The sequence below is a fragment of the Capra hircus genome, chromosome 6 (assembly GCF_001704415.2).
Source record: "Capra hircus breed San Clemente chromosome 6, ASM170441v1, whole genome shotgun sequence".
Classification (NCBI taxonomy): domain Eukaryota; kingdom Metazoa; phylum Chordata; class Mammalia; order Artiodactyla; family Bovidae; genus Capra; species Capra hircus.
Genome location: NC_030813.1, coordinates 59,672,098 through 59,795,297, shown reverse-complemented (window position 1 = coordinate 59,795,297; position 123,200 = coordinate 59,672,098). Strand labels below are relative to the sequence as shown.

The window sequence follows — 123,200 nt, the reverse complement described above, 5'->3', positions numbered from 1 at the left end:
TTGTAATAACTATTGCAAAGGAATCAGAAAAGAAGGTGAACTAGAGAGCAAGACAAGATGCACATCCCAGGAGTGGTGGTCAAGGAGGGCCTCTTTGTGTATCTGACAATCAAAGTGAGACTTGAAGTTGTGAATCTCAACCCTGACTGAGAAGCTTTTGAAAAATACCAGTACCTAGGGAATTCCCTGGCACTTCAGTGGTTAGGCCTTGGCACTCTCACTGCAAGGGGGCATGGGTTCAATCCCTGGTCGGGGAACTAAGAACTCTAATGCGGTACCAACGGGCAAAAAAATACATATGTATATCAGTACCTAGGCCCCATCCCCAGAGATTCCAGTTTGATTTGTCTGATTTGGGGCTTGGGCATCAATATAAACTCCCCCCATTATTATAATGTAAAGCTACCTCTCTATTGCTGAAAAAGAGGAGCAGAAGGAAGGACATTTCAAGCAGAGGCAATAATATGTGTAAAGGCCCTGAGGTGGGAAAATGCTTGGCATGTTTAAGGAAGTAAAAGAGGACTGATGTATCTGGTGTGTAATGATGACAGGACTAAGTGGTGAAAAATGAGCATTCTCAGAGATGCTCAGACAACTACTGAGTCCATAGGAGACTCATTAACCCCTGAAACCAGGCATCAGTTTTTAAGGTACAATAAGAACTCAGTCTGGGAGGTGAGATCCTTGAGCCCTCTGATAAGCACCTACTTCATTTTAGAAAAATTTCCCAGAAAAGTCAGATCACCATCATAATGTTACTAGGTAAGCAGAACATATGGCTGGTGGACACTTTACCTCTAGTTTGGGGGAACTCCAGGAGTTAGTGATGGACAGGGAGGCCTGGCATGCTGCGATTCATGGGGTCGCAAAGAGTTGGACACGACTGAGCGACTGAACTGAACTGAACTGGGTTATCAAAAGACTTAGGGCAGCAATATAAAAATACATATACCTTAGCAAAATAAAGCAAATTAAAAACAAGAAAGATGAAGCCAAAATTAAGCTAAAGCCAGGGGTAAGGTTGAATGAGAAAATGAAAATACCATGTAGTTCTAAGCATTTAAGCAACTGGTGTGAAGCAGTAAACACTACCACACAAAAAACTGAGCACATTGCTCAGGATGAGGAGGGCTCCCTGGCTCTTTGGTGCTGAGACGGTGCTAGGAGAAACTTGGCACCTGCATTCTCGTGGAAGGACATGACAACCGAAGTGAAACACCACCCTTAGACTAAACCCAGCCAGCCACAAGCTCGAGAGATGGCTCCTCACATTTTTCCTCAGTGTAAAATAGGCTGATTTCATCTCATGAAAAACTTGACTAAAAGCAATCCCAGGGGCACATCAGAGAGGGTCCTGCTTCGATACGCAAATTTAATGCAGAGATGAAAACAGATTTCAGAAATACTTCTGCAAATGCAGGATAAAACTGTTTTCTCATCTGAGTGTCTAAAAAATTGCAGGCAGCAAAGAGCTGAAAATTGGTAGTACTTCCAGGAAGAGATCCAGTGGTTTTCTCAGTGCCCCAGAGCCCCTTGAAAAAGCAGAGGAGTGTCCTTGAGCAAGGACAGCTGCCTCCAAGGTTAGCCCTGCTTCACCTCCATGAGAAGGCAAGCCTTTACCCTTTGGGAAACAAAGCAAAAGGCACCACAGTGTGGTTTGTAATTTCAGGGCGTTGGGCCTTGGGCATTTTCTTCACAAAAGAACATACATATTCCAGGGCAGGGCAATCGGGGTGTGTCTGAAGGCCCCAAAGCTCCCATCCACTCTGGCTGGTGCTGGGAAAAGTACTGCCAGTTGGCTGTAAGATGTTCCTTTCCTTCTCGGCTCCCCGGCTTCCCCCCACCACCACCCCCCACTGCCTCTTCTGATGGCCTTGCTCTTTCTGTGTAGGCAATTGTAGTTTCAGATGTTCTCATAGAGTCAAGCTTTGTGCAGCCTCTTGCTCCTGACAGTGAGAAATGGTTTTTCCTCTTGCCTCTTATATATCTTTAGTCTTCACTAAACATATTTATATATATATAACAATATATAAAACTCTTCATATATTTTAATGTCAGAGGAGGTTTTCTCAAGGGGAGTGGGAGAAGGTTGGGAGACAGCTATCTAACCTTCTCCCTTTTCTGGAAATCTTTCTTTCTCTCTCTCTCACTCTAGCTCGCTCGCTCTCGTTCTTTTAACGGACAGGGGTAGTGGTGAGGGGAGGAAGCAAATAACCTAAAATACATGTACATGCTACATGCTTAGATACACACACACACCCACCCCTGTGGGTATGTAAGTTCTGAGGCTGTATAGGGCCTCAGAACAGAGATGAGGCCCAGCATTGGGACAGAGACGAGGGGAAACCCTGGGGAATTCAGAGTGGTAGGAAGGAAGGAAATCCTGGGTGTGGAGTTCCCAGTAGGATCTGGCTTCTCATAAGCCATATTCGGGAAGCTTCCATGACAAGCACTTACCACACTGTGAGTTGGACTAGTGTTCTCCCATAAGCTCCCACAGCACCTTCTGTTAACTGTCAAGCACTCACCAAACAGCCCTGTCACATCCAGCACAGAGCCCTTGAGGCCCAGAGCCTGGCCTTGCTTATTGGCGCATCTCAGGCACCTCATAGTCAGCCACTGACAAACCATTTGCTGATCCATGGGTTGATTCTCTCATCTAATCCTCACAACAGTCTTACATGGTAATCATTTTTTAATATATTTTTACAGCTAAGAAGACCTCAGCAGGCTAAGCAATTTGCATGAAAGTACATGACCACAAAAGCAGAACGAAGACCCCCGCCCAACCCATCCACCCGTTGTGGCTCTTCACCCTGCCTGCTCCCAAGGGGGAGAGTGGGGCTGTGGAGACAGGGAAGCAGCCTAAGCCCTAAGCCACAGGTCCATTTTCTGTTTTCTGAGCACCCTTCCTCTGAGATTCTCCGCCAAATACAGTTGGCTAAATGATAAAGACTTGCTTTCTCAAAAACATTTTCATCTGAACTGTCCTGGGCTTTCTTGGTGGCCCAGTGGTTAAGAGTCCGCCTGCCAATGCAGGGGATATGGGTTCAATTCCTTGTCCAGGAAGATTCCACATGCCATGAGGCAACAAAGCCACTGCGCCACAGCTATTGAGCCTGTGCTCTAGAGCCCGGGAACTGCAAACCATTGAAGCCTGAGCACTCTAGAGCCTGTATCAGCAACAAAAGAAACCACTGCAACGAGGAGCCCGTGCACCACAACTGGAGAGTAGCCCCTACTCTCTGCAGCTAGAGAAAGCCCACACACAGCAGTGAAGACCAAGTGCAGCCAAAAATTACTTATTTTTAAAAAGAGATGTCTTCTGATATGGCAGACCAATAGCTTGTTTTCTCTTTAATAGTCTCCTTGAATGAGCACGTTTTTTATTGAGGGTTTTAAAATAATATAACAACTGAGTACTCTGATCTCACACATAAGTAATATTTTTGTCCATTGCAAAGGTCTCTGCCTTTTATACCAGAGAGAACTCTTAGTGACAGTGTTAATTGTAATGAATAGTAAACCTTGGAAACTGTGATATCAATCATTTACCAAATTATTTTTCACCCTGAGTGAGTAAGATGCCTGCCCCTTCTTCTTACTGTTAATGAAATTATTTAGATTTAGTGAGTAGCTTTTAATGTTTACACAGACCTTCATTCACAATATGCCACCCAATAAAATAAAATATTTCAGTGGATTCTGAAGATGTACCAACTTTGACTGTTTGGAGTTTCAAACCTAGGGCATTAGACAGACTGTAATTATCTTTACCCAGCTCCCCACTATGTGATAAGCAACTGTATTAAACCAAAACATGCATTCCTTCTGATTGAGAAATTTTATGATGGGAATTGTAAAATGTCAGCTCTATAGAAGAGAAAAAGGTTAAGTAGTATGTGTCACTTTCAGTGTAAAAATACACTTATATAAAATACCCATTAAATTCTAAATATTAAAATATCCTAGGAATGCTTCAGGCTAGAAATCACATGAATGATTACCTCCTTATGCACTTTGAATCATTATAAACATCAGCCTCCCCAACCAGATAAGAGTATCATTTCAACTATCTTTTAGCTTCCCTCTTTTAGCCATAGCTATAAAAAAACCATTTCCCTTGCTGTGATTCTCATCATCTATTTTCTCTTTAACTGTTTTACTGTAACATAATGTATTGCTTTTTGTTTCAGTGAATGTCAGGTTCTCAGGATTCTCAACTGTCATTTTAATCCTGGTTTGTTTGCTGTGTATAACTGTGTTTATCGAGCAAACATTTACATCCTGGTTCTTTTTATTGCAGAGCCATAATTCATAACAATGCAGGGTCTTGTTGCAAAAGATGATAGCATTCAACGTAATCATTCAAGCTGTGGTGTAACTTCTTTTTTTTTTTTAAGTGTCAGAATAGACTTAATATCGTCTAATGCCCGTTACCCCTCAAAGCCATCCCTGGTTAGTTAATATACTTTTGCAACCCTGCTGACATCAGGCACGGCACTTTTAGGACCTTTTTAGAACTTTTAGAGACAGCTTAATAAACTATAAGAGAAAAACCAGTAGTGTTACATTCTGTTCACAATTTGCCTTTGACTCAAAGTATAATCTGGTTTGTTCACCTACCTTATTCACTGGATACAGGTCCAAAGCAAAATCAAATCCACCCAAAAAGGACAAAGACGGGCTGTCATTGACGAAATTTGAAAGAATGTGCCTCAGGCTTTGAGAGCAAATCCTGGAGAGGAGTTTGCAAAGTAATATGAGTAAAAGGAGTGTCTTTGGGTCAAATGCATGAACTCCCAGGGGAGTTCCTCTCTAATGTAGAATATCTGATTCATTTAAAAAAAGAAAAAGGCCATCACTGCTTTTTCTCACATTCATATTTTACTCGTTGTCTTGATAGGGATCTTCAGTTTGAGCACACACATCACAGGGTAACTGCATCTCCGCACACCTGCTTACAGTGGGGGTTGCAGACATTTCAGTTAAAACGCAGGGCCATGACTACTAACTTGCCATCTTTTCAAAATAACAGATCTCCTGCACAATTCTAGAGGGATCAGGTTAAAACTTGAATCCAGAACAATCTGAAATTCTGGAGAGCTATAAATTTGGATTCAGATAAAGTAAGATTCAAATCTCAGTCCCACTTATGAGCAAGGAGGAGGCCCTGATCTTCCCAACTGAGAAACAGCTATAATTACACTTCCCTGGGAAAGGTTTTGTAAAATGACCATAGAGTCTTTGGAATATAGTAGACACTCAGTACATGGTGTCTATTCATAACCTATCCTGTTTCGGACTTTCACCTTCTGGAGTTTTTTCCCTCAATTCCTACTCCCTCTTCAAATGATAACTTGACTTTCAGAATTTGAGAAGCTTTGCCAATGCCAGATTCTGGTTGAATAAAGCTGTACAAGCTTATACATCATGCACAGGATTCTAAGTCCTATGTTGATTGTCTCAACAGTTTTACATGGTCTAGAAAATTTTAAAACAAATTGTTACTGGTAATTTATTCCTTTTGCACAATTTGAACAATCACGGAATCTTCAGAAACGTCTTCTGAAGTCGTCTGCTCACCACCCTACAAACATCTTAAGATAAATGAGAATTTATTGTTTCCTTTCTCACTCAACAAATATTTATTGAACCCTTGCTGTAATATTTATTGAACTCTGTGTTAGGCACCAGGGAGACAGCCGTGAACAATAACCACCACAAAAATAAAACAGCCTGCTCTCGTATATCTACTGGAAAGAAAAGTGATGAACGAGATAATTCAGTTATATGAAATGTTACAGAGTGCTAACTACTAAAAAGGAAAATAAGGCAGGGAAGGACAGGAAGCTTGGGTGGGATGCATATTTAAACAGAATGGCTCAGGAAAACCCTGGGTGGGAAGATAAGGGAAGTAAAGTCTTTCAAGATTCAATAACCACTTTAATGAGTAGTGGTCCTTAACATCAGCATACATCCCTAGATTTGATGATCATTGACCTTCTCAGTGATGCAAGATCTGCTTCCTCTTCTACTCAAACTTGGGAGAGAGGAGCCAAGCACCCAGCTCAGTGGGGCAGCTCCCCTTGCTCCCTTGACTAAAAGGGAAACTTGTGCATGCTCACCTGTCAGCCCCAGGCCTTCATTTAACCGCTCACTTCTCCTCCTTTCCTGGTCCTTTCTGACTCTCTCTTCTCTGAATCTTTGTAAGTCATTTTCATGATGGACTGCTGATAACTCCAAAGATACATGTCCAGAACTAAATACCTAGTGGAAGATTCCAGAGTAGTAAGAGTTTTTTCAGAGACAGCTCAATGCTGCCTTGTCCTTCAACTTGCTATTATTTTCTCTTCCCTTGATCTTTTTAACCAAGTCATAATAACAAGTCACACTGGCTTGCCATTTATTGCACATTTAACATGTGCCAATCAAGTACTTTATATGCATTTTCCTAATCATCCCAATAATTATGAGGTAGGTAGCATTATTATCTTCATTTGCAGAGGAGGAAACTGAGGCAGAGAGAGGTCATGAATCTTGTTCAAGATCTCAGAGCAGTAAATGGCACACCTGGATTCCATACTCCATCTGCATTTCCTTATGATGGTAGCCTGTTGAATTTTGCCAATATCTTTGGTAACCTAACTACAGGATACAGTTATATCATTTAAATGTTATTTATTGGGTCTCTCACACTAGATGGGTACATCAACATCCCAAACCTGTTTGCCTGATCCTGAATTACCACATGGCTTGTTGATGAAGATTGATTTTAAATTTCAAAAGCTGTCATTATGCTCATTCAAAAAATACATTGTTTTTTCCTACTTTTAAAGAATAATTCTTTGACCCTTTTTTGTCTTTTTTTCCTAAGATGACTCAATGTATAGGCGTGAATGTTAGACATTTTTGTTTTTAGGTCCTATTTTTGTTAGTTAGTGCCACTATACCAATAAGTAAGAGGAATTTCACCCACTACTGAAAGTTGTGCTGACAACATGAAGGACATGTGTAAAAATGGCTCTCATATGTTCTCCTGAATAAAGTTCTGGAAGCCGTTACAGATATATGCTGATTTATAGAAGGGGCAATTCACTAGTCTTAAAAGCACATAAAACTAAAATTTATGTGGCTTGTCAGGGTATATTGAGTCAAAAAAAAGATGACCATTGATGCTTTAATTACATATAGCAGTCTAAAGTTTTTTTGCACAAATACCAGGAATGTGTGCAGATTTTTGGCCTTGGATGAATGTTGTTTTTTTGTTTTTTAAGATGCTGTTTACAGTATTACAAATGGTTAAGAAAACCAGTTCATGATCTCTTTAAGCTCACCAGAAAGTAGCAATACTTCTTAAGTCAATGTTTACTTTAACAGAAAATTTATATTTGTCTTGTTTGGTAAACCTGGAATAATGCGGCCTGAGCTTTGGGAAGCCAGATTCAAATGAGCTTAGCTCTTCTTCCTTAACAGTTAACTTCCTGCGTTGGAAATACCCACTTGCTTAAATGATAAATGTTGACTCAATGAAGGAAAATTATGAATTCCATTCACTTTATTACTGACACAGCCTTCATGGAGAGAACTAGCTTGAAACATATGTGCAAAAGTTTTCATTTAAAATATTTATCAGGCCAATAGATCAAACAAAGCATCATGTCATCCAGCTGAGACTTGACAACAGTTGGCATTGCTTATTAGAAACAATGGTTATGGGTGCAATGAAAGAGAGGCTGGTGTAGGCAGTAGAGGCAACTACTTGCTTCTGCAAGACACTGATTTCATCTCTTGACTGATGGTGACTCAGTCCTAAGAAGCAAGCAATTTCAGTTCACTATGAATCAAAAAGTGCTTAATAACATGGAAATGTGCACACAATATATTGTTAATTCAAAGAAAAACAGGACAAAACTTGAATTCAACAAATATACACACATATGCAAATATTAATAGAGTAACCCTCTAGGTGACAGGACACCACTAATTTTTATGTTTTCCTTTTCTGTATTTCTCAAATTTTCTATATTATGAAAACCAACTATATGAGCCATATAGAAAAGTACTGTTTTTTTAAATTGCATTGAGGAAGTCTACCTAACTTTTCTCCATAAACCCTTGTTACTGCTTCCGTGGCAATATGTTTTGCATAATAACCAGTGATTTTATAGCAGTTGATTCTCAGAGGAGAATCTCTGAACCAAAGCTGAACCTTGCAAAGTCATCTTCCTCATTGCTCAGCCTATACAGGGTCACATTTAAATGATTCCAACCAAATGCAAATTCTACTTCCACATAGACTCAAAAACAAGGGATTCTTTTAAAGGCTTTCGCATTAAACCTCTCAGAAATCCTATCTTAAATTTCCCTTAAAATAGGAATCAAAGCTGGGAAAGAGCCTAGGCTATTTAGTAACTTTATCTTCTCATGGGAAAGATAGAGGAGTACTCAGAAATAAAAGTGAGGTTTCCGGGAAATTTATTCAGTGTCTGAGCTCAAAAAGAAAGAGGTAGTGGGAAATGCTTGGTGCTTATGAAAGGTAAACATGTTTGTGACAAGGGCAGTCAACGATTGCAAGATTTGGTTTCAAACTAAACCTGCTGTTTTCTTATGACTATTATTACCTAAATTATTATAGCTGCATTTTTTTAACCATTTTGGAGAAAAGAGATTATTTTTGTAAATTCTCCTTAATGAGTGCTTTCTGTTTAAATGACACCTAGAATTATACATAAAATTTCAAGATTCAGTTCAGTTCAGTTGCTCAGCTGTGTCCGACTCTTGGCAACCCATGAATTGCAGCTCTAGTCCTAAACAAATGTTTATTTCCTTTACTTTTTTTTAAACCACATAAACCTTTAAAAAGGCAAAATTTCTATTAAAATATTTTTTCCAAAAAACAATTTTAAGTTCTCAAAGATTTATTGGAAATAGAATGGTTTTTATAATTCTCAACAAAGCTATTTCTAGGGTATGTTTATTATTCAAAACATAAAATAAGATTGTTTTGCTCTCTATAATTCCTATCCTTTAAAATAATCTTCAAAATGAAAATAATGAGTTTTTTAAATGCTTTGCTTTGGAAGAAAAATGCTAAGTTTTCTTATAACTTTGAATCTTTGTCTTTCAGATTCAACTTTCAACTTACAAACTATTTTTATGTACATTACTGAATTTGGTCCTCACAAGATCACTGTAAAATAGCAAAACCAGTATTAATATTATTCTCAGGAATCTCATTTTATAAATGAGAAGACTGAAACTAAAAAAGATTAAACAATTTGTATAAGACCACGCAGCCAGTCAGTAAGAGAACTCTGTAGATCAATTTATTTCTATATTATTTTCCCTGTCAAAAAGCAAATTACTTTTACCGATTCATTAAAACATAATGAAATTGTTGAAATTGTTGTTCAGTCATATCTAACTCTTTGTGACCCCATGGACTGCATCATGTCAGGCTTCCCTGTCCTTCACATTGAAGAGAGACATGCAAAAAAAATCCAGAAAATCTGTTATTTTTATATGGTCATAGATCTACTAGTATAAAGAAGAAGATACAAAAATAAAGTATCTGTGCAATGCAATCCTAATTTTATATGCAAAAATTATTCATATGTCTAAAAGACTGAAAATAATTATATCAAAAATTAATAGTGATTATCTCTGAATCATGAAATTGGAGAGAATTTTTTCACTTATTTTTCTCTAATTTTTTGTATTCTTCAAATTTTTAGCCATAAGTAAAGATTAACTCTATAATCTGTCAAACAAACATTACCAGCTTTTTTTAATAGTGATCTAAACATACTGTTTATTCTCATCAGTGATTCTCTATGTGGTTTCACTTCAGTTTTTTGATTTGCTAGGAATTTTTAATAAAAAAAAAAAGGCACATGTGGTTTCAGTTTTTTTTTTTTTTTAAGTAATGTGAAATCTCAGTGCCACATTCTGAAGAGTTGGTTCTCTCTTCTAGCCCATGTAGCAATATAGGGCAGGTTTTTGAGATCATAACCTGAAAAACAATTCTGTAGTTTTCTTCATGTCTGCAATAAGTCCCAAAGTTTACTGTTAACTTCGATGACTACCTTCCCAATAGCCATTTCTTCTTCCCTGGTAGAAGAATCTCCATTTGGTGAAGGCAAAGTGTCCCAAATCAAGGGATGAATCATGATGTCCAGTCTAAGGTAGTGTGAGAGATTCCTCTGGTTCCTGGCTTCCCAACCTCCCTTGCAGCTATGGGTAACCATGTGACCCAGTTCTACTCAATGAAATACTCAGGAAAGTTTTTTTGGCTGTTCCAGTAAAAAGTATTCTTCACTGGTTAGAACAGCAGGAAACATCCAAAAAATACCTGTGCTCCTTTCATGTTTTGACTGTTGTCATATGAGAATTTGATCTTCTGAGGGCTACAGCAGTCATCTCAGGACAAGAGGGAAAGCCCAAAACACTGAAGAGACACAGAGCCAGAACACTGTTGACCCACTTGCTACCTCTTAATTTTTATTATGTGAGATAATTAAATGCATGTATTATCTATGCCACAGTTTGTTGTTCTAATACTTGCAACTGAATGTCTTCTAATGATGTAGTAACATACAAAAATTTTCCAATGGAAGCTATCAGCATCTTACAAAGTGTAAAAAAATTAGCCAATACCCAAACTAAATGGCCAACAGTACAGAATGTCATAGAGAAATGATTAGATATTCATCATATGTCATATGTCTCAATAAATCTGGAAAAGAAAAACAGTGGTTAGGTATATTATTTTACTGGGCTATTACAAAGTTAGTTAAAAGTAACATGTGGGAAAATCATGTGGTTACATGATGTAAGATTATGTGGGGGGAAAAAGAAAAACAGGACTTGGAATTGTATATACGCTATGATTACAATAATGTTTTTAAAGATTGTGAATAAACAACCCCAAATAACTAACAGGAATTGTCTTGAGGGATAAAATTACCAATAGATTGTTTTTATCCATTCCTCTATTTTTTAAATACTGGGCCTCACAGGTTACAATCTTTACATTAAAAAATATAAAATAAACTCACATAGACAGGCATACCTTGGAGATATTACGAGTTTGGTTCCAGACCATCACAACAGAGCAAATATCACAATACAGTCACACACTATGGTTTTTTCCAGTTGTCATGTATGGATGTGAGGGTTGGACTATAAAGAAAGCTGAGCACTGAAGAAGTCATGCTTTTGAACTGTGGCGTCGGAGAAGACTCTTGAGTCCCTTAGACTGCAAGGAGATCCAACAAGTCCATCCTTAAGGAGATCAGTCCTGGGTGTTCATTGGAAGGACTGATGTTGAAGCTGAGACTCCAATACTTTAGTCACCTGATGCAAAGAGCTGACTCATTTGAAAAGACCCTGATGCTGGGAAGGATTGAGGGCAGGAGAAGAAGGGGACGACAGAGGATGAGATGGTTGGATGGTATCACCGACTCAATGGACATGAGTTTGGGTAAACTCTGGGAGTTGGTGATGGACAGGGAGGCCTGGCGTGCTGTGGTCCATGGGGTCACAAAGAGTCAGATATGACTGAGAGACTGAACTGAACTGAACGTGCATATAAATGTTATGTTTATAATACAGACTGTTAAGTGTGCAATAACATTGTCTCTAGAAAACAATGTACATAGCTTAATTTAAAAATACTTTCTGGGACTTCCCTGGCGTTTTAGTGGTTGAGACTCCATGCTTCTACTACAAGGGGCATGGGTTCTATCCTTGGTCAGAGAACTAAGATCCCACATGCCATGCAGAGCAGCCAAGAAACAAATTAATAAAATAAAATAAAAATACTTTTTTGCTAAAAAATGCTAACCATCATCTAAACCTTCAGCAAGTCATAGTGGTAACATCACAGATCACTGTAATCAATATAACAATGAAAAGTTTGAAATATTGTAAAAATTACCAAAATGTGACTCAGACACATGAAGTAAGCAAACGCTGTTGAAAAATGACACCAACAGACTAGCTTAATGCAGGGTTTTCACAAACCTTCAATTTATTTTTTTTAAAATGCAGTACCTTTGAAGGACAGTAAAATGAAGTGTAATAAAATGAGGTATGACAGTATATACCCCTGGAAAAATTTGTATCAATATAAGAATATGTTTGACTCCCTATTGTCAAACTTGAACTCGCCAGTTTGCCTTTCAAAGCCCTTCCAAACATGGCCCCTGCCTATTCCTCTAGCCCCATCCCCCACTACACGTCCAGTTCCAGCTACAGTTAACACTAATTCATGGCTGAAGTCTTGCCTTTTGTGCAAGGTAAACATTGCCAGATATGGCAGAGACTGCTGATTATTCCCTCAAATCCCTTTCTTCAATAGAGAATGATTTTCAACTGAGCACACCACAGCCGAAGATAAAGGCAACATGTCCTAGCCTTCCTTTCAGCTGGTCATAGTTACATGACTTTGTTCTGGCTACTGAGGTGAGCGCAAGCTCCAAGAATGTTCTTATTAGGAGAGGTGCTCTCTTCTTTGTCCTTTCCTTCTTAGATCCTTAAGTTTGGGCGGCCAACTTGGACCATGGAGAGAAAGCCCTGAGCTGAGCTTGGAGGAACCAGAAGGCTAGGTCCCCAATGAGCCTGGTACTGCCACTCCAGCACTGGAGTGCCTACCGCTCGGTTTCATTTCCACAGGAGAGACAAATGGAGAATCTGCATATCCCACTATTGTTTTTGAGTTTTCTGTCACATACAATCTATCCTAACTGATATATTAATTCATGATATAAGCTCCTGACAAAAATGGTTCTAGAAGAGGAATGACAACAATATCATTGAATTACTATCCAGAAGACATGAACTGAAAGTTGGAGGTTTGGGACAAGCATGCAAAGGAAAACAAAAGGCTGAAGAAGGGGGTGGCTGGTGGTAGGACTAGAAATATGGGGAAAAGCCAGGGCCACCAATGACTACTTGGGGGAGAAGATAAGGGTAAAGAGTTGACTAAAGTAATTTTAAGAATAAGATGACTAGTAGTAAACATTAAGCCACCTAGTGTTCTCTGCTACAATGTAATTCCTTAATGTCATCACCAAATTCTCAGTAAAAATCTAGTATACACAGTAGCCTGGTATGAACAGGGGTTTTTGGAAATCAAGGCAAAGGGTTCAAGGCAGAAAAAAACAACAGCAGAAATGAAAAAAACCAAAAGGCTGTGAGGAAGCGGTGGGGCAGGACCACGCCCGCGGCGGTGTGCGGGCTGTGCGGCGATGGCGGAGAAGTTCGACCACCTGGAGGAGCACCTGGAGAAGTTTGTGGAGAACATCCGGCAGCTCGGCATTATCGTTAGCGACTTCCAGCCCAGCAGCCAGGCCGGGCTCAACCAGAAGCTGAATTTTATTGTTACTGGCTTACAAGATATTGATAAATGCAGACAGCAGCTTCATGATATCACGGTCCCTTTAGAAGTATTTGAATACATAGATCAAGGGCGAAACCCCCAGCTCTACACCAAAGAGTGCCTGGAGAGGGCTCTGGCCAAGAATGAGCAAGTTAAAGGCAAGATCGACACAATGAAGTATTTCCAGAAGACATGGCTAAGTACCGAAGCATCCGAGGGGAGGACCACCCTCCCTCCTAACCGCACCCGCCCTCTGTCTGAAGACCCTCCTCGTCCTGCAGAGTTGTCATGGCCCTCAGGCTGCTGTGACTGAGCGCGTCGTCCGTCCCCTTGTCCCCGTCGCGGGCCCCTGGGGATGGGGCCTGCAGGCATGCGGGCAGTGCCCCCAGCCTGCCCTCCCCGGCGCTCTGTGTGGTCCTCACCCCTCAGACGGTTGGTGATCACACAGCTTTGAGCGCGAGGCATCTGCGTCTCCACGGCAAAGCAGCCTTGGAAATAATATCACAGGTAAACCAAACGTTTTTAAAACCCGCGCTGACAGTTTTCTTTTAATGTACTCTTTCTGTTCCTTTTTTTTTTTTATGTCAAAACTGAAAAAAAAATGGGAAAATTGGTTTAATGTGAGAAGTACTTTAAGTTGGTTTTAAGTGCTTTAAATTGTATATTTTTGAGTTCGGTGCATAAAGAACGCATTCGGTGGAACTGTGTTTCCAAGGACTTCAGTTTGTCTAACGCAATAAAGTCTTCAAACACTGAAAAAAAAAAAAAAAAAAAACCAAAAGGCTGTTCATTCAGTGGAAGCTGGAAATTAGAGCTTATAACAAAGCATAAGCTTTCCAAATCCCCAGAAAAACAGGTATAAGTGCTATATTTCCCATTCAATATGGAATGATTTTTAGGGTCAATATTTTGCATATACTAGCAAATTTTAATGACATGTTTACATATACCTTGCATATCATTTTTCATTGTACCAGAAACAGTCATGCTAGACATACTGTTTTGCAACATATTTTCTTTTGGTTTGGCTTTTAACCAATCAATATGCCACAGACATCTTTTCAAATAGATTCACCTCATCCTTTAATAAAAGCATAGTATTCCTTCATACGAAAGTACCATAATTAATTTAACTACTCCGTGTTTTTTGTTGCTGTTGCAAACAGTGCTGTATTTGTGCAAAACATGTAACACTTGAACGCAACTGTGCATGAGCAATTAAGTATTCCTGTGGAATAAATGACAGGAAGAGACTCTGCAGGCTTGCTGGACAGATATATTTTTATTATAGCTGCTGCTGCTGCTGCTGCTGCTAAGTCGCTTCAGTCATGTCTGACTCTGTGCGACCCCATAGACGGCAGCCCACCAGGCTCCCCCGTCCCTGGGATTCTCCAGGCAAGAACACTGGAGTGAAAAAAAAAAAAAAAAAAAGAACACTAGAGTAGGTTTCCATTTCCTTCTCCAATGCATGAAAGTGAAAAGTGAAAGTGAAGTCCCTCAGTCATGTCCGACTCTTAGTGACCCCATGGACTGCAGCCCACCAGGCCCTCTGTCCATGGGATTTTCCAGGCAAGAGTACTGGACTGGGGTGCCATTGCCTTCTCTGTTTATTATAGAAGATACTATCAAATTACATTCCAGAGAAGTCCACCAATGATGAATGAGAGCACCTATTTCCTTGTACTCTCACCACACTAGGTATTATAAATCTTTTTAGTTACCGTCAGCTGAAAAGTGGTATCATGCTAATTAATTAGTGAGATTCAACATCTTCTCACGTATTTACTGGTCATTTCTATTTCTTTTCTGAAATGCATGTCTATGTCCTCTGCTCATTTTCCTATATTGATTTATTGTTTCCATATTAATTTACAAAAATTATTTATATGCTAAAGATGTCAATAACTTGTCCCTGTATATTTTACAAAAGTATCTCTAGGTCTGTTATTCATTTTTTAGTTTTATTTATGGTGCCTTTGGCTGTGCCCAAGTTTTTCATTTCCAAGACTGATTAGACTATTTACCACTCCAAAATGTAAACAGTATTTTCCTATAGTTATGATTTATCATTCTTTCAAAATTATATGACCATAATGTAATAGTTAAGAGTACAATCCTTTGTACCAACCTTCCTGAGTTCAAGGCCCTGATTATGCTGTGTAAACTCAGGAAAGTTATTTAATTTCTATGTGCCTTGATTACCTCAACTGGTAAATGCAGATAATACTAGTATCTATGTCACAGGACTTGATGAACAATGATTTAGTACATACCAGATGCTTGGGACATTCCTTGCAACATATAAAGTTCCAATCAACATTAGCTACTATTATTTTGCTGTGTCTTGATAACAAGAGTTTTCCAAAATGTTTTAATATCTGATAATATAATATACACTATAAATATATAATATATATATAATATAAATGCTCCAGAATGCATCCAATCCTTATAAATGGTCTTAACCTTTCTGCCACCTGCCTAGATTAGTAAAATGAAACTCTGCAACTGAAGATAGAAAACTGAAGACTGCAAATGAGAAAATCAGTGTCACACACAAATCAAATAGAAGGAGCAGCTGCAAAAGCTCAACAAGTCAGAATCAAATAGAAGAGCCTACGGCAGGAATTACACATTTTAACTATGAGTCTTGCCCTGACAGGCAGGACTCTCAAACAGCAGCTGCACAAACCAGTTTTACCTCATCTGAGACAAATGTGCCCTTAACATGCAATGGAACCTTATTTCCTATACATTTAGCTAATATACTGAGCAAGTCTCAGGGATGATCCTGTCTGCAAACCTTTCAAAACCTTTCTTTAGCTTGAGCAACTTTATGTTATTTAGAGAGTTTAATCACTGTCCTTGTTACAATTTGTAGCTAAAGATCAAGCTTGTTCCTTGATTTTACAGTGATAAAGTGTGCCCGTTTGTTAATAATCACGAAAATCTACTAAAAAAGCACATGTTCCCAAGTACCAGGTCCCATTAGTTTTTCTTGTAATGCCTTTATCTCTCCCATATCTGTGAGTATCTTTTTTATGCCTAAAGTTGAATTATTTTTTCTTTTTCTTGGTGAGTCTTGCCAGAATTTTCTCTATAACATTTATGTATCATGAGGAACAGCTTTTGGTTTAACTTACCAACTCTTGCTATATTTTTATTTTCTATTTCATTCATTTCTGATTTTATCTATTTCATTGTATTGACACTGGCAGGCAACAGAAAAATAGACTGTTTTTTTCAGTTGTACTCATTTCTGAGTAAACAATTCACTCTTCTGTTACTTTATTTTTTCTTTGTTTTCTTAAGTTGCTTAAAGTTAAATGCTTAAACTCTTTTTCCGTTACTCTCACTTCACAATAAAAACATTTAGCTGTGGCAATTTTATTTGAATTTCAAAGGACAGGGTGACCCCAACAGACATCTAGGCTACATGTGATTTATAAAAGTAAAACCTGCTCTCACACACACAAAAAAGACCTGTGTGCGGACTGGAAAAAAAACTAATAGAACTATAAGTAACCTTGAGGTGAGCCAAGATCCCACACAATACAAATGAGAGCTCAGATGACAGACAGAGATAATTTGTCTGACATTAAAAAGTCAGATATCTCCACACTAAGTCTGTGCTCTAGTTGAGCAAGAAGTCTTAAGAAGCAAAGCAAGGAACAACTATGGGCTTTCCGTCCCTTCCTTCTCTCTGCATGACAGCAGATCACCTAAAAGTCCCCAATGGACCTAGGAAACCATTTCCTTTCATAAGCACCCTAAGTCCATACTGTGCAAATTCTGTTTTCAAAGTTGAGCTTCAGTTGGTCACTGCCCCAGGACTCCTCCTCCCCTCCTGGAGAAAAATCCTAGAAGACAGAACACTGCCTGTTGGTGACATCTACTCTGACTTCAAAGTTTAGATGCAAACACAAGGAGCTTGAATAATTAAAGTAAATTCGGTGGAAAAAGGCATGTCACAGTTAATGGGGCCATTATTATAGTGCCTCTTGTCATATTTTCTCTCCAGTCACCACAGAGTGATCTCATTGCCTTAATCCTGCAGTTAAGGAGCTCAGGGTAGGCTCTGCCTACCAGAACCCTCACCTTGAGAGGGTTTTATTGTTGAAATTATACACTCTCCACTCCTGGGAAGATAAACAAGATCTAATTGTCCAAAAAACAGGACAACATATTATGCTAAGTAATCCATATTACAGAATATGTTTATAACCATTCTCATGACTTTTAATGACGTTAAAAAAAGATGCATGGTTTCCCACTGTAAAATGCAGGATACAAAAATATATGCAAGGTGTGATTTCAACTATTTAAATATTTATTTTATATACACAGCAGAAAGTTGGAAGAAGAAAATCACCAAAATGCTAGCAGATCTTTGTTTTGAATAGGATTAATGGAGAGTTTTAAAATTATTTTTTTAATTATAATTTTTTGTTGTTGTAAAATATTTTTTCAACTTTATTGAAATATAATTTACATACAAGATGCGCCCATTTTATTTTATTTTATTGCTTAAAATTTTTTAAATTGTCTATCAGGTGAGTTTGACAGAAGTATTGTTAACTTTGTGAGAAAAACATGCTAGTAATATCTGGTGGCTCATAGCCAACTTTCAGTGATTATAGTCTCTTCATATAATTATTCATGGTAATCCCTTTTATATAAGCATCTTAAAAACCTGCTTCTGTCACTAACCAAGCCTGACCAGTTAGAAGAGTTTTAAAAGGACAACAAATCTTTTTAAATTACAGAAGTAATACACATCTGTGAAAAATTCAAACAAGATGAACCCATTTTAAATGTGTAATCTCAGTGAGTTCTGACAGGTATCTACGTCTGTGTAATCACCTCTGCAGTCAATATGAAGAATGTTTCTGTCACCCTCCCCAAATCTCCCTCTGCCCATTGCAATCATCTCTCTCCACCCAACCCCAGACATCCAGTGATCAGATTTCACTGCAGATCAGTTTTGCCTCCTGTAGAGCTTCATATAAATGGAATCATATGGTATGTATCCTGTGTATGGCTTCTTTAATTCAGTGTTATGTTTTTGATATCCATCCATGTTTCTGTGTATATCAATAGTTCATCCCTTCTGTTGTGGGGTAGTATTTCATTGTTGAATATACCACAGTTTATCCATTCACCTGTTGATGGACATTTGTTTCCACCTTCCAGTTTTAAACATTCCCATACAAGTCTTCGTGGATATGTATGCACTTTCCTTGGACAGATAACCTGGAATGAAATCTTATAGATTCAATGTAATCCCTATCAAGCTATCAGCAGTATTTTTCACAGAGCTAGAACAAATAATTTCACAATTTGTATGGAAATACAAAAAACCTCAAATAGCCAAAGCAATCTAATTATAATTTAAAGTGAGAAACTTTACAAGAACTCTACAAACATAAGTTCATTTGCTTGTTTTTGGCTGTGCTAGGGCTTTCTCTAGTTGTGGCGAACAGGGGCTACTCTTCGTTGTGGTGTGAGGGCTGCTCCGTGCAGTGGCTTCCCTTCTCGGGGAGCGCAGGCTCTAGGGCATGCGGGCTTTAGTAGCTGTGGTACTCGGGCTCTAGAGCACAGGCTTAGTAGTTGTAGTACCCAGGTTTTGTTGCTCCTCAGCATGTAGAATCTTCTCAGACCAGGAACTGAACTTGTCCCCTGCACTGGCAGGTGAATTCTTAACCACTGGACCACTAGGAAAGTCCTTTTAATTTTTTTAGTTTCTTTCTCACAAGTTTCATTGCTTTTATAATCATAAATAAATCAAGAACAGTTTATGTGTAAAATTTCAAATCTATACCTTCCATTTCTTGAAATTAGTTCTGGGAAAAAGAAAAGGAAGATGAGGCGAGGGGAGGAAGTTACAACACAGAGAAAAGGAAATATTGTTGGTTTGCTAATAGGAATGATATTCAGAGTATTTAACTGGAGTCCAGCCCAGGCACCATGCAGTGAGAACCCAATTTGACAGTAACTAACTGATCCACTCATACTGATGTATTCTCACTAAAGTAGCCTGATTTCAGGCTACTTTACAAGGCAAGGTGTTATTGGGAATATTCTGACCATCATGTTATTTGTATACATTTTCTCCTTGAACAGAGCACATTTAGCTCCAGCTCCATCTGCAAAACCCCGCTTAGGTGTTCCATCTTCCATGAACCCTTTTAAGGTTGTCCTGGAGTAAATTTATGCTTCTCTGTAGCCTTTCCCCATAGTATTTATCACAATAGTGGTGCCCCGTAGTATAGCAATTCTGTGTACTACTCTCTTTTCTTATTCCATATCTCCACAGTGCCTAACATGGTAGAGATCATCACATTGAGTCCTCATCCAGCTACTTTCTAAGCAAGGACCCTTTGTTGTCATAGGGTACCTTCCAAAGAGGTCCCAGAGTTACGGCAGCCAACTTCATCTTGCAATTTGGGGTTGTGGACTTGTTCACACCCAGGATCTGAGCAATCTACTGAGGTGGGATAACAGACAGGTTTGCTAAACTGCCCTCTCCTCTGAGAAGATGAGGGGCTCATGGGGAAGTTGGCCTGATTGCAAGGGATGCCCTCTACTGATGGTGAGAGCAGAACTAGATATATGTAGCAACTGGGGTGGGGAGTGGGGAAGAAAATAGACAACATCAGGGAAGTATCAACTGTACCTATTCCCAGAGATATGTACAGGGTGAACTTGGTGGTGCTTTTGCAAAAAGACAAAAAAATTCTTAGCTTTGAAATATCATAGATTCAACATAATCATTTTTTTCATTTTGTCATCAAACATCAATACCCACTATGGATGTTGGGAGATTATAATATATATTGTGGAGAAGGTTGTGTTGAAATGGTCACTCTCACAGACTTAAACAAACATAGCTGAACTGAATTGATCTAAACTCAATAGTTTGCTAGGGCTCCCATAACAAAGGACCATAGACTGAGTGGCTTAAACAACAGAAGTTTATCCTCTCAAGGTCTGGAGGCCAGAAGTCCAAAATCTAGGTGTCAGCAGGGTTGATTTCTTCTGAGGCTGCCCCTCTCCTCTTGATTACAGAGGGCCCTCTCCTCCCTGTGTTTCTTTACATTACATTCCCTCTGCATATCTCTGTGTCCAACTTCCTCTCCAAAGAATCCCATTTTAACTCAGTTACCTCTGTAAAAACACCACCTCCAAATACAATCACACTGTGCGATACTGGGGCTTAGAACTTAAATGTGTGAATCTTGGGAGAATACTATTCAACCCGTAATACCCAGCCACATCTTAGGCGACAATCCAGAGATAAACTCAAACGCCATCAGATAGCCTTGATGGTCTGTCAGGAGGTCGGACCCCTGCGTTTGCAGTGCCTTCATTATCTCTGCTCCTTGCTCTTAATATAAACTTACTTCCTTCTGAAATGCTCTGTGTCTGGAATTCTTTTCCAACCCAGGCTTGGACTGCCTCTCTGGCTGTGTTGCATGGGGACTAGCACCCAGACTAGAGGCAAAGATAGCAGGGACCCCAATCACAGCAGCAGTAGGTAAAGTACAAGATGCACTCTCATCTTGCCAGAGGGCTAGCAGCCTTCTCATGCAACTTAAATCCTATTTTCCTGGCTCTTTTCCCTGGCAGCAGAGAAAGGCCCACAGCAAACAAGGACAATGTAGCATGCTCTGACACTTCATTTTGGAGGGCTTTGCCAGGGTCAGAAGACAGACTGAGAAAAGTGGAAGCCCAGTCCTTTATGTATGCAGCTCAGCAAGACAGGCCAACATATCCAGATGCCTCTGCCAAACCCCAGCGTAAATGAGAAAATCATTAAATTGTACACCAAGTAAAATATGCCAGTCTGAGTCCACTGAAATAGGAAAGCTGAATCCTCAAACAAGTTCCAAAAAACAATTAAATCTCTCAATTGTCAACATGGAAAATACGTATTTTACATTATTTGTGTGGAGTCCTACCTCTAGGCCACAGGTGCTAGGGCCTTGAACCAAGGCCACAGACCAGAACCAAGGTCACCTCCAAAACTGACTAAGCCCCCTTTGTAACCTTGCCAAAAGTCCCCCTGATCCTTCCCGGCCAGCTTTCTGACCCCATATTAGGCAAAAATGCCCACCCAGCACTCACCTTACAGTGCCCTAACCAACCTTCCAGGAGTTTTCTGTCTTGAGGCTATAAAAATTGGCCAGGAAAAGCGTCTGCTCTGCCTGGTCTGTCAGGAGGTCAGACCCCTGCATTTGCAGTGCCTTCATTATCTCTGCTCCTTGCTCTTACTATAAACTTACTCCCTTCTGAAATGCTCTGTGTCTGGAATTCTTTTCCAACCCAGGCTCGGACTGCCATGACAACCTGTTTCTTAGTTTCAATCCCTTTCCAAACACCAAAGAGGAACCAAAGTAGGAAAGACATCATTGAACAAAAGGAGAATATCTGAAATACAGTTGTACTGTGTTAAATGACCCATGACACATTAACTCAATCATTTAAGTTAATGCATAACTCAATATAGCTATTGAACAGGAAATGATCTCATTGGTAGCATCTAGCCAAAAAGATACAGCTGAAAATATATAGAGCATCAGAACATAAAAAATGGATGAGGTCTGCTGAGCTCCTTATTAGAATTTCAGTTCAGTTCAGTTCAGTTGCTCAGGTGTGTCCAACTCTTTGCAACCCCATGGACTGCAGTACACCAGTCTTCCCTGTTCATCACCAACTCCTGGAGCCTACTCAAACTCATGTCCATCGATTCGGTGATGCCATCCAACCATCTTATCCTCTGTCATCTCCTTCTCCTCCTGCCTTCAATCTTTCCCAGCATCAGGGTCTTTTCCAATAAGTCAGTTCTTCGCATCAGGTAGCCAAAGTATTGGAGTTTCAGCTTCAGCAACAATCCCGCCAATGAATATTCAGGACTACATAGTTCATTTATATTGGGATGGTATATCTAAGTGTGTTCATTGAGTAAGATTAGAGTGAAGACTCCAAGTAATCTAGTTGCTAAAATGTGGTATAAAAAAGTTACAGGGGTTCCCTTTAAATCTCAAACCTATCTGATTAGTGTTCTGAGCCTCCCCAAAAGTAGAAAACAAAGGAAAAATACATAAAGCATTATTTACCAGCATGCTCTTGATGAAACCATGTAGGATTCATGGGCTAAATTCTGACCCCTAGTGGTAAAGTTTTAATAGGGTCCTCAAATATACCATACTCGATTTTGAATTACTGCTACCATTGTGGAGAGAAACCGTCTTTAAAGGATTAAGAGGAAGACTGTCACCCACAATCTCAGGCACTGGCCTCTTTGACTCTAGGTCATTCAGTATGTTAGCAAACTCCTTGGCTGACTTATATTTCAACACTGATTTCAGCCTCATGCAAACAAGCATTACCCAAGAACTCCAGACAAAGCAATAGTCCTTCAGTTTATTTTCAGAGTCTTTTCCTCTCCCCAACCACTTCAGAGTACTAGTGATTAGTAGAAAACCCAAAAACAAGCACGCAGAGGAAGGAAAGAAAGATGTAGATATTTAATAACCATGTAAGTGCTGACAAGTGCAGACATAACACTAAATAAGGTGTTTCTAAGAATAGAAAGCAATAATGATACTCCAAGGGGATGATAACATTTAAACATCAGAAAGTAATTCTTCCACTATCATTTATAACCAATTAAATATAAACTTTTTGAAACCATAAAGTGGATCTAACTATTAAAACATTGGTCCTATAGGTCAAAAATTATATTGACACAATATTCTTATTAAAATAATAGAGCAAATATAAAATTTGAGAAGAAACTTCTTTTTCAAGAAAACCCAAACTATATTCCCTTAAGACAACAGGGTGATCACTTTGACTCAAGCCTATTTCTGTTAGTATAGGCAATAAAATGGCAAATCCCTCAATCTTAATTATGAGTTCCATAGAACCAGTGCTGCTTGAGAAGCTCATGGCATCTAGTCTATATCACAGTTCCTTCCACTGTTCTAAATTTTTTCTTCATAACCTACATATTCATTCAACATCACCACACCCACTCTACAAACTTTTATCTCTACTACCTGAACTTTCTTATATTTGTACATATGTAGGTAGATATATATATATATATTTGGCCACATAGCACAGCATGTAGGACCTCAGTTTCCTGACCAGGGATATAACCTTTGCCTCCCTTCATTGGAAGCATGGACCACCGGACCACCAGGGAAATCTCATCAGTGTACTTTTTCTCTTTGTTTACCGTTCCCCTCCACCTCACCCAGCAACCAAAGTTAACTACCTACTGTTTATCTTTACATAGCCTTCTTCCTGTTCATATAATCATAAGTACACACACATATCCAAGTTGCCATTAACTGTTTTACAAAAATAGAATTATATACCCTTTTCTGATTTTACTGTTTGTTCGCTTAACAATACATCGTGGGATGCCCTAACTGGTAAGGATCTGTGGAATATTTTATTTTCCAAAAATAGTCACAATGGTATGTCCTGTTCCACATGCTCTTCCACGACCTTACCACTGTCCCATAAAAATGTGCAGTCTATTTCCCCTTCTCTTGAACCAGCTGTGCCTGTGAGCATCTTGACAAATGCAGCAGAAGCTGATACAGTGTGACTTTTAAGCCTAAGTTAGAAAAGATGACACATCTTCCACCTATTTTCTCTTCTTTTCCTTCCTTTCCCTGTCTCCCTGTCTCTCTCTCAACCAGTACCATTTTGTGAGGGAGCCCAGGCTACCCTGGGAGGCCATGTGTAGAAGTTCTCACAGACAGTTCTAGCTGAAGTCTCAGCCAACAGCCAGATATGTGAGTGAATGAGCCTTCAGAAAACTCCAGATCCCTTCCATCAAGTCATCCTCAGCTATTGCATCTTCTGAATGAGACCTCGGACACCACAGAAAACAAACCATCTCCATTGTGCTTATAGGCTCTGCTGTACCTTATCCAAATTCCACCGAATTCATGAGCATGATAAAATTGTTGTTTTACATCAGTAAGAGTTTCAGGGAATCATGTTACACAGCAATGGATAACCAGAAAATGATTAACTCATCCTTTCTATGGCTCGACTTCCCTGGTGGCTCAGAGGTTAAAGCGTCTGCCTGCAACGCGGGAGACCTGGGTTTGGTCCCTGGGTCGGGAAGATCCCCTGAAGAAGGAAATAGCAACCCACTCCAGTATTCCTGCCTGGAGAATCCCATGGACGGAGGAGCCTGGTGGGCTACAGTCCACAGGGTCGCAGAGTCGGACAAGACTGAGCTCACTCATGTTTCTGTAGGGTGGCTGTAACAGTTTGTCGAAGCAGTGCCTTCTCAAGGACACTTTGTTTCCAGTTTTGGTCACTATGTGTGTGTTAGTTGCTCAGTCTGGCAGACTCTGGGACCCCATGAACTTCAGCTCACCAGGCTCCTCTGTCCATAGAATTATCCAGACAATACTGGAGTGGGTTGCCAGTCCCTTCTCCAGGAGATCTTTCCAACCCAGAGATCAAACTCAGGTCTCCTGCATTTCAGGGGGATTCTTTACCATGTGAGCCACCAGGAAGCTCAACTTTGGTCACTATGAACATTACTACGTAAATATCTTTGAATATATAATATTTTTTGAGATTTTTAAGTTCTATGCCTGTAAGAACTGTAGAGTAGAATTGCTAGGTTAAATGTGTATTTTAGTTTTTACTAGGTTTTTTTTTTTTTAACCCTCTGGTTCATAAGGGGTTAATTTTGGGAGGGGTGCTTTTGATTTATCTTTTCTACTGTTTTCTACATTTCACCAAATTAAGTCTTTATTTTTATTAATTCCCTCTTTTACTGTCTTCTTGGTTCTTTTTCTAATTTTTAAAGATGAATACTGAGTTCTTATATTTCTAATCTTTGCACACAGATTTCATTGGGTCTTGTCGGTTTTGTTTTGTTGGGTTTCCTTTCTCACTCTAGAGTTCACAATTTCAATTTTAGTTTCTAGTTCTGTGCAAAGATTATTTAGAAGGGTGGGTGCAAGCATGCTAAGTCACTTCAGTATTGTTCGACTCTGTGACCCCAAGGACTGTAGCCCGCCAGGTTCTTCTGTCCATGAGATTTTCCAGGCAAGAATACTGGAGTGGGTTGCCATGCCCTCCTCCAGGGGATCTTCCTGAACCAGGGATCAAATCCACATCTGTCTCCTGCATTGGCAGGCAGGTTTTTTACCAGTAGCATCACCTGGGAAACCCATTTAGGAGGGTAGTCTTTCTTTTTTGGGGTGGACCATTTTCCATTTTAATATTTTTCATTGAGGTATAGTTGACATTCACTATTACATTAGTTTCAAGGATACATCACAATGATTTGACCTGTATCTTGTGAAGTGATTACAGGATGATAGTCTTACATTTCAAATAATTAAGTTATCTTTTAAAAGTTTATTTTAATTCCATTAATTTACTTCTAGGACTTTCCTGGTGATCCAGTGGTTAAGAATTCACTTGCCAATGCAGGAGACATGAGTTCAACCACAGTATGGAAAGATTCCACATACCTGGAAGCAGCTAAGCCCGCACGGCACAACTGCTGAGCCTGCTTGCCCTGGTACTGGTGCACAGCAACAAGAGAAAGCACCACAAGAGAAGCCAGGGCACTGCAGCGAGAGAGTAGGCGGCTTGCTGAAACTAGAGAAAGACTGCAGGCAGCAACGAAGACCCAGTGCAGCCAAAACTAAATAAACAAACAAATAACTTACTTCTAATTTCATCAGATAATGTGACCTGTAAAAATCTCTACTTTTAAATTTTCTTATTGGTTTTGTGTGTGTGTGTGTGTGTGTGTGGCAGTTTATGGTCAGGTTTTGTATATGGTCAATGGCCATTTGGAAATTACATGTGTTCTCTGAAGAATACAAGATTTATACATATTTAATAATGCATATATGTTGATTATATTAGTTTTTGTATGGTCTTATTTTTTTTGTCTACTAGATTTGTCTAGTTCTGAAAAATGTAAAATAAAAATCTACTCTAATTTTATTTTTATGAAGTTGTCCTATTCTCTATGTGGAGGGAAAGAAAGGAAAAGCAAAGAAAGAAGGAGGCTAACGGCCTAGCACTGGCAAAGATATCAAGGAGGGTTTTGGTGAAAGAGGGAGAATAAGAAATATAGGGCAGAGGCTTTGGGATATCTATGGGATATGAGAGAAGGGGAGACAGAAAGAAATTCTGTAATTCTGGTAATGTATAGGGAACCAGTGATCGAAACCACCCGCCCTGGCCAGACACAATGGTAAGCACTTACATATGTTATCTTACAACAGGAGGTCCTGGTAAAGAACACAGAACTAACAAGCTACCACCAACCAGAAGAATTTGGGAAAGGTCAAAAAGAGTGAGGAGACGCCAGTCCATCTATCCTACCAACCTCCCAGAATCCTTCTTGCTAGAATCCATCTTGGCAGAGCAATGGGTGAGTTTCCAGGAAGGACCCTGAGTGAGAAATGATTGGCCACAGACAACCTGGAAAGTAATCGCATCACCATAAAACCCGAGACCATGAGCCACGTGGCAGAGTAGTTCTCCTGGGTTCCTTTAGCCTCCTATTCTCTGTCCAGGCACCCTTTCCCAATAAAGCCTCTTGCTTTGTCAGCACATGTGTCTCCTCGGACAGTTCGTTCCAAGTGTTAGACAAGAGTCCACTCTTAGGCCCCGGAAGCGGTGCCCCTTCCGCACAGGAATGCAGACTTAAAGAAGTGCTCATACAAGTTACATAACACATTATATAAAATGCTAGTGATGGTCTTGTAAGTTCTTTGAAGAACACAAATACAAATTAGAATTACTTTTACTATCTTCTGTACGTGATACCCTCTTGAAAAGGAGTAGAACCCTATGGTCCTTGCTCCCCCATGTCTTCTGCCTGCCTTTGTCTGTGTTAAACTTTAGTCAAAGAAGAAGATCAGAGAAATGAGAAACAAAGAAAAACAGTCAAAGGAGACTAAATAGAAATAATGTAGCCATTAAGCAGTCAAGGACCTTTAGTTCTTTCTCAAGGGCTAAAGATAATATTCTGAGCCATATCCTGTGAACTGTCTTGTAGATACTAAAACACCAAGTGGAGAAGTTTACATGAGGATCAGACTATACCCAGGATATGAGCTGCCACAATTCCGAGAAATGGCCACAAGGAAATGGGAACAAATGGACCCTGGAACCGATGATTAACTGTATCTAAAACAATCAAGATGATGCTGGTCAGACCACTGATGACCAATTTGAAAATGACTGCCAGAGCTGACTGCTGTTTCTACACGTAGCCCCCCATGCCACCCCGACTCTGTCAGGAGAGGGGGAGTCGGCCTTTGGACAGATGTCTGCTACCCTCCCCCTTCTAATTGCTGGCATCTGAAACAAAGCAAACTTTCCTTTCCACAAACTTGACCTGTTTATTGGCTTTTGAGCGGCAAGTAGCCAGACCCTACATAACACATTCCTTTGGTTAACACTCTGAGGCTGAGTCATTAAAGTCCCAGGTTCTATTCTGTTCACTCTATGCGTGAGTTTGCATTCGTGTGTGTGTGTGTGTGCATGCTTGTGTATGTACATAGAAAAAGAGATATAGTATATAAGTGGATTTATCTTGTTTTTCAGTTGCTAAGTTGTGTCTAACTCTGCGACCCCATGGACTGCAGCACACAATATAAGTGAATCTATATATATTCTTTTCAAAAAACAAAATTCTGTAAAGCAATTCAGTTCAGTTCTGTTGCTCAGTCGTGTCCGACTCTTTGCGACCCCATCAATCGCAGCACGCCAGGCCTCCCTGTCCATTACCAACTCCCGGAGTTCACTCAGACTCACGTCCATCGAGTCCATGATGCCATCCAGCCATCTCATCCTCGGTCATCCCCTTCTCCTCCTGCCCCCAATCCCTCCCAGCATCAGAGTCTTTTCCAATGAGTCAACTCTTCGCATGAGGTGGCCAAAGTACTGGAGCTTCATCTTTCAATTAAAATTTTAAAAATTTTTAAAAAACACAAATGGGGTCATACTGTAAAGTACCCTTTTGCACCTTGCCTTTTTCCCCCTTAAATATACAGATGTATTTATGTATATCGTGTCTGTTTTCTGAAAAGATCTGAGTTAGTTCACAATGAAATCACAGGCACATGATGGAAAACTGTTAACATTACTCCAAGGATGAGAACAAGAAATACAAGGGCTAAGGGAGGCAGTATATTCAGAAAGTCTAGAATGAATTCATTTCTTGAGTGTAATAAAAAATTAATAAGGTGCTTTAAAAACAGATTCTTAAGTAACCAAATGCCAGACATTATTTTTAAAGGAGAGAAATTAATTTTACCAAAGACAGAACAATAAAAAGAAAAACTTAGCCCAGACCTTCAAAAGACAGTACTTTTTACCATACATCTTGACCTGCTCCAGAGTCTGAGCAGAGATTCAAGAGAGTGTCATTAATTCTCAATTGTTTATACAAACAGGGAAGCTGAGAGAATCCAAAAGTCGCAAGTGATTTTTAAAGTATATTTCATTGGTTTTCATATATTCAGTGGATAAATGAACAAGAAAGAGTGGCTTCAAACACAACCATGAAATCCTACTGCAAAGAATTATTTCAGAAAGACCTTCCCCACAAAAAAAAGAAAAAGAAAGACCCAAGAAACCATCCATTTCCCACAATCCTCTCAGCTCCTCCCGATGACCCCATCCATCTCATCTCTCTACTTGGTGCAAAACAGATCAAAGTTGAATAATCCTTACAAATCTTTCTGCAAAGCATGGCTGTGTTGAGTCAGATCCTATCAGTGTGAAGGATGGGGACCATGCAAATAAAGAAAATATTTTCTAATCCATCCATATTTTCAGCAGACCGGCTTTCAATCTTCCTTTACCCTCCGCTGCTTGTCATCTTCCTGGGAAACATGTACGTTAAATGGATGATCCAGGAATTTGATGTTAGTTCTATGACCTTCTCCACTCTGATAACCATCATCTCCATTCTCAGCCACAAATCAAACTCTGTTGGCAACAAATATTTGCATCCCTCATATCTTGTTCTCTGAAATTTCTCTCCCTACCTGCATGTCCTTCCACTTTCCCTCACATGCTCTGAGTCTGTTCTTTTATCTTCACTATTCACCTCCATTTCCCCAGTCTACCAGTCCCCTCTGGGTGCCACTCGACTCCTCACCCAGTCTGTATCACGGTCGGCCATTTCGACTTCATGTATACAGCATCCCAAATTCTTTCTCCTTTCCTTCCCACACTGATCCCCTACCATACCTGCTTACCAACCAGGCTCTACTTAACCCAAAGTATGTTTCTGTTTCTCCTCAACTCCTAAGAATTTCTAGAAAAAAATCACTTATCAGTACAATATACAAATACCAGGTTTGGGGGATATTCAGATCTCAATCTGAAACCTGGTTCTGCTATTTATTACCTGGGAAAGTTTGGGCAAGTGACATAACCTCTCTGAACATCTGTTTTCTAATCTGTAAAATGGACTGCATCCATTACAATGCTTTCAGCTTAAAAGAAAACCAACCAACCTATGTTGCTTCCCATAACAAGGTGTTAAGATCTGTTCTACTGTAAATCAACTACACTCCAATAAAAATTATTTTAAAAAATTCTACCATTATTTCCTCATCATTTAGATTCTAAAGTGTACCAAAATATATTAAAAGTTTTGTTTTGCTGGAAAAAAATAAAAAGACTGGGGACTTCCCTGGTGGTCCAGTGGGTAGGAATTCACCTGCCAATGCAGTGGACAAAGGTTTGATTCCTGGTCTGGAAAGATTCCATATGCCTCATGGCAACTAAGACGATGTGCCACAACTACTGAAACCCACATACCTAGAGCCTGTGCTCTACAACAAGAGAAGCCTCCACAACACAACTACAGAGTAACCCTCACTTGCTGCCACTAGAGAAAGTCTACAGGGAGCAACAAAGACCCAGCAATGCCAAAAATTAACTTAAAAAAAAAAAGATTTATTCTGGGGCTAATTCAGTGGTTCGGTGATATCATCAAAAACAAAGGTAAATGGCATTTGCAGCAACGGATGGCCAGAGAGTGTCATATTGAGTGAAGTAAGTCAGAGAAGTATCATATGACATCCCTTATATGTGGAATCTTAAAAAAAATAATACACGATACAAATGAACTTACTTACAAAACAGAGACTAACAGACTTAGAAAACAAACTTATGGTTGCCGGGGGAAGGGATAGTTAGGGAGTTTGGGAAGTCATGTACACACTGCTATATTCAAAACAGATAACCAACAAGGACCTAATATGGAACTCTACTCAATGTTATGTGCCAGTGTGTATGGGAGGGGGTTTAGAGGAGAATGGATACATGTATATTCCTTTGCTGTTCACCTGAAACTACCACAACATTGTTCATTGGCTATACCCCAATACAAAATAAAAAGTTTGAAGTTTGAAAAAAAAAAAGAACAAAGTCTTTCCTCTTTAAGCTCCACCATGCTTAACTCACGGAGTTTAGCCTTGGGTATATCCACCCTTTAACAAGTTACCGACAAAGGGAAATGGGAGTGTAGTGATTGCCTTTTCCTCCAATCATGATTCACCCTCACGGGCTACAGAGGGGTCAGTCTTTCCTGAGCACATTGCCAGCAGATACCTGAATAAAGACAGTCAGGATAATGAGAACAAAGAATAGCTGTTAGGCTAACAACTTCTGCCATGTAGGTAATGATACCTGTCTTGAGCATGGTTATAAAGATAATGTTGGCTACATCTGCAAAGTACCTAATGGTGCCTAGAACAAGGTAGACATGATATTCTTTAAAGACATCTACCAATTCTTTGATAAACTTTCCTTCAAAAAGTAGAGCTAATTCCCCTACCTTTGAATGGATTCTATTTTTAGTGACTTGCTTCTAACAAATAGAATTTGGCAAAGATAATGGAGTTGAGACTCACAGACATAGAGAACAGACTTGTACTTGTCAAGGGGCAGGGCTGGGGGAGAGATGGATTTGGGGGTTAGCAGATGCAAACTATTACATGTAGAATGGATAAACAAGGTCCTGTGGTATGGCACAGGGAACGATATTCACTATCCTGTAGTAGACCTAACAGAAAAGAAAAATATAATGGCATGAGACTTCCAACAGTATAGCTGTATTAGTCACTCAGCCGTGTCCAACCCTTTGTGACCCCATGAATGATAGACCACCAGGCTCCTCTGTCCATGGAATTCTCCAGGCAAGAATATTGAAGTGGGTTGCCATTCCTCCTCCAGGGGATCTTTCCCACCAGGGATTGAACCTCAATCTCCTGCATTTCCTGCCTTGCAGGCAGAGTCTTTACCATCAGAGCCACTAGGGAAACCCGGGACTTCCAATACTAAGTCATAGAAGTCATTGTAGCTTCTGTTTGTTCACATGGATTGTCCACTCTGGGCACAGTGGCCATGTTATAAGGGCATTTAAGCAGCCGGTGGAGAGGCTTGCATGGGGAGAAATTGAGGATTTTTGCCAAGAAACCAGCACCAACTCACCATATGAATAAGCCACCACCTTGGAAGTGGATTTGCAAGCCCCAAACAAGCCTTCAAATAATTGATGCCCCAATCAACATGCTGGCTTCAACCTCATGACAGACTCCAACCTAGAACCCCCAAGATAGACCATTCCCATAATCCTAGGAAACTCTAAGGATAATAAGTATTTTTGCTGTTTTGCCACTAAGTCTTAGAATAATTTCTTAGGCAGGGATAAACAACTAATACTAATTTTGGTACCAAAAAGGGGTTCTGCTATAACAAAAATCTAAAATGTAAGAGTAGTTTTGGAACTTAGCATCTGGAAGAAGTTGGAAGAACCTTGAGAAAATTAGTGAGAAGTTAAAGGGTCCTGAAGAGACTGTTAGTGAAGCCTGTTGAACTCTGAGGAGACTGCCAGAGAGGGCAGGAAGGTTCACAACTTCCTATGCCAGTCCAGGTAACGTGTATCTTGGTGTTCTCCTTGATAAATTTGAAGTCTGAGCTTCTTGGACCATTGCTAGTAGGTAATATGCAACACAGTTAAACACACAGGCTTTGAAACCAGACTGCCTTAGTGTGAATCCCAGTCCCATCACCTCTTGTCTGTGTAATCTTGGGCAAGTCACTTAACCTCTTTGTTCCTCAGTTTCCCTCACTGGATTGTTATAAGAATTAAGTAAGCTACTCTATATAAATTTAAAAGAGTATAGGGAAGAAGAGAAGGAAATGGCAACCCACTCCAGTACTCTTGCCTGGAAAATTCCATGGATGGAGGAGCCTGGTAGGCTACAGTCCATGGGGTTGCAGAGAGTCAGACACGACTGAGTGACTTCACTTTCTTTCTTTCTATAGTTCCTTTTGGAGAGGAAATGGCACCCCACTCCAGTGTTCTTGCCTGAAGAATCCTGTGGACAGAGGGGTTTGGTGGGCTACAGTCTATGGGGTTGCAGAGAGTCGGACACGACTAAGCAACTAACATACACACACACAGGGGAGAGGGGAGGAGAGGGTGAGATACATGGAGAGAGTAAAATGAAACTTACCTTACCATATGTAAACTAGATAGCCAATGGGAATTTGCTGTATGTCTCAGAAAACCCAAACAGGGGCTCTGTGTCAACCTAGAAGGGTGGGATGGGGAGAGAGATGGGAGGGAGGTTCAAGAGGGAGGAGACATATGTATACCTATGGCTGATTCATGTTGAGGTTTGACAGAAAACAACAAAATTCTGTAAAGCAATTATCCTTCAATTAAAAAAGAAGAAAAAAAAAAGAGTGCCTATTTCTTTCTGAGTCCCAAGGCAGAGTTAATTATGTTTGAGGACCTGCAAACAAGGATTGTAATAGAAGCCAAGAAACACTACCTTGAGTAAACTGTTCATGAGAGGCTATTCAACTAGGGTAGCATTTCTTAAGGTATGGCTTACCTGCATTATAATCATCTGTGTTATTTATTTAAAATTCAGAGCCTAGCTTCCTGATTCAGGGAGGAAGGAAGTCTGAAGGAAGGCAAAACTCTGTATTTTCACTGAGCATTTTGTGGATAATTACTGTGTATCTAAGGGGCTTCCCTAGCGTCTCAGACAGTAAATAATCCGCCTCCAATGCAGGAGACCCAGGTTTGATACCTGGGTCAAGATCCCATGGAGAAGGGCATGGCAACCCACTCCAGTATTCTTGCCTTCGGGAATCCCATGTACAGAGGAGCCTGGTGGGATACAGTCCATCAGGTCACAAAGTCTGACATGACTGAAGTGACTTGGCACGCATTGTGTATCTAAACTTCGATACTTTGGGGAAAGGGAGTCCAGGTAAATGGCCTAAAGATTAATCTCATTGAACCCTACTGTTATACTTTTTAAAATTAAGGCAAAGTTTTCCATTCTTCTCCATAATTTATCCACTTTTAATATACAAGGTACATTATATAATAATGTGCATTATTTGCCATCAAGTAAAATTAATGCTCCTTAAAGACATGCTAAATTTACCCTGGGTTTGTGGTAACCCCTGGCATATCTCTACATACCTTAGTTAACACACAAGGCTTTTGTGATAAACACATTGACCTACTTTATTTCTCATGCATGACTGGACAAATACCATCAGTGTTGTAAATATGTACACTTGAGCATTCAGCCTCCAACTCCACTTAGAGACTTTTAGTAGTAGAGGCTGGAAAGTCTAAAGCTACATTTCCTAAACCCCTCTTGCTCGTAAAATTCTGAATATAAAAGTTTCCACCAATTAGATATACTCTTATGAATCTGGAAGGCAGAAGTAAGTTGAAAGCCATCTATTTATTGCTATTGCTCATTCTGCTAAAAAGTCAAGTGATGGGTTCAGTTCAGCTCAGTCGCTCAGTTGTGTCTGACTCTGTGACCCCATGAATTGCAGCACACCAGGCCTCCCTGTCCATCACCAACTCCCAGAGTTCACTCAAACTCACATCCATCAAGTCGGTGATGCCATCCAGCTATCTCATCCTCTGTCGTCCCCTTTTCCTCCTGCCCCCAATCCCTCCCAGCATCAGAGTCTTTTCCAATGAGTCAACTCTTCGCATGAGGTGGCCAAAGTACTGGAGTTTCAGCTTCAGCATCAGTCCTTCCAATGAACACCCAGGACTGATCTCCTTTAGGATGGACTGGTTAGATCTCCTTGCATTCCAATAGACTCTCAAGAGCCTTCTCCAACACTACAGTTCAAAAGCATCAATTCTTCCGCAAAAGCCTTCCTCAGCGATCAATGCAAAGAAATAGAGGAAAACAACAGAATGGGAAAGACTAGAGATCTCTTCAAGAAAATTAGAGATACCAAGGGAACATTTCATGCAAAGATGGGCTCGATAAAGGACAGAAATGGTAGGGACCTAACAGAAGCAGAAGATATTAAGAAGAGGTGGCAAGAATACACAGAAGAACTATACAAAAAAGATCTTCACGACCAAGATAATCACGATGGTGTGATCACTCATCTAGAGCCAGACATCATGGAATGTGAAGTCAAGTGGGCCTTAGAAAGCATCACTACAAACAAAGCTAGTGGAGGTGATGGAATTCCAGTTGAGCTATTTCAAATCCTGAAAGATGATGCTGTGAAAGTGCTGCACTCAATATGCCAGCAAATTTGGAAAACTCAGCAGTGGCCACAGGACTGGAAAAGGTCAGTTTTCATTCCAATCCCAAAGAGAGGCAATGCCAAAGAATGCTCAAGTTATGGGTAGTGTCAAATTGAGCTGAACTGTAGAATATCTGCTGTGGTCACAGACAGTTGCCTGGTGTGGAGGAAAACACCACGCATTTGATGAGCAGAAGTAAAGTATTCTATATGAATGATAAAGGAGACACACAGAAAAGAAACACACAGCAAGACTGGGTTTTCCTAATGCAACCACAGTAACATCACCTCTAAAAATAGGTTCTTTAATATAATTAAGTAAGTATAATTAAGTACTTTTCCAATCAATCTTCACATTGCCAATTGTCTTGTTATTGTCATAAAAATTTTTATTCATTTTTTTTCTGAACCAGCACCCAAATAAGGACTACAAATTGTAACTGGCCAATGTGCATCTTAAATCTCAATGTATAGGTTCCCTTTCCGTTTGTGGGGAGGTTGTCCCTTCATAATTTTTGAAGAAACTGTTAGTTTCCCAGTCTGTATTTTGGTGGTTGTATCCACAATGTTGACACATCCCTCTATAATTTCTATAAACTGAGTGTTGGATCTACAGGCTTGAACCAGCATCTGGGTTTGTTTTTGGCAATATATGGTAATTTCCACTTATTTTTGAGCACCTGATTCTAAGTATTAGATATCTTTATGGGATAGTGAAGTGAAGTCGCTCAGTCATGTCCGACTCTTTGGGACCCTATGGACTGTAGCCTACCAGATACCTTAGTCCACGGAATTTTCTAGGCAAGAGTACGGGAGTGGGTTGCCATTTCCTTCTCCAGGGGTTCTTCCCAACCCAGGAATCGAACCCAAGTCTCCCGCACTGCAGGCAGACGCTTTACCGTCTGAGCCACCAGGGAAGCCACCAAAACAAACAAAACCAGAACATTCTGCATTCAATCAGATGGGACCACAACTATAGAGTTAATGGGGATAAACAAACTGACCCATCACTTGGATATCAAAGGCAGGAAATCTTTTCTTACAGTATTATCCAATTGATCTTTTAATTTACTATACTCTAAAGAGATAGTATTACCAAGACCCACCTAAAAAGAAGCCAATTCATTAGCTTATTATGATAGTTTCAAGTAAAATGTGTCTTTTCTCTTGATAAACTATAAGTCTGAGCTTCCTAGACTCCCTTGATTGTTGATTTTAGCTTATATAAAGCTGAGAGTAGGAAACTTTCCAAAGCCATTTGGATAATGGTTTCCATAACTGGTCAAAATTACATGTGTAACTATACCCAAAAGTCTACTTTCACTGCTGACTGCTACGGCCAAGCACAGGTCTCTCAAGAGAAAACGTTTTACTGTTTTCCTTGTTTCTGGGAAGCATGACATTTCCAATAAAATTTAAATAGCTTAAGATCCTGGATAACTTTTTTTCATTTTACTAACTGGGCTAAGGAATTTGAGCAACCTCACTGTATTATTAGTCAGGGTTCAGGTCACAGAAGAAAAGCAATTCCAGGTATTTTTTTCAGAAAGAAATCTCAATTACTGTTACCATTGGCGCCACCATACAACGTTAGCATTAGCAGAAGATGTCTAAGCATAAGTTTCTAGAAACAAGCAGACTTTGACCTCCTCCCACTCCCCACCCAACAGGTTATGTATTTAGTGGATTTCAAAGCAGAGGGTTCAGTTAGTCGTTCTCCCTAGTTCATGGCACACTATCATCTTTGATCTGTGTAAGGCCCCTACATATTATTGATTTAATTCTTTTCTGCTGCTTTCTTCATTTCCATATCCTTTCCTCACCGCCAGGCAAACTTTGTATTTTCATGTGTATCACTGTTAGCTGTTGTTGTAAAAGATGGATTGTTGCTTATATGTATTTTTAATTTACACTGTATTGTGTAATACTGTTTAAACAGTACTGTGATGCATAGCTTTTTTCACACTCTACTGTTCTTAACATATGTCCACATTGCTGTGTGTACATCATGCCCACTGCTTTTAAATCCTTCACAGTACTTAATAGTGTATTACCCATCACTTTCACATTCCCCCAGTGACAAAGACCCAAATTACCTCCAAATTTCAGCATTCTTGTGAACTTGTGGAGAAATCCCTTTGGGATACACCCAGAAGTATGATTGCTGTGCCACAGATACATAATCATTTTAACTCAACCAAGCACTACCAGAATGTTCTTCGGGTCTTTCATCAGTGGTGCATGAGAGTAACATGTAGCATTATCCAGGTTTCCATTTTGCCAAAAGAGTAAGTATGAGAGACTATCTCATTTTTAATGTATTAACTGTAGTTCTCTTAGTAGAAATAAATTTGAGCATCTGTTTATTGGCTTTTAGAGTCTTATTGGCTTATAGAGTCTCACACTTCTGTAAAATGACCATACCATATTCTCTGACCATTTTCTATTAGATTTTTTTCACCAGAGTTCCTCTTATATTTGGAAACTAGTTCCTTGTCACTCAGACATTGCAAATATTTTCTATTGTCACTCACTATGTTCTTCAGTTCAGTTCAGTCATTTAGTCATGTTCAACTCTTTGAGATTCCAGGCACTGCAGCATGCCAGGCTTCTCTGTCCATCACCAATTCAAACACATGTCCATTGCATTAGTGATGCCATCCAACCATCTCATCCTCTGTCATCCCCTTCTTCTCCTGCCTTCAATCTTTCCCAGCAGCAGGGTCTTTTCTAATGAGTCAGCTCTTCGCATCAGCTGGCCAAAGTAGTGCAGCTGTAGCATCAGTCCTTCCAATGAATATTCAGGACTGATTTCCTTTAGGATTGACTGGTTTGATCTCCTTGCAGTCCAAGGGACTCTCAAGAGTCTTCTTCAACACCACAGTTCAAAGCATCAATTCTTCGGCACTCAGCCTTCTTTATGGTCCAGCTTTCACATCCATACATGACTACTGGAAAAACAATAGCTTTGACTATATTTTCCTTTGTCGGCAAAGTAATGTCTCTGCTTTTTATATGCTATCTAGGTTGGTCATAGCTTTCCTTCCAAGGAGTATGCACCTCTTAATTTCATAGCTGCAGTCCCCATCTACAGCAATTTTGGAGTCCAAGAAAATAAAGTCTCTCACTGTTTCCATTGTTTCCCCATCTATTGCCATGAAGTGATGGGACCAGATGCCATCATCTTCATTGTTGGAATGTTGAAATTTTAAGCCAGCTTTTTCACTTTCTTTCACATTCATCAAGAGGCTCTTTAGTTCCTCTTCGCTTTCTGCCATAAGGGTGGTATCATCTGCGTATCTGAGGTTATTGATTTTTCTCCCAGCAATCTTGATTCCAGCTTGTGCTTCATCCAGCCTGGCACTTCACATGGTATACTCTGAATGTAAGTTAAATAATCAGGGTGACAATAGACAGCTTTGACATACTCCTTTCCAAATTTGGAAAGGAGTCCATTGTTCCATGTCTGGATCTAACTTTGTTTCTTGACCTGCATACAGATTTCTCAGGAGGCAGGTAAGGTAGTCTGGTATTCCCATCTCTTTAAGAATTTTACAGTTTGTTGTGATCCACACAAAGGCTTTAGCCTAGTCAATGAAGCAGAAGTAGATGTTTTTCTGGAATTCTCTTGTTTTTCTGTGATCCAACAGATGTTGCCAATTTGATCTCTGGCTCTTCTGCCTTTTCTAAATCCAGCTTGAACATCTGAAGTTCTTGGTTCTTGTACTGTTGAAGCCTCGCTTGGAGAATGATGTTCTTCATTAAGCAGAAAACTTTAATTTTTTTTATCAAATGCACTATATTTTGGCCTTGCAACTTTTGTTTCTGGGGCTTTAAATTCTTTCCCATCTCTACGTCACAAAGATGTTTTCTAAACTATGATATTTAATGAAACCTCATATGCACCATATGAAGATGCATACTGATTTTAGAGATGCTTAACTGTAGAAAACAATGGCCAATGGCAATTATAAATATTAAGTCTATGGTAAGGCTCATCCCATTTTCAGAAATAATAAATCAGGATTCTTAAAGTTGATATCATGCACAATTTTATAGCTTCAACTGTCACAACTGTCTTTAATCTTTCTGGAGCCCACATATGTATATTGTTAGACAGGAATTCAGTTTGATTTTAACTCATATAGATACAGTTTCCCAATCTCAGAAGGCAAGATTATAGTATTTTACATTTAAGTATATTTGTGCTTTTAACATAATACTCTTTATCAGACTAAGTGATTCTTCCCTATTCTTAATTATCTGAAATATTTTACCATGATAAGTATTGAATTTTATCACATCTCATTTCTATATCTAGGAAATTAATCATAAAATTTTTCCTTTTTTCTCTCCCTTCTGTTAATGTGGTAAATTACATCCTTGTATTCCTGAAAAATTCACTTAGTTGTGATATATTAACCTTTTTATATACCAACCACTGGGTTTATTTTTCTAACATTTTGTTAAAATTTCTGCATATATGGTCCTTAAGAACACAGGACCGTGTTTTATGGTCTTTTATTATTTTTACGATTATGTTTTAATCAATTTTTTACAACAAAGATAGTTTGTACACATCTGTTTCTGCTCTCTTGTCTCTACTAGTCATCACTCTTGCCATATATGACAAAGCAACAGCTAATGTCATGCTCGATGGTAAAATCTCACACTGCCAAAGGCTGGAGTTCAATCAGCAGTCACGGAACTAAGATCCTACAAGTCAAACATATGTGGCAAAAAATAAAGAAAAAAAATAAGACAACACTGCCTACTCTCACCACTCCTACTCAACACAGTAACTGAAGTCTTAGCCAGAGTAAGTATGCAAGAAAAAGAAATAAAAGGCAACCAAATCAGAAAGAAGTTCAATTGTCTGTTTGCAGATGATATCATCTTACATATTGAAAATTCTAAAGACTCCAACAAAAACTGTTAGAACTAATAAATTCAGCGAAGTTGTAGGATACAATATCAACATACAAAAAGCAGCTGTGTTTCTCTATACTAACAATGAACTATCTCACCAAAAAATAAAACACAACCCCTTTTACAGACCTCTCTGGTGGCACAGTAGACAGGAATCTGCCTGCCAATGCATGGGACATGGGTTCAATTCCTGGTCTGCGAAGATTCCACATGCTGCGAAGCAACTAAGCCCTGTGCCACACAGCTTCTGAGCTCATGAGCCGCAACTACTGAGCCTATGTGCTGCAACTACTAAAGCCCATGGGCCTAGAGCCTGTGCTCTGCAAGAAGAGAGGTCACCAAAATGAGAAGACCACACACCACAATGAAGAGTGGCCCCCACTTGTCGCACACAACTAGAGAAAGCCCGTACAGAGCAATGAAGACCAGGTGCAACCAAAGAGAACACAAAAACAAACAAAAATCCACTTACAATAGCATCAGAAATAATAAATACCTAGGAATAAATTTAATCAAGGAAGTGAAAGGTATGTACAATGAAAACTGTATGAGGCTGATGAAAGAAACTGAAGATACAAGTGGAGAGATTATCTCATGCTCATGGATCAGAAGAGTTAACATTAAAATGTCCATATTATCCAAAATTATCTAGAGATTCAACGTAAGGAAGTAAGCGTCAGTCACTCAGTCATGTCCGAATCTCTTCTATCCCATGGATTGTAGCCCACCAGGCTTCTCTGTCCATGGGATTCTCCAGGCAAGAATACTGGAGTGGGTTGCCATTCCCTTCTCCAGGGGATCTTCCCAATCCAGGGATCGAACCCAGGTCTCCCACATTGCGGGCAGATTCTTTACTGTCTGAGCTACAGGGATGAACCAATGTAGATTCAATGTAATCCCCATCAAAATTTCAGTGGAATTTTTCATAGAAACAGAACAATCCTAAAATTTGTATGGAACCACAAAAGATCTTGAAGAGCCAAAGTTATCTTAAGAAAGAACAAAGCTGGAGACATCACACTTCCTGATTTAAAACAATAACAAAGCAACAGTAATCATCAGAACAGACACAGACCAAGAGAACTGAACAGAGAGCCCAAAAATAAACCCAATGATACCTGACAAGAATAGGCAAGGGGAAAGGGACACTCTCTTCAATAAATGGTGCTGGAAAAACTGGATATTCACTTGCAAAACAATGAAATTGAACTCCTGTCTTAACACCAGTCACATAATTAAATTTAAATCAAGATTACCCAGAGAAGTGCTCCAGAACCTATGAATGGTGTAACTGTGTGGTTATACATGGAGAAGAGTCATGAATTTGCAGTGTTTAACCTTTTTCCTACACAATCATTTAAAAAAAAAAAATCAAGAGAATAAAGTTCAAGTTTACCACCTCCAAAAAGAATGATTTATCTCCTCTCTATGCTTTCACGATTTTTTATACACAGCTTCTAATTCTCAGGACATTTACATATTTATATCCTCTACCCTAGTTTGGGCTTCCCAGGTGGAACTAGTGGTAATGAACCCGTCTGTTAATGCAGGAGACCTCTAAGAGATGCGGGTTCAATCTCTGGGTTGGGAAGATCCCCTGGAGGAGGGCATGGCAACCTACTACAGTATTCTTGCCTGAAGAATGCCGTGGACAGAGTAGCCTGGCAAACTACAGTCCATAGGGTCGCAAAGAGTTGGACATGACTGAAGTGACTAAGCACGTACACACACACCCATTTACTTGGCTTTACATCACTTGTACCAAGTACTGAGCTTGTATACATGGATGAATTACAGAATGTTTAAGAAAACACAAATGTCACTATACAAATATATTAACTAAACAGTATCACCAGAAATAACTTACACACTTAATCTAGTTGCTACAATTGAGTTATTAGATCAAAAGTGATTGCATTAGCAGTTATCAACTGAAAACCCATTCCATCAGCAATGTTGGTTACTATTTGAGTATTTAAGTTAAAATACATACAACTGTGAGTTCCTTTGTTATTCCTAGCACATAGTAATCAACAAAGACTTTTGAAAAAATTTTATAAGAACTAATTTTCACATTATTTGCATTCAATAATCAAAAATAATGTGGCATAGATTACACTTCATTCCCTTAATATATTTTTCTTCCTCCAAGAGAATGCCCAAGTTTTAGCAGAACATACGGTAGCATGAAACAAAGACAACTTCCCAGCCTCTCCTGCAGCTAGATATGCCCACGCAACTCAGTTCTGGCCAGCGTTAAGACGTAAGTGAAAGTGTCCTATGGCAGCTTCCACAATTCTTATGCAAAACACCACTGGCATTTGCCCACTGCTCCCTTCTTGTCTTTCTTCCAAGAAAATATAGATGAGATGATTAGAGCTGTAGCCACCCACACTGCTTCAGGGAAATGAGAGCCCTCCTTGGATCGGCTACAGTGATGAGCTAAAAGGATCCTAGATCCTCAAAAACTTCATGGAAACGAGCATGCCCATCAGTCCTGGACTCTCTTTATATTTCTGAAATTTTAAATGAAGAGAAAAATCAACTTTATCTTTGCCATTGGAAAAACCCATAATAGCAGCTTTATCCTCCTAGATAAAGGAGGAAGGCAGATTTATAAATGACAGACTTTCACAAACATACACTGTGGAGCCACATGTGTCTCAGTTGGGGATAACAGGATATTATCTCTTTTTCAGCAATTATTCTTACTCTTAAGACAGACACAGTTGCTCTATACTAGGAGTCAGAGAATCCAGGTTGAAGTCTTACCTCTGCCACTAACTAGGCAAGTCTATCTAAGCTTTTGTAGGACACCTATGTAATAAAATTCCCTTGAGTCTTAAAATATAATGTATTTGAAAAGTGTCCCACCATATAAATTACCATACACAAAATAGTTGACAAAATACCTGTAGAGCTCTAGAAGCTCTTTCTTGCTCACTTTGTATCCCTATTAACAAATGTCCAATAAATACTTATTGAATCAACATTTTTAACTCCTTGCTAAATGCATAAATTATTTTGAGTTTAATAAAGTTCAAAAGACTTTAATATTAATTGAAGTATTACTTGAATCCTTTAGAGACACAATTCTTAATTGTGACATCAGTCAAAAGACATAATGGTATGAAAACATAAACCTAGCTAATCCATTTATCCGGTTCAAAAGCAGACCCCTGTTTGCTACAGTAGTAGTAGTTAGTTGCTCAGTGGTGTCCAACTCTTTGTGACCCCATGGACTGTAGCCCACCAGGCTCCTCTGTCCATGGGATTCTCCAGGCAAGAATACTGGAGTGGGTTGCCATTCCCTTCTCCAGAGAATCTTCCTGACCCAGGGATAGAACCTGGGTCTCCTGCACTGCAGGCAGATTCTTTACCATTTGAGCTACAGGGAAGTCCTTTTTTGCAACAGCAAAATAGTTTAAATTAGAAAAAAAGTTGTGGTATAAAAATAAAAAAATTTTGACACTTTTCCCTTTAAATTACAAGTTCAGTTCAGTTCAGTCGTGTGCAACTCTTTGTGACCCCATAGACTGCAGCATACCAGGCTTCCCTATCTATCACCAACTCCCAGAGCTTGCTCAAACTCATGTCAGTCAAGTCGGTGATGCCATCCAACCATCTCATCCTCTGCCGTCCCTTTCCCCTCCTGCCCTCAATCTTTCCCAGCATCAGGGTCTATTCCAATGAGTCAGTTCTTTGCATCATGTGGCCAAAGTATTGGGAGTTTCAGCTTCAGCATCAGTCCTTCCAATGAATATTCAGAACTGATTTCCTTTAGGATGGACTGGCTGGATCTCCTTGCAGTCCAAGGGACTCGCAAGAGACTTCTCCAACACCACAGTTCAAAAGCATCAATTCTTCGGTGCTCAGCTTTCTTTATAGTCCAACTCTCACATCCATACGTGACTACTGGAAAAACCATAGCTTTGACAAGACGGACCTTTGTTGGCAAAGTAAAGTCTCCGCTTTTAAAAACGCTGTCTAGCTTGGTCATAGCTTTTCTTCCAAGGAGCAAGCATCTTTTAATTTCATGGCTGCAGTCACCATCTGCAGTGATTTTGGAGCCCAAAAGAATAAAGTCAGCCACTGTTTCCCCATCTATTTGCCATGAAGTGATAGGATAGGATCCAATGATCTTAGTTTTTTGAATGTGGAGTTTTAAGCCAGCGTTTTCACTCTCCTCTTTCACCTTCATCAAGAGGCTCTTTAGTTCTTCTTCGCTTTCTACCATAAGGGTGGTGTGGTGTCATCCTGGAGGAAACTTCTTCATGTCGAGGATGGGGGTGGAGTGGAGTGACAGAAGTCCTCTGTCTGATCCTTTTGTCTGTCCCACTGGTCTTTACTGGTCCCTAAGCCTGTATGCTTTTGCAAATGAAAGTTAGGAACACTCCTTTGGTTTTCCTTTCTGCTGATCAAATCCTTCCCCTGAAGTAATGGAAGAAAGGCCTAACTGCTTGAATGGAGGGGAGAAGGAGGGAAGCGGAGATTGTGACCATGTGAAATATTAAATATTAAGTTACACATAAAAATGTACTTTAATATTTAAACCACTAACCCCACCACACCAAATGAAGGATATCCTCACACTGAGCAGTGGTTAAAGTGTTTTATTAAATTAAGTATGTAATTTGCAAATGGTTTCATAAGAAATTTTAAAAGCAAAGTTATAAAACAGTTTCAATAAAAAAGTACAGTTAACAGCAAAATTACATTTTCTTTATAGTACAAATAAAAGGATTTTGTTTCTAATAGACTGTTTGAAGATCTTATAATATATTCTCCAATTGACAGTTGCAATATTATATTTTAATGAGAAATCTCATGGTTAATTCTCAATCATATGTTAATAAATGGGTTCATCATTTGGACCATAAAAGTCATTTTCTCAACTTTAAGGAAAACAATAAAATTTGTCATCATATAATGTGAAGTTATAAAAAGCTCTTCAGAATGTAGATGTATTCTAGCCTTATTTCTCTAATAAATTTTGCAAAGAGACATTAAGTAACACTGTAAACTTGAATTACATTTAAAAATAAGCACCATTTACATACATTCTACCTAAACTTACTTTACGTTTTAAACGACAAGGTTTTTTGGCCACACAAAACATTTAAATCTGTTTTCTTTACCATGTAAATAAAAATAAGCAATATTTAACCACAACACAGAAAAATTATCAAACTTCACCTCAATTGCACAATGAAAAAGCAATTGGAAAAAACAGCACACATTATTTTTGTGTCTTTTTTATACATTTTGTCATTTTCTTAAATTGAGAGCAGTTAAAACATTGTCAGAGCAATTTCCTGAGTTTCAAAGTTTCCAATTTCCAGCTCAGAAACAACCAATCTTGCTATTATACACGTCTTTTTTTCTAAGCATACAAAACACGTGAATTTTAAAAGGACAAAATAAAGGATTGGAAACAATCCAACAGAATTATTTAGCTTTCTCTCCAAAATGTGTTATAATACACCAGACACTTTAAAGTGTTAAGTCGGGGTTTCTACTATACAGTATGTCCCACATTTGAAGGCCTTAGAATTGCAGGCAGTACTGAAACACTAATACACTGAAGAAACCTCAACTTGAAATAATATAGAGATACATGAACAGCCAATAAATGTAAGACAAAATACTTCCATTTCTCATGTTTAAGGAAGGAAATGAACAGACTGAAAATACTGTTAAAAGTTCCCTCTGTCCAACCCCACTTTCCCTGTGGTTTCCATATTAGTGCTCATCTTCCCCTGGGAGACACTGGTAAGAGACTATTGAAAGAATATAATTGTTATTAAAATCTTCCAAAATTACAGACCTGTTGTACTTTTAAAATATTAATAACTTTGCAAAAAGCCATTCTAGTAAGTCATATATTAGCACAAATATACCAAAACATACACAAAAAGTCTGATAAGTCCCACATTATCTTTAGTTTTGACACACAGGATTTAGAAATGAGTAAAAGAGAAAAATCTGATAATCCTCAAACTCTGTTTACCTTTGGCATACAGGATTTAGAAACAGACAAAACAAGAAAAGAGCCATTATAAAAATTTCTTTCAAAAGTACATGTTGCTTAAACTATGCTAGATAGTGGGATAGAAGCCAGTCTGGTACTAAACAACTTTACAAAAACATTTATAATGTTCAAAATGTCTCCATATATTTATGAATGATGATTAAGAAGAAATGCCCTAGATTTACCAAAATAAAGCATAAAATTAGAGTTGGTACAGTTCAAAACATAGGTTCTTTCATTTGATTTCTGCCCACAAAATACCTCACCTCTTGTTCTTTTTGACTGCTCCCATATTAATAATTATAATAACTAACATTGAAGTAAAGTCTAGTTGAAGCACTCAAAAGCGATGTCTTTTTTTAAACTGGGATGAGGAAATATAAAAACACAGAAAATGAGTATGCAGCTGCACACACTCGAATAATCCTAGGTTTTAGTACTGTTATACACATTTCTTAAATCATATCAATTTATACACAGAAAGGTTTTATTTCATTAACAGTTGTAGTTTTATAAGTAGAGTTGTTGAAAGGAATTGTTTTATTTTTAATGTATACAACTCTTCTAGACCTCACAAAAAACATATGCCAAACTGTTGGCTTTTTTTTTTTTTTAACAAATTACCACAAACAACGTGAATAATACTTCAACACCAGTTACTATTTCTAAGTAACAAACATATATTTTTATGGAAATAAATTCAATGATATGGCTCTTCTTTTACAAGCATGCTTTCATGATATATAAAAACATGTTTCTAAATTTTATTTTCATTAAAATGTCTGTTCTTCTGGGAATTCTTTCAGGAATAGCGCAATCCTAAATCCTATCACCTAGTCCAAATAATTTTTAAGCTTATCAAAAATCAATACAGTTGTTTGCTAAAACTATGTATGTTGAAAATACCTTTCATATCCAAAGTCAGATTTATTTAAGCCAGCATCTCATATTGGAAAATTATACTTTATCGCACTAAACTTGTGTAAAGGAAGTTATAACCGAAAAGTATACCAACAGGGCTTTTTAAGCTGACCAAGAAAAAGATACCAGTGAAAGTTTCCTTTCAGAAAGTTGGCTCTTTTTAAAAATAAAGGTAAAAAACTTTTAAATTGTAAGAATTTCTTTTATGATTGTATCAAAAATGTTTTCTATATCTGTTTTAAGTTAATAGGATTTTGACCTACTCTAGTTTAGAAATTACATGCCTCAAATACAAAATATAGCTCTTTAGTACTGTCTTCAATAAATATCATTTACACAGGCAGTGCTATAAGACTCGGAGCAGTTCTAGAAGACAGCAGCACTCCTTCTTTGAAAACTTGTCTGCCTATGGAAGGTATAAAACTGTAACATAATCTCAGACCCCAACCTCACTTCTAGGAAATGTACACACCCAGAAAGAAGGAACAAAAGGTCAGCGATCACAACCTGTAGAGTGTGGCAAAATGATTTTTCGTGTTGTTTTGAAATCAAGAAGCACTGAAAGGTTTCTGTTAGATCTCCTTTCTTTCTATACTACTACTACTAGATCTCAAAGCACTTTAAATACCTCTCATTGAAGCCTTTAAGACTTTACGAAACATCAAACAACAATTAATATAAAGGTAACATTTTCTGTCTGAGAAAGTATCAGAGCATTTCAATCTCTAAAATCACAGCTGATAATTTTCTTAGACATCTGGTAATCAATAAAAATTCTCTTTAATATCTTTAATAGATAACATATTTGGCATTTGATTCAGTAAAAATTAAACTTCTCTTGAATTTTGAAAAACATCATGTTTTTCTGTTTATAACTGGACATCACTACTAATAAAACATACATCTACGTAAAATTGACTAAATCTCTGCAAATAAAACTAATTTTAAGCTACAAACCTTCACACTTTTTAGTCAAGGATGTTTATTTTACTTTAGCATGACTTTCAAGCACCCTGGTTTAATTTCAGAGAATCTGCAAAAATGAAAAAAGAGTTAAAGATTAAAATTTCAAATTGATTAAGAACTATATCTTGTAACCAATTCTAAGTGCCTATGCTAAACATAATATTCACTATCAAAGCACTCTCCTTTAAGTTAAATCAAGGACTAATATCTTGTGTTCTTTTTAATCTACTGTCAAAATAATACCTGACTAAGGCTGGGGATTACTCCTAACAGCAGTTATCACAATTTAAGATTTTTAAAAATTCTCAAGCCTGATTTTGATGTTAATGAATAACAGTAAGCTGTATGAAGGATATGATGATGTCTGAATTACATTCTCTCTCTGCATTATAAACTACCAAGAAGAAATTTCCATAGCTAAGTCTGATTTATCAGAACATGAAACTCCCTCAGTGTGAAAATTTAATTTAAAGAAACACCATCAGTCTCTAAAATAGACGATTAATTCCAATATGATAATGTTCTAGCCTATTTCTTTCGTAAAAGTAACCCTAAAATGTCAGCTGTTTTCATGCTCAGAATTAATGCGACCACTTTCTATAACATAGCCAACATTTTATCACATGACATAAACAAAACAGGCTGTAATAACTGAAACTAGAAGTAAGGGAAGAGGGTACTGGGATTCCTCAGGGAAGCTATCCATCAACAAAATCTTTCTTCTTGAACTTTTCTTGCCATTGGTGTTACTGAAAATAATCACTTAATGAAAAAGGATATTTCATATTTGCCAGCTAAGACTAATAGTGGCACTTAATTTATGAAGATGTATAAATTCATAAGTGACTAGAGATTTCCACTAAAGTTTAAATACATACAAATTATAACCACATTTTAGCAGGAGCTCAAAATTCTTCCAAAATCCACAAACATGTACTTCTTTTCAAAAGAATTAAACAATAACCTTAGGGTGGGAGGAAAAGGCGATGACAGACGGTGAGATGGTTGGATGGCATCACAGACTCAATGGACATGAGTTTGAGTAAACTCCGGGAGTTGGTGATGGACAGGGAGGCCTGGTGTACTGCAGTCCATGGGGCGCAAAGACTCCGACACAACTAAGCGACTGAACTGAACTAAACTGATGATATGTATAATTTAACTATCTTGAATAACATGAAAAAAGAATATTCTTATTTTCTTTTAAATTTTAAATCTATGATAGACATAGTTTTTTTCAAATGATTACTTCAACAACAAACAATTTTTCTTTCATTTCTGGTTTACTGCTGCTGCTGCTGCTAAGTCACTTCAGTTGTGTCTGACTCTGTGCGACCCCATAGACGGCCTCCTACCAGGCTCCTCTGTCCCTGGGATTCTCCAGGCAAGAACCTGGAGTGGGTTGCCATTTCCTTCTCCAATGCATGAAAGTGAAAAGTGAAAGTGAAGTCTCTCAGTCGTGTCCAACTCTTAGTGACCTCATGGACTGCAGCCTACCAGGCTCCTCCGTCCATGGGATTTTCCAGGCAAGAGTACTGGAGTGGGGTGCCATTGCCTTCTCCATTCTAGTTTACTAGACATCATAAATCCAGGAGGGATGTTACATATCATAATTTAATCATGAATTTGTGGCTAAAATCAGATGGTTAAATTTAGTAAACTATCTTAACAAACTGTTCTGAGCATATTATTAGTGTACACTATCTGCATTATGGGCAACTGCCATTATCGATAACAGAAATCTATACTCACCTAAAGTTATGGCTTGTGAGGTATTTAATGACGGCTGGTTTGATGCGAGCAACTCCTCCCTGGCTGTGGTTTCCTCTCCCCGTTATCACAGAGAGATAGGGCTTACCACCATTCTGCTTAAATTCTGTTACAACAGAAATTGGAACAGTTAAAATTTATCTATCTTACATTTGCAACAGAAAACAAACCTTTACTCAAACACATATGAAATTGTTTTCATGAGGATTTAAAGATTTATTACTTCAAAAAGTCCTACACTGATGTTTTTAAATGTATGTTTCATCTATACTTTTAAGTATAGAAGCTTCATAGCAATTGATCCACCTAAAGACTTGAGTGGAACTTCTCCTGTGGGGAGAGAGACATGCATGTGCTACCAGAATTTCTCTCTGAAATAATGATGACAACAATAATATTAACGATACACACATGGATTCAGGCATCACTTTAAGTGACTTATATTTATTAACTAAGAATCTTTATAACAACTCTACTAAATACTCTGAAGCCCGACAGCTTTGATCTTTATTATAAGCAGCTCTGCCACTAACTGACTGTGTATTGGGACCATGGACAAGTTTCTTAGCCTATCTGTGCCTATTTTCTTGTCAGTAAGATGGGGTATGAGGCAACTGCTTTATAGGCTATAACTCTCAGGAAAAGCCATTAGCAAACCCACTAATTATAGCATGGACTGCAGTCTTACTGTTAAAGATAATCAATTATTAACTTAAGAAAGTCTTTCAAATAGATGATTTTAAAATATAGAATGAACCTGAGCCTCTTAAAAGACCATAGCTCCTGCTTTGGAAATGAGCCTGTGAAAATAAAGTATATAAATCTGAAAGTAACAGCTACAATAAAATAGCAACAACAAAAAACCTGTTTATAATATGAATTGATTTCACAATTCAGTAGATATTTGCTCCTCAGTTTTAAATAGCACAAGTTATGACCTTTAGCACAAAATACATATACCCATAAATATTCCATACTCTGTTCATTCAGTTGCCATAAAACTCTGCTGCTGCTGCTGCTGCTAAGTCACTTCAGTCGTGTCTGACTCTTGTGCAACCCCACAGACGGCAGCCCACCAGGCTCCCTCGTCCCTGGGATTCTCCAGGCAAGAACACTGGAGTGGACTGCCATTTCCTTCTCCAATGCATGAAAGTGAAAAGCGAAAGTGAAGTTGCTCAGTCGTGTCCGACTCTTAGTGACCCCATGGACTGCAGCCCACCAGGCTCCTCTGCCCATGGGATTTTCCAGGCAGGAGCACTGGAGTGGGGCACCATCGCCTTCTCCGGCCATAAGACCCTAGCAGATCCACAAACATTGTTTTCAAGTCTCATATCTCCAAGGCAATATTTAGTCTGGAATTAAAGTGGACATGTTGCTCTTATATTTATAATTCCTATTTAAACTCATCTAAAGCATTTCTCAGATTTCTTATCGTTTCAACTATAAATATTTCAGTACATATTTTAAAAGATAAAGACTCTCTAAAAAAACATAACCACGACGCTTTACTGTCTGAGCCACCAGGAAGAGTCAATCATATCTTATAAAGTTAAAAATAGTTCCTTAAAGTTTCTAGAAATGGCTAAAAATTTCCCCCAATAGTCTCAAAAACTGATTTGTTTGAATCAGGGTTGAAACATGTCCACATATTATATTTGGTTGGTATATTTCATAGGGCATCCCTGGTGGCTCAGACGGTAGAGAATCTGCCTGCAATGCAGGAGACCAGGATTTGATCCCTGGGTATTTGGTTGATATACCTCTTAACTTATAAAAGGTTCTTCTTCCCCCTGTGTGATGGGGTTTTTCAATTTGTTGGAAAAATGAGATTGTTTATCCTAAATATTTACAGTCTGGATTTTGTATCCCCATGGTGTCATCTAACATGTTCCTCTATTCCCTACAAATCTGAACAAAGCAGTTCAGTTCAGTTGCTCAGTCGTGTCCGACTCTTTGCGACCCCGTGAACTGCAACATGCCAGGCCTCCCTGTCCATCACCAAAGCAGTAGTCAGATCTAAAGTCAGATCTATCTGCTTCTAGTTATTTGGGGGCAGAAAGCTTCATGGGTAGTTGTGGTATATATATATTTCAATCAGAAGACACAAAAGGGTCAGATCTCTTTTTTTAATAATTCATCCCTAATTTTGACCATCATCTTTTACAACTACAAGCAATGCAGGCCAGAGCCACATATTGTTCCCCTGGACACTTTTCTGTTCAAAAAATACTACCATCTGGTGGTGACCAACCATAATTACAGGTCACCACAGGTAGCGTGCACAGATGGGCTTTGGCTTCCAGAAAGAGTTTGTATCTTGGGTCTGGCCAAGTATAACCTTAAACAAGTTATTTAACTCTTTTATTCTCATAATTTTTTCTACTGAAATAAAATTCACCTAACATAAAATTCACGATGTTAAAATGTACAATTCAGTGTGTTTTAGTACATTACAATGTTGTGCAACCATCAACATGATCTAATTCCAGAACATTCCATCATCTCAAAAAGAAATTCTGTGCCAGTTAGCAGTCAGTCTCCATCCCTGGATTTCCAGTCCAAGAAAACAAAAATGAACTTTCTGTTTCTATGGATTCTATTCTAGACAATTTATATAAATGGAAATCATATAATATGCGGCCCTTGGTGTCTGGCTTCTTTCACACTGCATAATCCTTACAAGGTTCATCTGTGTTGCAGCATGTGTCAGCATTTCATTCCTTTTTATGGCTTAATTATATTCCACTGTATCGATATTGGAGAAAGAAATGGCACCCCACTCCAGCAGTCTTGCCTGGAAGATCCCATGGATGGAGGAGCCTGGAAGGCTGCAGTCCATGGGGTCGCTGAGGGTCGGACATGACTGAGCGACTTCAATTTTACTTTTCACTTTCACTCTTCACTTTCATGCATTGGAGAAGGAAATGGCAACCCACACCAGTGTTATTGCCTGGAGAATCCCAGGGATGGGGGAGCCTGGTGGACTGCCATCTATGGGGTCGCACAGAGTCGGACACGACTGAAGTGACTTAGCAGTATCGATATACCACATTTTTTTCCATTCACCAGTGGATAGACATCTGGGTTGTTTCCACCTTTGGGCTATTATGAACATACATAAGTTTCTGTGTGGATGAATTGTGTTTTCAATTCTTTTGTGTACAAGCCTGGGACCAGAACTGCTGGGTCACATGGTAACTCTATGCTTAACCTTTCAAGGAATGTCAACCTTTTCCACAGGTTGCACCATTTAACATTCCCATCAGCAATATATGAGGGTTCCAATTCTCTGTAGCCTTAGTAACACTTACTATTTTCCACTTTATTAAACTTACTAAGTCATCAGTTTCCTTATCTATAACATGAGAGGAATATCTACTCTTTATTCAGTCACTTACTCAAAAGGTTTTTAAAGTGTTGAATGGAAAGCAGAATATACAATAATGATTCAATAATTATCTCTGATTCAATTATTGGCCAAAAAGATGGGCATTTAATAATCAATTATAGGGGCTTCCCTAGTGGTTCAGTGGTTAGGAATCCACCTGCCAGTGCAGGGGCCTAGGTTTGATTCCCAGTCAAGAAAGATGCCACATGCCGTGGAGCAACTACGCCCGTGCATCACAGCTACCGAAGTCTGCACACCTAGAGCCTGTGCCCCACAGAAGAGAAGCCACGCCAATGCAAAGACAATGAGAAGCCTGAACACAACAATGAAGAGCAGCCCTCACTCGTCGCAACTAGAGAAAGCTCGCATGCACCTATGAAGACTCAGCACAGCCCACATGCAAAAAGCCAACTATATAAGAAGCTTTTTATAAATGCTGTGATCCACAGGAGTACTAGCAGAAGTTTTTAACAGGCAGCCTAATTTAGTCTGTAAGTCAACAAGCGGTAACATAGATAAACATAAAGAAATGGAAGAGCAGCAAAACACAAGACAAGGATAAAGACACAGGGCAGAAAAAACTATGTAGGGATGTGGGGATTTATGCTAAATGAAACATGGCAACCTTATCACAGTGCTAATTATGTAACTAGTCATTCACTATCATCTATTCTACTAGATAGCAAACTCCATAAAGACGGTAATTGTGTGTCTTTTTCACTGCTTTATGTTTGATGTCAAGAATATAAAAGATCATCAAGTTTTTATTGAGTAAATGATGTATTCATCCTCTACAGACAAAATATTCCCTTATAATACTTCTATATAGGAATTTTTCTTTTCTCTAGATTAAATAATGTATTTATCTCTTTTAATCTTCATTGCTGTTTTCTAGATTTTCTCTAAGATTTTCAAAATTATATTTAAAAAACAAGTGGGGGAGGAAAATCCTCTACTCTATCAAAGAATGTCTGCTAATAAACCTTCCTTCCTTGTATGAAGGAATACAAATTATAAAAACACCATTATGGAACCACCAAGAATACACAGAAGAACTGTACAAAAAGGATCTTCAAGACACAGATAATTACAATGATGTGATCATTCACCTAGAGCCAGACATCCTAGAATGTGAAGTCAAGTGGGCCTTAGGAAGCATCACTACGAACAAAGCTAGTGGAGGTGATGGAATTCCAGCTGAGCTATTTCAAATCCTGAAAGATGATAATGTGAAAGTGCTACTACATTCAATATGCCAGCAAATTTGGAAAACTCAGCAGTGGCCATAAGACTGGAAAAGGTCAGTTTTCATTCCAATTCCAAAGAAAGGCAATGACAAAGAATGTTCAAACTACCACACAATTGCACTCATCTCACACGCTAGTAAAGTAATGCTCAAAATTCTCCAAGTCAGGCTTCAGCAATATGTGAACCATGAACTTCCAAATATTCAAGCTGGTTTTAGAAAAGGCAGAGGAACCAGAGATCAAATTGCCAACATCCGCTGGATCATCAAAAAAGCAAGAGAAATTCCAGAAAAACATCTACTTCTGCTTTATTGACTATGCCAAAGCCTTTGACTGTGTGGATCACAATAAACTGTGGAAAATTCTGAGAGAGATGGGAATACCAGACCACCTGACCTGCCTCTTGAGAAACCTATATGCAGGTCAGGAAGCAACAGCTAGAACTGGACATGGAACAACAGACTGGTTCCAAATAGGAAAAGGAGTATGTCAAGGCTGTATATTTTCACCCTGTTCATTTAACTTATATGCAGAGTACATCACGAGAAACGCTGGGCTGGAGGAAGCACAAGCTGGAATCAAGATTGCCAGGAGAAATATCAATAATCTCAGATATGTAGATGACACCACCCTTATGGCAGAAAGTGAAGAGGAGCTAAAAAGCCTCTTGATGAAAGTGAAAGAGGAGAGTGAAAATGTTGGCTTAAAGCTCAACATTCAGAAAACTAATATCATGGCAACTAGTCCCATCACTTCATAGAAAATAGATGGGTAAACAGTGGACACAGTGGCTGACTTTATTTTTCTGGGCTCTAAAATCACTGCGGATGGTGATTGCAGCCATGAAATTAAAAGACGCTTGCTCCTTAGAAGGAAAGTTATGAAAAAAAAAAAAAGAAGAAAAGTTATGACCAACCTTGATAGCATATTAAAAAGCAGAGACATTACTTTGCCAACAAAGGTCCGTCTAGTCAAGGCTATGGTTTTTCCAGTGGTCATGTATGGATATGAGAGTTGGACTATAAAGAAGGCTGAGCTTCTTTATAAAAAAGAATTGACTATAGAGAAGAACTGATGCGTTTGAACTGTGGTGTTGGAGAAGACTCTTGAGAGTCCCTTGGACTGCAAGGAGATCCAACCAGTCCATCCTAAAGGAGATCAGTCCTGGGTGTTCATTGGAAGGACTGATGCTAAAGCTGAAACTCCAATACTTTGGCCACCTGATGCGAATAGCCGACTCATCTGAAAAGACCCTCATGCTGGGAAAGATTGAGAGCAGGAGGAGAAGGGGACGACATAGGATGAGATGGTTGGATGGCATCACCGACTTGATGGACATGGCTTTGGGTGTACTCCAGGAGTTGGTGATGGACAGGGAGGCCTGGCGTGCTGCAGTTCATGGGGTCGCAAAGAGTTGGACATGACTGAGCGACTGAACTGAACTGATGGAACCACCAATAAAATAACTGATTCAGACAAGGATCATAAATGGATGCTAAAATCGTAAGGCAAAATGAGAACAGCTGTATGAAAACAGTTATTCACACAGTCACAAAGAATCAATCACCAAAATTTACTAACTGACTACAAAGGGAGAAAAGGTATATTTACAAAGCAAAATCTGATATGATAGAGTTCTATATCTCAGCTAAGAAATCAAACTTAACACCACCAATAAGAAAAAACTGACCATATATGTCTTCTAATGATGACCTAACATCACCTATGCAGCATTTTTACCAAGAAAATTTTAAACCGAATCTAGCCGTGAAGAAACAATCAGACAAATTTAAATTGTTCGACAATTTACCGAATGACTTGGAATCTAAAAATGTCAATGACCTGGAAAACAAAAATTAGACAAAGGAACTACTCTGTATCACAGGAGGCTACTGACTTGGGACCATCAACTAGAACATGGGATGCATGACTGAATCCTGGATTGGGGGTAGAAAATGGCACATAAGACCTTTCCATACAACTAGAAAACACTAAGTATGGCCTGTATATTAGACAACACTTTGTTAACAATGTTAAATGTCTTAAAAGTCATCATGTATTGTGATTGTGTCAGAAAATGAATTTGTCCTCAAGTGATAAACATGCTGAGGTATTCAAAAACAAAGCACCACAATCTTTAAAACTTATTCTCAAATGGTTCAGCAGAAAGCTATTTTAGAGAGAGAAAAATGCAGCCAAATGTTGACTGGTCAGCCTACAATTCATTCAACTTCTCTGTGTGTTTTAAATTTTTCAATATAAAAAGCTAAGAAAAGAGATAGTAATAAGAGTAGACATATATATTGATATGCAAAATAAAAATGCCCATCAACAGAGAGATGGGCACATTATGACATGGTCACATAATACTATACAGCAGTTATAATTAAAAAAAAAAAAACAATCCATTAAGATGAGTAGATCTTGAAAACTAGATTGGGTGAAAATAAGGAACTTGGCTGATGATACAGTGTGACTCCATATATGTTGATTTTTTAAAACTCACAAAAGGAACAAATAGACTGATGATGAATGCAAACTGAAGGGTGTTGATTTCCACCAGGAAGGTAAGAGAAAAAAAATAAAGAAGCATATACAGGAAAATGTTACCACTTGTTACTGTATACTCATGGGTACAGAGGTGTTCTTATTTTACTCTGTAACCTTTTCAACATGGTCTGCATGATAAAAACATGAATTCTCAACCTTTTATATCAATTATATTTCATCAAGTATTGAACTAATAACACGACTGTGTTGAACTGATAAACTTATATAACATATAGTATACAACTTTCTAAAATATATATAAACGAATTAACCGGAATACAGCTATCAATGACAGAGCAGTATGATGGAACCACAGGGAATAGCTGAGGCATGGATTTTATGTCTCCACAATAAAATGGAAGATAAAAAGAAAGTCAAGTTGAGAATTCAAAATATCCTAGCAGTGGTAAAAGGAGATGATTCCCTACTGTTAGTCTGGGTACTACAAAGATTGAATTTTCCTAAGTGCTACCATCTGGTGATGAAAAGGTAAACCAACAAGATACTTTAATGTATATGAAGTACATAATACGATTTTAAGAGGCAAGCAGCAGTTTTCCTATTGACCTGCAAAGACTAAATACAAGCAGAAAGGGAGAAGGGCACACCATTTTAATGCAAACACTCAGAAATCCTGAATTTATGATAATTCTATAAAAATCCTATTTACTTCTATATTTTATTAAATCCTTATTTACTTCTGTATTTTATTAAATATCTGTTGAGCAACTGACATCTAATAAGTATCTAGTAGCTCTAGTAAATGTCTATGAACAAAGATGTGTAATATTACTGAAAGGTCCAGAGAATTCTCAGATTATATCAAGCCCTCCCTTTGAGGCCCAAAAGTTGGTCTGACATATATACATGCCCAGTATAACAAAGGAATACAAACATGACTGAAGCAGGAAAATAAAAATGTTAATGGACAAGGCAGTTAGAATTCTTTCCCAAGGTTTTCTTGAAGAATAAGTCTAATACAAATATCTATCAGTGTGGCACACATATCCTTAGCCTGCACATTCAGACTCCCTTGAATTTGCAAGTTATATCAATATAAACAAAGATATACTTTCTATTGAAATTGTGTAATGACTACAGTCCTACCTTCAGTTTTCTGCTGTAAAACTGTCATCAAATGTTCTATAGCCTCATCCACATGCAGCCCATGGAGGTCTAGAACATTCTGCGGCAATAGGGAGGCATTGACTTTCTCAAATATCTCCACGGCAGCAAGGTGATTAGCTTCTTTCATCTTCTGCTCATGGAGACTACCCTTTAAATATAAACATATCACCAGTGATCACTTTTCATATCTGCTACTTAGTAGGCAATGAGAAAATAAATAGTGCCCCCAGTAAAAAGAAGAAAAAAAAAAAAGGAAAAATTAATCTAAAATTTTTAATGCAATAGGCTAATATGCAAAAATGCACCAAAAATTTAGGTGGATTTCAGTGAACTAATAACATAGTTCTTAAACTACTGGATCATCATTTCTAACACATTCTCTGATCCAAAAATCATAGAAGAGGGATACAAATAAACAACATCCATCTCAAGAAGGAATCCAGTGGTTTACCTTTTGATAATCCTGAGTCTCAACCCTCTTAACAACTTGAAGTTACCCCTGAAGCCATCCCTTAAGGTCTGCTATTGATGTTCACTAGGTAATACCAATTTGATACTTTTTCTGCTCAGTCATAAAAAAGTAAGCTACGTGGAACCACAAGAAAACAAAAAGTCAATCAATCAGGTTTCCTTTAATAACATGCCGAATGGGGTCACAATGAAACGGACACGACTCAAGTGACAGAGCACAGGCATGCCAAATGAGCCTAGGTAGAAATTCTACTTCCCTGAAAGATATTAATGTAACTTTCTTTTCCTGACTATGAAAAGTGATACCTAACTAAAAATTCAAGCATGACAGAAAGCACACGTTCTCTGTAATCCCACCTGGGAAGGTAAATACTAACATTCCACTGTGTTTCCTCCATAAAATTTGTAACTGTTTAGAAGTAGTAGTCAATGAGAGAACCCAACCTAAAAGAAATTAGGGACTGTTGGAATTCTCAGACCATACAGTTCTTATGGAATAGGCTACTTTACATCACTTATAGAATATAATCTACATTCCCCAGAATAACTTCATCTAGTCACAGTATGAGTATTATCTCCTTCAAGATTATTCAGACATCATAGATGACAAAGACAAAAAGAACTGACCTGCTGGGCATAAAATGTGGCAACGTTTTTCTTCCCCATCCGATAAGCTTCTTTTGCCTTGCTGTAGCATTCCATCCTCTTCTGCTGGTGCAGGAAAGCCTCTGCCCTGTAGTCATCGTACTCTGGGTACTCAAAGTCCTGGAAAGATGGTTCACTTGGTGTATCTTCAGTTTCTTTCAATTTCTTTGCCTGTAAGGTGTTACACAATAAGTACAACCCAAAGAAAAGAACACACAATCTTTACCTTCAAAATCTGTACATGAAAACTGGGCTCTACTAATTTTTATCTTTCTTCTTAAAAAAACAGACAATATTTCCCTACCATCTTCCTAGTAAGTCATGCACTTGTCAACCATCATTAACTTTTTCATACCATTATAACCACTCTTATCCAAGGAGATGTTAAAAAGTTCTCTAAAACTATTGAAATAAAAAAATCAAGCCAAAAGAGAGAAAATAAAATATTCAAAGAATAACATTCATTTATCTAATGCAATATTTTCCAAATTTCAGTTTGCAAACCCATTCATAGGGTCAGTCCAATCACTGAAGGAAGTAATGGCAAATTTCAATTTATATTTTAAAAAAACCAATCAATAAAATAATTCAATAATATTCTTTTGAAAACAGAAGAGCATATGGAGTGACCATGCCTGATAGTAGGTAAAAATCATAAGGAGGTTCATAGGGCAATTTCAATCAATTTAACCAACTAGCCACTATGGTAGTGTTGACTTTTTGAGCTTTCTGAAATATGATCAAGTAGCTGTTAGCCATATGGAAACTTAAAGAAACTAAACTAAATAACTCTAATTTAAAACATGAGATCATGAAAATAATTATGCAAATTAGCCTCAACACTAAACCAAATAAAAAAGAATAACATAAATGTATCACCACATTCCTAACTCATTACTAGAGTCAAAAATCTGTAAATATATTTTTATTTTTGCAATCAATACCCACGACTCTCCCTTACCTAAGAATATTCATAGGCCCTACATCCTTATGTCATGCTCACTAATAATCATACTATTGTTTAACTATTTCATATTAATGTTTAAATAGTAATGTTTATAATAATAATGTTTATAGATAGATAATGTTTATATCTATAAGTATATAGCTTGTATCCTGGATAAAACCAAAGATTTTGCAGAGAAGGGATTAAAAAAAAGAAAACACTTATGACCTTTGAAAAGCCATAGTGCCTAATACTACAAATATAAATATTTGCCTTAAAAGTCTCTATTGGTATTTATACTAAAAAATGCAAAACACATTTGGTTCTCTGGGAAGAGACCCTTCATTTCTTATTTTTAAAAAAGAAAAAAAACAGGGAATTCCCAGGCTGTCCAATAGTTAGAATTCTGTGCCTTCACTGCCTAGGCCCGGGTTTGATCCCTGTTCATGGAACTAACATCCCACAAGCCACATGGCAAGGCCCAAAAAAAGAAAGGAAAAAAAAAAGGTATAGAATGAGAGCTACTCTCATTTTAAAATGAAACCAAACTTTATTTTTATATCCCTTTCATAGTGATATGGTTTACTATAACTTTACTAACTAGGGCCAAGTGAAACATGCTTCCTAAGAATTCACAAGCCTGGTGGGCTGCAGTCCATGGGGTCTCGAAGAGTCGGACACGACTGAGCGACTTCACTTTCACTTTTCACTTTCATGCATTGGAGAAGGAAATGGCAACCCACTCCAGTGTTCTTGCCTGGAGAATCCCAGGGATGGGGGAGCCTGGTGGGCTGCCATCTATGGGGTCGCACAGAGTCGGGCATGACTGTAGCGACTTAGCAGCAGCAGCAGCAGCAGCATTCTCTTGAAAGCATGATGTACTGTAATATTAAAACCATTTCCAAAGGTAACAAACTTGCAAATTTCATTAACAACTAAAGGGAAAAGGTACTAGTATTAAGAAAACACAGTTTTAGATAAATGTTAGTTTCTTGAACAAAACTGGGAAACCAAAATGCTACCGGTGTCATGATACTCTCTTTTAGTATCTCTGGTCCTTTGAGGTCCTGGGATATCAAAGACAGACTGTTCTGCCCACAAATCTTAACAGTATTTTTATCAGTGTTGTGACATCTGCCTACATTTTTTTGAGAAAGACTAAGTATAACTTATCTCCAGTATAACTTATTCAAATTTATGTTTTGGCCAACGTGTACACAACTCACAAACTCTTTCTTGATTCCAACATCTTCTAACCATCTCCCACTTTCAGCACGCACACTTCCCAATCACTTCCTCTACTGCCATAATAACCAAGAGTGCCTTGCTCTATTATCAGGAGAAAAAGTAATCTTTATTCCCAGTCTGGCACTGAAGGTCTCACCATCATCTTGCACCCTTTGAATCTTGTAACATATTACACCTATCCGTGATGAACACAGGCATCAGTTGTGCCACATACTTCCTGCTCCGTGTACATACTACCAGATCACATGAACATCAAAATTACCCAAGTCCTATCAGCTAAATTCTGGTGAAATAGTCAAAGAAAAAAAGGAGCACACAAGTTTATCCATAAGTGGTCTTATCAACAAGTAAAGCAAGATGATTGGGTACTGTTTAAAAAAAAAGTCTAAAACTAATACAAGATTAATATATAAAATCAATTGTATTTCTATTTGCAGTGGATAAGCCAAAAATAAAATTAAGAAAACAATTTCATTTACAGTGGCATCAAAAAAATAAAATACCTCGAAATAAATTTAACGAAACTCATGTATAACTTATATTCAAAACTACAACACACTGTTGAATGAACTTAAGAGGAACTAAATAAATTGAAAGGTACTTCCATATTCACAAATTGGAAGACAGCATTGTTAAGATGGCAATACACCTCAAATTGACCTGCAGACTCAGTACAATCCCCATGAAAATTCCAACTGGCTTCTTTGCAGAAACTGACAAGCTGATCCTAAAAGTCACACAGAAATGCAAGGGGACCAGAATAGCCAAAATAATCTTAGGCGGAAAAAAGAACATAGTTGAAAACTCACATTTCTCAATTTCAAAACTTACTATAAAGTTACAGCAGTCAAGACTATGACTATGGTATAGACATAATGACAGACATACAAAACAATGGAATGAAACTGAGAGTCTAGTAAAAAATTTACAGTCAATTCATTTCCAACTAGGGTGCTAAGAAAATTCAATGTGGGAAAAATAATCTTTGCAACAAGTGGTATTGTGATAACTGAATATCCATATGCAAAAGAATAAACTTGAACCCCTATCTCACACCACATACAAAGATCTAAATGTAAGCACTAAAACTATAAAAGAATTTAAAACTATAAAACTATAAAACTAAAACTATAAGAAAACTTGGGTGTAAGTTTGATGACTTTGGATTAGGCAATAGTTTCTTAGGTGTGACATGAAAAGTACATCCAACAAAAGAAGTAAATTGAAAAAAAAAAAAAGTGAATTGCACGTGATCAATTTTTAAACTTTTGTGCTTCGAAGTACATCAGCAAAAAAGTGAAAAGACAACCCTTGAAATGGGAAGAAGTCTGCAAGTCATATGTCTGAAAAGGGACTTGCATGTAGACTATATAAAAACTCATACAACTAAAGAAATTTTTTTTAATTGTAATGGGCTACGGATATTAATAGACACTTCTTCAAAGAAGATATAATACAAATGGCCAATAAGCATATCAAAAGATGCTCAACATCACCAGCCATCAGGGAAATGCAAATCAAAATCACAATGAGATACCACTTCTATATTAACTATGTCTTTTATTTCTTATATTCTGATGCTTTGACATGAGGCCTTGCTAATCCCTAGAGACAAAGCCCCCACCTTGGGGTTAGTTAATTCCTAGAGATTGGAAACAATTCACTTGCTGGCACACTTTATACATGCAAACCATCCAATCTAGAACCCATACCCACAACCACTTCCATTATGGGCTCTCACTCTCTGGCCACCATTCACATACCCTAATCACTGAAGCCAGGTACCAGAAAACTAGGAACAGTTCCTATGCCCCAGAGTCCGCTGAAATTATTCAAACTAGCCAATCCTGAACCTACTTATCACCCTGTTTTGCCAAGTCTTTCCCACAGAAACCACAAAAAAAGGCTCTTGGGCACATTTCCCCCTTCTCTCCTTGTCTCCTTGACCCTGGTGCTTCCTTACGGGGCTCTGGGTGGTAGGCCATACCTCTTGCTTCTGTAACTATAATAAACTTCTTCCTTTATGTCATTTCCATACCTGGTGTCTTACCATACCTGATTAAAACAAATCCCAGGTATCCATCAAACAACTTCACTTCTACTCAGATGGCTTTAATCAAAAAGACAAGATGATTACAAAGTGTCATAGAGGATGCGGGAGAAATTCTAACCCTCATACACTGCTGATGGAAACGTAAAAGAATGTAACCATCTGGGGAAAATGCTTGGCAGTTCCTCAAATGGCTAAACGTTTCTGGGCTTCCCAAGTGGCTCTGACTGCAATCAGGGAGACCCAGGTCTGACACAGTTATACTCTAAGACCCATCATACTGCATTCCATAGTTATTCAATGAAACCTATACGTTTCATGTGTAGTCTACACAAGAAAAGTTACAGAAATTCAAACATTTGTCATATACAATGACACTGAAGAAAAAATATAATCTGCTATAAATTCATTATTTTGAGTGGATATTATTAGCCAAATATGCTATTATTGGTTAAATTTCCAGTCTACAAGAAATGGTGAGAAATAAACATTCATCTAACAAATCAATTATATTTCATACATAATTATTTTTACCATTATTGTAAAAAACTAAGAAGCTCTATACCTTTTTCTCCTTAGACTTCTGTGCAGTATGAGAAGTGATGTTCTCATTTTGGTGAACAAATTCTTGTGCTACCACTGTTTTTACAGGGTCTCCTTCAAGAACACAATTTAGAAATTGCACTGTGTGTTCTAATGAATAGCTGTAGAGAGTTAAAGTACAAATATGAGGTCAGTGAATTAAAATAAAAGTTATGTGGAAACATTAACAAAGGCAACCTTTAAAACATCTTAGAAGAATACGAAAAATTGGCTCACTTCTTAGTTTTAAACATCAAAATTAAATGCTCGTTGTGCAACTCAAGACTCAAGAATGAACAGAAAGTGTAAAGTTAAGAGGATCTCAAAAATTAATTTTTTAAATGAATACCCCAAAGTAACATATTAATAATTAATTCCTATTCTTATATTTTATTCCAGGTAGATTTTCCACAACTCTTTCTTTCCTCTTATCACACATACTTAGTCCTCTCTGAATTCACACATTTCAGCTTCCTTCATACATGAAAAACAGACAATAGATCTTTACGCTAAGATCGTATTCTGTCAAATTTCACATTTTACTTAAACCATGGGGTTCCAGTCAAAGAAATTCTAAGCAGAGATATGGAAAGGAAAAAGTAAAAACTATCCTACCTCCCAACACTACACCATTTAGGCATATTTTCATGGTGATACTACATTATGTAGAATATGAAATGCTACAAAAATTGACAAAAGCCTGAAACACTCATGTTCCCATAACCAAAGAAACTCTTTCCAAAGCAAATTATAAATGATTTTATACTTATTACTTTTCATGATTCTGATCTCTTCCAAAGGCTAGATAATGAAGAGCTGACCACAAAGGACTATTTTTGAAATGCAATACTTATGCAAAATACTGTGATATTTTGCTATTCTTCAATTTATTAAAGCAACCCCTGAAGGGGAATCGTTTGGGACTACCAATTCCACTTGAGCACTCTCATCTTACTGCCTAACATATACTCAACAAATAGGAGTTTCTTGGGGGCTAGAAATTGCCAGAAATTGTCAACATCCTAACCAGTCCTTAAAATCACCTAGTTTGCCCACTTTTAGGGCTAGAAGCCAGGCTTCCCTGGTGGCTCAGACAGTAAAGCGTCTGTCTACAATGCGGGAGACAGGGGTTCGATCCCTGGGTTGGGAAGATCCCCTGGAGAAGGAAATGGCAATCCATTCCAGTACTATTGCCTGGGAAATCTCATGGACAGAGGAGCCTGGTAGGCTACAGTCCAGGGGTCGCAAAGAGTTGGACACGACTGAGTGATTTCACTTTCACTTTCAGGGCTAGAAGCCAGTCTCCACCACAGGTGTTGTTAGAAGTATATGGTTCTGGAAGATTACACTGCAGGCATATAATGCAGTAAGTAACTGACTGAACCTTCTCCAAGCCAGGCTTCAGCGATACATGAACCGTGAACTTCCAGATGTTCAAGCTGGTTTTAGAAAAGGCAGAGGAACCAGAGATCAAATTGCCAACATCTGCTGCATGATCGAAAAAGCAAGAGAGTTCCAGAAAAAAACATCTATTTCTGCTTTACTGACTATGCCAAAGCCTTTGACTATGTGGATCACAATAAACTGTGGAAAATTCTGAAAGAGACCACCTGACCTGCCTCTTGAGAAACCTATATGCAGGTCAGGAAGCAACAGTTAGAACTGGACATGGAACAACAGACTGGTTCCAAATAGGAAAAGGAGTACGTCAAGGCTGTATACTGTCACCCTGTTTATTTACCTTATATGCAGAGTACATCATGAGAAACACTAGGCTGGAAGAAGCACAAGCTGGAATCAAGATTGCCGGGAAAAACATCAATAACGTCAGATATGCAGATAACACCAACCTTATGGCAGAAAGTGAAGAAGAACTAAAGAGCCTCTTGATGAAAGTGAAAGAGGAGAGTGAAAAAGTTGGCTTCAAGCTCAACATTCAGAAAACGAAGATCATGGCATCTGGTCCCATCACTTCATGGGAAATAGATGGGGAAACAGTGGAAACAGTACCAGACTTTATTTTCTTGGGCTCCAGAATCACTGCAGATGGTGACTGCAGCCATGAAATTAAAAGACACTTACTCCTTGGAAGAAAAGTTATGACCAACCTAGACAGCATATTCAAAAGCAGAGACATTACTTTGCCAACAAAGGTCCATCTAGACAAGACTATGGTTTTTCCAGTGGTCATGTATGGATGTGAGAGTTGGACTGTGAAGAAAGCTGAATGCCAAAGAATTGATGCTTTTGAACTGTGGTGTTGGAGAAGACTCTTGGGAGTCCCATGGCCTGCAAGGAAGTCCAACCAGTCCATCCTACAGGAGATCAGTCCTGGGTGTTCATTGGAAGGACTGATGCTAAAGCTGAAACTCCAATACTTTGGCCACCTCATGCGAAGAGTTGACTCATTGGAAAAGACCCTGATGCTGGGAGGGATTGGGGGCAGAAGGAGAAGGGGATGACAGAGGATGAGGTGGCTGGATGGCATCACCGACTCGATGGATATGAGTTTGAGTGAACTCCGGGAGTTGGTGTTGGACAGGGAGGCCTGGAGTGCTGTGATTCATGGGGTCGCAAAGAGTCGGACACGACTGAGTGACTGAACTGAACTGAACCCTTCTTATCAGGGTGAAGCTAACACTACTGCTGAGACAAGTATCCAGCTGTTGGCAGACAAATGGAGGATCACTGAATATCATAATACCTACCCTTGGGACCTTACTGATCAATCATTCTGAGTACTGAAAGGAAGTACTCAGTCCTCTAACCTCACCTGGGACCCACAACTCTGGGTAGTTTCACATCAGACCTTCTTGCCCTAGGTTCCCACAGAAGAGAGTTGCCATATGCCAGCACCAACCCTCCTAACCCCCAATGCCTGGGGTATTTTAACACATAATTCTAAGAAAACAGTTGCTCAGGTAACAAAAATAAATAGAAAATTTGTGGGCTGAAATAATATCACGAAAAACTTGATTCAAGTGACATATTTAGAACTCTGCATACTCAGCAGAGAATATTCTTTTTCAAAAGCACCTTCATGTAATATTTATAATAACTGATCATGTATTAAACCATAAAGAAAATTTCAAATTCCCAAAAGCAGGACTCTTTCAGGCTGCATTCTTATGCCTCAACACAACAAAACAAAATAAACAGTAACCACCACCACCACTACCATCACCACCAAACTATCAATCCATTTAGAAAATTTCAAACTCTTGGATGAATGAGAAAATCAAACTGAATTAGATTTTTACAGAAAAAAATGAAAGTACTATATATCAAAATCAAAATATCACATATATATATCAAAAACATAAAATAGAGAAAAATTCATACCCTTAAATATATTTGTTATCAAATACTGAAAGGAAACAAACTAACCAAAGAATTGAAGATATGTCAACAAATTTAAAGAGAAAGGAACCAACAAAAATAGAAAGCAATTATCAAAAAGAAAAGCAAAAATAAATGATTAGAGAATATAAAACACTTTGATCAATAAACCAAGAGCTTGCTCTTTAAAAGGGCCATTCTGACAAACAGCAAAAACAAAGAAAACAGAAAAAAAAAAAAAAATCTTAGGAAAGGAAAAAAGGATATGATCAAATACAAAACAATAGTTTTAATTATCACAGAATATTAATATAACTTAACAATAATAAACCTGAAAATCAAGGTAAAACAAATGGTTTTCTAGAAGACAAACCACCAGAAAAGACTCACAGGAAAAAAAAAAAAAAACAGGCAAATATTTGAATAAAGCAATACCCTTAAAAGGTAGTGAAAAATTCTAAAAGACTTCCCTAAAAAGGCACAACCCCAGAATCTTCAAGGTACCAATTTATCTCAATTTTCCAGAGCAAGTTGCTCAGTCGTGTCTGACTCTGTGACCCCATGAACTGTGTCCCTCTAGATTCCTCTGTCCTCTGGAATTTTCCAGGAAGGAATACTAAAGTGGGTTGCCATTTCCTTCTCCAGGGGATCCTCTTAACCCAGGGACTAAACCTGCATCTCCCGCATTGCAGCTTGATTCTTTACCATTGAGCCACCAGGAAAGCCCTTTTATTAAGCCAAATACCAAATAAAACCCTAAAACCAAATCTGACAAAGACAACAAAGAAACAGAAAATTACAGACTAATCTCACTTAATAACTGTTGCAAAAAGCCTGAAATCAATTCTGATATTGCATTAAAGGAAAAAAACAAAAATATGAGAGAATTTTTATTCTAAAAATTACTGGTGATTGACATGAAATATACTAGTAAACTAAAGAAAAAAATCTGTATTAGAGTCTCCAAAGAGCCTAAAAAGGCACCTATTTAAAACAACTCTTGCTAAAATAAAAATTTAAGGAATACATTAAGATCAAAACTATGTATTACTCCTACCAGAAGCATTCCCAACACAGCAAACATCAAAACACACTATTACACTACAATATTGAAAATAAAATTTAGGACCAAATGGCTCAATGGAATCAAAGAGTCAATAAAAGAAAATGTATATTTGAGAATGTGAGAAATATTAGTGGCTATATTTTATATCAGTGTGTAAAGATGACCTATCTACCCAGTTTATCATTCACCTATCTACCCAGTTTATCATTCGGAAAAAAATTAAGTTAAATCTCTACTTCATACTAAACATGCAAAAATGTTAGGTAAATTTTTTAAATTTCACTATTAAAAATACTGAATGATAGTCGAAGATCCTGTGCGCTCCAGCTAAGATCTGGTGCAGTCAAATATATAAATTAAGAAAAATAAATTAAGGGCTTCACTGGTGACTCAGTGGTAAAGAGTCCACCTGCCAACGCAAGGAGACATGGGTTCGATCCCTGGTCTGGGAGGATCCCACATGCCTCAGAGCAACTAAGCCCATGTGCCACAACTATTGAGCCTGTGCTCTAGAGCCCAAGAATCGCAACTACTGAAGATGTGCCCCACAACAAGAGAAGCCACCGCAGTGCAAAGCCTGCATGCCACAAGTAGAGAGCAGCCCCTGTTCGCCACAACTAGAGAAAAGCTTGAGCAGCAACAAAGACACAGGACAGCCAAAAATAAATAAATAAATAAAATTATTAAAAAGTTTCTTTAAAAAAAAAGCAAATTTAAAAATAAATATTGGAATAAATATGGAATAAATAAATTCCATAATGTTGGGGTAGGGCAGATTTCTCAAAAAGAGTTAAAACTCCAAACCAATACGAAAAACAATTTTCTGATAAAACATGAATTAAAAAATGTTTATGATCAATGAGATTTTATCAAGAAGATTTATTATAATCTATATTAACAAAGATAACTACACATAATATATAAAGAATTCTCATAAATGTAAAAAGAAATACAAAGAACCAAAAGAAGACAGGCAAAAAGAAGCAATTTAATAGAAAAAGAAATCAATGGGAAAAAAGCTCAACATCACTAATAATAAAAATTTAAGCAACAATGAAATATTTTTCCCACCAGACTGGCAAAAAATTAAAGATTCTTAATGTTCAGGGCAAGTTACACAATCAGTGCATATAAGTAATATGGAAAGCCCTTATAAAAGGAAATTTGGCATTAGCTATAAACATTTTTAGTGTATCTACTCTGAATCAGCAATTTCACTTTTAGAAACTAGCTTACGATAACATTCATCCATGCACACAAAAATGTATGTTCAATGTTGCTCAGTGCAACATGGTTTCCAACTTTTCTTATAGTCAAAAAGCCTATAAACAGAGCATGTTTAAACAAACGACAGTACTTTAAGAAATCACTTTCAGAGTACTATGGAATACTCTATAGACATTAAAAAGAAAAGAGTATTTATTCTGTCACAAAGTATGGACAGAAAAAATAAATAACAGCAAAACTACAAAATACTATATAAAACACAATCTATATATATATATACAGTCAACAAAATAAATAGGTACACATGTGTACGCATACTTAGTATATGAACACGAGAAAAAATTGAGGAGGAATATGAACCAATTGACAAAAATTCCTCACTTTCTACATTACTGCATTTAAATGGTTTATAATATACCTCTATTATTTTTGTTATCAGAAAAAATAAAAATAAGAGATTAAAATGTATGACATACACTTTCAATCACATCACAACAGAAACTACAGACAAACCTTCTAGTACTCACTTGTGGTCCTTGAAAATGTCCACCAGGAAATTTTGGTTAATGGCTGGAAATATCTTAAAGAGTTGCTTCTCCTTTAGCTTAGTGGCACAATCTTTCTCAAACATAAGTGTCTCCCTTTTCTAAAACAAACAAAAAAGACAAAACTCATTCTTACTATGGAATTTACAATACTAGTTATGCTGATCCAAAACCACGGTTATTTCATTGCAAAAACACTAATAATTTAAAAGTAACCACAGACTTTCTTCATTGATTAAAGGCTGAAAATAGAAATATAAGTATTCTTGCACTGTTTATTTATATCCCATTTTTTACTAAGTATTCGAAGCTGCTTATTAATACACAAACATAATCACACATATACATATATATGTGTGTGCATGTGTATATATATATATATACTATCACATATGACACATGCGCTGTGTCGCTCAGTCATGTCCAACTCTCTGCGACCCTACGGACTGTAGCCCGCCAGGATCCTCTGTTCACGGGGTTCTCCAGGAAAGAATACTGGAGTGGGTTGCCACGCCCTCCTCCAGAGGATCGTCCCAACACAGGGATTGAACACAGGTCTCCCACATTGCAGATGGATTCTTTACCGTCTGAGCCACCAGGGAAGCCCACATTTGATCATATATTACACATATAAAAAGGGTGAAGTATATACATATAAACAGGATATAAATAAATGAAGAAATCAGACAGTAGAGAAAATAAAAGTAAGAATACAGGATAAGGCTAACAAGAAAATTAGTATAAATAAATGCATGCTACAAAATCCTGTACAATTCCTAAAGGTGGGTCACAAATTCAGTTCTGAGCTTCTCAATAGCCAAAGCAAACGAGAAAACAAAGATTCTCAGTGTCCATGAAATAAAAAATCAGCTGCTCAGGAGAACAACAGCTTTTTCTGGTACTGAGACCTGAAAGAAATTTCTCGCATGGGTCCTCATAAAAGGGACACTGTGTGATGCTGTGAACAACGTCCTTAAAAACACATTCTCCTCAATGGGCAGAAACTACAACGTACAAATGAGGTGCAAATTCAGGTTGACAGAAAAATCCACATTAAAATTTTTTTTTCACAAACATATTTATTCCAAAGGAATTATATGAGAATTGCTAAGTGTTATTTTTTCAAAGTCGTATTTGGATTGTTTAAATTGCCAAACCAAACAGGCTTTTCTAATATGTGCTAATTTAATTCTAATTAAGGATTATAGTAATCATTTGTAAAGGGATTTCTAACTCTAAGACAATTTGTTAACATTATGATTTAACTATGTAATATTTTTGTTTATTCCAAAGTCCTAGTGTCTAAAAAATAACTTCCTATAAAAGTTCAAAGGGTATCTGAAAATGTAAAAATTACAATAATTTGGGACAGTCCTAGAATAGCTATTGGTTTTGAAACCTAGCCATATTTAGGCCATTTATAATATCAAACAACAACAGAAAAAGAATCACAATAAGCAACAACCTGACCAGTCAAAAAGACTGGTGAAGCTGAATGTATCACATACCACAAGAGTGATGAAAACAAGCCACCTCAAGCATTTTTAATATTTCACATCTTATTTTAAGATATACATTATAATCTGATCTTACTAAAAAATTCAGTGATTTTTTTTTTTTTAAAAACCTCAGTGATCAGATTTACTAGCATCTGTCAGGTCATAGGGTATCTCTAAACTACAAGTTCTAAGGTCTTATCAATTAACTGAAAACAGCAAGGAGATCAAATCAGTCAATCCTAAAGGAAGTCAACCCTGAATACTCTTTGGAAGGACTGATGCTGAAGCTGAAGCTCTAAGACTTTGGCCACCTGATGCAAAGAGTCAGCTCACTGGAAAAGACCCTGATGCTGGGAAAGATGGAGGGCAGAAGGAGAAGGGGGAGATAGAGGATGAGATCGTTGGATCGCATCAGCGACTCACTGGACAAGAGTTTGAGCAAATTCCAAGAGATAGTGAAGGACAAGGAAGCTCGGTGTGCTGCAGTTCATGAAGTCGCAGAGTCGGACATGACTTAGCAACTGAACAACAACAATCATCTTACAATTAATTATTCTCTTCATGCATTATGCCTAATTTTTATTTTATATTCTTTGCTTTAAAAGAATGTAAAGTGTATTTCTCCTTTGGAAAATTCTGAGAAATTACTGAGAAATTTTTCCAGAAATTCTCTTACTGAGGCACTACTTAAGCAGGAATATCTTTAGGATCAAAAGAGTATAGCTTCTATTATCAAATTCACAAAAAGACAAGAAAAATCACTGACAGAAAAAAAATTAAGTTGGAAACTCAAAGAAACTTATTTGTTCATCATTATGTGAAGTGAAGTGAAAGCTGCTCAGTTGTGTCTGACTCTTTGCGACGGCACGAACTATACACAGTCCATGGAATCCTCTAGGCCACAGTACTAGAGTGGGTAGACTGTTTCTCCAGGAGATCTTCCCAACCCAGGTATACTAAGAGATAAAAAGGCAGGCTAGAACCATAAAGAAAAGTTTCAGCAGCAGAAAACACCATTTCAACAAAAAGTGTCTCATCATTTGAGTGTAAGTTCTAGGCTTTCCTTATATGTAAATTGAAGAGGATATCTGAAACAACACTAAATTATAAGATCCTACTGAAGAGACTGTTCCTTGGATTATATAAACACGTAAAGTTGGTAATGGTAGCATATTTCCAAATTAATTAACAAGTGGGGAAAATAAATATGAAAGTGGAAGAATCCGATCGTTCTTTCTACGCCCCATTCTATCAATATATATTTCAACCAATATAAAGATGTTCCTTTGAGCAGTCAAATAAGTAGGAAAAAGAGGGGAAAAGGTGGTAAGATCACCAACTAAGAATTTCTTTTTTTCCTTGAGAACTGAACTAATAATCTCTAAGGTCTTTTCCCTTTTGATGAAGAAGCTGAACGGTTCTATGAAGATCTACAAGACCTTTTAGAACTAACACCCAAAAAAGATGTCCTTTTCATTATAGGGGACTGGAATGCAAAAGTAGGAAGTCAAGAAACACCTGGAGTAACACACAAATTTGGCCTTGGAATAAGGAATGAAGCAGGGCAAAGACTAATAAAGTTTTGCCAAGAAAATGCACTGGTCATAGCAAACACCCTCTTCCAACAACACAAGAAAAAACTCTACACATGGACATCACCAGATGGTCAACACCAAAATCAGATTGATTATATTCTTTGCAGCCAAAGATGGAGAAGCTCTATACAGTCAACAAAAACAAGACCAGGAGCTGACTGGCTCAGATCATGAACTCCTTATTGCCAAATTCAGACTTAAATTGAAAAAAATAGGGAAAACCACTAGACCATTTAGGTATGACCTAAATCAAATCCCTTATGATTATACAGTGGAAATGAGAAATAGATTTAAGGGACTATATCTGATAGACAGAGTGCCTGATGAACTATGGACAGAGGTTCGTGACATTGTACAGGAGACAGGGATCAAGACCATCCCCATGGAAAAGAAATGCAAAAAAGCAAAATGGCTGTCTGGGGAGGCCTTACAAATGGCTGTGAAAAGAAAAGAGGCAAAAAGCAAAGGAGAAAAGGAAAGATATAAGCATCTGAATGCAGAGTTCCAAAGAATAGCAAGAAGAGATAAGAAAGCCTTCTTCAGCGATCAATGCAAAGGAACAGAGGGAAACAACAGAATGGGAGACTAGAGATCTCTTCAAGAAAATTAGAGACACCAAGGAAACATTTCATGCAAAGATGGGCTCGATAAAGGACAGAAATGGTAGGGATCTAACAGAAGCAGAAGATTTTAAGAAGAGGCGGCAGGAATACACCACAGGAAGAACTGTACAAAAAAGATCTTCACGACCAAGATAATCACGATGGTGTGATCACTCACCTAGAGCCAGACATCCTGGAATGTGAAGTCAAGTGGGCCTTAGAAAGCATCACTACAAACAAAGCTAGTGGAGGTGATGGCATTCCAGTTGAGCTATTTCAAATCCTGAAAGATGATGCTGTGAAAGTGCTACACTCAATACGCCAGCACATTTGGAAAACTCAGCAGTGGCCACAGGACTGGAAAAGGTCAGTTTTCATTCCAATCCCAAAGAAAGGCAATGCCAAAGAATGCTCAAACTACTGCACAATTGCACTCATCTCACACGCTAGTAAAGTAATGCTCAAAATTCTCCAAGCCAGGTTTCAGCAATACCTGAACCATGAACTTCCTGATGTTCAAGCTGGTTTTAGAAAAGGCAGAGGAACCAGAGATCAAATTGCCAACATCCACTGGATCATCGAAAAAGCACGAGAGTTCCAGAAAAACATCTATTTCTGCTTTATTGACTATGCCAAAGCCTTTGACTGTGTGGATCACAATAAACTGTGGAAAATTCTGAAAGAGATGGGAATACCAGACCACCACCTGATCTGCCTCTTCAGAAACCTATATGCAGGTCAGGAAGCAACAGTTAGAACTGGACATGGAACAACAGACTGGTTCCAAACAGGAAAAGGACTACGTCAAGGCTGTATATTGTCACCCTGCTTATTTAACTTCTGTGCAGAGTACATCATGAGAAACGCTGAGCTGGAAGAAACACAAGCTGAAATCAAGATTGCTGGGAGAAACATCAATAACCTCAGATATGCAGATGACATCACCCTTATGGCAGAAAGTGAAGAGGAACTGAAAAGCCTCTTGATGAAAGTGAAAGAGGAGAGCGAAAAAGTTGGCTTAAAGCTCAACATTCAGAAAATTAAGATCATGGCATCTGATCCCATCACTTCATGGGAAATAGATGGGGAAACAGTGGAAACCGTGTCAGACTTCATTTTTTGGGGCTCCAAAATCACTGCAGATGGTGACTGCAGCCATGAAATTAAAAGATGCTTACTCCTTGGAAGAAAAGTTATTACTAACCTAGATAGCAGACTGAAAAGCAGAGACATTACTTTGCCGACTAAGGTCCGTCTAGTCAAGGCTATGATTTTTCCAGTAGTCATGTATGGATGTGAGAGTTGGACTGTGAAGAAGGCTGAGCGCCAAAGAATTGATGCTTTTGAACTGTGGTGTTGGAGAAGACTCTTGAGAGTCCCTTGGACTGCAAGGAGATCCAACCAGTCCATTCTGAAGGAGATCAGCCCTGGGATTTCTTTGGAAGGAATGATGCTGAAGCTGAAACTCCAGCACTTTGGCCACCTCATGGGAAGCGTTGACTCATTGAAAAAGATTCTGATGCTGGGAGGGATTGGGGGCAGGAGGGGAAGGGGATGACAGAGGATGAGATGGCTGGATGGCATCACTGACTCTATGGACCTGAGTCTGAGTGAACTCCGGGAGTTGGTGATGGACAGGGAGGCCTGATGTGCTACGATTCATGGGGTCACAAAGAATCGGACACGACTAAGCGACTGAACTGACTGAATACTAATTTTCAGAATTCCAAAAAAGGTTAAGAAAAAGAAATGCAAAAGAAACCAAATTCTCTTATGAATTCAGATAGTTCAGTTCAGTTCAGTCAATAGGCTGAAAAAGAAAAAAAATTAAATTCAGAGCAAAGTGAAATATCTGTTTGAACTTGTCTTATTGAAAAATTAGATAGGAAAAGAAGAGTACTTAAGATTTGAAAGTTTCTAAAATTTTCCTCTAAAAAATTTTGCTTCAAATATGAACTCTTCAATAGCAAAACAGTCATTTCTTATTCTAACTTATGAATGAAATTATCTTCAAATGAAATATTTCTTTCATGTTTTTCTAGAATGAAAAAATTTACAGAAGTAAAATTATAGACAAGAAATATACATCTGCAAAATTAAATCCAAAACAACAGATTTAACATAACTGGCTTACTGTTATAGAATGTCAACTAATTTTGCAGAAGTAAAAACCTTTAACTTCAAACTACATTTAAAACATTTTTCAATTTTAACACTAACTTCAATCAGGTTAAAACAGATTCCAGACTATAGAAAGTAGAATCAAATGAAAATCACAAACTAAATATATAATCAAACTAGAGTAAGAAACAAATGCTTAATATTTATACTAACTCATACCAAATCATGCTTTTCCTGTAAGGCAATTTCTTCTGACATTATTTCTCTGAGTGATACTTTTTTAGTTTGAGTGTTCCAATGATCCAATAAGGGTAGCATTTCAGGTGCTGCTAAAGTCTTCAGTAATTTTTTGCCTGTTCTCTGAGATGATTTTTGTTCTGAATTATCAAGACCAACATGCCCAACCAGGGAAGGATCTACAAAAGCAGTTATCAATAGTGTCAGACCGTGAATAACAAATGTACAAATTAACAATTATTCTGATGTAAATATATACCTCAGACAGACCCAGAAAACATGACTTTTTACTCTTTGCTTATAATACAGTTTGCAAATTTCAAAATATATCTTCACATAATTGTAAGTATGAAATATGTACAAATGTAGGAATAATTCAAATGAGCAACAATCTGAGTATCACTGTAAATCAACCCAATGCTTCCCACTCTTTTTCATATCCCTTCAACAGAGAGAACAGTAACACACATATACATTGATAAACAGAGGAAGCTGCAGCCAGCCAGGAGCGACCAGCTAGAGCAGCTGGTCAGCTCTGCCTGGCCACTCTAAGAACTGAAAGGATTAATATTTTTGCAAATCTGTAACCCACTGAAGGCACACAATAAACACTGAACATTGATACTCAAGATAAAGAAGGAACTGAACATTCTAAGAAGTTCATAACAGTAATATTTAATGTATATTTCAGCTTTTCTTAGAGTAACACATTCTGATATATACTTTTGCTCTCCTGGAAAGTGAAGAAAAAGCTAATACTGAATAACTAATACTATTTGGGAACCTCCAGCTCTCAAATAACTTTGGTTCTTGAAGCTACAATACAGGTCTAGATTAAAGTTAAGAATCTTTACTCTAACCATCTTCAGTCCGGAGTCCTAGTATGAAGTGGACAGAAGCATCTAGAGAAACTCAAGCACAAAAGCAGGACCTAGAACAGGTCTGCCACTGTGCACTAACCACTTAAGACACTGCATCTAAGAAATCTTCTGGAATTAAATATTTTCAGTTTGACAGATATACCCAGAAAGCAGGCTGACTTTTATGCTCTAATCATATTAACATCAATAAAAATTTAATAGCCAAAGTAATATTTCAATGATGCTATCAAAGATAGGAATATTTTATTGTTCTCAAATCAGAACAGTTTTCTATCATTCAGAACAAAATCATTAACAGGAAACATTCTGAATATATGCATTAGAGCACACCTAGGTGCTTCATAGCCTCATAGTTGAAAAAAAAATTTTCAATTGAAGTATAGTTGATCTATAATGTTGTGTTAGTTTTCAGTTATAACCTGAAAGTTAAATAATACAGGGACTTTTTTCCTCTTTAAGTTTTATTTTATATCAATATTAAATGTTAAATTTTTTAAAACTTATCTACAAATCAAAATTCTTTGGTAACATATTTTGTGGAAGTATATTTAAAATGAGTTTAAATTCATACACACACATCAAGTTTCAACATCAAGGTAAGAACATCAGAAGTGAAACTATGTGATTTACCTTGCATTAACTTGCCAAAAGATACCTCTTCTTGTCTTTGTCGCTCCTAAACACAAAGGCAGAATAGGGGATTGGCAAAAAAGGGTGCATTAGAAAACAAGCTTATGTTATTTTTCTCAGTAATCATTTCTCCTTATAAGACTATCAGTCATTCTTGCTAAATCTAATAAATCTAGATAAACATAAATTATGACTACATCTATGTATCTTTTCCACTTATAGAGCTCTTATGCTGTAATTTTTAAAAAACTGTTTATGAAACTATTTAGCATTTCAAGTCTTTAAGGAGCAAAAAACTATGATTTTTTTTCCTAAAATAAAAAATCAATCATATTGAGCTCCATCATTTATTATATAGTTTGGTCAGTCTGGATACAATCTAAAATACTGGAAAGAGAAAAAATATCAGTAATCTGTTAACTGGTAAAATTCATTCTCTCTCAAACTAAAAATTCAATAGAATCTTTCATATAACGTAACAGATTGTAATGAAGAGCAAAGGCGACAAAATGGACACAAAAGGAGCTCTTTATAAAAAGAAGCCTACCAACCATTACAGATTCTTTCCATTTCTCATGAATCACTTTAGCCAGATTCAGATCTATATGAACCACACAATCCTCAACTGTTAGGGACCCTTATGAGGAGAGGAAAAAGAGAAAAGAAAATATGACCATTACTCATTATACATTTGCAGAAAACATACTCAACTACCTTACACATCATAAAAAAAAAAATCTATATTTTTAATTACTAACCTATGTCTCTAGTTTTAAAACTCTTGGAATATTTTTATGTAACATGTCATTGTATTGACACTTCTTGGCAGATGCAATTATACAATGCTTCATATATGTAAGTTATTCATGTCCATTACACTAAATATATTTAATATGTTCACTTCCATTAAGACTTTCCAATAAGTGTGTCCTAAGGAATTATCTTGCCTTACGTGTATCTGGAGTAGCATCAAGGGATTAAAAAGATGTATCTGTGCAAACAAGTATGAGGTAAATACCAGAGAAAATTTTCAATATATGCATGGGATGAATACAAACTCTATACTCTCTGTTTCTTAAAATTATGTATTTAAAAATCCTCTACAAACACATGGTGCCAGAAACAATAATGCAGTCAACAGACTTTTACATTTGTTAACATACAAAATAATTTTAAAATTGAACTAAAACTATCTATATTCTAGTCACAGAAAAATGCACATATAGGTAATAAGTTACTTTTTCCTTACCTGAATCAATACCAACAGGGCCAAATAATTCATTGAGCTGAAAAGCCAGTTCAGGGGGCAATGCCAATTCAAGACAGTCTATGGTCAGAGATTTGGTTGTCACTGGAGTGGGATTCAGTGCCTCAGCTTTATCTTCTCCAGTAACTCCAGCTGACAAAGCACTCCCTGCCATCAGAATTGTCTCCATTTCCTGTTCTTCTTCAATCATAAATTCTTCTGTGTTTGGAAATTTCACATTGTCCTTTGGAAGAGTGTCATTTTTATGTATTTCAGAAGAGTTAGTAAAATAAGTTTCTTCATGTAATTCAAGATTTGAAGCGCTTGATACAGAGTTCAAAATGTCAGACAAATTCAAAGAAGAAGGTATATTATCTCCAGTCTCTGCAACTTCTGAATTCTTTTCCATTTCACTCACAGTTTTAGTGGTAGTAGCTTTTAGAGTATCTGGAAAAAACTGCTTCACATTATATAAACCTGAAAGTTCTGTTTGACTATTAGGAAGTACTTCATTACTATTATTTAGCTCTACAGTAGGAAGTATACTTGTTATTAATCCAGGTTTTTCAGTAGTTATAGCTCTTATTTCTGCCTCCTCTAAGTTTTCCTTTTTGGAATCACAGGTAGACTGTACGTCAATGTTATTGCTTTCAATTCCATGGCTAAATTCTGGTACAGAAAAATTAGAATCCTCTAAGCTTCCTCTTTGGCTAATAATTTCCTTCAAATTCAGTCCCAGAGAAAACGGCCCAATTTGTGCTTCATCGTATGATTTTTTTATATTCTCAAATTCAGTATCCTCACACAATTTGGTTTCAGAATCCAATAAAAGGCTTGTGGCCCAAATAATATCTTTGTTACACCTCTCATATAAGTCTTTTAGGGCTTCTAATGAAAAAGACCCAAATAGTTTACAAAGAATGTTAAGATTTTCAGATTCATCAGCACTGGTAAGCTCACTTTCTTCCACATACGTGCTTTTGTCATACATTACCCTATATGGAATTGTTTCTTGAACATCCAATTTTGTGTTAATATTCAAAGTTTTGGGTTTAAATCCATCTAATCTTCCTGTTAATACTCTCAGAGAATCGGAAACACTAATTTTATTTTTTTCTACTTTCCATAAGAGAGCAAAATCCTGTGGTTCAGTCTGGGTACACATGCCTACTCCTATTCCAGGGGCTCCTTTAGTCTTTTCTTCTGAAAATTCAGCTAAAGTTTGCGGTCCTACTTCTCCCTGGACAGTTGGCACACTATTGATATAAGGAAGAGACAATGTGTGTTCCCTATGAATCTTTTTACTTGGACAAGTCTTACGCTCATAGGTCATTTCATTGGGCAACATTTCAGAACTTCGAGTACAAGTACCCAATGTTTTTAGCTCTTCAGGGCTTGTGCCCCAACAGGCCTCATGTGAAGAGTATAAGGATATTTCATTCATACTGTTGTTGGTTCCAAATTCTAGGTTGGGTTCATTTAAGCCAGCCTTTGGCATTCTTGATCTGTGCTCTCTCTGAGCTAATGAATCAAGGGAAGGCCAGTCACCCACAATGTTGAATGAATCTCTTTCAGTGTTTTTATAAGTATCATATTTACAGCTGTTGAAAGATTCCAAGGCATCATCACACTGTGAAATGTTGTCATCCTCTACATTTTCATATGGAGATTCTTGTGCCTGGATACAATCTACACTCACAGATAAACTATTATCTAATATTTTATGTGACTGAAGGCGATTATACTTTTTGTCATTTTGTACAGATGAGGCTTTTTCCATTTTTCGGTTCCTTTTTGTCCTCTGACCAATACTCTTATCAACTGGCCAGTCACCAACAAATGACAGCTCATGTTTTGGAAACTTTTCCAAAGTTGATTTGCCTTTTTGTTTTCCAAAGGCTTTTTTCTTTACTGCCGCTCTTTCTTCCAATATTTCACTAGATAAAGATTTTTCATTTTGATGGGGTACAGGATTTGAAAGACCACAGTCCCCTTGATTATTTTCACCATAACAACTACTTGGTGACATTCTCTCTAACAAACTATCTGCATTGGTTTCACTACATTCTTTTTCAAGAGCCATTTCTACTGGCTCTTCTTTTTCACTTTTGTCTGTAACTTGTACTTCGCTTTCAGAATCAGGAAAGTAAGTGTTTGGAGATTCCTGAATGAAAGCATTCTGAATATTGGGATTCATATCACTTATTTCTTTTTTTCCTTTGTTTAAATCAGCGTTAGGGAGATATGCAATATTCTCAGGTAACATATTTTCTTTGGTCACATCAAGTTTATTCTCTTCAGTTAACTCTAGATGCTTCAAAGACGAGGATAAAACATTTTCTTCTTTCTCAGAAGTAATATCTTCATTGTCTCTTGGGCTGTAAGATTTTTTTTTAAGTATTATAACGAAATCTCTTACTGTTATAATTAGTAATATTAATACTGTTAATATATTTAAACTAAAGAACATTAATATTATGATTTAAACTAAAGAATCTTTCAATTGAAAGACAAGATACCTGATCTTTCCCTAATACATGATGAACACACCCCTTTATTGTAATCCCAACACCTAGCACATAGCCTGGCATACAAGAAGCACTCAAACTGTTTTTTGAATTAAATAAGTAACAGGAGATTTTCAGTTAAGGTGTTTATTATGCATTAAATATTAAAGTTAAGATTCTAAATTTGTTCCCAAAACAGGACACCTCCCGGGCTCCTTTCCAACTTACTTAAGCTTAATGCATGTGAAACTAGGTCTGCCTCTGTACCACCTGTCATTTGCTACCAAGGAAAATGCTTAAGATTGATTTACAAAGTCACAAAGAGTCAATCAACATGATTTGCACAATTAAGTCAAATGAGAGATAGGGAGGACAGCTCTCATTTGAGATGTCACTTGCTAAATTTTTTTTTAAACCACGCTCAATGTTATTTTCAGACTCAGAGCACTTTTGCCAAATCATTATATTAATACTTTCAACCTTAGTGCATTTTCCTTATTTGTCAACTCATCTTCCTTTCTGTATTGCAGGAGTTCTCAAAGGCCCACCTCTCCCATGAAGCCTTCCTAAGTGAAATCACACCTGACCAGTTTTCTACATCCAGATGTTATTATAAGTCCATTACAAGTATTAATTCATAATGCTTATGAGATCCTTATAAGCAAAGTGTTATTGCCATTTTGCAAATGAGGAGCTGAAATATAGAGAGATCTTATAATCTGTCAAGATTAAGCTTTGGGAGATGAAGCCAGGAAACACAGCTAAGGAGCCCATATTCTTATCCATTTTGCAACACTGCAGCATTTACGAATCTTTTCCTAACTCCTTTTCAACAGAGCCTCTCATCCCCTACCATCAAAAAATGTGAGCATTCAGACCTCTCTATATATTTAAGGCTCTTCTTTCCTCACCTACTTATTCAATTGTTTATGTGCCCTAAATATTTTTTAACAGAATCAGTACTATCCTGAACTACAAACTTCCAAAGGCTATGACTTGTATTATTTAATCAAAGTATACCATGAATAATAAATTTTTATGATAGCTTGAAAGTATTTTTATTAATTTCTAAGAGAATTAAGAAGTAATGTAACTACAAAATAAAAGCAGAGGGTAGATAAGGTAACAGATAAATACTGCAACAGCAAGTTAAATAAAGAAGGCAAGAATATTCATAGCATAAAGATGGACCTACATAAATCAGAAGACAATGAAACTCCCACATATGTCATCACTCACATAAACTTTTACTTCTCTTGCTAACTATAAGTATCCTGCTCTAGGTAAAACTATACCTAAACCTTATAAACAACAAATGCCTAACTTATTTTTACATTTATTTCACAGTGATTTTAGAAGTTTCAAAATTATCTTTTTTTTTTTTAATATATTTTTTCTGGGCTTATGGGATCTAGTTCCCTGACCAGGTATCAAACCTGGGCCCACGGCAGTGACAGCAGAGTCCTAACCACTGGACCACCAGGGAATTCCTTCGAAATTATCACACTTTTAAAATTAGGTTTTCAAATTGAACTCTGGTACATAGAGACTTTAACCTACCTAGTACTTCTGTCACAAGAATATGCACACAACTCAACACGTTCGATTTTTTCTGGAACTGAAGAACTCATGATTATTGGCACTGAAACAAAACGTTGATAGTGTTCCAACATTCTTGTTATTTTTTCTTTGCTTATCCCATGAATATTACGCCTAAAAATTCCAGGGGGGGGAAGGGAAGGAGGAACATCACTAATGACATTTTTTTTTAATCGGCTCATACAATGTCAAAAAAACAAACATTTCTAATATGTAAAAATGTCAAAACTGGTTTATTATGACACAATTAAACTATTTAATTTTAATTTTCATTTTATTCAGGATGTCTTAAATTACTATTTTCTTAATCATGCCACACAATCTTTTCCAAACATCCTTTATCAAGTTGGAAAAAAGCAAGCAAATCTTAACAACTTTAAAAGAACTTATTCACAAGTGCTATTAAAAAAAAAGTCATAAGAATATGGCCATCGTTTTAATTAATTACTAACTAGTGACTAAAAAAATTCCACTCAGAGGCTCTTACTTACATCAGTACAGCAGACAAGATGTCCCAAAGGACTCTCCTATTACAATAAAATTGGATCCCAAATAAATTATACACACACTTTAATACATCTTAAGTTTAAGCAAAGAGAAAAAAAATTCCTATTTGAAGTTTCTGGATGTCCAAATATGAAATCGGCTATATTTGTGCTTTCACTCATTGTAGCTTATTTCTTTGTTTTTGTTTAAAAGCTCATATACTTAGCTGAATCTAATATATGGGAATACTTAGGCCTGAAACTGAGGGTGCTTTCATTCATACAGCATCAGGAGTTGCATCTGCCAAGAGGCAAGATGGTATGCTTTAGTTCTTTAAGAGTTTTATCTTAACGAAAACATCTCAGTTGCAACTCTCCTATCTCAGGTTGGATCCAAGGTTTAGTGTCTGGATCCTGGGGGTAGTATCAGCATTTGCCAGCTGGGCAAATCTGGCTTTCATATTTACATACCTCCATCTTGTCTGGTTTCAGATCACAAAGAAGCAAAGAGATAGAAAATATGAAAGAGAGGTTAAGAGACGTAGATATAGAGGACAGACCAAAAAGGTCTAGTATGTATCTATCTAAGTCCCAGAAAGAGAAGAGAGGACACATGGGACAGAAACAATTTAAAGAAAAATGGTTAAAGAATTTTCCAGAACTGATGAAAGGCATTAATCTCCTAATCTCACAAGTTCAACAAATCCCAAGCAAGATAAATAAGAAATCCACAACTAGAAACACAGTACTGAAATTGTCACTCACCAAAGATAGAAATCGTATTAAAAGCAACTAGAAATTTGATAAACAAATTATCTACAAAGAAAACAACCATTAGAATTATACCTGACAACAATAGTAATGGAATCCAGAAGACAGTTAAATGTTATCAATAACAGAAACTGTAAATCTAGAATATATACACTCAGCAAAAGCTTACAAGAATGAGCACAATAAAAGAACTTCCAGATTAAAAAAAAAAAAAAAGTTTGACATAAAGCATGCCTAAATTGTAAAGGAAATTCTAAAAGATGAATGTCAGGCAGAAGAAAATTCTCAGATGAAAGGCCTATGATGAAAGAAAAATTAAGCACAAAGCAATAACTAAATTATTAGTGAAAACAAATACTACCTGTACATTCTAGACAGTCAGAGCCTGTAAGCTGGAAGGGAGGTAAATTATCAGAGTTAATATGTTTGAAAGTTTTCGTATGTGGGAGGAGGAAGGCTAAGAAAATGGTTTAACTTAAAAGTCTGCACAATAAAACTTTTAATGTATCCACTAACAGACTTAAAATAGTATATGTAATCTCCAAACTAGTAGAGAAGGAAAAAATGAGCAAGCAAATCTGCATTCAATTTTTAAAAATCTGAAGTAAGACAAGATAGGAGGGAAAAATCAAATACTTAATCTTCTGTGATAGGAAAAAAAAATCACAAAAATTGTGAGATAAATAAAAAGTACATAGAATGAGACAGTAAGAAAGAAGACCAATTATATGAATAACCAAAATAACTGTAAAGAAACTAAAATATCAGTTAAAAGCTAAAGACAGAGTGAATTTTTTAAAATCCAGCCATACTGGTTATAAGAGATACACCTAAACATAAAGATACTGAAAGGTTGAAAGGAAAAGTATAGAAAAATTAATAACACTCAAATACCAACTAAAAAAAGCTGGTATATTTCTATTTATATTAGATAATTAGATTTTATGACAAAAAGTAACACTAATAAAGGATAAAAGCTTCAGTTAGAGTGATACAAAGATCTTAAGATATGGACTTCAAAAAATATCCTCAGCATATTTACAACAAAAATAGAATTATAGGGAAAGACTAATATAATCAACATAATGGTGGTAGAGGAAGATTTCAACACACCTCTCACAGTAGATTTTTCTCATCCCTCTCTTAAAGATTAACCCATTAAGCAAAATTCTCAAAAAAGTAAAATTATATATAATGTGAGCAAATGAATAAGCACGATTTAATGATATAGTAATACACTGTAACCATTATAAATTCTTATCAAGCAAATATGAACATTATAACAAACTGATAATGAACTAGTAAAACACATCTTTAAAAATATCAGAGAATTAGTTTGATACAAACCACACAATCTTATCTACTGCAGTAAAGTGGAAAATCAATTTTTTGAGAAGATAAATTTTATATTCATCTACTCAAAAATTCAAAATATAGTTCTAAATAACCCAAAGGTTAAAGAATAAAAGGAACAGTAATGCAAACTAGAAAATAAATGATTAAAAGAAGATATTACACAGTAAAATTCTAGGAGCAGCTAACATGGTAGTTAAGGAAATATATAGCATTAAATGCTCATACTAGAAAATGACCTGAACTTTCAGTTCAAGCCTTACAAAAATAACAATAAACAAAGCAATAGTTTTTTTTAAGCAAAGAAAGTAGAATAAAAGAGAAGCAGAAATGAATCAAACATAAAACAAACATAATAGAAAGCTCAACAAAGCAGAGATGTTTATTTGAAAATGATAATAAAAAATCTGATCTCTGGTGAGAATAAACAAGAAAAAAAGAAGATACATGTAAACATATTACTATTAAAAAGGGGAACTAAGTATAGATGTAGCAGAGATTTAAACTTGAAGAGAATATCAACCATCTTAATAAAAAGTCTTAATAAATTTGAAAACTTTGGTATAATGGACAAATTCCAACTGAAACTTCTTACAAAGAAAATACACAATACAGACAGTTTCATAAGTAAATCCTATCAAACATTCAAACTTACGTAACTCAGAAAAAAGAGAAAATACTTCCCAACTAACTCTATGAACCTAAAACCATCATACCAAAACCAGGCAAGACAGGGCAAAGAATAAAAACTGTAAGTCAATCTCACTCATTCATGCAGATGCAAAAATCCTAAACAAAATATTAGAAAACCAAATCTAATAATGTATCAAGGGGATAATAAAAAGGAATAAAATACTGATACATGCTACAACATGGGTGAACCTTGAAAACATTATGTTAAGTGAAGCTGCCAGACACAAAAGTTCACATGTGATTCCACTTACATGAAATGTTCAGAACAGGTAAATTAAGAGAGACAGAAAAGCAGATTAGTGATTGCCAAGGGGTAAAGTGGAACTGGGAGAGACTAGGAGTAGCAGGTACAGGGTTTCTTTTTGAGGTGATGAAAACATTCATTAATTAGATAGTGGTGATGGTTGCACAATGTTGTAAATATACTGAAGACAAGATGTCCTTCAGTTAGTACTGAAATCAGTTCAAATTACCAAGAAGAAAATACCCTGACCCCTATGGGAATACAAAGCACAAAACAAAACACACTGTCCATGTCCTGAATAACATTTTCATCCAAATTAAACAATTAAAGAAAAAAGTATAATCTTGTATTTTTACAAGATTATAAAGCAGAGCGAGTAGTGAAAAACCCGAACAGCTAACATTTGCTACCCTTTCTGTTTACACGTTCTCACTTCCTCCAGCACTGTAAGTTTCCAGGCAGCTACAATTTGTTCCTTCCAAGTGGCACATAGTTCAGGTTTGCCAAACCCTAGTCTCTTCTAGTTTCAGATACTGACATTATATTTTCAATAAGTAACAAAGTACTGGCTATATAAGACAACTGGAATTTTTCTGGTTATTAACCCAATTTCAGAATAAAAAGATACAAATTCTTCATAAACTGAAAAAGAGAACCTACAGGAAATAAAAAATTTGTCAATTTTTAAGTGGCAAAGCCACAATCTAATCCATTTTGTTTTATTCATTATTTATAAGAGGAAAATAATCTAGATGGACTTTCTATCACTCTCACAAAACTAAAACATTTTATATAAGCTCCAACTTTTACCTTGCAAGTTCCTTCGGTTTGAATTTCCACCATGTATCCGGTTCCCGGAAAAGGACTTTATATTTATGTTTTTGAGACTACATACAAAAAAGATAAATGCATTTTTAAATAATTACTTTCATTAAATTAAATTTTTCCCAAATTCACAGCATGTTAAAACTGAAAGAATATAAAAGAGTATCTATCTTGATGAGTGTGTTACCTGGCAAGATGAAGTCTCTTTGATCCAACAACGAACTTCTAGAAATTTATGCTACTGATAAAAACTTATGTCAGAGTGCAAAATTATATATACAGCAGAATATCTAATTCATCATTATTTGTAATAGCAAAAGAATACACACAACTCAGTGTCTATTAATATTGAACTGGCTAAATAAAGGAGGATATAGTCATACAATGAAAATACATACAATGGCTTTTAAAATCCTCTATGTGTTATTGAGAGAATGTTCTTAATGTAAATGTTAAGAAAGTAAGATATAGAATTTTCACTAAAATAAAAAAGATTAATCTGCATATTATAGAAAACTTCTGGAAAGAGTCTCAAAAATACTATGAAAAGCATCTACCTCAAGGGAACAGGACTTTAGGCTTTCTTTTTTATGGCTTGAATACCTATCAGAATATATACATGACTTTTATCATTTTAAAACTATTTTAAATGACAAAGCATTCTTCTTTTTTTTGGCCACATTGCACAGCTTGAGGGATCTTAGTTTCCCAACCAGGGGTTGAACACACACCCTCGTCAGTGAAAGCAAAAAGTCCTAACTACTGGTCTGCCAGGGAATCATGGAATTCCCAGTGACAGTTATTGGGAAACTATTTTTCAAAACTCTAGTATTTTGGCACCACAATGCCAAAAAAAAAAAAAGAGAGAGAGAGAGAAACTATTCTGCCTGAACTTTTTCCATCTCAACTGATGTCAATCTTCAGTTACACAGGCCAAAACCCAACTTGATGCCATACTTAATGCCTCTCTTTCTTTCACATCCGTATCAATCCAATAAGAAATTCAATTGGCTCTACTTTAAAAATATATCCAGAATTTAGTCTCTACTCACCATGACCTTCACTGCTACCATGTTGGTCTGAACCATGTCATCTCTTACTTTAACTACCATGAAAGCCCTTTAACAAGTCTCCTTCCTGCTTCCATTCTCCCCGACTCCCAAGTCTGTTCTCAACACTGCCCTACAGTGATTCTTTTAACAGTCAGATCATGTTACTACTCTGCTCAAAACCCTGTTATGAACTAATGAATTTATTCCCTGAAATCTTGTATGTGGAAACTCCCGTTCCACCATGTGACTGCTTTTAGAGACAGGACCTTTATGGAAATAATTTAGGGTTAAATGAAGTCAAAAGTTTAGGACACTGATCTGGTAAGATTAGTGTCCCTATAAGAAGGGACACCAGAGAACTTGCTCTCTCTACCATGTGAGAACACAGCAAGACAGCCACGCAAGAAGAGAACTCTCAACAGAACTCGATCCTCCTGGACCTTGATCTGGGACATCTAGTCTCCAAAACTGTGAGAAAATAAAATTCCTCTTGTTTAAGCTATCCAGTCTATGGTAATTTTTATGGCAACCTGAGCAGACTAATGTATCTTCCATGTCACTCAAGGTAAAATCCTAAGTCCTCACAGAGACCTACGCATAAGCCCTTACCTAAGTCTGCCCTGCCATCTCCCTGACCACCATTACATCTCTGACCTCACCTCCCACTATTGATCCCTTCAGTTTTATGACAAGATGCCAATAGTGGTCATTGCTATTTTCTGTCATTCTGAGAGAAAAGTCCAGGGGTTGGGGGGGGTGGGGGGGAAGAAAAGTCCAAAGATCAACCCAGACACCAAGGTAGGTAGTGACATGATACCCTGTAATGAGCCTGCTCACTTCCATCTCCTCACCTCAATACCAAATTTCTATAACTTATTCAATGGCCGGCAATAGTCCAGGTCTCTAATTACCTAAAGGGGTATATTTAGCTCTTAGAATCAAATTAATTTTAAATGCACACATACAAACAGAGAAAAAGAGACTAAGCATTTAAAGACTTTTTCAACTCCCATATCAATGGACAAATCTTAACAATAAGTTATATTACTTAAGAGGATTCTGACTTAGGTCAACCGATATGACAGCCCACAAGGGAAAATACTACTTTGCCATATTTATATTTAGCCAGTAGAAACTAAGCTACTTGACTGCTCCCTATTTATCCCTAACTTACTATTTTAGCTACTTTTGTGAATGACAGTCAAGATGGTAATAGACTATTATCTCCAATCTATCCCTCTCTTCTATACCTTTCATTATCTTAATAACAAACGAAGCAAAAGGTGATCCTCTTCTCTACAGTAATTCATGCATCTACTTCTGTATGAAGACAAAAGCATTTGGCATCTAAGATAAACAGGAGTCCTTCATATCTCTAAGTAGAGTTGGAAAGAGTCAAGGAATCAGTATTGGAAAAAGGATTTATATTTTTAATTATTATATAATAAATAAGGGAAAAGATAACATTATAGAAGGCTGAAGTCTAAATGAAAATCAGAAACATATAATTTGGGGACTTCTTTATTTTCTACAAAGGAAAATAAAGTATTAAAAAATTTTCTAAGATGACAGCAGGGAGCTAAGAAAAACCTACAGAGGAGTCAAGTAAGGTTAAGGGGGAAGTATGTCCCTGTGGTAAATATATTAGTCTAGAAATTAGGAACTCCTAAGGCCAGAAAGTGAACTGAATTTCAGCTCCCAAAGAAGTCTGTTTCCTCTACCACGCTGCACAGAAGTAAAATCTCACTTGCTTTCAAAGGAAACATAATTTTCTTTAGCAAAGTAAAGAATCACACCTTCAAAACAGTATAAACACACTAGGCACAGTAAAGGGGGTATAAGCTGGATGTGTTAAAAATACAGAATAACAAGTATAACATTCATTAACTAAAGAAACAAGCTGAGATTTAATGTGCCAGACATGTGCTAATCTTGGGAGAATAAAACAAATAATACACATACTCACAAAAGCTTCACTCATCAATTTACTCAACAAATATATATTCAGTATATGCCGGTGCTATACTTTGTAGATTCAATGATGAATAAAACAATAGCCCTACCCGCAAGAAAAACAGATGGCTTAAAGCCAAATTCAGCCCACCAGCCAATATTTGAACAGATTAGGAACTAAGGATATATATATATATTTATGTTTAAAGGATTGTTTAAAAAGAATATGCAACAGACTGTGGCCTGCAAAACCTAAAATATTGACTATCTGGTGTTTTCTAGACAAAAATTAGTTAACTCATGACCTCCTGATAAAAACAATGTACTTAGTGCTATAACAGAAATAAGCCAGGGTGCCATGAAAGAAGAGTGCCCAAGTCAGCTTTTTAGTAATGAATGAATGCTAACTTACTAAAAAGTCAGGACTGTTTGCTTGAATTCACTTAAGTATCAGTATGCCCCCAAAATTCCAAACCCACTATTAAAGACTTACGACAATTTATGGTACAAACCAAAGCAACATATGGCTTCATTTCCCATGCCTGTAGGTTTGTATTATCTATTATTACAGGAGACACCTTCTTCTCAAATGCTTCTTTTGCTGCAAAACAGAAATGAGAAATCACTTTTAATAACAGTATGTTTTAAAAATCTAATCTCATTGATTAGATTTGAAATTTCATAATTTGAAAATCATAGATATGTGCTAATTTTACTCACAATTCTACTTCTAAATACGCTGAAGAAGGAAATGGCAACCCACTCCAGTATTCTTGACTGGAAAATCCCATGGACAGAGGAGCCTGACGGGCTACAGTCCATAGGGTCACAAGAGTCAGATACAACTTAGCAACTAAACCACTAGTACTTCTAAATACTATTTTGAGTATATGAAAAACTAAAGTACAGGAAAATGCTGAATAATAAATCTTAAATACTAAAATTATAATCAGAAATTAAATAAAAACTGTCTGGTCTAAGTTTGATGTGTAAATTAAATGTATAGTCAGCATAAATAGGGGGGAAGTTTTCATTAAAACCAATAAAAAGACAATAATCCAATTTAAAAATGGCAAAAGATCTAAACAGAAAGCTCTCCAAAGGAGATAAACAAGTAGCCAATAAACAAAAAAATGGTCAACATCATTAGCCATCAGGGAAATGCAAATCAAAACCACAATGAGATACCACTTAACACTGACCATTAGGATAGCCATAGTTCAAAAGATCAGATTAAAAAAAATTTTTTAATTAAAAAAAAGACAAGTGTTAGTAAAGATGAAGAGAAGTTGGAACTCTCATAAACTGCTACTGAGAATGTAAAATGGTGCTCTTGCTTTGGAAAATAGCTTGGCAGTTCCTAGAAAGGTAAAACATAGACAGGTATATTCAAAGCAACATTATTCATAATAGCCGAAAAATGAAAACAATACAAATGTCCATCAACTAATGAATGGATAAATGAAATGTGGCATATCCACATAATGGAATATTATTCAGCCATATAAAAGAATGAACTACTGATACTTTCTACAACACAGATGAACCTTGAAAACATTACGCTAAGTGAAAAAAACGCCATTCACAAAAGACCACATATTATATGATTCTACTTGGATAAAATGTCCAGAATAGATAAACCTATGGAAACTGAAGCAGTGGTTGCCTGGGGCTGGGAGAAAGTTAAGGAGAAATGAGGAGGGACTGCTAATGGGTACAGGGTCTTTCTGAAGTGATAAAAATGTTCTAAATTTGATTGTGGTGATGGTTGTAAAACAAGGAATATGTTTAAAACTATCTGACTCTTATCTCACTCAATAAACCTTTTTTAAAAAGTTCTGCCAATTAATTTCAAATTATTATTGCTGCAGTTGTTGTTACAGAAAGGCAAGTTGAACTACTACTGATAAGCACTCTTCATTCTCATTTAACCTTTATAAGAATTCTGGGGGTTTAGTACTATTAAACTCTTTTACAGATGAGGACACAGGATCCTGGAGAGTACAAATAACTTGCTTAAGATCACACAGCTGGTAACTGGCAAATCCAAGACTGCACTTGATGACATCAGACTGTTTTATTTTTGTGTTGGTATTTTCATATTCCTGATTTTCACTTTAATATTTAGTTTAAGAAAGAACATAGAAAAATTTAACCATGTCTAAAGATGACAGACTCAAGAATAGCCTTCATAGTGCATTTATCACAAAAGAAAGGCTAAGTAAAATACTGTCTATATGTCTTAACAAGAATTTTTTCATATAAAATTCAAACTATTTATAACTAAACATTTCATGATAAAACCATCTTCAGTGAATAGTTGCACAACCTTTCTGCTGGTTTAGTTTGAGGGAAGTCATTTTCCACTCTCACACAATCCTATGCAAAAATTAAGCCAATCTAGGGAAGACTAGTGGTTAACAATGCAAATTCTATTTTAGGAAACTGGAACCAGAGCGTGCCAGACAACTGTAACCATCTTGAGCTATTTCCAGACCAATGTAGAAAATCTGACTTACTTCTGACAAGATCTCCACTGACTAAATAAAACTTAAACATTCCGGGCAATGTTCTAAGCCATTTTACAAAAATTAACTCATTTAATCCTCATCACAGATCTATGAGACTACCTCCTCCACTTATTATGTAATAAGAATTGCTATAGTTATAATTTTATCTATATTATATAGTTATAATTTAGAATGAAAGTTAATTACAACTTAAAAGTTGTATGTCACTCAAAATAAAAACACTCGGCAGATTTTTTCCTTTATATTGCTCTTAATATTACCCATCACCTGATGTCTAATCCTTACCACGATTCTGGTTCCATTCATGTGCTTCTCCTAAGTATCTTACATCAAACTGGTATTGTCCATTTATGTAAAAATAATCATCAGTACTAAGAATGACTCCACTTGGATTATCCTCTTGCAAAGTCCTGTGAACGATAAATATAATTATTTTCATTAATTTTTCTTATAAATTCTCTCTCCTGATTTTTGCAAGGTCATAACCCAAATTAAAAATTCAAGTATCATTATTTAAAAGAATAAAGACACTTTATTTCTCAAACAAATCACACTGAAAATCTCTAAGCAGAAGTCTGACTCCCAAGGAAACCGACCTGAGGCAAGTCTACTTTGCTTTATGTAAATTATTATTTCAGAAACTTTTAAAATATATTATGAAGTCCTTTGTCCTTACTATAAAGGTATGAAGGTTAACACAATTTTAAATATCAAGAAAACCAGTAACTAACAATGCTTCAAAATTCTTATCAATCACATGCATCTCCCTCATCTGGTCACTTGACACACACAGATCTATCTTACTCGCTCTAAGCTGAAGGTCACTTCCAGGTAGGCAAGTACCTTGATATTTAATTCTACTTCAAAAGTAGAGGAAACTCTTAGACTATTAATTTAATCAGCTCAATTATACAAAGTTAAGGACTTCTCTGGTGGTCCAGTGGTTAAGAATCCACCTGTCAATGCAGGGGACATGGGTTCAATCCTTGGTCTGGTCCAGGAAGATTCCATGTGCCGCAACTTAGGGCAACTAAGCCCATGTGCCACAACTACCAAAGTCCCAAGGCCCTAGAGCCCATGCTCTGCAATAAGAAGTCACTGCAATGAGAAGCCTATGCACCGCAACTAGAGTAGCCCCCACTCACTGCAACTGGAGAAACCCAGCGCGCAGCAATGAAGACCCAATGCAGCCAAAAATAAATTTTTTTTTTAATTTAAGAAATAAATAATACAAAGATAAAATAGTTTTATAGGGGTTTTCTGACTCCTCTCTTTCTTTTGGCCACATTTGCTTACAGGATCTTAGCTCACCAACCAGAGACAGAATCCAAAGCGTGAAGTCTTAACTACTGGACCATCAGGAAAGTACCCCATCTCTCTTTCTTGACTCTGGAATTTATCTTCTATATAATTGAGATACATGTAAAAAATAAGCAAAGAGAATCCACAGAGACACAACAGTGCTACCCTCTTGACATATATGTATATGTACAACTGATCCACTTGGCTGTACAGAAGAAACTAACAGAAAATTGTAAACCAACTATATGCCAATAAAAACCTATTTTATTTTATTGATTTTATTGTATTGGAGTATAATTTATTTACAATGTTGTATTAGTTTCAGGTGTACAACAAAGTGAATCAGTTATGCATATATATATATATATATACACTCTCAGATTCTTTTTCTCATATTAAAATATATCTTTTGAATTTGATTTTTATTACTATCTACTAAGCAAAAATGGGATTCCCTGATAGCTCAGTTGGTAAAGAATCCGCCTGCAATGCAGGAGACCCCTATTTGATTCCTGGGTTGGAATCCACTAGAGAAGGGATAGGCTACCCACTCCAGTATTCTTGGGCTTCCCTTGTGGTTCAGCTGGTAAAGAATCCACCTGCAATGCAGGAGACCCCTGTTTGATTTCTGGGTTGGGAAGATCCCCTGGAGAAGGGAAAGGCTACCTGCTCCAGTATTCTGGCCTAGAGAGTTCCATGGACTCTATAGTCCATGGGGTCGCAGAGTTGGACACGACTGAGCTACTTTCACTCTCACTTTAAGAGAAAGAGGTGCTGTTTTAATCCCTGAGCATCCATCCTGTAAATTGCACTCACTTACACTGCAGTGAATGCTCACTTGATCTCACTTTCTAAGACTCCTATATTTATCTTCTCTTTTATCTCTAAGCTTTCCCCTCTGATACTTCACATCTATCTCAGCTATCTTTTTAATTTTTAACCACACTTTAAAGATCCCTTTTCAACTGTTACCCAACTTTTCTCCTTAACTGCTTTAGTATAAATGCTTCTTTAATGTCTTAAGGTCTTCCACCTTTCCAAGGCAACAAAACTATTTTTCAAGACAGCCATTCGTGGCCTTCTTTCCAATAAATCTGAAAGTCTTTTTTCATCTGTCATTTTCCAACACTGTTGTGCCACTCTCTCTGAGAAAACTCAGCTACCTATCTCTGCCCTTCCCAGTTATTTATCTCTTTTCATTCAAATTTTAGCAAGCTCCAACTCTGTGACAAGCATTTCTTTCTCTTCCTAATCTCTAACTGTAGCTGCTTCTGGCTCTCAGGCCTCTGAAACCTACTTCTTCAAACTTGTGTCACAGTTCTATTATCTTTTAAGGTGCTCACTTTTGTTTCAATCTTTCACAAAATGAAGTATCATAATTGACTGTAATATCTATAATATTATTTCCTATTATTGTGGTCATTAAGTCAAAGAGAAAGGCTATGTCTACAGAAGAATATATTTATAAACATATGAGTAGAATATGTGGAAATTTATTGGAAGATAAATCCAGACTTAGAAAGGACATTAAAAAAACAACTGAAAATGAGCTTATCAAGGTATACATGAACATTCCCAAAGACTAGACATACCTAGAATCAAATAGAAAAGACTCAGCTGAGAACAGCAAACCATGAGAGAAAACAGATAAAACTTAAAAGGAAAAGGGAAAAACTGGCAAAAAAAAATAAATTAGATGTAAATATTCTGGAATTTAAAGAAAAGGACTGAAGAAACTTTGAAAACAACACCCTTTAACAAGTATCACTGAAAGTATAACGAAGTTGCCTCTAACCCTGACTCTGGTCTCTGAGACCAAGACATCCACAACATATCTTAACTACAAAAAACACACAGATGGGATATATGAGATAAAACAACTGAGGGTACCACACTTTGCAAGGAAAAAAAAAAAATCACTGAAAATTTGAAGTTCCCTGATTACCAATGGTTCATCGTATGTTCTCTTCCTTCATGTTATACATTTCTAAACCTTATTTAACAACATGCTACAATTCCAAATTTCCAACTACCAGCAGAATTCTTGTTAAGACTTCCTTGAATTCAAAATCAATTATGGCCCTTTATCTATATAATCAAAGCTGAATTCATCCTTCTCCCACTTAAATTAGTTCCCTTCCACATGAACTTATTTCTTTTGATTTCACAAGCTCACAATCTTGAAATCACCTTTAATATTTTTCTTCTATTCTGTCTCTCAAAATGATATTCTAAGACAAAAGAATTCAATAAAAACTTCTGGAGAAAACAGTGCTATTAGCTACAAAGTTAGAAAAAATTAGTAAACATCTCTATGAAGCAAAAACATTTCACATAGTCAAGCTATTATAAATATTCAAGTTCACACATTATACTCATATTTTAAACTCAATTAAACCTCATACCTTGCCAAAAAAGATTTTCCAGATCCTGGAAGGCCTCTGAGAAGAACGAGAACTAGTCCAACATAAGATGACGTCTTCTTTCTTACCACCTGAGAAACTGGAGTTTCTTGTACCTGGTAAGCACTTGTTCCCTCTTTACTTCTCCATACCTTTGTTGGGGAAGTATGAGAAATAACTGGGGGTGGAAATGTATAGTTGACAGGCCTCCAGTGTGCAGCTGTGGTTACAACAGGAGCTACAAAGCCATGGTTTGCTTGAAAGAGGTCAAAAGCAGGAATCATTGGATTCCACATTGGTGGAGGGGGAGGAGGAGGCAGCAGCAGAGGGAGAGGGGTTAGTACTGGGCAGTAATTCACATCCTTCCCCTTTGGCGGCAGTTCCGTATGTTTGTGTGGCTGGAAACTGAATTCTTCAGAAGGTACAAAAACATCAGGGACAGACGTGGATTTCTGATCTCCACCTGTACCTATTAAACCAAGCCCTGGATTTTGGACAGCAAGGTTTAGAGGAGCCTGAAGCTCATTGGCATCCAAATCTACAGGAGCTTGAGAGAACTGAGTCTTAACACACTCAGATTCCGAAAGCTCTTTCTGAATTTGGTTGCTGCCATCCATCAAAGAGTCATTATCTGCATTTAAAGAACTACTGAGAAGAGAATCTTCCAATGCCAACGTGTTATCTTTTGTAAAACTTTTGGACCCATTTGAAACTGAACGTGAAGTTAAGGAATTTGAACTTAATGCAGAGACAGAATGCTCTAAATTTTCACTGTTCAAATCCATATTTTGGGTAGAAAGAATGGGAATCATATTACTTGAATCTGAACTTATAAATGAACTCGGGTCACTAAAATTATTAACATCTTGCAAAGGCAAAAATGAGTATGCTTGGTTATCAGGAGAAGAGTTCAATTTCTCAAAAGCATTTTGTATTAAGGAATCTAAGTCTTCAGTTAGCTGCATGTCCAAAAATGAATCCATTTTTGAATCTTCACTCTCTTCTTCTGGAGGACACTTTTCCATTATTTCACATTCCACTGCATTTACTTGTTTCTCAGAAGCAACGAAGTTTGTTGAAGATGATTCTTCTATCTTAGCATCAGTGGCTGATAATTCTAATAGACAATCCATGGCATTTTCAACTGTACAACAATAAGAACAACAATAACAACAATAAAATATATCTATATGGATTGAAAATAGTAAAACATAATTAAAATTCACATAAAATTATACTGACTTTACATTGAATGAAATGTCAAGAAATTTATAAATATTCAAGTCATTTTTAACTTAACACTTTACTAATATATAATTCTGTATAGTGAAAGGTTTAAATAATGGAGACATGCAATGTTGTTACTTTCAGACAAACAGTAATAAACTAGGCCAATAAACTGCCATCAAGTAGACATTCTCTGATGAATTTACTGAGCAAAAGAAAAATATCTGGAACTGTATACTTTAGGGTTGTTTATAAAGATCCTAAAACCAGTTGATTTAATCAACAAATACTTACCTACTACATGCTGCTTTAAGTATGAAGTATTTCTATTTATTAATAAGTATTCTAATAAACCTAATTTGTTTATATGGTCCATACTATGAATTTGACTTAACGCAAAAAATGTGCATGAGCATGTACTACATATCAGACATACTTTGTACAAAAATGAACAAGATAATAGTTTTTACTACACTCAAAGGATTTTCACAGTCTAATGGAAGCAACTGAAGATGTTAGAAGACAATTATACTATAATATAGATTAAATACTGCACACTCTTAATAATATACAAATGCTTAAGCAGCCTTATAGGAAAGCAAGGAAAGATTTCACATGAGGTGATATGAAAACTGGGAGTTGAAGATCAAAAAGATACTTGTCAATACAGAAGGGAAAGGCAAACCCAGTCCTGAAAACACACAGCATGTTTAAGCTATTGAGTTTGTTGGAATGCGAGTACACAGTAATATGGCAGATAAGAGAAGGAAATAAAACTGGAAAGGGAAATCAAGTAAAATTGGGAAGGGTCCTCTAATTTCATGGTAAGAAATACTAATCTTATTTTCCAAGGGAACTTGAAGGGAAACTACCTGTCATAGCATTTGGGCTAGATGCTTTGTCGCCTCACTGAATCTTCAAATTATACTACAAGCTATAGTATTCCCAGCACAGAGACAAAGAAATTGAAGTTTAGAAAGTACATTAACTTAGCCCAAGTCACACAGATAATAAGTGACAGAGTCAGGACTGGTGTGTCGACTCCAATGCTGAGCTCCTTCCATTACAACATAAATACAGAGAAATTAGAATTGTTAAGCATCTGAAATCTGAGGCTTTTTCATATTATTTCTGTGTATTAACTTAAAGAAGATAAATGTGGAAACGGCACAGCACAGTAGGTAGAAGCTCTGGTCAGGAATCAGAATGACATTTAAATCCCTACTTGCTGGCATGAACACTCTGAACAAGTTAGTTCACTTTCCTAAGCCTTGATTTTCTCATTTGCAATGTGTGGATAACAAAAGTACCTACCTCATAGGGTTGTTGTGAGGATTAAATGAGATAATCCATGAAAAAGGGCTGTACACAAGGACTGGCACCTAGTAAGCACCCAATTAGTGTTCCCTTAAGAAGAAAAACAAAGAGGGATTGGAGGGGGCAAGCCTGGCAGAGAGACCAGTTAGAAGACTATAGCAATAAACATGGAAAAAAGGGGGGAGGGAAAAAAAGGGAAAAAGGCAAATACAAGAAGAATTTTTAAGAAAAAAGTACATGACAGAAAAATCACAAAAGATCAACCAAGAAAATTAATGTGTATATAATGAAAAATAGTATATGTAAAAAGAAGTAAAAGATCACTATATACATAAAACACAGAAGTTTTTACAGTGTTGAGAAAAATTAAAACAATGGTATAAAACAATGAAAAACACACGAACAATTCATACAAGAACTAATAAACAATCATATATAAAAATGTTAACATTTCCCTTTATCTAAAAAAAATAAAACCATTAAAGAAAAGGCAAAATCTTATTCCTAAAATCTTAAAAGAATACCACTCAATGCTGACAAGGCTGTAATGAAACCCTTATACAGTGCTAGTGTCATTACAAATTGGCACATTTATTTTATAAGGTAAATTTATTTTTTAATTAATTTTTATTGGAGTATAGTATAGTTGATTTATAATGTCAGGTTACAGTTTTTGCTGTACAGCAAAGTGCATCAGATATACATATATCCACTCTGTATTTTAATTCTTTTCTAATACAGGTCATTACAGAGTATTGAGAAGAGTTCCCTGTGCTATACAGTAGGTCTTTATTAGTTATCTACTTTATATGTAGTAGTGTGTATATGTCAATCTCAGTCTCCGAATTTATCCATCCCCCCACTTTCACCCCTGGTAACCATATGCCACACCTCTTTAGTAGGCAATTCAGCAATATGTTTCCAAGAGCCAAAAACTGTCCTTACCCTGTGATAGAAGAAAATAAAACTTCGGAATCGGGAAAAAGCCAAAAGACGGAAAAGGTTATTCATACAAAGACGTTCTTTGCAATATTAATTATTCATGTAAAACATAGCTATAATTAAATAAATTAGAGCATAATAACCCAATAGAAAATTAGAAAGCTATTAAAAAATATAAAGACTGCAGCCAACTGAAAAAAATGCTTATATTAGGTTAAGTTTTAAAAGTAGAATATATAACATCATAAATGTTATTATTCAAACTACTCAGAACATCAGTATTTATGAACAGGTATAGAGAAGATCCTGGAAAAGAAAAATGTTTTTTGTTAGGATGTAAGGGTAACATACTGATATTTTCCTTGTACTTCTTCATTGTTATTAGTGTACGTGCAAAAATAAATTTTAAACACACCAAAATTAGGAAATATATGTTGAAGCCACAAGTAAAATTGTAAACACTATTGTTTCTGAGCATCATGTAGACTCCTGAAAACTGGTTTTCTGCATACATAAAAGGATAGATAAGATAGGTTCACATCACAGACTGTGGAATGTAAAAAAAAAAAAAATTGAAGTTTACTCCATTACCAAAATTCCCCAAACCTAGAACAATTTTACTTATACTAATCACGGCCAATAGCAATACTAAAAATCAATATTTAACTTACTCATCCATTTAAATTTGATAGTTTCCGCTGTCTGCAAACATACATCTAAACAATTTATTACAAGTCATTAATAATTTACTGCACTGAAGACTTTATCAAAACAAAACAAAAACTCAATCCTTACTGGGAAAAAAAAGAAAAAGTCCTATGAGGTACATACTATTATTTTTCTCTTTAGCAGATAAGAAAACTGAAACCCAGAGAGGTTAAGAGGTAGAGCTGGAAAATCAACCTAAAGCCAGTTTTAAATCACACTGGTCTATTAGCCTCAACTCTTAATCAGCTCTCATTTCCATAATTATAATTACCTTTTCACTCAATAAGTATTTACTGAGGTCCAAGCGAGTCATTTGGTACTTAGGTGCTGGAGATACAGCAGTACAACAAAACAGCTTTTTTAAATCCCTCTCTTTATAGAGTACTCTAGGTCAACAGCTCTCAACTGGGAATGATTTTGCCCCCCCCAGGGAACATAAGATGATATATAGAGGCATTTTTAACTGTTACAGCTGCAGGGGTCGGGTAGGGGATGTGCCACTGGCATCTGATGGGTACAGGCCAGAGATATTGCTGAACATCCTATGATGCCCAGGAAAGACACTCACAACAAAGAATTATCTGGTCCAAAATGTCAATAGTGCCAACCTTTTCGAGTGGGAAGATAAAAATAAATAAAACGTAAAAGATGAAATCTACACATACATCTTATACCTAGAACTATACATTTCTTGAAAGAAGAAACGATGTTTTATTCTTCTTTATATCCCTCATAATACTACACTTAGTACCTTACCCACAGCGGATTTTCAAAGAATAATGAACAAAATAGAAATAATGTAGTCATTTTCTATATTACTACTGGTCATGGCATAGTACATAAAACCTTTTTATAAAATGCAAAGGGTTCAAACTGAACTTTTCTCACCTTTGAAATCACACTCAGAAAGCATCAAATACACTACATCAGGATCCAGGTCAGAAAACATCTCTGAGACACTGGTGAAGAGTTCTTCCTGATCAACCTTTGTCTCATACACGGAAGGGAGAGTAGCGGTTGGCTCCTCATGACTAGCAACACTGGATACAACTTCCTTAGAGTTTGTGGTCTTCCGAAAAGGATTTCCCCCAAGATTTTTCCTTCTCCTTGGCATTCTGACTTCCAAAACTAAAATGTTTCCCTTTTCTTATTTAAGATGTTTGATATTTAAGTCATACCTCAAAGAAAATAGGGTTAAATATCTTGCACAATCCAGTAGTAAAAGGACCTAAAATAGAAAGCAAGTTGAAACACTCAGACTATAGTTATAGTTCCAGATCTAAAATTGGAATGACATCTTTATTTAACTCTAAAAAAGTACCATCAACTCTGGTGGGCAGCAAAGCCCAAGAGCAGTCAAACAATTTCCCTCTCCAAAATATTCAAGTTTTTCAGGATTGAACATGTTAAAAATTAAGATATTAACAAATGTAATATAGTTTCAGAATGGTGAGTACACTATTTTAGCACAATTACTTCATTTAAAAAAACAACACAGTATTCATAATGAGGATGCCTACTGAACACCTATTTGGATGTCTAATAGGCATCATAAACTTCACATGTCCAAAACTGAGCTCCTTATCACATACTTCACACTTGTTCTTCTTAGTCTTTCCCATCTCAATTAAGGCGACTCTGTCCTTCCAACTGCTCAGGTCAAAAATCTTGGAATAATTCTTGACTCCTCTCATCCCACATCCAATCAGTAAGCCAATTTTGTCAATGCAACCCTCAAAATGTATCCAGAATATGATAATTCCTCACCATTTCCATGGCTACCACAGCCTTGCCTGGATTAGTATAAAAGTCTCTTAACCTCCTTGCTTCTACCCTTGCCCCTTCAGTCTACTGAGCACGACAACTAGAGTGACTCAGTTAAACCACAGGTCAGATCACACCTCTCTTCTGCCAAACTATCCCCTAGCTTCCCATTACACTCAGGATAAAAGTCAGAACCCTTAAAATGGCCTATAACCCAGACATTTTTTACTTTGGTACAGTCATCCCTATTCCTCTTTCCCTTGCTCACGTCACTCGAGCCATACTTCATCTCCTTGTCCTTCAAACCTCAGTCATGCTCCATCTTAGAACTTTTATATTTGGTCCCTTCTACCTAAACTTATTATCCCAGGTATCTAAAAGATGTATTTTCTATCATTACTCAATTGTTACCTTCTCAGGAAGTCAGCTGTCCCACACCACTTATCCTTCTTTCCTTACTTGAATTCTCTCCATAAAACTTACCTTCTAAAATAGTGTATGTGTTTCATCCACTTGTTTTATTTATTACCCATAGTCCAGTAAAATGTAAGCTCCACAAGGGCAAGGACTCATAGATCTGGAGAACTCTGACAATCTACTTGCTTTCTAATGAACAATTCAAATGTAACATTATCTAAAACCAACTGTCTGATATTTTCTCTGAAACCTGCTCTAAACATTTGGTATGGCTATAGTCATCCTCCATCTGTATTCCTGTCTCCTAAATGGTCTCCCTGTTTCTACACCTCTTGTCCCCTACAGTCTATTTTCAATATACTAGCCAAAACGATCTTCACACAACATAAGTCAGAACGAGTTACAGTATGCTTTAAATTCTCAACTGGCTCTCCATATCACTCAGAGTGAAAGCTAAATTTCTTACTATGGCCCACTTCCACTTTTGGCTTTTAATATACTTTTTCCCAAGATATTTGCATTGCTAACTCTTTCACCCCTTCAAATCTTTGTTCAAGTACCACATTCAATGATTTCTTCCTTGATTATCTAATTTAAAGTCATATTCCCCACTTTTTCTTTCCCAATTTCCCTTTTCTGTTAACCACCCATTGCCCTTAACACCTTCTACATTCCATAAAATTTACCTTTTAATTAAATTTATTGTGTCATAGCTCTCTCCATCTTCCAGGACTGCAATGTCAATATGGCAGCCACCAGCCACATGTGCCTATTTAAATTTAAATTAGTTAAAATTAAGTATAATTACATTTTATTTATAAATATCAGATAAAGTAGATTTTAGAGCAAAAAAAAAAAATCAGCAAAGATAGAGAACACTATATAATCATAAAGGATCAGTCTGACAAGAATTCAGAGCAACCCTAAATGTGAAGGCACCAAACAGAGCTACTAAATTAAGTGAAACAAAAATTGACAAAACTAAAAGGAGAAATAGACTAGCTTATAATTATAGTTAGAGACTTCAACACCCCTCTCTCAATAAGAGTCAATAGACATAAGATCAGCAAGGATACAGAATAACACCATCATTTAAGGATCTAATCAACACTTACACACTCCATTCAACAACAACAGCAGAATGCATATCCTTTTCAAGAACCCAAATAACATATACCAAAATAGACCATATCCTAGACTATAAAACAAACCTCAACAAACTTGAAAGAACTGAAATCATATAAAGTATGTTCTCTGACCACAATGAAATCAAACTCAAAATCAATAACAAAAAGATAATACAAAAATCTCCAAACACTTGAAACATAAGTAAAATACTAAATAATCTATGGGTCAAAGAGGAAGTCTCAAGGAAAATTTTAAAACACACAAAAATGAATGAAAATGAAAATATACCATATCAAAATTTGTAAGACACAGCTAAAGCAGCAATGGCAAAACTATAAATTCATACATTAGAAAAGACTAAAACTCTCAAATCAATAATTTAACTTTCCACTACAAGAACCTAGAAAAAGAACAACAAAATAAACCCAAAGCCAGTAGAAGGAAGAGAATAATAAAGACCACAGCAGAAATGAATAAAACTGAAAAGAGAAAAACAATCACTCTAGACCCTGCAGACATCAAAAGACTAAGAGAATACTATGAACCAGTGTACATACAGAAGTCTGACATCTTATAGGAAATATTTATTTCTCAAAAAACACAAATTATCATAACTCACCCAACAGGAAATAGATAAAAAGAAATTTCAGGCCTAAATACCTTCAATGGAGAAGTCTACCATATATGGTCTCTTTCAAAAATAGAAGGAACACTTCTTTTTTTTTTTTTTTTTTTTTTTAGGAACACTTCTTAATTCACTTTATCAAGTCAGTACTGTTACCCTGATACCAAAATCAGACAAAGCAGTACCAGAAAAAAAAAAAAAAAAAAAACTACAAACCAATATCCTTCATGAATACAGACATAAAAATCCTTAAAAAATATTACAAACAGAAATGAGCAATTTATTTTAAAAGAATTATACACCATTATTAAATGAGGTTTATCCCAGAGATATACGGTTTCTTCAATATTCAAAAATCAGTATAACCCATTATATTAATAGGCTAATGAAGAAAACCTTAGTTGCATGAATAAATGAAGGAAAAAAGTGACAAAATTCAATATTCATTCAGGATAAAAACTACCCCCAAAATAGGAATATATGAGAACTTCCTCAAAACCCTACAGGTTATATTTCATTTACTAGTAAAATACTGTATGTTTTCATCCTAAGATTGAGAACAAAGCAAGGATGTCCACTCTCACCACTCTTATGAAATACAACGCTGGAAGTTCTAGCCTATGAAGTAAAGGAAGGAAAGGAAATAAAAGATATACAGATTCAAAAGGAAAAAATAAAACTTTCCTATTTGTAGATGACACAGCTATCTATGTGGAAAATCCCAAGGAATCAATAAAATCTTCAACATGAGTTCAGCAAAGGATACAAGACACAAAATACACAAAAGCAACTGTATTTATATATCCTACCAATGAATATATGAACATTGTAATTAAAATACAATATTATTTACAAATGCTCAAATAATAAAATATTCTGAATAAACCTAACAAAAGACATATATAAGACATATGCTAGAAATACAAAATAGTGATGACAATTTTTGAAAAAGTAGATAAATGGATTTATGAGCTGCTAGATTCAATATAGTAAAGATGTCAACTTTTCTCAAATTGACTTACAGGTTTAGCACAATTCCTATCAAAACTTCAGGAAGATTTTTTCTGGATATAGACAAGATTATTCCTAAACTGAAATGGAAAGACAAAGGAACTAGAAGAGTTTAAACAATTTTGAAAGAGTAAAAGGATTCAGTTGACTCCATTTTAAGACTTACTATAAAGCTACACTTATCAAAACTGTATGGTATCAGTGGAAGGACAGGCATACATACAGATCTGACAACAGATTATAGATTAGGAAACAGAAGAGACCAACATGAATATGCCCAACTGACATCTGACAAAAATGCAAAAGCAATTCAATGGAGAAAATATAACCTTTCAACAAATGGAACTGGAACAAATAGACACCACAGATAGAAAGAGAAAAACCTTGGCCTAAGTCTCACACTTCATTTGAAAAAAAAAAAAAAAAAAACTCAAAATGGATCAAGGACTTAAATCCATAGTACTATAAAACTTTTAGGAAAAAAAAGAAAATCTTAAGGATCTAGGGCTAGGCAAAAACACCAAAAGTATGCTCCATAAAAGGAAAAACTGATTAAACTATACTTTATCCAAACTTAAAACTTTTACTCTGTGAACAATCCTGTTAAGAGTATAAAAAGAAAAGTGACAGGCTGAAAGAAAATATTTGCATACCATGTATCATAGACAAAAGACTAGTATCCAAAATATATAAACAAACTTTATCAGAACTCAAAGTAAAAACAAACAAAAACCAAGTAAGTCAACTAGAAATGGGGGGCGGGGGCAGTGGATTTCACCAAAAGGATATACAAATGGCACACAGGTAGAATTTCAACATCATTAGCCATTAAGTAAATGCAATTTAAAACTACAATGAGATATTATAATACTTACACATCTATTAGGTTGGCAAATATAAATAATAATAACAATAGGAAATCCTGTCAAGGATACAGAGAAATAGGATGGCTCATATGCTGCTGATAGGAATGTAAAATGAAACAACCACTCTGGACAGCAGTCTGGCAGTTTCTTAAACTAAATCTGGAACTACCATACAATTAAGTAATTGCACTTATGGACATTTCTAAGAAATGGAAAATTATGTTTACCCAAAAACCTGCACATAAGTATTTGTAGCAGCTTTATTCATTATAATCAGAAACCAGAAATCAGATGTCCTTCAATGGGTACACAGTTAAACACACTATGTCACTTCTATCCCATGAAGTTAATAGTCAGCAATAAAAAGAAACCTACTATTGGCACACAAGACCTGGATGAAATTGCCGAGAATTAGGCTGAGTAAAAAAAGCCCATCCAAAAGGCTATGTATTGAATGATCCCCATTTGCTTAACATTCTTGAAATGACAGAAATACAGAAATAGAGAATATTAACAGTTGCCAAAGGTTGAGGAGGAGGAAGGAAGAGGGAGTAGCGGATGTGGCTATGAAAAGGAAATTTGAGGGATTTTTGTGGTGATGGAAATGTCCTATATCTTGACTGTATTAATATCAATACCCTGGTTGAGATAATGTAAGTCATTTTGCACATGTTTCTTTCATTGGGGGAACTGGGTGAAGAGCACAGGAGATTTCTCTGTATTATTTATTACAACTGCATGTGACTCTCAGTTCAGTAGCTCAGTCGTGTCTGACTTTTTGCAATCCCATGGACAGCAGCAAAACTGGCTTCCCTGCCCATCACCAATTACCAGAGTTTGCTCAAACTCAAGTCCATCACATCGGTGATGCCATCCAACCATCTCATCTTCTGTTGTCCTTTTCTCCTCCTGCCTTCAATCTTTCCCAGGATCAGGGTCTTTTCAAATGAGTCATTTCTTCAAATCAGGTGGCCAAACTACTGAAGTTTCAGCTTCAGCATCAGTTCCTCCAATGAACACCCAGGACTGGTCTCCTTTAGGATGGACTGGTTGGATCTCCTTGCAGTCCAAGGGACTCTCAAGAGTCTTCTCCAACACCACAGTTCAAAAACATCAATTCTTCAGTGCTCAGCTTTCTTTATAGTCCAACTCTCACATCCATACATGACTACTGGAAAAACCACAGCCTTGAGTAGACGGACCTTTGTTGGCCAAGTAATGTCTTTGCTTTTTAATATGCTGTCAAGGTTGGTCATAACTTTCCTTCTAAGGAGTAAGCGTCTTTTAATTTCACGGCTGCAGTCACCATCTGCAGTGATTCTGGAGCCCAACAAAATAAAGTCTCTGTTTCCATTGTTTCCCCATCTACATGCCATGAAGTGATGGGACCAGATGCCATGATCTTCGTTTTCTGAATGTTGAGCTTTAAGCCAACTTCTTCACTCTCCTCTTTCACTTTCATCAAGAGGCTCTTTAGTTCCTCTTCACTTTCTGCCATAAGGGTGGTGTCATCCGCATATCTGAGGTTATTGATATTTCTCCCAGCAATCTTGATTTCAGCTTGTTTTTCATCCAGCCCAGCATTTCACATGATGTACTCTGCATATAAGTTAAATAAGCAGGGTGACAATATACAGCCTTGATGTATTCCTTTCCTGGTTTGGAATCAGTCTGTTGTTCCATGTCCAGTTCTAACTGTTGCTTTCTGACCTGCATACAGATTTCTCAGAAGGCAGGGAAGGTGGTCTGGTATTCCCATCTCTTTCAGAATTTTCCAGTTTATTGTGATCCACATAGTCAAAAGCTTCGGCATAGTCAATAAAGCAGAAGGAGATGTTTTTCTGGAACTCTTGCTTTTTTGATGATCCAACAGATGTTGCCAATTTGATCTCTGGTTCCTCTGCCTTTTCTAAAACCAGCTTGAACATCTGGAAGTTCATGGTTCCCGTGCTGTTGAAGCCTGGCTTGGAGAATTCTGAGCATTACTTTGCTAGCATGTGAGATGAGTGCAATTGTGTGGTAGTTTGAACATTCTTTGGCATTGCCTTTCTTTGGGACTGGAATGAAAACTGATCTTTTCCAGTCCTGTGGCCACTGCTGAGTTTTCCAAATTTGCTGGCATATTGAGTACAGCACTTTCACAGCATCATCTTCTAGGATTTGAAACAGCTCAACTGGAATTTGACCACCTCCCCTAGCTTTGTTCATAGTGTTGCTTCCTAAGGCCCATTTGACTTCACACTCCAGAATGTCTGGCTCTAGGTGAGTGATCATACCATCGTGATTATCTGGGTGATGAAGATCTTTTTTATATAGTTCTTCTGTGTATTCTTATCACCTCTTCTTTATATCGTCTGCTTCTGTTAGGTCCATACCATGTCTGTCCTTTACTCTATCCAACTCTGCATGAAATGTTCCCTTGGTATCTCTAATTTTCTTGAAGAGATCTCTAGTCTTTCCCATTCTATTGTTTTCCTCTATTTCTTTACAGGATCACTGAGGAAGTCTTTCTTATCTCTCCTTGCTACTCTTTAGAACTCTGCATTCAAATGGGTATGTCTTTACAATCTCAAAAAGTTGTGTAAATCAACAAAAGTTATGTGACTCTATAATCTCAAAAAGTTTAATTTTGAAAAAGAGTATGTAAAACTAAAAATTCAGTTTCTCAGTCATACTTATTACATTTCAAGTGCTCAATAGCTACATGCGGTTGACGACTATCATATCCCATGTGAACTTTTCCATAAGCACTGTTCTAGAATATAAGTTCCGTGAGGCAAATGAATATCTCGTTTTAGAAAGTTAAGAAGTTTTATTTACAGAAAGTACAGACTGAAGGCCATAAAGAAAAAGAAGTACTAAACACATCTAGCCACATTTAAATATAAAGTATCTCTAGATCAAGAAAAAAGTTAAAATATGTGAGGTGAGGTGAAGTCGCTCAGTCATGTCCGACTCTTGTGACCCCCTAGATTGCAGCCTACCAGGCTCCTCCATCCATGGGATTTTCCAGGCAAGAGTACTAGAGTGGGTTGCCATTTCTTTCTCCAGAGGATTTTCCCAACCCAGGGATAGAACCCGGGTCTCCCACATTGTAGGCAGACGCTTTACCGTCTGAGCCACCAGGGAAGCCTTAAAATATGTATAACATATAGTAACTGTTTTCAATTTCTTCCCCTTCATCCTTTCTTAAACATGATTTTGCCCCACCATTTCTACCACTATACTAAAAATTGCTCATATCTAAATCACCAGTAACCAATGTGGATGATAAAAGTCAAAGATAAAAGGTCTAATCCACCAGGGAGGGACGAAGTCACTCAGTCCTGTCCAACTCTTAGCAACCCCATCGACTGCAGCCCACCAGACTCCTCCATCCATGGGATTTTCCAGGCAAGAGTACTGGAGTGGGGTGCCATTGCCTTCTCCAAATCCACCAGGAAGATAAAGCAATTCTTTTGTATTCAACTAGTAAAAGCCCTCTGTCTGTAACTATTATAACAAGGAGGTTCCCACCTCAGCCACTACCCCGCTCCTCACACACATATAGAGGAGAGGAAGGAGAAAGAAAACAGGAGAGAAAAAGCAGTAATAACATAAAAGATTTGAGTCATGTAAGTATAACTTGACTTAGTATCTAAATAACACCAAATCCAATAACCACAGAATATTATTTTCAAGGTCACATAGAATTATGCTAGAATCAATAGCAAAAATGTAACTAGAAAACCAAATTATATGAAAATTAAGAAACATACATCAATGTATCAAAGACGAACTCATTATGTAAATTACATATTAATATTGATTTTAAAAGAATTATTAACTATAAAATATTTTAAACAAATAAAAACATTATACATCCATATTTGTAGATACAATTAAAGTCATGCATAGAAGAGCATACAAATGCATATATTAGAAAAGGCTAAAAATAATCAATGATCTAAAGAAGATTTATTGAATTTTTATAGCTCCAGAAACTATATGCAAAATACCCTATCTACTCTGTACACCCCAATATGACTGATTGTACATAAACTGTATCCGTGCCCTACTCAATCATTTCTTTCCTACCAACTACCTCCCACCAAAAAGTCTCTATCCTCTCCTACCTTTAAAGATTCTAATTCTAAAAAGTTCAAATTCCTGTGCTGGAAAAACTGTTTGCAATCTGATTCCTCAATGCATCCTGAATTATTAACTCAGAATTCTTAACTGAGTTAATAGGAGAATTCTTAACTCAGACTATCCAAACTCCCAGTATTCCCTAAGCAGTTTGTTTCTTAAAAGCAGTTTACATTTACTGTTTCAACTTGCCACTTTCTGCTGACTTCTTGATCCAGTGTAATCTGTCCCCTGCATCTAATAGTTTTTCTCTGGCTGCCCCTTCTCAGTTTCCATCATTGATCTCTCTTCTGTTTGCTCTTTCAAGTATAATTGCTACCCTGGGTTCCATTCCCAACCATCTGCTCCACCACTTTTTTCTAGGTCCATCCAAACCCACTGCTTCAATACCTATGACTCTAGCTAAGAACTCTCTCCCAACTCCAACATAGTTAACTGCCTTGAGGTAGGAGATAAGATAGGCCCTTGGGCTGGATAGTTGGTGTTTGTCAAGCAGAGTAAAACTGAAGCTCTGTTTCCCCCAGACAAACCAATGATAAAAGCTACCAGCAAAAGCTGAGCTCTGTTGAAGTGAACAGATAAGATAACCGCTCCTGAGTCAAGGAAAACTTCCTTGTCTGCACATGAGTGGGAAGGCTCCTTGGGGGGTCAAAAAAGGAGAGAGCACCACCCCTTAATAAGTGTGGACACACCCCCACAGACCTCTGAGGTGGAATCCAACTTAGCAAAAAGTTGCACACACATGTTGGAGAAGGTCCTAGGACAGGTCAGATGGGAAAAAAGAAACAAGATAATTCACCAAAGGTAAACAAAGACCTTGAAAGACTATCCTATATAAGTGATTTAAATCAACTCTTCACTGTACTCCTTCTCACACACTTACTCTCCCAATGTGTATTTCTGCCTTGTGTGTGTGTGCACGCTCGGTCTTACTTCAGTCTTATATCAACAAGTTTAAAATAAACAAGTGTGCTCTCCCACTTGTGGTGCTGTGTCTCTAATAATAAACTTTTATCTGGTTTTTTTTTTTTCCAGTTTTTGCCTCCTTGAAATATTCTTGCTTTCACACAGGAGCAAGAGTCAGGGCCATTTTGCTTCTAGACACCAACCCCTGGTAGTCTAGTGGTTTTCTAGCCTGGTTTTCATCAGGCTGCTGCTGCTGCCTCTAAGTCGCTTCAGTCATGTCCAACTCTGTGTGACCCCACAGATGGCAGCCCACCAGGCTCCCCCGTCCCTGGGATTCTCCTGGCAAGAACACTGGAGTGGGTTGCCATTTCCTTCTCCAATGCATGAAAGTGAAAAGTGAAAGTGAAGTCGCTCAGTCGTGCCCGACTCTTAGCGACCCCATGGACTGCAGCCCACCAGGCTCCTCCATCCATGGGATTTTCCAGGCAAGAGTAATAGAGTGGGGTCTCATCCAGGCTGCTGCTGATGCTGCTGCTAAGTCACTTCAGTTGTGTCCAACTCTGTGCGACCCCATAGACGGCAGCCTATCAGGCTCCCCCGTCCCTGGGATTCTCCAGGCAAGAACACTGGAGTGGGTTGCCATTTCCACATTCAATTCTTAGGCAGGGAACAAGATCTCTCTTCAGGACTATTCACTGATGCCTCTGTGAGTTCAGCCTCACAGACATATCTACTTGGACACTACTTAGGCACTTCAGTCCTGAGAGTTCCAACTTAAAATGCTTCAATGACTCTACAGCTCTCAAGACCAAGTTACAACTTTCCAATTGTAAAGCATTCAAGGACTTCTATGATTTGACCTCTTACCTACCCCTACCCATCTCTTCCTCTAGTCTTCCTCAGGTACTCTCTGCTTCCCCTATATCTAATTATTTGTTTCCCAAAGTAGACCACTTCACATCTCTGTGCCTCACACATGTTCCTGCAAAAGTCCCTCTACCCCAACCTACCCAACCCTTATATCTTGGCTCAAGTAACTTTCTTTCAAGAAAGTTTTCCACTATCCCAAAGTCTAATTTACACAGAGCTGCTACTGCACCTTAAATATACCTCTGTCTTAGCATCTGCATACTTATTTGTTTAGACTGCTAGTCTATAAGCATCTCACAATATGTTCTTATTTAGCAAACAAGAGCTTAATAAATATTTGTTATATACCAGCACAAACCAAAAAGTCAATTTAGTTCTTTAAAATATTGGACTTACCATTTCAGTAGCTTGACTACTCAGGTCCATAATACAGGGCATCTCTTTCCCATGAATAAAATATCTAGGAAAACAAATCTGAAATTAGAAGGGTGGTTAAGATTCAGAATGAATATTCTTTGCCCAGAACTCCTTCTCCCTTACTCCACCAGGGGCCTAATTTCTGCTAATAGACCCCTGGCCAAATAAGTAAGCACATCACATGATTTAGGCTGAACTAGGCATATACCTCATCCCCTCAGCTGCAGGAATTGGTCAAGGGACAGGCACGTGACCAAATCTACCTAGAGCCTCTGATGGGAGTGGCTAAGTCAATGCTCAGGAACCAGGTCCCAACATATGGAGAAGCATACCGCAGGAGGAGAGATGGTGCCAGTGTCACAGATGATAAGCACAGAAAGGACTGGGAATTCCCTGAGAGTCCAGTGGTTAGGACTCTGCGCTTTCACTGCCAACTCTGACCCTGGTCAGGGAACTAAGATCTGCATCTTTATATGTAAAGATATATTTAATTAAAGCTGTAAATAAGGACCTACATAGTATGCCTTTCCTACTTAGAAAACTTGCATCTATCAGATAGGTCTTTCTCTTCCCTACTAGATAAACCGCAATATTACTATTTAATTCCCTTTAATACAATCTACACAAACCACATCTCTTTTCTTTCATGGCTACAGCATGTGGGATCTTTTAATGATGTGGGATCAACCCATGCCCCCAGCAGTGGAAGGGAGAAGTCTTAGCCACTGGAAAGCCAGGGAAATTCCTCATGTCATGGTTTAAGGTAGTCAATTTACTTCTTTCTTTTGTTACACTCTAACCAGGACGGGGTGAGATGACAATGAGCAATTACAATGAGAATGCAGAATGCTAGGGAAAGTAGAGGACTGGCTTCCCAGGAGAGGCATCACCTCTATGGAGATCTGAAAGATATGTATGAGTTAACAAAACCAAAGGGGAGGGAAGCAGGGAGCAAGGGAAGGCATTCCAGACAGAGGAAAGCTTCTGTACTCAAGTAGACTTAACAAACTTGGCATCTTGAGAGAGAAATGAAGTAACTGAATATGACTAACATATTGAGGGCAAAAGGAAAAAGTGACAGAGGATGAAGAAGTTAACAGATGCCAGATCATGATCCTGAAAGCCAAATTAAGAAGTTCAGACTTTATCCTGAAGGCAATTAAAAGCCACACACACACAAAAGGTTTTGACCTGAGGAGTTAAGGGTTTAAATGTGTTAGATTACTCCAGCTACAGTGGGATAAAGTGGATGGGAAGGAAAGACTGCAAGCAGGGATAACCATTTAGGAGGCTACTGTGGCAATCCAAGTAAGAGATGATGCTAACCACTGAGTAGGATGGTAGCCTGGAAATGGAAAAAAGATACAGATTCAAGAGATATTAAGGAGACGGGGCTTCCCTGGCAGTCCAGTAGTTAAGACTCCAAGCTGCCACTGCAGGGAACATGAAGGTCAGCGAATGAAGATCCTGTAGGCCTCACAATGTGGCCAAAAAAGGAGAGATACTAAGGAGCAAAAATCTAACAGGGCTCAGTGATCTATTAGAAAATGAAAAGAAGGAAAGGAACAGCCCAGATTTCTGCCAAGTTATTATTAGCAGTGCCTACTATTTATCAAATTCTTACCACATATGCATTATCTCATATAATCTTCCCCTAGGAAGAAGAGGTAGCTTGTTTCATATTTTTGTTTTGAGGCTGGGAAAGGGAAGGTTGATAATAACTATAGTTTGGGATATGCTCAGTCTGAGTCACCTGTGAGAGAATACAAATGAACGTGTTATGAAGGTAGATGATAACCTGAGTCAATTTATCAAGAAATAGCTCTGGGTTGGAGATATAAGAATTATCTACATATAGACAGTAACTGGGAGAAATATTTTTTAAGAGTAAATATTTTCTTTAACTCTGAACTTCTACTGCTGGGGGCTTGGGTTCAATCCCTGGTTGGGGAACTAAGATTCCACATGCCATGTAGCGAGGTCAAAAAAAGAATAGAAAAAAAAATCTCCTTTATTCATGCTAATATTTATTTAATACCTACACAACTATAGCTTTGGAACTAGAATTAAGGGGGAAAAAATGAGTAAAATTCAGTGAAACTCACACCTACTATAGGGAGGAGGTAACTCCATATAGCAGTACGTGGATAGTGGAAATACTACGTTAAAGGTTCAGAGGTAATATGATAAGTATGTGATTATCTCTGCTGGGGGAAGAAAGCAAAGCAAACTTGACAACATATACCACCTAAATTTTGAAGTAGGTCAGCAGAGAGTTTAAGAGGAGGAAGGCAGGGAGAACAGTGAAGACACTACAGCCAGAAGAAACAAATTCGAAGACAAAAGCAAAATTTTTTTAAAAGACAGCCTGCTTCAGAACAGAAAAATTAAATATTATTCACATCAGTCTCCCAAGCTAATTCTTAAATTTAATAAACAGAGCGAACATATTTTTAAAAATTTTAAAGACACATGGGGAAAGTTCATTCTAATAAATACTATATCATATTAAAGAAACATTGTAAGATTAAATGATACAGCTACAAAAATCCAATAAAAGATGGAAGGATCATTATTAAAAGTTAAGAGTCCAGATATAATCCTAATGACATTTGGCTTACTCATTGTCTGGCATTGTAAATATATATTTTAAAAAAATTCAATCTCTTTAATTCCTAATAAAACTACTACCACAGGCATTTAATAATGTGATCTGCTAAGATCCAATGTTTGATCTAAAAAAACTGAAATTCTTCCCAAGACTTACAATGTGAGTTTGCATATAAAAAGCTGAATAGAAGGCAAAGATGGTAGCTCTTTTCTAAAATTCACATTAACTTATAAATGGTTACTGCTTTGCATATCAAAAGATGCATAACCATAGATAATCATGAAGAAAAGGGAGATTTCAAGAGAAAATCCTCACACAGTATTTAAAAAATGCCCCTTGAGTGATACTATTTATTTAGCCTCTATTGTGTACAGATACTACGCCTACTTCAATAAAGAGAAAACATTCCATAACTTAAGCCCACTTTTTCAATGAAGTCCAGTATTCAGTCCTCTTTACTACCCCCTTCAAAGCAGCTAAAGTCAACAGGTGCACAAATTGACATTCGTTAAGTACTAAATGCTGATTTGTCCCGGGTTTTGTTTTATATGTCTTTTTTCATGAACTAAAGTGTAGCATTCTTATAGAAAAGCAGCCATTTCTTTCCTATTCTTTTCACCATCTCCATCACTGTAGCCCCCACACCCCGCCGTCCTAGCACAGCCACTTGAATAATAAAGCTCTGGCAAAGGAACAAAAAAATGTTTATTTAATTTGACCTTGCAAAACGGGCAAAGTTAGAAAACTGAACCACGCTGTTTATCAAAACACAAACACACGACGTTTACATTTCTTAACGCTTTTAAGAATTCTTTCATTGAAAATTGAAAGATGAGGGTTAAAATGAGTTACAAAAGAGAGCCAGGCGTTTGAGAGAAAAACAATGGAAATAATAAAAACAGAATGAAAAGGATGCTGTTGAGATGAAAAAAAAAAAAACAAACATTTTTTAAAGTGGGGGGCGAGAGGCAGCTGCAAATCAGTCACTGTTTTCTGAGAAGGCAGGTTCATCTCCAAGATTTTCTTCTCTGAGCTCAACCAATCTCCACCTTTTCTGAGTTATCCAGTCTCCAGGCAAGCAGCGCTTCTTGATTGGCTTAAAGATGCCGAGTAGAAAAACCAGCCAATCCTGCCTTGAAATCAGAACTGTGCTATGGAGACATTACAACCACTGCATGGCGAGAATGTGTACAAACCTGTCCGTGCCACAAATATCAGATTCTAGTTCTAAAGATTGTTGCAGAAAAGAAGATTCTTCCAAGCCAACACTGAGCGTGATCTGGCATTTACATTTTTTTAAATTACTCTCTCTCTTTCTGAGAGAGAGACAAAAGAAAAATTTAAAAAAAAAAAAAAAAAAAAAAAGGTACCACGTTCTAACCAAAAGAGCTTAAGCAATAAACTGCCCCGGGTCGGATGACTTACTCTACCCAAGACGGATTTTCAAAGGGACCTCTCTGGAGAGTCCGGATCACAGTAGGGCTCAGGAGTCAGTGAGGATCAAAGTTGCCGCGGGGGAGGGTGGTATGGACGACGATCAAAGAGACACAGATACCAGTAACCGGGAATGCCTCCCCACAGTACCCAAAATCAGAACTTGCGGAGTGAGAGGCTGTGTTTGAAACTGAAGTGAGTAAATAAAACGGCTGTGCTAGGGCTACGTGCTCCGGAGGGTGGCCCCAAGTTCCAAGAAGGTTCCGCCTGGGAAAGCCGAAGGAGCTCGGAGGGCCGCCAGGTCAGGTCCCAACGGGAACTAACAGGGAAGCCCCGGGGGGCGAGAGGGGTGTGTCAAAGGCCCGGAGGCCCGCTGGGGCTGGGAGGCCAGAAAGCGGCCACTGCCTCCGCCTTCGCCTTCGCCCGACCTCGGGCGGCGAGCCAGGGCCCGCCTCTCACCGACGCCTCACTTCCCTTCCGCCAGGGCGACCGGGCCCGCGGGCCAAACTAGAGACGGCCGCGCCGGACCTCCACGTCCGGGGGTTGGGGTTTCGGTCGCAGCGCCTCCCGCTGCTGCCTCAGGCCCTCCGCTCGGGTTTGGGGACCCCGGGGTCCCCTTCTTCCCGACCCTCAGCCCAGCCCCGCCGCTCCGCCTCCCACCCGCCGCCTTTACCTGCTCCAGAAGCAGGCGGAGGGCGTCGAGGCCGGGGCCGCGTCGTCGAGTGTGCGACGCGGGTCCGCAGCCCTTTCCCGCCGCCACCACAGCGCTCTCCGGCGCGGCGCAGGGCTGGCGCGCGCGACGGCCGCCGGGGGGAGACGCGCGGCCGGCGCCTGGCGGGGAGACACTGCCGCTCTCCGTCCGGCCGGGGAAGAGCAGCCTCACAGCAGCTAGCCGCGAGAGGGCGGGTGGGCGGCCGAATGGGGAGGGGTCTCGGAGAGCAGGGAAGGGCTGCCACGTCGCCCAGGTGGATCGCTGCTCTCCGCCTCCCCCGCCCCCGCCGGCTTCGGGCCGCGACCTCTGGTTCGTCCTCGGGCTCAGGTGGGGCGCGTGGGCCCGCCCTGCCTTGGCGGCCCCGGTGACCCCGGCCCGCAGGCTCCCGCCTCTCCGTCTCCCCTCAGTGAGCCGGTCCCGGCCTGGCCCGTTCTGCCGCATCGGGCCCGCCTTCCCCCGCCTCGGGCGAAAGCCTGACGTGTTTCCCCCTTCCCTTGTCGTGGGGTCACATGGAGGAGCAAGCCCTTTCCAATGTGTCGGGTTTTCGAGGAAGGCGGGAGTCGTTGTGAGCTAGTGAACGTAGCAATAGGGGCCTGAAATTTCTCCGGAAATAAACCGCGATAACCACAGCCGTGCCTAAGCCTCTTTCACTCTCTCCCAATCCCCCAAAGCAAAAATAGAAACACAAGGTCGTACTCGCTGGTCGGGGCGGGCCCGCCAGGTCGCGGGTCCCGGCAGCAAGTTGAGAACGACCGCGAGGTGGACCAGGCGGCCTCGGCGTAGCCTAACTGGGCAGTTGACTCTGGGCGAGCGAGGCCACGGCGGCGGCTGGCGCGCGAACCCCGCCTCCGCGCGCGCCGCGCTGTCCGCGGGAGGTTTCCGGGCGCGCGGCCCGCTGCTCCTCTGCGCGCTCGGGAGTCGGACGCGGCGTGGCCGCTTTGGAGCCGGGAGACAAAGAGGTCGGCGGCGGTCGCGGCAGGGACGGAGGTCTGCGTAGTACCAACCGGCGCGGCCCATGTGCCTTCTGAACAAGCTGACGGAAGCACAAAAACACAGAGCCTGTTTGCTACATAGGACCGCAGGCGCTGACCTTTGCCCTGCTTAGAGCTTCAGTGTTCAGGTGCCGAGAAAAAGCAACGAGGTTTTCTTCGCTTTTGCGATCACTGTGTTATTAGACTTATCATCCAAGCCTGCTCCATTTTTTTTTCCCTCCTAAATTCTACCTTCCTTGGTTTCCTGCTTTTCCTGCTTATGTGTTCTATCGTGAAATGTTCCGTGTTTTCAGGCACACGAATTTTACCCCCCTTGTTTTCTGATAGAGGTGATATGGTTATATTAGTTTTTTGCCCCTCCCTCTGTTCCCCTCCCTTTGCAATTACTTTTTGTTCCGTCATCAGAGTTTTTCGTAGAGAAATGAAATAGTCCCCTGACAGACATGGAAAAGACAGTCTGTCGATGTTGTTATAGTAATTGCTTTAAACTGAATGGAAATTCGGGGGGAAATGTAAGTGAATTTTTTATCTTCATTTAGGTCTAATTGGAACATTTAATTCATGAAAACATTCTAGGGTTTTTTGGTTTTTTTTTAAGAATCTCGAAATATTTAAGCAGAGATCTCGGGATGGTCAATCTTCTAATGAAACCAATCACACGGAAGGAGGTTTACCCCCCTGTGTGTGATTTTTGTATTTTTGAAAAGTTTCTTTGAGCCCCTGTTTAGAAATTACAATGCAAATACCTCTGATATTGCTTTTATTAATTTCGAAACACAAAAATGTTAACAAAGTACTCCAAATCGCAAGATCTACATAACCTTAACATTATGTTGCCTCCTAACAGCCATTAAAAGAGACTAATAACAGTGTTATATGCCACTTGAGGAATGAAAGAATCCTAGTAATTATAAACTTCAAACAAATCTAGAAAGTTAATTTTGTTCATATGAAATATGTTCAGCACGATACTAAAAACTGGCATTTAAATTCTTGTTTTTTCCTTTGATCATTGTTAAGGATTTATCACACTCTTAGGTCTGAACAATAAGAAGTAAAGTATTCTTAACACTGGAAAACATATTTCAAGCCAGCAAGATATCGCCCAGGAAGAAAAGGGGGGAAAAGTGTTTGCTTAGTATATCAATGAAAGAAAAATATAAATAAAAGTTCTGAAAATCAGACTCTAATAAGGAACAAAGCAATCTTTACTCAACATTCACAATGCTAGCCTTCCTTTGTGAATATTTATAAAGATTCCCTCCTTCCTTATTGGTTTAAATTCTAAGCCAATAGGAAAAGTACAACACATCTTTTAAAGAGTGAGACATAAGCATTAGGTTAAAACATTGGATAAACGGATTGTTTATCATGCTATTCTCATTTCAGATCGTGTATCTTTCAATTCTAAAGAAGAAATTTAAGAATCTTTGAATTATTGAGTATTTTGATGTAACTTAAATAGCAAGGTGCTACTCCTGGTCACATTCTGCTCCCTGTAATCTTCCTGTTGGTTTTGTTACAATATTTAATTCTCTTAAAATGCCAGGTGAATATGAAGAATGGCAAAATGCTACTGCTTACTTAACCTTTTAAATAAATAAGATTAACCCTGGCATTTCTTTAGATGAAAGACCAGCCTTTAAGGAAATAATAAAATTTACATTTTCAAAAAATTTCTCGGATTTTTGTAATAAATATTTGTAATTTATTATAAACAAATATTTTATATTTACCCAAAACATCTTTGGTCTGTTTAATGGCTAAATTCTAAGCATGCTTATATTTAGAACTTAAGTGTGATTTCATCTCAGTCACAATGCCACCTTTGCATTTCTATGCTTTGAATTTGACTGGGAGCATTCTGCTTAATGACAATTATTTGCATATTTATGGTCTTCCCTGGTGGCTCAGATGGTAAAGAATCTGCCTGCCTTGTGAGAGGCCTGGGTTCGATCCCTGGGTCAGGAAGATCCCCTGGAGGAGGGCATGGCAACCCGCTCCAGTATACTTGCCTGGAGAATCTCCCTGGCAGGCTACAGTCCATGGGGTTGCAAAGAGTCAGATACGACTAAGCACAACACAGCACAGCATATTTATAATCTCCCTTAGTAGGACATCAATTTCTTGAAGATAGGTTCTGTTTCCCATTCAGCCTTGTATTCCTCATTACCAAACTCAGACCCTTATACAGAGCACCCCTTGGACATTTGATGAGTAAAAGAATGAGCATTACTCCATGGCACAGTGTATGGCAAATCAAAAGAAAGTTGGTCTCAGAAATTTTTTTTTTTCCTTTTTTATGTAATGGCTGACAAATACTTGTTTTCATTCCCAATTAAACAGAATAACATTTTGCAAGAATTTTACTAACAAGTAAAAACCAACATATGCTGGAACTCGTGTTTTTACATTTTAAATCTGATAGAAACTGGATAGTGAGTTATATTGCCATTATCTAAAGTAAATAATATCAATGGGCTTATCTTTACAAAAAAATTCCTTTACCACACTAAACAGGAGCTACAAGTTTTGTGACCTTGAGAAAATTACTTTAAACCCTCTAAAACTCAGTTTTCGCATCTCTCAAATACATTCATTCATATCTATTTTGTGATTAATTAAAATAATGAAAGCATGTAAAGTAAAAGCTCAATAGATGATAGGTATTACTTGCAGATATTGGTGGATTCAATCATGAAAAGAAGTAATTTTCTTTGTGCAATTATTTATGTATAAAAAGGCAGGCATAAAGTGCTGCTTTAAAAATAGTGAGGAAACCTATCTTAAAGGAAGGAATAAAATACTAAGAACTAAAGAGATAACTTTAAGAATTGAAATTTGCCAAGAGAATAGATCTTAAGTGGTCTCAGCACACACAGACAACTATGAGAAGTAAAGGGATGTATTAATTGTGATAACGCATTTCATAATGTACATACACCTATATCAAATTATGTTGTACACTTTCTGTAGAATTTTTTCAGTAATACTATACCTCAAGCTATAATAAGTGGGGAGGTAAGAAGGGTAGGGGAGAAATCAGTCTCTGTTGAAAAAATAACAATAACCGACAAAACAGAAAAACCAAATCCCTTAGTGTAGCTTCCAAATCCTGCCCTTCCTACAGAAATGGACTTCAAGACCTCAAGCCTAGATCCACTGAGGGATGGTCTCAAGAACTGTATCTTTGCTTTACCTAGTTTCTCCATAAGTGGATGGCCAAAGTACCAGTCAGGCAGTCTCCAGACTTAACAGGGAAAGGTAGAAAAGGAATTGGCAAAAGAGAATATTAAAACAAATAAAACACTTAAGAGAACAAGAACTACAGGATAGATGGCAAAGATAGCTTACTTGTGCCTGGGATAATCCTTATGTAAATGTGATGGTAACCACAGTACTATGTCTTTGTGAGTAATTTTCATAGGAATCCATGCTTCAGTCCAGAAGCGTATGTATTGTGGTAGCTCTAGCTTTGTGTAACTGTGAAATTTCATATCATTTACCAGTAAGGAAATGTTACATCCTATAATCATACCTGTTGACGTCTTTCTGTCAGTTGCATTACTTTTCCACTTGTGACAATCACACACATCCTACTTCCAATGATGTTGAGTCATTGGGTAACCTCATCATTCATTTTCACTTCTGGGCTTCCCAGAAGGCTCCATGGTAAAGAATCCGCCTGCAAGGTTTACAGAGAAGACATGAGTTTGATCCCTGGGTGAGGAAGATCCCCTGGGGGAGGAAATGGCAATTCACTCCAGAGTTCTTGTCTAGAGAATCCCATGGACAGAGGAGCCTGATGAGTTATGATCCATGTGGTCACATCCTTTACAAATCTAGTTTAAATGTCTTTTCTCTTGTAGTTTTCCAAGGCACCTCAAATGTAATGAACTACTTCCTCTAAGACCATAGCAATTTGTATATATCTCTCTTATTCAGTCCCAGTGATGACTGTTGGTATATATCTTCAAACTGCAAACTGCAAACTTTTCCCCTAGATAAGAAATAACTCCAGTGACTAGAAAATGTCTTCTAAACATTGAAATGTATAGACCCCTTTTAGTGTACCTCCTAGCTCACAATTTCCCCTTTAGCTTTACTTGCCCTCATTCCATAGGGTGGACTTCAGGGTATTAAAAAATGACTTCGCTTCCCTGGCCATAGTTAATGAACCAGGGGTGGGTGTCTTAATCTAATAGCCCCTTCCTGGAAAATTTTTAAGGTTGAGACAAAATCAAAAATTAGCATTAGTAAAATCAAAGGAAAAATTATGAATAAAAATAGTGCAATTCATATCAGAGACAAAGGACTGTTTCCTCTAATAAACAAACACTTGGAAATCAATTTTTAAAAGACCAATAACTCAACGGAAAAGAAAACTGGGCAAAGCATAAAGAAGGCTCCCCAAAATGTATATATTATATGTATATGTATTATGTACTATGCTGCTGCTGCTGCTGCTACTAAGTCACTTCAGTCGTGTCCGACTCTGTGCGACCCCATGGAGAGCAGCCCACCAGGCTCCTCC

At 37.4% G+C, this 123,200-nt stretch overlaps 2 protein-coding genes and 1 pseudogene across 5 annotated transcripts; 1 reads left to right on the top strand and 2 right to left on the bottom strand.

Annotated features, from left to right (window-relative positions):
• LOC108636221 lies at window positions 13,184–14,153 on the top strand (annotated as a pseudogene). The gene has a single exon (XR_001918188.1). The product of XR_001918188.1 is annotated as a mediator of RNA polymerase II transcription subunit 10 pseudogene (transcript).
• LOC102173648 (NEDD4-binding protein 2) lies at window positions 44,541–101,918 on the bottom strand. 2 transcript variants are annotated; one of them, XM_013964594.2, is made up of 17 exons: window positions 101,674–101,749; window positions 99,133–99,225; window positions 96,595–97,735; window positions 93,173–93,297; window positions 90,869–90,957; window positions 87,337–87,413; window positions 82,942–83,094; window positions 78,878–81,252; window positions 78,180–78,265; window positions 77,629–77,674; window positions 76,100–76,296; window positions 70,046–70,164; window positions 63,870–64,008; window positions 59,043–59,231; window positions 57,924–58,092; window positions 49,614–49,737; window positions 44,541–47,928 (listed from the first exon to the last, which is right to left on the bottom strand). In XM_013964594.2, exons 3-17 carry the CDS (start codon window positions 97,722–97,724, stop codon window positions 47,883–47,885), a joined length of 5,064 nt encoding a protein of 1,687 aa, XP_013820048.2. In that variant the 5' UTR covers window positions 97,725–97,735; window positions 99,133–99,225; window positions 101,674–101,749; the 3' UTR covers window positions 44,541–47,882. The 2 variants fall into 2 exon arrangements, with proteins under 2 accessions (XP_013820048.2, XP_017904871.1); XM_018049382.1 differs by lacking the exon at window positions 99,133–99,225 and having other exon boundaries at window positions 101,674–101,918.
• LOC108636220 lies at window positions 101,901–118,210 on the bottom strand. 2 transcript variants are annotated; one of them, XM_018049383.1, is made up of 4 exons: window positions 117,636–118,210; window positions 112,897–112,974; window positions 103,653–103,735; window positions 101,901–102,013 (listed from the first exon to the last, which is right to left on the bottom strand). In XM_018049383.1, exons 1-4 carry the CDS (start codon window positions 118,113–118,115, stop codon window positions 101,980–101,982), a joined length of 675 nt encoding a protein of 224 aa, XP_017904872.1. In that variant the 5' UTR covers window positions 118,116–118,210; the 3' UTR covers window positions 101,901–101,979. The 2 variants fall into 2 exon arrangements, with proteins under 2 accessions (XP_017904872.1, XP_017904873.1); XM_018049384.1 differs by lacking the exon at window positions 103,653–103,735 and having other exon boundaries at window positions 101,920–102,013.

Bases quoted from the DNA above. Each gene is read 5' to 3' on its own strand.
- LOC102173648 (XM_018049382.1), bottom strand. From the start codon at position 101,899: ATGCCAAGGAGAAGGAAAAATCTTGGGGGAAATCCTTTTCGGAAGACC. The intron at 97,736-101,673 runs GTGAGAAAAGTT...ATTGTTGTACAG, and splicing joins TTCTGAGTGTGATTTCAAAG to TTGAAAATGCCATGGATTGT. The intron at 81,253-82,941 runs GTAGGTTAAAGT...AAAATCTTACAG, and splicing joins TCTTGTGACAGAAGTACTAG to CCCAAGAGACAATGAAGATA.
- LOC108636220 (XM_018049383.1), bottom strand. From the start codon at position 118,115: ATGCGGCAGAACGGGCCAGGCCGGGACCGGCTCACTGAGGGGAGACGG. The intron at 112,975-117,635 runs GTAAAGGCGGCG...TTCTAATTTCAG, and splicing joins TCCGCCTGCTTCTGGAGCAG to ATTTGTTTTCCTAGATATTT. The intron at 102,014-103,652 runs GTAAATTTTATG...TTTCTATTTTAG, and splicing joins ACAATAAATTTAATTAAAAG to GTCCTTTTACTACTGGATTG.